We start from the raw sequence: 121896 nt of genomic DNA, 5'->3' as shown, positions 1-121896 counted from the left end.
CCTCTTCAGTTTAGATTTAAAACATGTGCATGCTCTTTCAGGTTGATGAGGATTATGGTGTGGACTGGACAGGACAACATAATCGCTGCCCATCAAATGAGATCACCATTCCTGAGATTCAGCTCCCAGATGCACTGAATGAACAAGACCCTGCTGTGCTACCAATACTTCAGAATCACTTGTAGAAAGACATTATTACATTTAATCAGTTTCTATGTCAGGAGGATTTTTTTTTTTTAAATTTCTACAGCTTTGTAGCTAATACTGACTCAAAACAGCATAACCAATTTCATTTTCAACAAAACAGTGAGTGGCTATAAAACAGGATTTGTTTTATACAGCTGTCACTTTAATGATATTCATTTCTTGGTTGGATATACAGTACATGTCAACTCTGAGCAGATTTAATACAATGAACACAGTAGAGTAGTGTAACATCTTAATTCAAATAATTTTTTCTAGAAATTTTTTTTGTATCAGTAGCAAGTATAAACAAAACATATTGTGTAATTTATAATGTACAGTGAACAACTGATTTTGATATCTGAACTCTTCATCAGTTTATATTAAAAAAGCCATAAATGCACACCTGTACTCTGTATTTTTCACTGTCAAGTGTATTAAAAAGAACTAGAACTCACTAGATTGTCCGTTTCTTTGAACACCGAGTACAGTAATGTGATGCAAGAAAGAAGAAATGGTCTAATTTTACCATGTGGTTATGGAATCAATCGTAAACCAGACCAAAACCTGAGTCAGTAGAGTTGAGACACACCTGAATGTCCATTAGAAATGACTCATAGGTACAGTAGTGTGCAGGAAGACGTAGTACTTCAAAACCGGTGGAAGACTTTGGAAGATTGCTGTTGACCACTTCCACAGTCATTTCTCGGCAAGACTTCCCATCCTGTCCAAAACTTGATGAGGGCTTTTTGTTGTGCACAAGATGCTGCAACAGAAGATTGTTTTAAACTATAATGACATCCTATATTCATTATTTTGAATCTTTTATGGAGAAATACCATAAAGATGACCACTTACATACAGGGCACCAGACATTTTTGCCCCACTCAAATTGCTGTTGTAGCTTTTATAGATATTTTTATGTTAACAAAGCTAAAAGTAGTCTACATACAATTCTAGTGCAACTGATAATGCCACCACTCTTATGTATTGCATGGAGCAAATAACAAAACAAAATTATACTATAGCGTAGAGCTGGGCGATAGAACGATAACGATATGTATTGCGAAATAACTTTTTCTCAATAGAAAAATTAAACTATTGCGATAGACCTCACCGCTCTTGTCCTTTTTATAAAAAAATAAATAAAAATAAATATCGTGATATGAAAAAATCTCATATCTCCCAGCTCTACTATAGTGTACTTTGTTAATGACCCAAGATCACTGGACTGTATGTAATTTACCAAAGTATAATCAGAGAAAACCAATGGCAAAATACCTATCGCAGCAGACTTACCATTTTCAATGAAGGACCGAAGGTAACCTGCCACTCTGCATTTATCCTCGAGAGCATTCCTCTTCTTCCTCATCTTCATCTTCTGTGGCAGGCCACAGTCATTTTATAGCTTTACTTATCTTGTAGTCTTAAGAGCATCGGCAACATTAGGTGTATTTTTATTAAATGTAACCCAGCTGTTCAACTAACCCACGCATACAAAACAGTATATTGGTGTTTTGTGTCAACAATTAATGTTCATCCTTCATAAATTAACCAAATAGCTTTACTATTCAGATGTTAAAAGATGTGACCTGACCTTACCTCACAACAGGGAGCAGTCTCTGATTCCCTTGGTAAGAAAGGAGGAATGATGTCTGATCTTTCTGTCAGAAGCGGCCATACCATGGTTTCCTTAAGCCCTTTCCTCAGCTGCTTGACTTGACGACTTGTTTGTGTTATGACCTACAACGGTGAGACCAAACCAAAACTGAAGTTGGAGTCTGTAAAGTGACACACACTTTAAATGTTAAATATTTAAAGAACATCCACTGTACTAGTAAAAGCATTTTCAAATTATACCCACTTACAAAATCACTACGTTGAACTAAAATTGCTTTCTTTTCTTTCACATAGATTACTTGTCTTCCATATTAGCACAGAAGATAAGCCACTTTAAAACAGTCATGAATAACTATTACCTACAACAATGTAAATAGTAATACAGACATTAACCCAGAAGACAATTATTTTCTCTTACCTAATTTATAGAATTCTTTGCTATGATAAAAAACAGTATTAAAAAAAATCTGTGACTAAACTGTTTAAAAAGCTCATATTTGGCAGACAGACAGACTAACCAAGCAATAATAACATATCGTTACTTACCCTGAACAGCGTTTCGTGGAGTGGAGCTAGCTGTGATAGCGTTAGCATTTGCTAACGTTAACCCTGTGCTGTTGTGATGAGAACTTGGACCAGGGACCACTTCATCTCCAGTACACTGCTGCAATACGCAGACTGAGGTGAAGACGTTCAATCTAAGCGGTTAGCAAGTTCTCTGAGTAACTCAGAAACGGACTTGTTTCCTGCAGCCATGCCCTTCACAAGAATTGATACACCTGTAACGTTATTCGCGCCCAGTGTTTTGCATTTGTCGGTGCCTTAAGTTTATTTTGAGCTGCATACTGCCGCCAGCTGCATAGGAGACGCATTGCACCATTAAACCTAAATCGACAATTCATGTGCTATTACTTATGTCTGAGTAAAGGAGCAACCAATCACACAACTGGCTCCGCCCTGTCTTTCTTGATTGACAGACAAAGTCATTCTGCTGAAAAGTCGCATTATGAAATAAATAGACCATCGGGAAAAACGGGATTTTGAAATAAAGACTGACTTTGAAAAAAGGTCATTTTGGACTAAAAACGGCTGGAAATAAATAAAATGCCTCAGGAATAATCTCTGTTATTGTGAAAAATAATGACCATGAAATAATATTTCACAATAATAAGAAAATTTATATAGCAGAATGTAATATGTTTCACAATAATGAGCATTGTTTTCAAAATGTGTTCCATTATTTCACAATATCATTCTCACATTACATATCTGTGTCTTATTTATTCACATAGTTATTTATTTCATCTTGACCTATTTATTTATTTAATTTTGAACACTTTGGAGTTCCATAATTCATAGCCTTTTCCTTTTTTGTTTTCTTTAGGTCACGAGCAGTTGTCCAAGCATTTCACTACATATCGTACTGTGTATGACTGTGTACGTGACAAATAAAATTTGAATTTGAATTTGAATTTTGATTTATGAAATTCCCAGACCAGCCAGTCTGCTGCCAGCAATCATGTTTCAGAGTCACTGAAATCACCTGTCTTAAAGCCTTCCTCCCATTGGATACACAGCTTCTGGCTATTAAAGAAATCAATGCAAGTGACATGTGCTTCCCAGTTTTCAACCACACGACTCACGCAGCTCTCGTTAGCTCATTTCTCTTACAGGCTGGCTTCAGTCTGTTACACATCATGTTTTTATCATCCGAGTAATCCTGAGACATTGTCAAAATATATCTAAACTAATTAAAGAGTAGTATATATCATTTTAATAGACAGCTGGATCATTTCATAAAATGTTATTCCCACGGAGCTGATACTAACATATCTGAGATGTAAACAGATAGAAACACAGCAGCTTTAAGTAAATCACCATTAAGAGACAACACATTACGTCGCATGGTTTACATGCGGTTTGGTAGGAGCTACAAATGTTATCTCTAAAGCTTCGTAAATCTGTAGCGCGAGTGGATTTTGGCACCGGCGCCTCTTTCCATTGTGAAATTGAACCGTACGTCATGTCGTATAAAAGCCCGACAGCGTGCACGAACAACATATGTTACATTTCAGGCTGAATACCACCACAGCACTACGTGAGCCCACAGCTGTGTCTTGCGCAGCTGGCTGCTTCCTTGAACTTGCCTGCAATCTCTGCTGAGGTCTTGTATCAACAAAACTTGGATTTTTTAAAACACAGTAAAACCTCACAGCTCCCAGAGAAAAGCCTGAAGTGACTCGTTTGGATTTTCCTCTTTTTGTCTGTCTGTCTTCCCCACTCATGTCTTTGATTGTTATCAGTCACATGTACATCGCTGCATTAAACCTACAATAGATGATCCATTGGCCACTTGTGGGCAGCAGAAACAAGCTAAGATCTCAGCATTTTGTTCCTTTTAAAGGGACAGTTCACAAAGAAATAAACACACACACGGTTTTCTTCTGGCCTGTTGTGTTACTTATAAATCAACACCAGTTGCTTTGGTGTTGCTTCTGTGTTGTTGTGCATTTTGTTGTCTGCTAGCTCTTAAAACTACAGTCTTACTATATGGTGCTTTTATGTTTTTGAGGTTTGGCATCACACTGCATGCATTCTTGGACTAAAGTGGGTTTTACTTGTCTAAACTGCACCTTGCTGCGAGCTGTTCTGCTTCCAGCTCCTGTCCCTTTAAGGCCACCCTCTGGATGGATAAACAGCACTACAAGCTAACATGTTGATTTGATTTTGGGGTGAACTGTCCCTTTAAGCACATATGGCAAACCTGTCAGCAAGCAGGAAATTAGCATTCAGATGGTCACATAGTGAATGCCACTTCAGTGTTTGATCTCTCCGAGCTCTGTGGGGTTTGTTTGTTTTCACATCTCTGCTCCTGAATAATATTTCAGACTCTTTAGCTGCGTAATGCTCCACTCTGGCACTGCTGTTTGCATGAACTCTGCCATTTGATATGTTGTTATGATAAAAAAATATGAGCTAAAGTTGCTTAATCTCTCCTTTCCTTTGTATGCACTAATTCTAGCTTCTTATCACCTCCCCACGGTCCTATCTTCATGCCTCCACTCTCCTGGGCTCCTGACCCCCGCTGGCTATGAAACTTGACTGATCCCACTCAGGAATTTGCCCTATATCACAAGAGCTGGGGCCCACTGGAGAAGTGAATCACATGAGCATTTTGTAGGTATAATGAAGATGGACGGGCTGCAGAGAGCGCTGACAGTACGAGTCACATTCCTCAGGCTGCTTCTCACTCACACATCCCCACATCACTGTGGTATGCTTTACTGAACTCTAACATTACTGAGCTTAATCCTCATTTATTCAGTGTATACAAACTTTTCCTCTTCGATATGTAGAAAAAGACACAAACATACTTCAGTTATGCCATCTTATTAGCACGATCCTGCGTGGACCCTGATTGAGAGGAAAGAGGCCGACACTCTTTCCACACTATTTCTTCATCTGTGAAGGGAAAACACGACCCTGCTTTTGACAAGTGTGTGCACTTATGCTTGCTTTCTGTTAATTAGCTCTCGATGTCTGCCTGCATGTGGAGTTTTATTTGGTGACGCAGAGTAAAGTTTGCTAATCAAGTCAAACACTGCGCTGCTGTGGTGGAGGCTTTCAAAAATGTGCAGAACAATCAAACCACCAGCTTTCAAGCCAGATAATGGCGACCACGTTACAGTATAGAAAGGCTTCCATTGGTTTCCTCACTAAGACCACACACAGCTTCGGTGTCATGTCTCTGCTTCTTTTCCTTCTGATTAACATTACAGGAAGCTTTGGGAAAATGTGATGCCAAGGTTTGCTGTTTATTCAGGATATATATTAAAAGTGTTTTTCACAGCTTTGAAAAAGCATGAATTCAAAGAACCACAAAAATGGTGAACTGGCAGCTGAGCAACATCTCTCAAGAGTTCAACAAGTCTATTACTGACATGAGCAGACACACAAAGCACCAAATATTGACTCTTTCTTAGCCCGTCTTTCTTTAGCGCTGGGCTGGCAGAGCAAACAGCTGGACTGCCACAGCACTGTCTTTCATCCTAACAACCCCTTGTGTCCCACCCCCGGGCCTCTGTCTGCTTGTACACCTACAGCACTGCTTTCTCCATGTGGGGGGCCCACATCACTTCAAAGCGCCCTGTGTTGGAGCTCCAGTTGGGTGACAAACAGCTATAGCCCAGCTGAGCAGGATCACACTTGTCAGAGCAAAGGAAACACATGTTGGAGAGTGGCTATGGCTAGAGTGGCTACTTGTGGTTTGGACCAAGGGAGTCACTGAATACGATTGCATGTCCTTACACTCAAACATAAAGATAAAAGCAGAACGTGCATTTATGCTTACAGCCTTTGCCTTAAAAGAGAAACCATGTTTGGCAGATGTGCAAAGGAAGATTCTCAGATCTTTGTAAAAAGAAAGAAAATACAAGCAGCAAGCTCATGGAGCCAATAAATAATTTAATAAATATCATATTTTCCGCACTATAAGATGCACTTAAAATCCTTAAAATTTCTCAGAAATCGACAGTGCACCTTATGTATGAATTCTAGTTGTGCTTACTGACCTCGAACCGATTTTATGTGCTACACGGTGCTCAAACATCTGTCAAAAATGTTTTAGTACGACTTTGCTAAGCTACGAAGCCGCACCGCTGGATGGATTGTTGGAGCATTACAGCTACCGTAGTCAGGAGCCGCGCGGAGTAATCTGGGTCCTAAACTCCGTCATTTCAGGTCACAAAGTCAAGCGAACACTGCAGCATCACTGAGAGTTACAAACTGTCCAAATTCTTTCATCTTTAATAAAATAATCAGCGTTGCAACAATTAAGTTTAACATCCAGACATCCATGAAAACAGAATTTATTAAATTTAACAGTTAGAAGTTAGCAGGAAGTTGGCTCGCTAGCTTCCACCTAAACATGATATAGCATGTTCTGACTGAGAGATTTCTGAAACAAATTCAAACGTACAGCTCTGCTGTCACTTCCAACATAAATGAAGACAGAAAACTAAACAGCAGTGACGTTTGTAGGGTTACTGAAGTTGGGCTAGCTGCTATGTAATGATTTGCTATGTGATCGCTAGCTACACAGCTATATTAGCATAGCATAAACACAGCGAAGCTGGAGGATGAACGCTAACTTTTTTCCCCTCGATAAAAGTTAACGTGAGGGTTCCCGATGGTTAGGGACAAATGCAATCGCATGGCAGGATGCTGTAAACGGACCAAACTTCAGTCAGGAGAACAGCTGAGATCATCCATCCACAATACGAGGTTAGTCATTAATATACTGCAACAACATGGGAATAGAGCAGCTGCAGAGAATTCAACATTCATAAATCAACGGTACAGAAGTGGAGGAAGCAAGAAGAATGAGTTGAGTAAAGTCTGACTTATCTGACTGTTTTAATGTGCCTTATAATCTGGTGCGCCTTATGGTCCGAAAAATGCGGTAAGTATATAGGTCTGTCTTTCCTAGCGTCTTCCCAGCATGGGGTCCGCTGCGTGGCTCTTTCTTCTCCATTTGGATCGATCTTGGGTGTACTCTGGGGCAAGATCCACTCGGTGATTGCATCCATCCTTCGTTTGGTCTTCCTCACGGTCGGCGGCCTCCAGGGTCGAGTCAGAGGGCTGTTCTTGACACTGAATTCTCCTCACTGCGCATACGTGTCCATGACGTGCCCATACCACCATAGGCGCACTTCCCTCATCTTCTTTGTGATTGGGGCAACTCCTAGTCATTTTCAAACAGCTTCATTCGTCACACGATCCAGGAGGGTGAAGCCCACCATCCACCTGACTGTCTTCTTTTCCACAGCATTGAGGATCTGCTCGTGTTTCGTGGTGGCTGGCCAGCGTTCTGCTCCATACAGGGCCACCGGCCATATGACTGTCTTCTGGATCTTAGCTTTGAGGTGTTCAGGCATCCTCTTATCACACAGGATGCTGGTGGATTCGTGCTATTTAGCCATGCTGTGTTGATTCGTGAGCGCACATCTGGAAGCGTCTCACCATCCACCGGGACCAGGGACCCGAGGTATTTGGGTGGTCTTCTTTAACTCCTGCCCGTCGATCTGGATCGATCCCAGAGTCTGAGGAGCACATGCTAAAATAAATAAATAGATAAATTACTTCATTATTAAATTAAAGAAATGCCACCACAGAGTTGCAGTTCATTGAATGGCCACTTGAGGGTGTCTCCAAGAGCAACTCAACCTTTACAGCAGACGTACTGTATGTCATTATGTTTGTGCGTTAGTGTGGCAAAAGGAAATGACCATCATAATAAATATTATTATATATTATATTATATATTATTATATTATTATTAAAAGCTGTTCTGCATAGCTCATTTTTGTTGTAGCTGCTAGGCTTCACCCTTACCTGGTTTAAGACACTAAACTGGACTTTGCACACACATGCAAATATTTATATTTCCAATTTTTTTGTACATAGTTCCTGATTTTCAGAGTTGATCCCAAGTATCGAACTTGCACCTAGTAGCTGTTCACTCTCAACATGAGGTCCAAAGAGATGTTGATGCTGATGTGGAGGTAAAAGACCAAAATAGAGAGACAACAACAACATGACAATCTTCAAAAGAAGAAACAAACTGACCAGCTCAGCCTCGGTGAAAGACCACAAAAAACAACTGGTGGATAAACAGAGCTCTTTCTTTGGTTTATAAAAACTCTGTCACAACATCGAGTCATGAACACTCTTAACGATGTGGGTGTATTATTGTGGATTTTGGTCCAGGCCTACAGCGCTTTAATGTAACGTTTTTCCCCGTTATGTATTCAAAAGTGGGATTTCAAATGTAATGCATACTTGTGAATGTACATTTTAGCGTAACGCACAAAATGTCAAACTGAGAACATTGTGGACCGCATACAGCCCAGTTTGATCCTACGTCGGCCAGACAAGTGAAACTACTGTTAGAAGCCTCTAAAGTGTTTCTCACCTCGTTTAACTCCACATTTAATCCCTGAGATGTCCTTAGAAGATTAAGTGTAATTTCAACAATATGTCTCAGTGTTTCCACATTATAAAGAAATGCTGTGGTGTCTGAAACCTTCAGCTTGGCTCTTTGGGCCTTGACTAAGAAATGAAAAAAAAGAAAGTACAGAAAAGCACTGGCAGCTCGTTATCTGCACTTTCCTTTGTTAATCTGAAGAAGATGTCCCGTTTTTCTTTTTAAAAAAAGTGCAGTGACTTTCTGGAATAACCTTTTTAGTAAAACACTAACAGTAAGAAAGCACCTTGATCTCTCTCATCCAAAATTTCTCCTTCTTTGCAATTTTAACAACCTTCTCGTGAGCTCGACCGTTTCAGTTTCCACTGGTATCTATTCGGCTCAGCTCAGCTTGACTCTGTTTTTAGGGTTTCCCAGTAGGCGGTAGTAGCTGGTACCGCATCAGCAGACAAAAAGCCATACACTGAGCAGCAGGTATGTGACGTAAGACGACAGTATGTGATCTGGACTGACCAAAGAACAAAGAGGAAGAAAATCAATCCCCCATCTCCCTCTGCTGTGAAGCAACACCACTAATCCCCGAATGAAGGTGCAGAAATTAGAAAGTGAGCTAACTAGCTTCTAAAACACTGTGTACATTAGCAAAGCATCGGCAGATGAGAGAGATGGGAAGTACTCTCAGATGTAGTAAACACAGCTGGTCACCTGATGCTTTAAGCCCAAGCTAAGCGACTTTGGGTCGCTCGCATATTCACGACGGGGTCATGACAGTGGGTAGCTCTGCATGTTGGATTTGGCAGATTTTTCAGCGGATGCTCTTCCTGAGGCAACACTGAAGGGATTTGTGCCTCCTCCTGGGATAACCCCTGGATCTTTTCCCTGTTAGGTGAACGTGTAAACCCTACACGGCGGAGCCATTACTAACAATTTGCCCATGTAGTCTTGTGTTCACACAAAGTTCATGCAAACACATTATGTGTCACAACCATTTGTCTAAATTAGAAGTTTTTGAGTGTGAAAATCAACTCATCACCTCTTTAGATCTCACCCCCCCAACCCAACCCCTTTATTTGGTTTGTGCTTGGGTGGTCTATTGATACGCAGCTTTAGAGGGCCTCACATGTCTTACAGTAATGAAAGTTTGACCCTAAACAAATGTTTCGCAGACGGTCACGGGGTACAACAGGATTTGCTTGTGTCAATTTAGGGTCAGGCCTTCAGTTTCCCATAAAGAGGATAAGAGAGGCATTTTCTCGGATTGTTGTATCAGAACGTATACTGTATATGCTTTTCTTTCTCTTATTGTTAGCACAGTCCTCGGTGCCCGTACCCACACCCCATTCTTTATTGTTTTAGTTAGTTTCTTTCAGGCGTACAATAAAGATCTGTCCCACTGCTCCTTTGTCTTCAGCTCTGTGACTCACGTTAAAACATTTTCCAAAAACAAGACACAACCGCGAGATAACAGAAGGTCCGGCTGGATGGAAGGAATGCTGACAGACAGGTAGCTTTTAAGAGGAGTTTCCAAGCGCTCCCTGCCATGTAGGAGGCTGGTTCTTCCTGGACATCCTGTTCTCCCATTTGTCCGGTACACCTGCTCTCTGGAGTAAAGAGTTCACGGGGGTTTCACACTCATAAAAGGATTTTTGTGGCTTTTCCAACCCATAAATTGACCAGAACACACACTTAGCCTTCTAAGGTATGCATGTATATGTGTGTGTGTGTGTGTTTGTGCACATATACTACGAGACAAACACATGGACAAATGTACACATGTGTTATTGTGTGCAGAAAAACGTGAGAGAAAGCAGACTGATACTAAATTACATGTGCTGTGTGTTTGGGGGGGCTGCAGCTCCGTTTGTCTGCTAATCAGAAGGCTCGGTTCTTCTGCAGGAGTGAAGCTAGCATGCTAGGCAGCCACTAAAACAACACAGCCTTCCTCTATGATCCTGAAGTGTTCAGCACAGTAATGCATTGGTAGTCTGTAGGTATCTGCATGTTGTAACTGTCTACTGTCACATGTGGGCTGCTTCTTCTTTGCTTTAGACCTTCTGCTGCCATCAATCCTGCTTTCTCCAAATCTTCCTCCAAAAGCCAATACATCTGTCTGTTTTGTTGATGCGAACAGTTTGGACGTCACAACAATCCACCAACGCTTTAGAGTAACAACATGTTACAGCGGGGCAAGACTCACTGTTTTGTAATTGACACTCTTTGCATAATTTGTTTAATTTTTATTTTTACTGCTATAGATTCTTGTCAGGAGCATTTAATGCAATCATGTTGTGTAAAATCGTTTTTGGGGGTGAAGAAGTACAGAAGGATGTAGAGCAAAGTTCACAGCAAAAAACAAAAAAAGCAGAATTACAACATCAGGGTTGAAGAACCAGCACGTGTAAAACAATGTTGTCATAAAGTCATGTGAATTACAATGAGCACAGCTTTTTCTAAACTTCAACAGGTATTTAAGTCTTTTATAATGTAAGACTTCAGCACATTTTTATCTGCATGTGCAAATTACTGCTCCGCCGAATCCAGATGACAAGTTTATGACATGCTAAAGTGCAAACATTACATACATATCAGGATTACATATCAAATCTATTATACTGAGGTTCTACTCGACACATGCTTTCAGAACCCAGACTCCATTTCCTAGCACGCCGCTGCAGCCCTTCCCCCAATCCAACAGCCGGCGAGAGGGGGAGAAGGGCTAATGTTCATTTTTCACCATTTTCCTTTTTAACTCGGTGGCATAAATCATTTGGGAGGACCACACCTCAATATGAAATGCTCTATACTGACCGCAGAGGCTGGAGGAAAAGTCTTGGAAGCTTTTATTAAAAAACTATTCACTTTGAATAGTTTTACAGTAAAACTGGTTACATCAAGTCCTGAATCTGAGGCAGTAGATGTAGGAAACTTTAAACAGCAAATGCTTAAACACCAAAAAGAAAATCATGAAAATCATGAATCACAGTAGTGTGGACAACATGTGGTTTGTATGAGAACACTGAAATGAGTATTTTCACATCTAAATATGAGAATCTCCATCCAGTGACTGGGATCTATGAATGTCTGTCCTGCAGTAAGGTTGCGTCTGTTTGATGGAGGTTGAAGTTAGATGAGAGGATCAATCAAATTCTCATGTATGAGATCAGCAAATGCAACAACCTCAGTTTCTGGGGTATCACATTTGACTGCAAGGTGACTGGACGGGTTGACTGATGAGAGGCAAACTGTCTCCAAACAACTGGGGTCCATCTTTGACAACAGCTGCAACTGGTCTCTTTGCAAATTTAACAAATGTGGACTTTATTAACATTACAGCAGCACAAGAGTCAGATAGAATTAGAATTAGAGATAAATTAAAATTAAAAATAGAAAAAAGAAGAAAAACTGCCAAAAATGGAGAATTAGGAAAGTACTTTGTATTATGTACAAATAGCGCTGTATACAGTAAAATATACTACAAGAAATCTCCCGATCTGATTATACCCTTATATAAAAACGAGGTTGTCTGTGTCATTTTGCAATTAAATCCTGCAGCAACTATTTGGCAATTTGTGGAGGAATTTATGACTGGACTGTGACTATAAGAAATTTATGTGAAATTCAGTGAATTTCTTTTGTATTTAGACAGCAACATTTCTGTGACTTTTATCACAGTTAACTGCTGCATTATTACAAACAGATTGCATTTTGCACAAACCACAGTCACTTTGAAGACTACAGTGATCATCGGTCTTTGAAGCAAGTGCAACAAGATCGCATGTTCAATGCAATAATTTTATTTGTCTCCAAACGGGTCATCTAACAAGTCTATGGTCGACTTCTTTTGTAGAGTAAAATTTGGCTTTTGTTTCTCTTAAATTTCAAAACTAATTAGCAGATGTATGACACTCCCATTCAGTCTATGGATGCAGCTTGCTAACCAAGCTAGCCAGTGTTAGCTGATAGCATAGCATTCCACTGTCTTATTTCCACATGTGGTCAATGAAAGATCCAAAAAAACAAAACTGCAGTGGTGCAAACGTCCAAAGCTTCAAAACATGAAGTCAGTGACAAGTTTTTCCCATATTTCCTTTTTTTTTAGTTTGTCTTCTAAGCTAAGCTAACATGTTGCTAACTGTAGCCTCATATTTAACAGCCAGCAGTGTCTAGCTTGTAACGTCTTGATGCATTCTCAATCATCCAGGTAAGTAAATGAGAAACGTTTCATCACTCATCCAAGTGACTTCTTCTCCCACAAAACGCTACGTCCAGATGAACAGAATCAACTTTTGGAGACGTAGCTTGTAACTTAACTTGAAAGTAAATGTGCGTATTTTCACAAAGTTTCCCAATTTGATTTTAACCTGAGTTAAGCTGCTTATGCTGCGCGTTCTTAGAAAGCTTGGTCTCTTTCATTTTTAAGGCTAAAATGCATATGCATCTCCATGAAGCCATAATGTGCACGAGGCTGGTCAGGAAAACTCCAGCACTCGGCTGCCTCCCCCTTTTGCAGCCAACTTTACAGTTGGAACAAGAAATGACCTCACCTCATCCAAGTCTCGTTCCCCCAAGGTTTGAACAGGAAATAGGGAGAACACTACCCCCGCCCAGCTCCTCGCACCCATTACAGCGCTCTCAGAGAGAGAGAAACCCAACATTACAGGCGAAACTCAAAAATGAAAGATGGTTTTTGAAAAATACAGGCCTGTCTGAGGCCGTGAGGCATATAATGCTTGAAACGTGAGCGAACATGAGATAAACATTTTGTTGTAACGGCTGTTGTGAGTTTTGTGGATTCCAGCCGTTGTTTGGATTCCTCTGAGAGGGAATGTTTTATGCTCCTTTGAAAATACAAAAGGAGTTGCACACATCTGAAAGCCATTAGCCCCTCAAACTGTTAGCAAGCAGTCTGAGGATTCTTTCCGCTCTCGTGGACTCTTGCTCCAGTTCTCTCTTTGCTTCTCTTCTCTTTACATTTCTTTCTTTCACGTTTGCAACCTCTGCCTTTTGCAGTTACAGGGATTGTGGAATTTCACTGCTCTTATCCAAAATGTTTTACTCTGTGGACCCCTTGAAACCAAATTCTTCCACGCTCCATCTGTCTCATACACAACAGCCTTTCTTCATTTCTAGCCCCGCTGTATTCTTGAAGAGTCATTTTACCATGGCCAAGCAGGCTTTGGAGGCTTGCAGTGTGCTCTGTCACTTGGGAGCAGCATCACGTGTATACCCGCCTCTTTCTGCTCCTGGTTCGCACACAAAGCAGGGTGGGGACATGTGAAGCAGGTCTTCCCTCCTCCTCCTCCTCTGTAGCCTAACCTTGTCTAAACGGACCAATGTGTTTCTGTGCTCTTTTATTAGATCACGTATTCGCATACCCCCACCCGAACACTGACATCTTTTGTCTCTGCCCGTGTAATACTTTGAAGTTTGACATTCCTCTCCCACTGCATCACTGGGGCAACACAGCTGCGCGAGGCAGAGCCGAGAAAAGCAACGCTCCAGGTGAGATGAGGCGAGTGAGGCTTGCCTCGTGAGCAAACGATGGAAGAAAGAACGGCGGAAGAAGAGGTAAGAGGAAAAACATTTGAGATGCAGTAAGACTGTGTGTCTGTCAAATTCTGAACGAGTTTGTGTGTCTTTCTGTGCAATAATCATATTTTTACCCAGCCAGAGAAAAAACCACAAGTGGGACCGCAAGTTCCCCTGCTGGGAAACCACAAACCCCAAGATCATGATGACACCAACCTTTTAACCCAGACATCATCCTTGAAAACCCTCAGCCCCACCCTAACACACAAACATATATCACGTGTGCACACAGATACACACATCTCCATGCTCCCGTCCCCCCAGGGTCACCGCTCTGCTATGACCACTGTGATGTCTCCATATGAACATAATGCAAAGTGTGACAGTCAGCGATGCACTCGAACAAGTTCTGAAATTCTTTCACTGTGTGAGGACTTTGACTTTCCGGTAATCGTGATTAAACTCGGAAAGAGCAATCAGAGCGGTCATGATCCTGCATCCTGTGTCTTTATTGAAGACACAGGATGCATAAACACTTATTCCATCTCATCATGTATGGCACATGTGCAAACACTTTATTAAGGTTAGTATTCATCGTCCTAGTGTTACCCCGTGCTCTGAAAGTGGTCTGCTGGCAGCTTAGTTCTAACTCTCAACACTGAGCTGAACATCGGCCTGAAGCATAATTCAACTGGGTCTCCAGGAGGTCTTCTAACGTCCCTCCTCTCTCATTCCTTCTGTGACCCAGAAATCGCTCTCGGCACACAGTAGGCACCATAATAGGCACAGACAGAGATGAGAACAGGCCTGTTGGTGGACAGGTACTCCCTTTGGAGAGGTCTCCTCACCTGTGGCGTATATGCCTCAATTAATTTGAATATAAATGAACACCTTAAAGTTTAATTGGTAGGAATCATAAAAAACTGCAGCAGCTCTGTCACGAACAACCTTTTAAACTGATGCTTTAAAATTACAGCTCTGTAGCAAGAGCATCTCCTTTACTTAAATACCTGTTGCCTTGAAGTCCCGCACTCATATCCTAGATAAGAGGACTAGGATGAGTCGAGGAAAGGTATCAAGGATGTGCCAACTGAGAGGTTAGAAGAGGAGCAAACAGCTCATAAAAGTCTGTTTTTCTTTTTTTCTTCCTATTCTGACATGTTTCAAATCATCAGATGTTATTATGAGCCATGCGTTTGTATTCTGAAGAGCACTTGGGTTATACAGGAGGACAGCGATGTGAAATACACAGACAAGTTCATCTGTGAACGGCTTAAAAGAAGAAAATGAAGGTTATGGAGTGGACTAGTCACAGTGCAGACTTCAGTAGGACCTCTAACAGGACATTCATGCTGGAAAAGCCTCCAGAGTGGCTGAATTAAAACAGCTCTGCGAAACAGAGTGGAGCCAAAATTCCTCCACAGTGATGTGAAAGACTCGTTGCCAGCAAACGCTTGATTGTAGTTCTTGCTGCCAAGAGTGGCACAACCAGCTATTAGGTTTGGGGGGGTCAATTACTTTTCCACACAGAGCCAGGTAGGTTTGGATAGTTTTGTTTCTCTTTAATAAATAAAGTCATCATTTTAAAAATGCATTTTTGTATTTATTCGGGTTATTTATGTCAAATATTAATATTAGTTTGATGGTTTGAAACCTAGAAGTGTCACAAACATGCAAATACAAGGCAAACATGCTTGTTCACTGTGTGTGCACTGTGCCTGCAGGAACCTCTGAACTAATATGTTTTAGATGATAATGGGAATTTAAACTTTGTGAATGTTAACTGTTAGTTACCCAGTCATACAGAGTAATAATACATAGCTTTGGTAAGATCACTCGTCCTGCGTGTGCACCAGTTTACCTCTATGGGCAGCAGTGCAGTACAGACTAATTCTGAATGAGAGGAAAGTGATTTGGCTCGGTAACGGCTCTCCTGGCTGGGATTAAAGATGATCTAAAAGCCTCCATCACGCACTGGTGGTCTCTAATGGTTCTTTCTTTTAGCACTGGGAGAGAATTCAGCCAGTACACAAGTGCAGGTGAAAGTAATTCCTTTGAGTTTACACAGTCATAGAGACACTGCTGAGTCTGTGAGTGATGATCAAAGCCGACATAGACATGGACTCTGTGAGGTGTGGGAACTGAAGCGTACGCGGGCTTTATGTGTGCGTGTCGTGAGCAGAGGGATGTTCATGTGAGGACTTTCAAACATCATCTGGTTCCTGTACTGGCTTGTCATCTCTCATATCGTGTCAGCTACAAGAGGAACCCCGAGCTCCACTCTACACCAGCGGCCGATCTCCCACATTCCTGCTGGTTCGGAGCCAGACGGATGATGTAGTCTGGTCCGTGTGAAACAAATGGCTTTCTATTGTCACCACAACGCCGACCACGAGTCTCACAGGGACCATTTTTCAAGGAGTAATAATAAACCTGAAAGCTTCTTTTACCTTCTTATCTTGTAATGTGCAAGTGTTGAGCTGAACATCGTCCTCGACTGGAAAAATCAGTGCACACCATTCGTTGGTCATTCCATTCACTGCTCCTCCAGCCGTGCATTGTTACCTTTGGTCGACACATGGTAGGCCTGCGTGAGGGCGTGTTTACACATGTGTACAAATGTATGTGTGGAAAGTGACAGAGAGCGAGTGCAGAGAGGGGGGGGCAGTAAAAGTATGTCCCTGGGCTCCAAAAGTACAATGCACTCCAGACAGTGGTGTGTTTTCACTATAGCCAGATCAATGCTCGGCAAAATGTGGTCCTGTTTAGAGGGTGGAGACACACACACACACAATGAGCTTAATGCTCCTTGAGGGTCTTTGTTTCTAGTCGTCTCAGTCTTTCATTGTGTCAGTGTGAGACTGTGAGACTCCCCAAGAGCTCGTGCAGCACACTGCAAATCATCCTGGGTAACTCTGCTGCATGTCAAAAGCTGGTCCCACAGCATGCTGCATGTTCCCAACTAGAACATCCTGCCATGTCCAACAGCGTGAAGCAACTATGTGGAAGTTTGCGTGTCTATTTCAGCCTCCAAGGAGACAAAACGGCAACGCTGAGATCCGATTTAAGGGAATATGGCTTAATACTTTCATTGTTGTGTCAGGCATTTGGTGCCAAGTGCACACAAAGTCTATCAGTGAACACGATGTGGAAATAAGTAACAATAAAACTTAAATACATCCCGTGATAATCACAAGTGGTTTTACATCATCTCTTCTCCGGAAATCCTCGCCGCCAGCATTCAGTTTGGCAAATTTAGATCATGCCGTGTCCTGCAGAGACAAAAAAGGATCGCGCACATGGTCGTAATTATCCAGCTTTGTTAATGTTCTCCTCGAAAACGGGCCGAAGATGTTACCACAAAGCTCCTTTGTCAGGCTTCGAGTGGAGGATGTTTAGGGAAATAAAAAGCATTTCCAGGTACCAGGTGTTGTGTAAAAATACTATTTATGACGCATACCAAACCGATGTGCGAACAACCAGACAAAGTGTCCCCTGTAAATACCCAGTCGGCTCGTTCTCCTCCAAGGAGTTTGAGGTCATTGGAGGGCTTAGTGGTCACGTGGCAAAGGAGCATTTATACCCTGAGTATTCAGAAACATCAGTGGTTCCATTAAACCACACGGTGCTTCTTTTAACTCTGATAGCTCTCCAAACTAGGGTCAGGGTTAGGATATTCAGATGACTCGGAGGTGCCGTAATGCACCATGAAAGCCGTAACTCTTCACTGCCATCGTTTTTATCTGCACGTCAAAAGTGACAAAAGTTTAAAAGTTGGTAAAAAGTTGGTTCTCAGTCATCTGGGTCACGTCGTCTCAGCTGCTTAAGAAGAAGGCAGCTGGTTCGTGACAACGTTTCATCCAAGACGTTTTTGAGGAACCTAAAGAAGATTTTTTTAAACTCAAGCACACCTCGCTTCCTTTATTATCTTTGCACATGCAGGCAAATTGGTCGGACACTGGCCTGAGCTCACTGACAGTGCAACTGCAATCCCACCTTTCCCCTTAGCAGTGAATTAGCTATGAAAATGCAACTGACTGCTGTGTTTAAGCCAAGATGAATCTTCATTTTCATGAGACTTTGTTTTAAAAGTCTCCTTTGTAGAACTGCCCTGAACCAGTTCAGCTCTGAGACCTCCTCAGCTGTCCTAACCAGTATAACCAAACATGAATGCTAACTTCCTACCAACACTTGTGGCAATAAAGGATGTGTCAGTCACCGGCAGTAAACAGATAAATCTGTTTGAACAGCAAGTGCACACTTGAAACTCTTGCTTTATACTTAGATGTAAATGAAAAATGAATTGTCTGTGATCAGAGCCACGTGTGAGGCTGTTGGATTTTTTAAAACTTTATATCTACAACGACCTAATCCCAGTATTTTAGGCTCTGATCACGAACATCATTAGAAACCATTTGGCAGTTTTGCCTCTGTCTCCACTCCTGATGTTGCGATTCGTTCGGCATCCAAGAATATTTCCTTTGAGGAACTCTTATCTCATCACTTGGTTTAGCCTGAAGGGGAGTTTTGTGCTCCGTGATGATAGTGGAGCTATGTCAGCCACAGTGTGGAGGTTTAGCTACTTGGCCCCTGTTATAACAACTCTAGGAGTCTTGAGGAATGTGGGTTTGTCCTGCAGTCCGTTACTACCCCCCTCTCGCCCAGTGTCTGCCTCACTCTGTGTCCCCTCCCCTCTCCCAAACAGGGCAATTCCCTAACTTTTCTCTTTTTCTCACAAGGCTATAGTTCAATATTCCACTCGGGGGCACATATCCTGTCTCGAATTCCGACGGGGCTCTTCGACGCCAAGGCACTCCAACTGCTGCAAGGTATTAGTACCTCTTGAGAACACTAAAATTTGCTTATCAATGGCTCTGACCATTCTTTCAGCAGCCCGTTGTTTCACGGAGATGATCTCTTTATATGCATGGCTGCCATCTGAAGATGCACAAAGGTAGATGGAAAAATGTAAGAATGCTAACGGATGAAGCGCGGATGCTGCACTTTTCTCTCTAACCGGCTTTTTGGTGTTAAAACGGGCTCGTCGCGTTTTACAGATAGTGCATTGCTCGCCTTGTTTGAGTTTTAGTGTGGTCTTAAGTTTCTAGCAGAGTATAGCGGAATGAAGAGCGCACTCACCTATTTTTCCATCTGTTGTGTTTCAACTAGTAGGAGTTGATGTTGTGTTTTTTCTCCATTCATAAAGTCGTGGTGGCGTGCAGATGTGTTTTCAGCGCGTCACTATCGTGGAAACTCTTATGTGCCTTTTTGGTCAGCTTGCAGCAGATGTCTTGAATGGCTGGTTTGCACTTTTTAAGAGTTGGGGACTGAACCAGACACACTTGTGCACAGCCTGCTCCAAATTATCGGTGCTTCTCTGTAGTGGATTAACAGCAGGCTTAAATGTACTTGTAATGTTGCACCTTAAGTAATTATTAACTGTTTAGGTGGAAAAGAGTGTAAACTGTGCTTGGTGTGATGTTTATCTCTAAGCAAATAGGCTCATTTTGTGTTAAAGGGCATGTTTTGCACCAGCGGTCCGACGATTAAACGATAATCCTGACGGATGCTTTACCTGCTTTATTTTGACAGCACGCTTGGAGAAGTGCTCGGCAGAGCTCGCTCTCCGTAATTGATCATGCATTTCTTTTGTTCGGCTCTGATCCCGCCTCCACACTCAGCTGCAGGGAGCGCAACATTTTGGTTTTCGAGGGATTTCTATTTGAATCGGTGTTTAGAACAAAAAGCGACGATTAAAAAAGGACGTCGCGTAAAAGTTGTGCCAGATTCATGTTTGGACGCGCTCCGGTTTTTTTGCCTTAAAGAAACGGGAAATGTGAATTATAGTATAATAGTGGACAATTATATTCACATTTCTTTTTTCCTCAACATCCATCTCTTCCTGCCGGGTTTTGCCAGCACCTCTCCCCGTGTCTGAGCTCTGCATACTTGACTGAGTTCACGGCTCATCCATCTCTCCTCTTCCTTTAAGGATGTGGGGCCATATTTCTCCTGTATTCCGTGTCCAGCCCAGCTATGTGATGCGGTTGGACACTGGGTTTGCTGAGGTTGTATATCACAGGGAGCCCAGAGTTCCCCGTTAAACCCGTAGTCTGTGAGGAGGTAAAGAAGGAGCCTCACGGCTGTCTAATGCCGCTGGCGTCGAGATATTTTTCATTTGAATTTAGCCTAACGCCCTCAGGACTGAGCTGCACAGTTACATTTAGAAACCAAGGCTTCATAAATCACTTGATGAACACTGTATGAGTGAATAAATGTCTAATTGTTCTTTGTTTTCTTTCTGGTTGTGAAATGTGGCATTTTGACCCGACTGATCATGTGATACTGTACACGACTATCTAACCCTCAACTCCTGCGCTTTTCTCCCAGCACGCCGTTAGTCCTGCTCTCTAGCTCCCTCTGGTCTGAAGGCAGCCATTTGGACCAGTAGATAATATGTGTAAACAACACACTATCCTTTAAGGGACAGCAGTGTAAAAGCTTCTTCATGGTCCAGTGTCCCAAAGGGCAAAAATAACCTCCCCCTTCACTTTGTTTTAATTTTAATGAGTAAAATCTTTATTATCCTTTTTAATGCCAGTAAACAACACTGAACGCTGTATGTTTGACACACAGCATGTTTCTCTAATCAGTTTATGACCTCATTTCCCAGTTTTTGCAGTTTTCTGTGTCTGTTGAGTGATAAACTTGTTACGAGAAGGCTTTGAAGTGCAGTATACTGAAAACAGATTGCTAGAAGTCAGAATTTAAGTCTCTCTTCTCTTTCCTTGCGTGTCCACAAATCACATGTTTTCTATTGTCTTACTGTAACCGCCCAGCATCACAAAGGAAAACAAGAAAAGAAGAAAATGAAATGCAAAGTGTTTTGCATCGGAGTATATCGTGTTCTCTTCACAGTGGTCAGAAATCTATGATGGGCATCATTTATTTCATCTGCTCATTACACAGGGTAGACGTGGAGCTTTAACGATATATAAACTCACTTAATTAACTAGCAAAGTTATCATCATCAATAAGATACCATAAAATCGTTTATTGTAACAACATTACAAATTAAGAGTGTATGAAATTCAGATATGAAGCAGAGAAGTTGAAGTGGTGTTGTTAAACTCTCCTCATCCAAAGCTTTGCGAGGCCTGAGTGTAAATGTGAGGCTGTTAATACACCGCACTAAGATTAACAGCAGCTCTACACCATCGCCACGCCCACCAGAACCTACCGTGTAACCCGACATGCACCTCCCCCCGAAGTGTAACTACACATGACACACAGGTGTCAGTGCCACTGTCCAACCTGTCAGGTTTCATCCTAGAAGCATAAATCTACTGTCTTCTTTGGCGTGAACTTCTTGGGATGTAACTTTGGTGCTCTCAGAAGACCCAGACAGGGAAGCTTGCACGAGCAGCACTGTAAGATCAAGATGTCGTCTGAAAGTTCAAACGAGGAACAGATAAAACAGCTAAAATGTAAAATAATTGAAACTGCTGGCTTCTTGAAACATTGAAGTAGTTTAACTAGCTAACACTGTAAAGAAACAGATATAATAGCCAAAGATACTATAAAGGACTGATAAATGTAACATCTGCCACTTGAAGAATCAATGCTTAACCAAAACACCCCCCCAACCGGCTGCAGAAGAGGGCTTCCTGTTTAAAGGGAGGCTTTCCTTCCCACTGCTGTCAGGTTGTAGCTCATAGGGGCGATTGTTCGTGGGGGTCTTTACCTTACAATTTAAAGCACCTTGAGGCGACTGTTATGGTGATTTGGTGCTTTGAAAATAACATTGAATTGAACTAAAACACTGATGATGTGATGGAGTCACAGAGCTGATGTGAAACATAGTTAAGATGAACTTTTCTGTAATTAGCAGCGTTAAAAACATCTAATTTATTCAAATGAACTCAGGTCATTCTGGTGAAATGGGCCCATCTGAGAGGCCTGCAGAGTAAATCTGATGGAAAGGTGCTTCCTGTTAGACCAACGTCTGTGTTTAACTTGTCTCTTAACTTTAATATCCTTTCTTCCTCTGTCTAGCCCTTACTGTGGAGTGCACACCGTGATTTGGTCTGGATCCAGGTCCAGGTCCTGCTGCTCAGTCTGGGTCCGTAAAGTGAAGAGTCACGGAGTGAGCATCAGCACAGGAGGGACTCAGGTGGAGGTATAGCCGACCGATGGGATCTGGGAAGCTGACCCAGGCTCTGCTGGGATGGGTGGTGATGTGCCTCGGGGCGGTTCAGGTGGCTTGCAGTCAAACTGGGAATGGCCCGTACCAAGCTAGCCGCTTCACCGGCACCGTGGACCAGAGGGAGGCGCAGCGGGTTCGACGCCGCGGCCAAGAGACATTGAGAGGGTGTGTTTTACTGTCAATGGCCAATCACAAACATAATACAGAGTCACATGGCACTGCAGGCTGAAATGAACCCAAAGTTCATGTAGCAACATTTGTCTCTGTGTCTGAACAAGGATCCAAACCATGAATGTTTCTCCGTCTTTGAGCTGCTGTGCTTCCTGGGCTCAGACCGAGCCGAAGCCTTATACCTCAGGCCTTATACCAGAGCATGCTGCTGATACTACAGCGCTTTGTCAAAAACAGGACATTTGACATTAATAGACCGCTCGCCAGAATAAAATCTCCCGTGTTTTGTGGAACTTTCTATACAAGTCATGACCCAAATACCCCGACGTGTACTGGTTACGCTATACAAAGGTATTCAGGAATGTAAGGAGATTATAGGCCTCAGTGTTTAAAGTATTTAACAGAGAAATTCAGTGAGCTGGGAGGTGCAGTGCTGTGCAATAACATCAACCACTCCTCATTTCTTTATATTTTCCTTTTTCGAGCAGTAGTTCTTCTTTGTTGGAGGTCTTTCAAAGTTTTTCTTTGGGCTTTGGCTGCTTTTCGGAGTTTTCTGAGGACTGTCTTTTTCACTGTTAAACTACTTCATGCTGACCTTTAAATCATTCATGCATAAAAAGGCATCTAACATACGCCACGAGCCTGTGTCGTGCACCCAGACAAACACATATTTGTTCCCATTTCTTTAGCTGAGTATTTGAAAAATGCCAAACATGACACAGTTTGAACACCAAAGCATTTTACATCTGAACCTATGAATGTTTTTAAAGTGCTGTTTATTTGTCTGTGTGTGGGGAACATCCAGAAACATCATGTCAGCAGCTGCAGCCGCTCACCTCACCCTCCTGTTTCACTCTCTTTCACTTTGTTACCTAAACATCATGAATCAGGAACACACACGTTAGTGCATCAGAGTTTTCGTTGTGTATTTCACCTCTTCTTGACAAACAAAGAGTGTTTTGTTGGAGCCAGCTTCAGTGTCTGCATCAGTTGTTCCAGTCAGTCTCCCATCTGTCCCAGCTTACGGTTCCCCCGGTGCCAAGTCACAGGAAATGAGGTATTCGTATCACCCACGGGGGGTATGAAAAGGGCATTTGTTTCACCGTTGCAGGTGACGGAGCAGCTGAAGGAGTAACGTGGGGCTGGAATGAAAGACAGCCGAGTACCAGAGAGGAAAACTATGAGCGCATAGCTGCAGGTTTTGAGTTGAGGCTTATTAGAAGTGCGGGGCGGCGTCACCGAGCCGGTGTTTTCTCTCACAACATGTCCAGCGCTGAACCACAAATAGGCCGGCCTGCCCGTCGCTCAGACTGACTCACGTGTTTGTCCTTGACATATTTAAAGGAGATAGGCCAAAGTGCACGACCCCTTTACCAATCCTACGACTTATCCTGCCTGACACAAATATAAGCACGGACATGTGATCAGCAATAATTCACATTCACAGTTCGTGTGACAGGCAGTGGAGAGAGAGGCACGAAATCAGGAGAGCCTTGCACAATAGCGCACTATTACCATCAAATAGAGTGCGGTTTCATGAGAACAAGTAACAAAAGCCTGCAGACTTTTTCCATTACATTGCTGAGCGAACCCCACAGTGTCAGGAATAAAATGCTCATGCAGCGATAGTTGCGCTGAAGTGAACTCACAGCATCTTTGCTTTGAAACTCGGGCGTGTTTAGGCTAAAAAAGGTCCGCTCGCACGCTGGGCTTGGGGCCACAGCGAGTACCACGAACCAGAGTTGTTTAACAAAACGCTGGACTTGGTTTCTGATTATTTTGATCGGATTACTTCGTGTGCCTCGGTGCGCCTGGTAACTGTCACTGAAATGATTCTTTTAAGCTGCCTCCCGTGTATTGCAGCGCTCCGGCCAAAGCTCACGAGCCCAAGTGTCGAATCTAGTTTCAGCTACACTCTGGGGGTCGTTGGCCCGAAGCGACGGCGGGTTCATCCGACATCGGGTAAAATTAGTCATCTTGCACATGAGCAGCTCTGGACGGAAGCCTCGAAAATGAAGAAATCTCATTGGTGACGAGTTTGGGCTGTTAGGCTTTTGTAGCGCGAGCTCAGTGTTTGTTGAGTTTCATGGCAGTTCATCCACACTGGGTCTGTATTCATGAGAGTGGTGCTAATCACAGCAGGCTGTCGGTAACTCGGCGTTCACAGATTCTCCGTGTGGGTGATGCAGGCACGTCAGCCTAACGATGGTCATCACGTTGGCCTTGGGCTGAGGTGCAGTGTTTATTTGCTGGCTACAGCTCCAGATCCCCTGGTCTGTCTCCGGCAGTGCTGGGTTTGATGTTAACTGACTGATTTATGTGCTCCCGCAGCACACCGCACCCTGGCACCGCCTCATGTGAAGGCGGGATCGAATCCGAGCTGGCCGGCTCCGTGTCCCACCTGCTTTACTTAAATCTGTGATTGACTAACTCAAACGAGTGTATCATTTCTTTATCATTTAGTAAGACTGCTCGTACGTTCGGGCTGAAAAGTCTTGCTTCATGATTTCTTTCACCGTTTTAACTTAGCCCTGCTCGGCAGCTCCTCGCCCGGCTGAGATGCTGGCAAACCGGCAGCCAGTCGGCCTCAAACCAGAGGATTACATTTAGTTACTTTCCAGGATGATGTCAATACCACCCTGATGGCCTGGATGGGGTCCTCTATTTACAGACTGCCTTGGCATGTGCCTGATTTGAAACAGAATAAAGAACGATTTTGGATATCGAAACGGTTTCACCTCAGACCTGCAGGAGTGTGAGTGCTTTCAGAGCACAGGAAAGAAAGTCCCTCTTAAAAATATAGCCACAGAGTTTCCCTTTCTCTTTTCTGCACATTCGGGTCCGTTTTGGGATTTTATGCTCGCTGCGAGTGAGCTGACAGGATTATCTGGGACAGCTGATTGGCGTGTGGCTCCTGCTTAATGTCAGACTGCGTGAAAAGACTTAGCCACAAGTTTCCTTCCTTCTTCTGATATGTACGCACAAGAAAACACATTTGTGTAGCTGTATTTGTTTTACAATTACCTTTGTTCAATTAGTCCATGTTTCTTCACAAGAAGCACTTTTCATGGCATGAATAATCTCTGCCCACAGAAACATAATCACTTCTTTTTATATCAAAGCAATAAGAACAAACACTCGCGCTGGGCCTACAAAACCACAAACACAGACAGTTACTGTAAAACTTTATCTCCCTCAGTCCTTCTGACTGACGCAGGATAAAACAGATTTATTGTAGTTCCTGCTCCGCTTTGATCGCTCAGCGTTTAGCATCTTCAGAGTTCCTCCTTTTTTTATTCCAGTCTGTTCTTCAGTTTTTAATTTTCTCGCTTGCCTGAGTTTCTTTCCAGGTTTTAAACTTGATGGTTTTCTTCAGCTGCTTTGAAAGCATCAGACATTGAATCATTTTGCACATATTTAAGGGCTTAAACGTGTCATTCGAGCTGGGCCAGAGTTTTCCTCCTTTGTCTGTTGCACATTATGTTTTCCAGCTTGTTAAAGCCGACTCATAAAAAGTTACCGATCATCGTCAGCTTCGTATCTGTCTGCAGCTCATTTTCTCACATTTCTTTATCGTCAGACTCATTGACTCGTTTGTAGAGAAACGGGCTGTTTGAGGCTTCAGGCGTCTGAACCTGTGACCAGTACAATCACAAGCGTACGTGGGCAAAGACACCGTGAACTGAATGAGTCAGCCCGGCGTCGTGAGTCCGCCTGCTCTGCACTGGCCAACGCAGATCAGGGTGACTAATTTTCTCAGCATACCAGGTTTCTGGGCCACTTCCCTGTAACTTTGCCTTCATTCTTCACTTTCCTTTGGATGAGGTGGCAGCTATTTCCCTTTTGTTATTATTAATGGCAGTTAATGAGCGATCCACAGGACGGGGGTTAGCTTCAAAGGCAGCAACATGGCCACAGAAGAGTTCACCTGTTGTAGTTTTAGCTGTGAGAACAGTAGGACGTTTCAATATTGGGGGAACCCCCCGGGGCTTAAACTCCTTTTTATGGCAGTTTTTCATTTCGCTCTTGGTTCGTCCTGTAAAGCCTCCTCTGTGCAACGGGAGACAAGGCGCTGACCCAGAGGAAAGAGGTGAAAGAAAGAGGAAAGAAAACAAACCAGAGCTTCTGACCTCGGGGTCGCGCCCTCGTAATTCGTTGTATATTGACATCAGGTCAGCGGAAAATCGTCAGTGCCGCGTGAAGGAATGGATCAGGAAACAATTTTGCTCGCGAGCGCTCGTTAGGCGTCGGCATTTAGATTCTTGCTGTGTCCATTTCTGAACTTCGGTTTGTGTGTTTGCAGAAATGCAGCCCCCACTCAGGGTCCGTGCAGCTCACGCTGCTCTTTGCTTCGTTTTCATATCTCTGTTTTCCGCTTCTCCTGCTTCCTCCTCTTCTCAACATAAACTTGTTTGCTTTCTCTCCCACTGATCTCCTGTTCCTTTCCCACCAACCAGTCTTTCCTCTTCCTAATCACCATTCCTTTCGCTCTTTTCACCCTTTCTCTCCAAAGGTCACAATTTGGTTTCTGCAAACACCCTTAAAGAAATTTTCTTTGTTCTTTTACGTGTTTGTCTTCTTTCTTTGTCTGACCGTTCATTCTACCTTCATTAATATCTCTCGTCTGCCTGCCCACCTGTTTTTCTGTCCTGTTGTCCCGCAGTGCCATCTGGGAATGTGGTTGGAGGTGTGTTTCCATATATCAGAAACTCAAACTCCAGCTGTCATCTTCCTGGTAAAAAACTAGGATTATTGCAGATGCTGCCCAGTGAGGCGGGGTAAGCACACAGGAGCAACTTAAGTTCATCAGCGTCAACGCCTTAAATTCCAGTTTTATTTGGGATTAATCAAGGAAAAGCTGCACTGTGGTGTTAGTGGGTTGGAACTACAAATACATCAACCTGACTGTTACTGGTTTGTCTTTTTTTTTTTTATTCACTAAAATCAACTAGTTTCCCCATAAAATGTTTTAAAATCTAAAATCTTTTCAGCTGTTCCGATTAAAAAACAAAAACAGTCGGGCACATCGACTCCCGCAAAGTGGAAAATTGTAATTTTTAAACATTTGGGCAACAATTTCTGCACAGTTAGCAAAAAGAAAATGAAATGTATTTAATTATTGAACTTTAAAGACGCTAATGAGCCGACGATCAAGAAAAACTAGCTGCTTTATTCATTTTGAGTCTTAATGCTAAGCTACGCTAACAGGCCTCTGTTCCCACTGCATACGAGGGTGTTAGCATCGTCTCATGAAGCCGAGCTGGTCTGAAACCCGGACACGCACCCAGTCAAACGTCACTCTGTGTTTTTGGCTAGCTTGGTGTTAGCATGCTGTCTGTGCAGATACTTACAAAGAGCTTAAGCTGTGTTTGCAACATAATGCGGATGTTTCTGTCCCTGTTGCAGTTTCCACTCTACCATTGCGCCGTTGTCAGTTTTTGCAATAAAAATAGAAATAACATCCATATTTTCACCCTCGAGACCTGTATCGATGGACCTTCTCTCACAGAAACCGAAATAAGCCGACTGTAACAAACACACGTAAACGAAAACGCACTTTTGTTTGATTTTTTTTCTTTCTATCCACCTGGTACGCAGGTAACTGCAGCGCCTCCCCAGCACAAGTAACGACATACAGTAACTGTAACTGTAAAGTAAGCAGTGAGTTTAGTACAGTGATGCGTCTCATTATTAAGTTATTGAAACAGGTAATGTGATTACAGTATCTCGTTACTTTGTAATGCATCACAGCCAACACTGTGTGTGTGTGTGTGTGTGTGTGTTATAAATATGAACGTGTGTGTTATGTAAAGTGAGAGCAGAGTAGAGTGCTGGGTGACCGGAGTCCATTCAGCATTTCTTAATTCGACATTTCTGCCTTTGAGCTGATGTTCTTAGAAAGAAACGGGGCAAAGATATTTCTGTTAGCTCTGGAAAAGTTCTAATGCAGGACTGTGTTGAGCTGCATCATGGGAAATGTAGTATCCAGCAGTCACTTAGGGACCAGAACATCTCAGCTCTGCCAACTTATTTTATAAGTCTGGTTTGTACTGCTTCATGTTTGGTGTTATAAGTTATGAGTAATCTACTTTTACCAAAAAAAGTTTCTGTTTTCACAACACGATAAATTAAATCCTGGGGGTAGAAAATTGTCCCTGTGGCAAATTATTTTACTATGAGCATCTGGATCAGGCTTCATCCAAACTCACCACGCTGCGGTCCGTCGCTACTTAGTCATGCCATCGGCAAATGACCAACTTGGATGACCGCAAACACTCGTCATTATACGCTCTGGACGGTGACTGAGGATAACAGTAGTTTAGCCACACAGCTGGAACCCTGACCGACACTGACCTGAGTGTCTCGTGCTTGCACGAGTCTTTGACGACCGATGCCCGTTTGGACAGCTCCTCCTTTAAATATACAAAGAGGTGCTTTTATTCACGGAGCTCCTCTCATTAGCTTGTAAAACAGACCTCAGTCCTGACGGCATGTTTATGTGTGTGCTTGAGTGTGTGAGCAGACCCAGTCGGTTCTAGATGTGGTTTAGCCATTTCCTCTGAGGAAAACTCTGTGGCTAACCTTTAAGGCCAGACAAGCAGCCCATGAGCTGTGATGAGTGTTACATCTGTCAGACAGGGTCAAAGTTTGCTGTCTGCCACTAAGGATCAGAGCCGACTACCAGCAGGGTCTGTGCCAGAAATCAGGGCGGCCGGGCATATCTTTGAGAGAGAGGAGGACTCTGCACATCCTGTCTTTCCAAGCTTAGAAATGAGCATTGAAGGAAAACAAAACACTGAGCTGAAGGCCTCTTGCATTTCCCTCCTACCAAGCCTGAGAATACCTCAATCCATCACTTTACAATGCTTTCATATCAAAGTTTGTTTTTTCTGAAAGCAGAGACCGAGCAGGTTCTGGGCTCCTCAGAAATGAGCTGATGTGTGTGTGTTTGTTCAATGATGTACTGAAGTGTGCTGGCAGTAGTAAGTAGTGTGTTTCTTTGTTCTTTTCTCTATCAGACCCAATGTGTGCGGCTCTCGCTTCCATTCATATTGCTGTCCAGGCTGGAAGACTCTGCCGGGAGGAAACCAGTGCATTGTTCGTAAGTTCCCCACATCGCAAAACTCAGCGGAGAAGATAGCAAATAGGCATAGCACGATTGGTTCGTGCGATTATGTATGGTCATTAGATCGACTCTCCTTTCCGCTCTGTCTTGGTCTTTTCGCTCTCCAGCGATTTGCAGGAATTCTTGTGGTGATGGCTTCTGTTCCAGACCCAACATGTGTACCTGCTCGAACGGCCAGCTTTCCCCGAGCTGTGGAGCAGGAGGTCAGTACCTACACACACACACACACACACACACACACACACACACACACACACACACACAGTTATGATGATTATCATAACTGTAACTATAAAAATCAGTTTGATAATGACTTCGCTGGGATGCCAAGAAATCTCCAAAGTTTTCCACTTTCTAAACCGAGTGTGACCTTTGTGACGAGCCGCCTTATCCTGACGGTTACACTGTGGTCACAAAGGGACGGTAGGCTGTGGTTTTTAATGCTTTTTGATATGTATCAAACAGTATCGCCGTCACTGTTACACCACAACCAAAGCAGGATCCTTTCATGCTGCTTAAACCAAACTCTGACGCTGCCACCTTAATGCCAAAGCAGAGACTGAGACCAGGAAACCTTTGCTTAATCTTCTGTTGTCCAGCTTTGGTGAGCGTGAGCCTCAGTGTCCTGTTGTTAGCTGACAGGAGTGACGTCCTGTCCAGCGTTACCTTCCTATCAGCTCCAAACAGGCTGGTCATTCTTCTCTGTCCTCTGGCATCAACACAGCATTTCCCAGAGTTCTGCGACTCACGTGATGCTCCTTGTTTTTCAGCCCATTCTTGGTAAACCGTGACTGTGTGGAAAATACTCAGTGTGGCACCAACAAACATGACACATTCAAAGTCACTTTAATCACCTTTCCTCCCCACTCTGATGCTCAGTCTGAACTTCAGCAGATCATCACCAGGTCTGCATACTTAAATAAACTGCTGCCATGTGATTGGCTGATTTGGCATTTGTAGCAGTAGATTAAGTAAATCAAACAAAGCCGCTTTCTCTCTTTGCCGAAGATTAAAACCTCTGAAAACTCGATACACAGAAGATCTAAGCAGGACGTAGCCAGCAGCATCTTAGCATAAATATGAGAAGACCCGTCGAGTTATTCAGAAGCAGAAAACCTGTAGCTGTTTCTGCAAATAGTCGGGTACCAAATTCATGTAAAATGACATCATGTAAGAGTCACATGTATCTTGTATCAAGTCCTAAACATGAGGTGGTTTCTTTTTCTTCAAATTCAAGCCTTTTGCTTGAGAGCATGGCGTCCACTTGTATGTTTCCTTACTAGCACAAGCAAAATAATCAGCTGTCACTGTTATAGTGGAAAGTGCAGAGATGGTGTATTTCCTTTAGTCCTCTGCATGGTTTCAGGCCTTACTTCACTCTGCTGTTCGAAGCTGTGAAGTGTTTCTTTTCCTCTGCCACACGTCTCTGTCCCACCTTACTCTTATAGTAACACTCAGGCCCGTGTAATAGCAGTGTGTGGAGCCTGCTCAGGTCAAAGGGTTTGTCAGGATTAACGTGGAGAGTCTGGCTGCCCGGCTCAGTCTGCTGGATTACTTACAGACCACTCAGGATGTGTGTTTGGAGCAAAGTGTTGTACTTCACATACAGAGTGTGTGAAATCATGTTTGTCTTTATGAGATTACTGCACAGTGTGCGGCTTTTCAGTATAAAGTTAATATGTGCAAGACACACTGCAAACATTGTTGTTAAGCACCACTGTGGGAGCAAGAAAGTTGTGTTGGTGTGTGTTAAGTCGCATGCAGTGCGTTCAGCTTCGTTGCTTTAGTGGGCCAAAGTCAGCTCATCAGTCACGCCTGGCCCTGCCAGACCCTTTGCACAGACTCACATTCCTCCAAGCCCACTAACACACACGGCGCACACAGCGAGGCAGAGACACTCGAAGCGAAATCCAAACAGACAGAAAAATGCGTCTCACACACACAGTCATCATCATTTGGCTCAGAGCTGTAAAACAGGATCTCTTCCCGCCATAAGTAACGATTAGGAGAAGGCTGGAGGGCGGGGTGAGGGAAACGTGCCTTTGACCTGTCTGGCAGAACACGCACAGATGTGCAGTGAAATCTGTGAAGTCATGCTCCTCAGGGGCGTGGAAGTGAAGTGAGAGATTAGTGGGAGAGCTTGGACCAAACTTCCTGTCGCACTCCCCGAGCCGGGTGTACCCACGGCAACGGCCACGTGACCAGTTCACTCACAACGTTACAGCTCAGTGATTGGTTGATGGAAAAGGTGCTAAAAGGGTGGAGCGTGTGACCGTGCAAGAACGTCCGCTGGCCTCTGTGGCTGCAGTAATCAGGGTCAAAGGTCAAACAACTTTATGGCCAGAGATGAGTCAGTTTACCAAAGCGATCGAGGATCATGTTGTAACTTCTGCTCTGTAATTTCAAACATGAAGTTATAATCCTGCCAAACCTTTCCTGCCAGTTTCTCCTCCAAAAAGAAATGAACGAGTGATAAAGAAGAGCGTGCACAGAGGTCTGAATCAACCGGTAGGAGTTTGCATGTTCTTGTTGCTCCTCTTTGGAGTCCAGCTCTGCCCCACAGCCCACAGTCAGGAATCATTTGTGAACCGGCTGTAGGTGTAAGTGTGTCTCTCTCTGTCCACAGTGGATCCTCCTTTCACAGTCAGTGGTTGAACTGCTGCTTTCTGAGCAAGCAGACGAGAAAGCAGAGCCTGTGTGATTCCAAAATAAAGGCTGCTGCACAATCAGGCCTGCGTGAAATGAAAGCAGGAATTATTTTCCACAAGTCAGCAGATAAGAAAACGTTCTTAATCTTCAAAAAAGCTCTCAGCTGGAAGAAACTGGCTTTGTTTAGAAAATGTCACCTGAGTTGTAAAAAGGCTGTAACTTTGTTGGCATGCGATTTAAAAGAAACCGTATTCATATGAGCTGTTGGGTCGTTGTTCCTCCAAGGAAAAGCTTCCAGCTGGTGACCCAACCAAAGAGAGGTCCGCTCTGCTGTTGTAGCTCTGTCCATAGTCGGTTGTTAGGCTTGACTTGTTGAGCCAGTTCTGCAGTTTAAAAGGCTTTTTAACCCCAGCAGTCTCACAGGGCTCATCTACACTCTCTGTGTGGCTGCTGTCGTCCCAAATATGCAAACTCCCTAATTCAGCTTTGGCCAGAGTCCATCATTTAACAGGATAATTCAGTGCAGTTGGAAACAAATTGCAGCTCTATGGAATTCCATTTTTAAATGCCAATTCCTCCGCCTTAATTATACGGCCCACTTCTAGCACCCTGCTCTCCAGAGTTATAGATAGTGTTTTCATGTTTCACGTCTTGCCTGTGGAACGCAGAGGTTTACATAAATTAGCAGCACAGTTGTGACTTCCTTCACGTGACCCACGTGTCTGTGATGACTGCTGCGTCCACACAGATGGCCGTGATATTTTTTAACTAGCTCTTCCTGGAATCTCGTGTTTGCCAGGAAACAAGGCCAGGCAGGATTTGGGAAACGTACACATGTCCAGAAGAAGGAATGTTGAATGTGTGTGAAAGCAGGCTGATCGAATAAATGAGTCACATTTATCGATAACCAGAAAGTACGCGTCGCTTCCAGACAAGTCGCCCTTGTTAGCAGCCGAGTTCTGGCAGAGCAGCTGTGCTGGGGTGTCTTTAAAACCTCGTCTCGCAATAACCGTAATTACAGAATCGTTACCAGAGATGCGCTGATGCTGAGAAACAGCTGTCTCTGAGCTCTGGGGCTGGAGAGACGCAGATTTGATCAAGTCTCAGTCAGACATGATTATGTTTACATGGCTCGCTTAAAGAGCCACTATAGTCACTGGTCTTTGTCCGACCTCTAAACTGCTCTCAGGTGACTGCCGGGCTTTAACCAGCATTACAGTTTTTCTCAGCTGCAAAACATGCATACTTAGAAAAACCTGAAGCTCGCCCCAAACCATGAATTCATTTGTTAAAATGAGGTTTTTGCTTCAATGAATAAGTCAGTGCCACTAAAATGACAAATTCCTTTGACACTGTGTAAACGTAGGTAACCCAAATATTTAGATATTTTCTCTGAATGATCGAAGCTTTTACAGGATGTCCTAGCAGCATAAGATGGAAACGTCCCACAGAAAGATCCTCCCAAAGGTGGTTGCAACAAGCGCTAACCACCTCGCGTCCACGCTGCCCCTAAACTATTAACAGGAACAATGAAAAGTTTACACGCTTTTGTTTATGTTTGCTTATGTTTATTTTATTTATATAGCACATGTCATTACAACAGTAGGATTGGCCAAAGTGCTGCACACAGATACAAATTACACAGTAAAAGGACTTAAAATACTGATACAAAGTAACAACAAGAGAGAGAAAAAAGCATTTCTGTGTGAATTTGTACATCTGAGTAACAACACAGGGCCAGCCTGTCTTTCACTTCACCACAGGTGTGTGTGTGTGTGTGTGTGTGTGTGTGTGTGTGTGTGTGTGTGTGTGTGTGTGTGTGTGTGTATCACCTGCACTTTTTTCTGCATCTTCTTATTTCTGACGTCTTCCTGTTTGCTGCGCTGCCACACATCCTTACTGCTCTACTAGGAGTCACGTTGCGCGCTGATTCGAAGGATTTCAAACAGCTCGACTGCATCTCAGGAGTTTTGTGCCAAAGCAACTGAGAAGAACTGTAACAGCTCCAGATTGTGGCACTGGTGTTGCAACCAGTGTGTGCTGTCTTTAATAAGAAGTAAAGCTGGAACCCACACAGGCAGATTTAGAGACTTATTGAGTAAATGATCCTGTAGTTATGCTATCACACATGGAGGATACGTCTGAGTGTGTTTCATGGGAAACTGAGGTTGACAGTTTGACTCAGCAGTCCAAACAGAAAAAGCATCCAAAGGCAGTTACGATACGGCTTATCTGCTAATGCAGTCAGAGTCTCGGGTCAGTCACGTCTGTGCTAAAGAACCAGCACGATCATTCAGGCTTGAAACCAACATCATATTCCATGAAAGGAAAGGAGTGCGGCTTTGAAACCAGCCGCTCCACTGCAGTTTTATCTTGCACAGAAGTGAGTCTCTGTGCTGTTTGGTGTAAAGTTTAAAAATGCAAATAAAACAAAAGAGTTGTTCTCATTAACCCAAAAGCTGATTGATGACTTGAGCGAGGTGCAGAACTAAACAAAAGTTGGGGAGGGTTATTTCCTGGAACTCAAAGACTCCTTTGTGGTGGGAGCTGCTTTGAGAGCATCTTGTGCAACCTTTGTTTTCACTGCATCACGGGGACTTGTCACAGGTCTCTGGGGTGTGTAAATCAGGACACAACATAGCTATAAAGCACCTCAGTTTTCCATCACACTCCCGCTCAGCTCCAACACACACTCACACGCGAGCCTCGACTTCCTGTGTTTCTCAGATTCTCGTAAAAAACACCCAGATGTGAGCAGCTTACCGACGATACAACCAGAACACAGAAGCGCATTGTGCTGCCACAACCCTGCACCCCTGCTTCTTTGGATGACACACACACAGCCTCCCAATCATGCTGCTCTGCACGTCCAGCTTCCCATGCACGGGTCATTGGGGCAGACCATCTCTTTCCACCTGCAGGAGATGGAGCGTCATGAGGAGAAGCTATCCAATGAGATCATATTTTCTGTGTCCAAATGTGGTCATTCCTCTCCTCCTCCTGCTCCTGCTCCTTCAGATGAGCTCCTGTAACAGAGAAAGCTCGTGACATGAAAGCTTACCTCCAGTGTCTCTCTCTTCAGTCAGCAGCCTCTTATCCTCCTGAGGAGCAGAGGATGAGATAAGATAAGATAGAACTTTATTAATCCCTCGGGTGGGTTCCTCTGGGAAATTCGACTTCCAAAAAGCACAGCAACGACCGAAGTTACAGTTACAGAATTGTTATATATATATATATATATATACACACACACACACACACACACACACACACACACACACACACACACACACATATATAAATACAGAGACAATATAAATAAAATATACAAAGGGGATAAATAGAATAAATAGGAATAAAAATAAAAATACAAGTGAATTGCACATTTCAAGTATTGAGTCTATTGCACTGTTGACTATTTACAAAAAGTATTGCACAAGGTATTGTACAGTGAGGTGAAGAGGCACTACAGCTTAGTTGTTCCCCCCTCCTTTGTCCTCCTGTTTCCCCTCCCTCTCCCCTCCAGAGAGGAGTTAAACAGTCTGATGGCGTGTGGGACAAAGGAGTTTTTAAGTCTGTTAGTTCTTGTCTTGGGGAGAAGCAACCTGTCACTGAACAGACTCTTCTGGTTGTTAATGGCCGTGTGCAGAGGATGCCCAGCATTGTTCATAATGTCCAGCAGTTTCTTTAATGATAAGCAGACAGAGAGCCTCACACTACAGCGTCTCTTGCTGTTAGCCAAAGTCTTCCTGCTCTTCCTGGACCTATTTAAAAACATGTTTTTGTGAGGAGCCCTGAGTTTAGGGGGTTTTCTCCACGGTTTGTTTCATGGTGGGGAAAATTGTAATCACTCACTGCAGTCATTATTTATGATTCACATGACTGCTTCTATTGCTGGCCTTACAGACAGTTGCTGTAATCTTCCATCTTGAAGGTTGAAAGCTGGGAGCAAGGCCGTACCCGACTCCCTAAAGGATGAACAAGAAGAACGTTGAAAGACAGAGGCAGCCCACTAGTACACTGACCTGTAAATGCAGGCTCCTCCAGAGTCCCAAACTATTTGCTTTCATTTATCACCATGTGTTGCTATGAGGAGCAGTCCAGACAGAATGAGCTTCTGCCAGATCTGTGCATGGAGCCTGCCAAGAGTTGCACGTCAGAAAGCTAACTGGGACTTCTAGATGCATTCAATCTATGGAACAAATGAGAGCTTTGTAAACCATTCCTGTGAAAAATACCTCGCCTTACATTTTCCAAAACTGCACAGGATCCAGATCCAAGGATTCGTGCCATTGTGCTTTGACTCATGTACACTAAAACTTGGTGCTGCGCGAGTTTCCAGTAAGGCAGGAATCTCAAAATGAAAAGCTACCTCAGAGCGTATTCCTTCATTATGATTCACACAAGGCATAGTTAGTGTGTAAGTGGGTGGATTATAGTGGCTGAAATACCTCCTGTTGGCAAGTGTGCAAACTCAGAAAGTCTCATTAGACAAAGTCAGCTCTGGGGAAGCTCAGTCATTTCCCCTCTGCTGCAGAGCGCTGCATGCCAGAAATGTTAAAGAGAGACAGACGTGCACAGACAGATGGAGGGAAGAGAGAGGAAATTAATGTTGAACTTAAGATTCAGATAAAAACAGAAGAGCATGAAAGGCACAGAGTTTATAGGGGAAGGAGGACTAAAGGACAATAAAATCAACGTCGGCGTCTCTGCTTTGCTACGTTCAGTCAAAAGCTGGCTCAGCAGAAGCTGCCTGTCGGCCAGGAGCGCCAATTAGCTGCTCTAAAGGAAGCTGCTCCTACGTGTTTGAGATCGTCACATTGACCCTCTCGACCAAAGCAGTCTGACAGCCTGGAAGGTTTTTACAGAGACTCCGCTTATGGCTCTTTTTTCGTACTCTTCTTCACACCCTGTTGGCTTTTGTTCTTCTTCTTTGCTTCTTGTGCGCTCTTCTCTTTGCTTCCTTCCCCCAGTTTTCTTTTCAGCAAATTCCTGACTGGCTGTAGCCTTCAGCTGGCCTGACATATTGCCTAACCCCAGTCCGTATGATTAGCTCCGGATTTGTAGCTTGGGGTGTTTTTGAACAGTGTATGTTAATCGGAACCCTCCAAACATGTGTAAACTACCAACATGTGTAAAATCCATATTTAATTAAAATGCAGGTGTTCAGACGGAGCTGCTGATGGGCCTTCTGAGCCAAACCTTTCCTCTCTCTTACAGTTCAGTCCTGTAATGTCAGGTGTATGAACGGAGGCAGCTGCGCCGAGGACTCCTGCTTGTGCACAAAAGGATACACCGGCAACCACTGCGGACAACGTGAGTGCAAAACTGCTGAGCCTGGGTGCGGGGCGGTGCGCTGTGCATGCACATATGTGTAACTTGCATTAGTGTCTTGTGTGCTGCGCAGACCACGTGTGTTTAGAAGAATGTTTGATATTCTTCAAGTCTGCAGAACTTTGGTCACAGTTTTACGCTTAAACCTCATAAGAACAGAAGCGAGGACATTTGAAGCTCACGCCAACAGGCCTGTTGCTGCTGTCTTTACCTGCTGAGCGTACAAGCAGAAGCATTCATTACAAACACAAGACAGAATGCGGTCGCGACATTTCTATAAGAAACAAAGAATTAAAGAGAGTCTGTATTTCTCACTGGATCCATTTTTCCTCTGTCTCGGGCAGCTGTGTGTGAGAATGGCTGCCAGAACGGTGGGCGCTGCATCGGGCCCAACAGATGTGCCTGTGTCTACGGTTTCACTGGCCCGCAGTGCGAGAGAGGTGAGCGCTCATCCTTATTGCTGTGTTTATACTGTGTGACTGATTCTCTTCTTTAGAGGAGGCCTTCAAATATGAATCCCCGCTCGGACTTTGGTGGGAAAACCACGAGGAACAAAGACAGTACACCCTGCTCTCGTTATGCTTGCTGTGGTTGAATGATATGATAATCTGTGTGCCTGCTTTTTGTTTCGCGCCCAAAGACGCTGTTGAGATGATCTGGGTAAATTAAGGTATTGTTTGTACACCTGCACTGATTCTCAGCAGCTACTTTAACACTGTAACAGAGTAAAATGGCTAAAAACTGAAAATAAGAGGTTTGTGTGTATTTGGCGTATTATAATTCGAGCGGACCTCTTGGATTGGAGGAGTGATCTGTCTTTCGTCAATGCCCCTCATACCCACGCACATGCACTAATGTTAGGAAAGCTATCAAACCAGGAAAGCTTTGATGTTGTGACTGAGTGTTGTTCCTATCAGCAGAGCTGGTGAGACCTCAGGCTCTTCTAAGGTGGATGACTTCATAGCTCAGACAGACAGTGGGTGTTTGTCCTGCGCTTTGAACCGTATCCTGTGGTATGTGTGCTGTGGGGAGTGATGGCAGGGAAGTAAGTCCCAAGGTCCACAGAACGATCGCCGTGGTCGATTTCTTAATTTCCAGTCGTTTCTGTTCAGTTTGTTAGAAAAACAAAATCGTCAGATACTTTCTGTCACGTTACCTTTTGTTGACCTTCATCATCCTCTCCCCTTTTTGTCTTTCTTCCTCCCACCTGCTGTTGGCCAGGATAACTTCTCAGCCTGTAATCACTTCATGCTTCTGCAGATGTGTGTGTGTGTGTGTGTGTGTGTGTGTGTGTGTGTGTACATGTGTAGCTTCTTTTGGACGACCTGTCAGCTTAATCAGATTCTTTGAACACTTTTCCCACCGTGTTAAAAGTCTTGGTTCCTGTTTTCTTAGAGACTACAACACCGTCAGTGCTGAGTTTGTCAGCACAACATCTGGTCATAAAGACCCCCCCCCCCCCCCCCCCCCCCAACACCAAAACAACCCCACAGGACTAAGAAAGGAAAGTTTCCTTATGGACTCGTCATGTTTCCTGATGAGAAGTGGGACAAGGTAGGAAATCAGAGCAAGAGAAAGAGGGGCGGTGGAGGAGAAGAGGATGGGTGGGCCGGGGTGAGAAAATGGACTCCCCAGCTGTGTACACACAGGCTGTTGGGGGTGGGGGGTATATGTTTTCCTTGTTAAAGGAGTCGGGGGACCGACGCACTATAAGGAAATCACAAGAGAAATGCTTGCAAGTGTTTTTGGTGCCTTGTAGCTGCTTCAGATTGAAAGTAATAGTAATAGAGTAACAGGGAATCTTATGACTACGAGACATGAAGAGTGTCTCTTGCTGGCATGAAGGTTGAAGATCAGGTATTAAAGTTTAAATTAATTTTTAACTGACTTCCTTTGTAAACCCTTAAAGCAAAATGACTTTATATATATATTTGTTTCTGAGTCCATGCATCCATGAGCTGTCGAGTGGCGATGGCAGCAGGATAAACATCTCAAATGTTGTTGACCCCAGCAACACGTTCCAGCACCTCCTGGGGGGAGCCTGAGGCATTCCCACGCCAGACGAATAAATAATCGCTCCACAGGGTTCTGGATCTACCCCAGGGTCTCCTCCCAGTTGGGCGTGTCCGGTAAACTTCCAAAGGGATGTGCCTAAGATGCATCCTTACTACTAAAACTACCTCCTTTTGATACTGAGGAGCAGCGGTTGTCCTCCATGACGCTAGGTTGATGATGGATGGATGGATGGATGGATGGATGGATGGATGGATGGATGGATGGATGGATGGGGCAGTGTTGTCACGCTGACCATAACAATAATTTAAAGTCCAAAAATGATCCTGCAAGTCTGAGCAGTAATTTTTTAACTTTGGGTTTGGCCTGAAAAGGCCACAGTGTCCCTGGTGTGTGCTCGGGTGCGCTCGCCATAAGGCTGCATGCGGTTTTAGAGTTTGTGTAACTGAGGCCATGAGTCAGTAGATTTACTGTGTGATGCAGTGAGGAGACTGCTGATGAGCTGTGATTATGGAGGGAGTGAAAGTCAACCAGTATGGTGAACGCCGTGTGTGACAGGCTCATGGGAAGCCCCGGCGGGCGTGGGGAGCGTGAGCTCGTGCAGCTATGCGCGAACAGCCTACGCTCGAGGTCTGGGGATCATATATCATCTGTACAGTCGCCATGGTTATTTGATGGATACAAATGTGTGTACCCATATATCTGTCCAAGCAGGGAAACCTGCAGCGTCATGTGAGTTAATGTTTGGCCATAACATCGATGAGCTTGACATTAACACACAACGTTAATCGTGTGGTCATCCTTTGTGTTCATGTATGATGCACAGTAAGAACGAGCTGAGTCTGAAACTTTGTGCCTCCTCTGTTCCAGGTCTGGTCCAATCGGTCGGTCTCTGCAGACCTATAAAGTCTCAAACGCCAGTTTGTCTCCAGTCCAGCCCAAATATAACAAGAATCACAGAGGAGCAATTTTGTACATCAGCGAGTGTTGACGTCAGGGGCATTTGAGGTGCTGGACTTGTAGGAAGTTGTGCTATTTCTGTTCTATTGATTCTGGATAAGAGCGGACAGAACATGGCTGGACAGGATGGCTGCACCGCTGGGCGTGTGGGGGCGCTGGAGCAGGCACGGGTGGAAAATATCCCCCGGTGACAATTTAGCGAGAGTTAGCCACTTTGGAGCCTGGCTAAATTTGACCTGCAGAAAGCCTTTTAATGGTGCATACGCAGAAACTTCTGCAGTAAAAGCTAAAATAAATCGAACCACTAAGGAGCAAATATCAGCCGAGAGGCCAGAAAACTGCTAAAAATGTGCAAACTCTGTGAACTCTGGCGTAACCAATCCTGTCCTTCATCCAGATACTTTTTATGATTACATGTTCTGAGTGAAATCATCCTGTATTTATTAAACATAATTAGGACTGTCACGTTTCACTAGCTGTTTTAGTGTCTGCTTTCATTGGGACGCTAAGTGTAACGATCCATCTCATTCATATCAGCATTTAAGTATCGCTGCTCCGTGGTGGTGGGCGGGGGCCGCCTCTGATTGGCTGGTTGAAAAATGGACCGATTTAGTTTTGCTCCAGTTTTAAAAAAATGCTACAAAGACTCTCCCACTGCTGAGGAAGGAGAACGGCTCATGAATGGCAGCTGTTGATGCAGATTAGAGCCCACTTGACTGACTCTGACTCTGTTTGCATTCATGAGAGTGAGGATTATTGTTCCACTGTTAGACAAGTTTCCTAAAGCAGACTAAAATACTGTAGCTGCAGAACTCCAAATACATTGTACAGTACAATGGGCGCGATATAGAAACAATAACAGGAAGTGCAGCATCCACAGCCTCTCCTGGATACTGGCATGGCTGTGTGAGCTGTGCCTTTACACAGTTTGCTTGAGGCAAAAGGCTATCAGATCTTGAACGCTGAGGGTTTATCTCTCCCTCTGCCATTCTCCCACAGTTGTTGGACTTTCTTGTGTGCGTTAAACATTTAGTCACGTTTGAGCGGCTGCTTTTTCAGTGTGGAAGAAATGAAAGGAACAGGCTCCTTAAAGAATCATTACGGCTAAAGGAAAAGAGCGATTTCAGGCCTGTTGATAATGGCACTGATAAGACTAACAGAGACTGCTATGGTTGGCCGGGAGACACAGACAGACATGCTCACAATCACACGCATGTAAACAAACAAGCCCACACATTTGAATCATTTATTTACATCCACATCAGCAGAAGGACACACAAACACAAACAAAACGCTGCAATCAGAAATTCCACAAGACCCGCCAGACGTGTGCTCGACACACACACACACACACACACACGCACGCACGCATGCACACACACAGCTGGTTTTCATATCTCTGTGGGGACATCTAATTGGCATAGTGCTTTCCCTAGCCGCTTACCCTAACCATCAAAAATGAACGCCTAACCATAACCATAACCTAATTGCAAGCCTGACACTACAACCTCATTTTGAGTCCCAAAAATGTCTTCAGACTCGTGGGGACAGGCACTTTGGTCCCTACGAGTATCCGGTTGTTCAGTCTGACACTAGCCGTGTCTGGACCTAAACTCCGCTGCAGGTCCATATATCAAACGATCACTATGGCATTACTGAGAGTTGAAAAACTGTCTAAAGTCTTTCATCTTTAATAAAATGATCAGCGTTCTGCTCTACCAGGTGTAACAATTGAGTTTAACATCCAGGCATCCATGAAAACGGAATTTATGACATTTAACGGAGTTAGAAGTTAGCAGGGAGTTAGCTCGCTAGCTTCTATCTAAATACAATATAGCATGTCCTGACTGCGGGGTTTTGGAAACAAATTAAAACGTACAGCTCTGTTATCACTTCCAGCATAAATGAACACAGAAACTAAACAGCAGTGACGTTTGTAGGGTTACTGAAGTTGGGCTAGCTGGTATATAATGATGTGCTACGTGACCGCTAGCGACACAGCTATGTTAGCATAATATAAACAAGCTAACTTTTTTTCCACTCGATAAAAGTTACCGTGAGTGTTCTCGGTGGTCAGGAACAAATGTAATCGCATGGCAGGATGCTGTAAAAGGACCAAACTTCAGCCAGGAGAACAACTGAGATAATCCATCCACAATACGAGGTTAGTCATTCATATACTGCAGCATGGGCTGGGCTGTAGTTACATCCTAAGGTTTTAAAAACTGAGCTTAAATAAATGATTAGCGGTAATAAAAGCCGAGGGAGGTCAACAGTGATCACTGACTGTTTTAGGAGCTTTTTGAGATTAAATAGAAGAAAATACAAAACATTAAACATGTTAACAACACAAAAGCCATATTAAACGCAGACTACTTTAGGCCCGGAAGTAGGATTCGTCGCGTCATCACTTAACGACCGGATAGTAAACATCCAATGTTTGGTCCCTACAAAGATATGTAAACACGCGCACATACACATTCAAAGGCTTTTGTATACACGCTTTATTCATTTGACTTGTTGAACTCCTGTCATAGGCAAGTATGTATAAATGATAATAGCCTGATTTCCATGAAAAAAACCCTACTGGGTTTCTTATTTTCCCAGACTTTCCCTCCTGGGAGTTTTATAAATACTTCAGCGATTATTAATGAGTCTGAAATTAGATTTTTTTTTCTTCCCTTGTGCCATTTGTCTTCCCCTCTCTTTTCCTCCCAGTGCTCAGGCCCGTGCCCTCTTCATCTTTGTGATCCTACAGTTGGAGACAGTTGATGGGAAAGTGTTTGCCTAGAGTGCTTTAAGCCCCAGACAGGATTTACTAATAAAACAAGATCATATGTGAAAGCTTGCATTCTGTTAACAGTGTTTGATGGTTGACTGTATAAGCCAACAGAGGTGGAAGTGCAACAGTCACATTAAGCAGACTCTGAGCTAATACACGGACACACTGCTGGTGACAAACAAGCAAGTTCACGAGCCGTCCTAACAGGAGAGTGAAGATTATTTATGTTGCATAGAGTGAGTGAACGTAGCATCCGTAGCATGTGTGGATGAAACAGGAGATTTCAGAGTCCCTTGATACTGGAGTAAGGAGTGAGGAGGATAGCAGGATGCTTTTATCTGTTCATCTCTCTGAGCTTTAATTGGACGAAACTGCTTCCAAATGTTGTCAGCCAGACATATTCAGGATTTTTAATTTCTCTCCTGTCCAAACCAGTGCTCATGCTCTCATGTGTCTACTAAACGTACATGTATAACACACCGATGACATCACGCTCTGACACACGTGTTGAACTCTCGGCTGAATGCTTGAGGCTATTTTTTTGTTTCCAAATTCGAGTTTACGTGCATGACAAACAAAACCCTGAACACACACACACACACACACACACACACACACACACACACACACACACAGGAGAGCTTTATTCTCCGGTACTCTTTCCAGCTAAGCTGTGATTGGCTAAACGCTGCAGCTCGTGCAGATGTTGTGTTTTCCATCATGTACACAGACAAGCAGACGCATCCTTGTGTGTTAATGTGTGTCAGAGACCGTCAACAGTGGGGCATTGCTTGAGAAAGAATGTGCATGCATATATATTTAATTTAGCAGACACGAATACGCTGATGAACTTGGCCGCTGCGTTTGGTTATGCAGTGTTGTTCGATGACTTGAGCGTGAGAGAGTCCATTTATTTTTGATGCAGGGACAAAATGAAACACAGGAGGCTGGAAGACCCAGACTTTTATTTTTTTATTTGGATTTTCTTCCTTTTGTTTCTTTTTTAATGTCAATTTAAACAGTTTGGTTTTAACGGATAAAGCAATCGGAATTTGTTTGCTTCTCTTATCTGTCTTTCAACTCGGTGTGTGTGTGTGTGTGTGTGTGTGTGTGTGTGTGTGTGTGTGTGTGTGTGTGTGTGTGTGTGTGTGTGTGTATGAAGCTATTCTTCTATGTCACAGTTGTTCAGAAACCAGTATTTTTTGATAAAGAGCAGTGTTATCAGTTAGACCTTTATCATTGATTGCACTGGATTTATTGACAAAAAATGTAAATTATAAATTACCAGCAGTTTTATTCTTTTTCTGTTTTATTCACTTTTAATCTGGAATTAAATGTGCGTTTTCTGTTGTGCACAGAGGCGTTTGCATGCATTGTGTTGCTTTAGAGCTAACCATGAGAAAAATGCATCACATACAGTCGGCCATGTGACACCAGGTCACATGAAGATGAAAGCTCAAAGAGCAGATGAGGGAGGCAAGCAGGAAGCAGACGAGAGTGAAAGACAAACAGAGCTAAAGTAGACAAAGAGAACGAAGACAGATGGGTGAGAGTTGCAAACTGCTGCGTGCTCAGTTTGACCTACTTTCTGCTCTTTTTTTTGCCTCTCCTACTTTTTGGTCCATTCTCTGTCATCCCCTTTCATATGGCACAAGGAACGAATAAGGGCAACAAGACTGGAGAATGACAGCCACCACTTCTCGAATCCTCCAATCTTTCATCTCGTTTTGTCCTTCAGAGCTGAGCGGGCAGCTCTCTTTCTCTGTCACAGCCTTGGCGAGCCAACCATGCAGTTAGCTTTTCATTTCATTGTTAGTCAGTCTAACAATCTGCTTCTTTTTCTCTCGTACTTTTCTTTTAACGAAGGCTATATTAAGTTTGGCGCCACTGCAGAGAACTTAATAGGCTTTCTCCCACAAGAGAAGCAATCATTAGGCTGTATGTGACTGAGGGGACGAACGTCGTGTTGCTGAAATGGTTTCAGCTTGAGCTCACCGAGTCTGATTTGTGAAGTGCAGTTAACAAGATTATGCCATTTACACTGGCAGGCAGCAGTGCAGCACGAGTGGTCAGTGCTTTTCTCGTGCAATTATTTTTGCCGTTGTTACCATGTGTGTGTAGTTCTGAATGTCTAGAAAAATACAAGCATGTCCAAAAACAAAGCCCAGGGGTGTGTGCGGCGAACTACTTACACTGGTGTCCTCAGTAAAGTTTGATGATAAACTGATCAAACCGGAGCTCTGCAACCTGTGAGCTCAGTTTGTCACAGCTGCACGAATCAGTCTGACGTCTGCGATGCTCGTGTTCATTTCAAACACAACATTAGTGTCGGTCATTAGCAGCAATGTGTTTTTGCACAGCCAAAATAAAAGGCATTGTCCCCACGGTAGATTACAGAAGTGTTCAAAGGCCCTTTCATTTCTTCTGTGGCAGTTATTTAGCTGGTTGAGTCATAGCTGTGGCGGAAATTATAAGCTCCACTGTTTAGCCTGCTGTCAGCTCCTCGTTAAAGAGCTGAAACGTGCTTCAGTTTGTCCGTTGAATGTGGTTCTAATAGAGGCTCTAAATACGCAGAAGTTGTTCTTATCAGATTGCCAAATTCCTGCTGAGTGAAACCACTTTTACAGCCTAATGTGAGCAAATTTAATAAGCTAATGTTTGAAACCTTGAAATCTGAACTAACCTGTTTTAGTGGAACCAAGCCTCCTGTTGTTTATCGAAAGTCTTGGACTCCTAAACTTGTCTCCTCTTGTTTTTAAACCAGTGCTCGATACGTTTAAAGAAACGAAACTGCAGGCATGTGTTTGAAAGGCGAGTCATCTCTCCAAAATGTTGCACCAACATGTAGTAAACAAAGAGAGGCAGGAAGACTTGCAGGAAATATACCTCCTGCATTTAGAAATGTCTCATTAATGTACTGTGTGGTTTCATTTAATCCTGCACCAGATGTGCTGCAGGAAATGAATCACTGCTTTATCATTAATCAATGAAGTATTAGGTCAGCCACCAATTAACAAAGGATTGATCTCACTGTTAAACTGCAGACTACAGGACGGGGCCATGTTTCACCCAGGTGAACAACCAGATGTGTCAGGGCCAGCTCAGTGGAATCGTCTGCACCAAAACTCTGTGCTGCGCTACCATTGGCCGAGCGTGGGGCCACCCCTGCGAGCAGTGTCCTGCCCAGCCCCACCCCTGCAGACGAGGCTTCATACCCAACATCCGCACTGGAGCCTGCCAAGGTCAGACCTCGCTCTCTCTCTTCTTGTCTACACACCTGGCAGAACGTCTTCACCGCTTCATGTTAACAGAGATGAAAAAGGACGCACATAATAACACACGCACGCACACAGACGCACACACAGCACGATAAACATCCAAACCATCACTTTATCCATCATCGTCTCAGCTGTACAACATCCTCAGACTAGTGATAACAGCACAGAGCGTGTTTACATGTACACAGGAGTCCGGATACGAGCTTGTATTTTCCCGTTAAGGTCTTAATTTAGCTGAAGCTGTCGGTGCGGTGCCGGAGCGGTGACGCCGCACGCGTGACGGGGCCACGAACGGTAAAGGACAGGAGTCGACCGACACGTAGTTTGGTTGTTTTGAACTATTTGCTGCAAATGTGTGACATGCTGAGGAAATAAAGCCTCAGCCTGTTAGTTTATTAGTTTCACAGTCCTAATGGGAAAAACTTTGAGGAAAGTTCAAACACTGTTTTGTTTTTTTCCAGCGATTTGTCCTGATAGTGAACCAGATTTGGTGCATCCACAACCTAATAAGCTACGAAAACAGAAAGTTTCATTTCATTAGAATATTTGAAGGATCTTTAACCACTTAGAGGCAGCTCCATAATGTAAAAGGAGGATCTTTTAAACATTGTGGGATGGCTCAACAACACATGAAGGCTTGTTTTCTAGTGAGGTACTAAATGCATGTAGTGAGAACAAAATGAATGAAATGAAAGGAGGCTTTTATTTTGGCTAATGCACGAGCTGTATACAAGGAGGGATGCACAAAAGGGAACACAACCAAACAACCTGACAAAGAGGGGACGGGTTACACAGCGACACACACGAGGGAGCAGAATACACGTGAAAGCCATCAACACAAGGTGCCGGCAGTTACAAACACAGAGGAACAACAGCAAACTCAGCTTCAAACAGGAAGTAGACCAGAAGTGAATACCAAACACAGAGACGAGATTCATGCTAAACATCATAGAAAGACAGGAAAACACTGGGAAAGCTGGAATAACAAACAGAATCAAAACACAGACAGAAACAAAATCGGAGGCATTCCGAACTAAAAGTCCAATCCACCAATCCCAGGTTAGGATCCGCTCACGGTCACAGCGAGGCAAAGAGCAAAGAATCACATTCAGCCGACTCGAAGTGGGCGGGCACTGAGATACATTTTTCTGAACTCAGGCAACCTCAAGTAATCTCTGCACAGAGGATGGAGGCTTAAGGGAACGGGAATGTCTTCAGCTTTCAGTAACAGCAAACTGCTTCCACCGAGAACTGCACCCTCACAAAGCATCCACACGGATCCCTTTGCCATTACTGCTCTTTAACACATGCAGTGTGGACATAACACAGTGATAAAATCAGGCGAGCAGAGCGACAGTAACATGAACTGAGAGTCCCCCTCTTTGATCGACACCCCCCCAGATAAAACCGGACTCCCTCTGCGTGCATATCTTATAACCTGAGGCCTTCTCCATGTTTGCCTCATGTGGAGGTCATGTCCACTGCAGAATGATCACAGTCAGGCCCTTTGTTGCTTCATCCTGGTGGGACAGTGTAGACTTTAATTTAAATAATATAATTTAGTGCTAAACTCAGCTAAAGCCAGAGCCTTAAACCTAATAACTGACAGGATGCATGCAGATGCTTGTTGTTTAGCTACAGCTTTATTTCTTTACAGCTTCAAGCCGGCTGTGTGCAGATGCATGCAGTTTTTGCTAGTTTCGCCTCTGTCAGGTGACATAGTGCATCGCTTGTGGAGCAGAGCAAGGCCCAGAAAGTCCAGACACACAAGTGTCAGAGTGCTGGTAGATGCTTACGGTAAGTATTCAGCTTATCACCTCAAACACAGCTGGGATGAATGCTGCGTGTAGCAGTAATTATTTACAGTATAGGCCGAGTGTGTCTGATGAGATGGTAATTCCACAGTTCACTCATCTATATGTATAATTGTCTTATTTATGGGGTAACTGGCAAATGTAAAGGATGTGGAACCAGTATGATTTCCATTGAGCTCCTCAGCTTCCTTTCTTTTGTTGCCAGGTTGCTCATGTGTCACTCTGAATCCAAATGTAAGGACTGAGCTCCAGGCTCCGCGTCAGGACGTTGGCCAGTAGTTGCTTTCTTTCCCAGCCCGTGCCACGGAGAGCTCATGATTGAACAAACTGTTTCCCATTAAAGCAGCATTGTATGCAGATTTATTCATGTTGCTCGGTGTTTTTGAGGGATTAGCCACTCACGGTGCTCTGACTCTACTTAGTGGTCGGCCCCAGACAACATCAGAGGTATTCCCATTTGTATTTTTTTATGTTGAAAGGAGTACGCCCACTGACATATTCCCAATACTGGTAAAAGTGACTCACATTGAATGCTGGGAAAAATGTACATTTAAAAAGCCATTTCCTGTTCAGGCAAGAGCTGAAGCGGGTCTTTCTGGATGTGGTCTCAGACTCTGCAGCCGGTGCCAAGTCACTGCCTGTTTTAACTCATTCTCTTAGCAAAAAGAAAAACCAGAGGAGAGTTACAGCGAGAGAGTATTTGCCAGACACAAAAAGATCCTGTCATTAACTGACACCATGAACGCTGCATCTTGTTGAAGTTAGTCTGTGCAGGTTTCATCTTTATAAGACGCTGTGCCTCCCAAACTTTGGGGATCCAGTAATTACTACAACCTTTGTTCTCATGTGCGTTTGCTTGTCATTAATTTCAGTGTCTTTGCTTCCTTTTTGTAGATGTGGACGAGTGCCAGGCAGTGCCAGGGCTGTGCTCTGGGGGCAACTGCATCAATACCGTCGGCTCCTATGAATGTAAATGCCCTGCTGGCCACCGTCAGAGCGAAACCACCCACAAATGTGAAGGTAAGCCTTCTAAGTAAGAGCTAGGAATATTTTAGAACGACTATATGAAAAAATCTGCATAAATAAAGTGAGCAGCGAGTAAGTCAGATAAGTTCCCATCTATCTTTCTTAAGCGTTCTTGAGCAAGGCATTGTTTTCCTCCTGAGTTCATGGTGCTAATCTGCATCTAGTGGCTACAGATAATTAACCAAACGCATTAAATGGACACAATCGTGTCAAAAACAAAAAACCTCTAAAAGTAAATGAGATTTTGTTGATTTAACAGGGAGGCAGTCGAGACTGTGTACTTTACGATAACTCCGGGTTTGCTGGGATTGGCTCGACAAATCTCCACAGGCGCTTTAAAAGCGGAGACGTATCCAAAGTTAAAGTAGTCCTGACATGTGCGCATAAATACACACAAACACACTGAAGCACGTGCACGCACACAAGCGGGATCACGTTACAGCGTGTCGATTGGGTGGAATTTAAACGATGCCCAGGTTAAACAGTCGGACAGTTAGCGAGGCAGGGGTTGTGTCTGTTGGACCGAAGCCGATGTGTTCGTAGTCGTCTGAGAGGATTACAGAAACTGTTTGAGCCAGATGACATTTACTCTGCTGAACAAGACCGCGGGTGCACAGCGTGTGAATCATTGTCCTGCTTCATGAGCAGGAGTAACAGCAGCAGCAGATACCAGACGAACACAACTGTTTATATTTGCTGGGAACTTTGGTTCCCACCTTCAGATTCATGAGAGGCAGTTACCGTCACGCACAAAAAGTAATTCATGTCTCCGTGAATGGAGCAGGAAATGAGGCGGATGAGTTCACTGAATCTACCAGAGTCACAGACGTGATTTTAGCGAAGCCTCGAGGGCCGGTGTCCTGCAGGTATTAGATCTCACCCTGGGTCTACACACCTGATTCAAATGATTAGTTCATTCCCAGGCCTCTGGAGAACTTCAGGACATGTTGAGGAGGTCATTTCAATCAGCTGTTTTGGATCAAGGACACATCAAAAACCTGCAGGACGCCGGCCCTCGAGGCCTGGAGTTGGACACCCCTGTTCTAAGGTTTATGAAGGTGGACACAAACCCCCCATAATCTTAGATTTAGCAGCTCTTTGTAAGCTTTTTGTCACCAAGTGTTGGCAATTATCACATCTCCGCATGGCCTGTTAGACTGGGGTTTGGCCCATGGGGAATATGTGGTGCAGCAGTGCAGCCTGGGTAAAATAATCACAAAACTGAAAATGTGTCTAATGAACTCCAGTAGTTGTGACTTGTGACCTATAAGCAGATGATCATCTTAAATTTGAATTAACATCTAGTACCCATGATTTAGCCTAATACTGACCATGAACACCACAGCTTGCTCTGCACCCGTCCCAACAGGATGCATCACTGCAACCTTTCACCTCCTTTTAGGGTTTATTCGACGGTTGTAGGGTTGGGTAACCCTAACCCCACGTATTTCATCTTTATTTATCTTATTCTTATTTCCTTTTGTTGCTCCCTGTCTGTCCACAAGCTTCTGTACCTCTAGCTTGTGGACGTGTTGTGGGCCCAGCTGCACAGAAACACTGTGTATGTTTTGTGATATTTGTTGAGCTGTTTGAAAACTGTGAAACTACCTGCTGGTTTGAAATACGCGCTCATCCTCTGTACTTCTGGCTGGAGCCTTGAACCAGATGCTAAAGTTTCACAACCACAACTTTATTGACATCTGCAGCATGAACGCAGCGATGAGAAGAGAGAAGAGGAGCCGCGTGTGAACTGTGGGATGACTTTATTTCTTTAGTGCTGGTCAAAGCACCACAAGAGTTCCCACCAAATATTTCCCATTGTAAAATTGCTCTTGGGCAATCAGATCATAGAAAGCATAGATGACCACCAAGACACAATGTAATCTGATTACTCAAACCACTCGTTGATGTGGCCTGGGAGACATTTGAGCACATATTTATTGTGAAAGCAGCCTGCTGCCTGTCTGGCAACAGCCTGCCTGAGACTTTGGGATCCTTTGGGACTGAAGCAGTAACAGAATATGAGTAGGTATGATCATAATAATAGCAGGTGACAGCAATGAAATTGGTTTTATCCTCAGAAAACAGCTGAAATAAGGTGTGTCGTGTGAAACATGTTTGGCAAACGACTTCTTTTGGTCTTATTATTCAATTATTTTGAAATTTGGTTGAAAAACGAGCCCTCGTGCTGTTTTGTTGATTTCATTATTTATATTGCCATTTGTTTGTTTGACTCGTGCAGAGTGAAGGAGTAAGAGTTTAGTGTTTGCAAAGCTTGTAAAAAACAAAAGGACAATTGTGGCGTGTACGTCACAGATTCGCAGGAAACCCGTGTTTAGTGAAATCTCCCGCACAATCTGACCAGATCCTGTGGGAGCGTTTTATTGAACAAGCGGCCACAATGAGAGCTTTCATTGTTAGAGGAGTCGTGTTTTGGAGCGGTTGAGATGTCGTGGGTGTCTGATCACACAGTACCTGAACCCACCGGGACACCTGTTGTTTTCTGAGCTCGGTCTGCTTAACAGCCTCTGCTTTTTACCCTCCTTACCCTGTTTCTGCCTCGCCTTTCATTTTTCTTCCATAAATACAGTGGAAAGGCTTTGGCTCAAAACCAGCTGTTAGTGCTGAACAAAGAAACACTTAACAGCATCTGGGAGACCTAATCGCTGCACACAGACCTCACTGTTGCCCTCAGATTCACATGCATTTACTCCAGTTTTCACATATTTTTTTTTTTTTTTTTTTTTTTTTTAACCTTTATTTAACCAGGAATGTCCCGTTGAGATCAAAGACCTCTTTTTCAAGGGAGTCCTGGCCAAGAGGCAGCACATTAAAAGTCGCAATTAGATTAAAAAATGAATATTGCACTCTAGCTTATCTACATGTATGTGGGAGTTTTTCCCGTGTACACACAGTCGTGCACACGCAGCAGACTCGATGGCTGTTCGCAGACATTTATTCAGGTGACACACGTTTCCTTTCACACACACAGGCAGTCCCTCAAGCGCTGGAGTAACGTCTGGCTTGCTGTTGCTGACGTAAGGTTTATTTGCCTGGGCTTTTACAGCCTCACCTCGGCCTTCAGCAGGGGGAGGACAGCCTGTAGCTGCACACTGAGATGCAGGCACATAGAGACAAAGGACGCGTGGATTTAAGTTACACACTCTTCACTCCTGCAAAGACAAACACTTACACCACGCTTTTCACTTTTCTAGCTGATCGCATTCAGCACACTCGCTTGTGTGTTACTGCACGAGCTGCACCGATGCTGTAATTATACAGTAATTACATATATGGATAAATAAGCGTAACACACCATAAAACTTTGGGTTCCCTCATCATGGAGCAACAAGGACCTCTCTCACAGGATAATACAACTTGAGCTCGACGCTGTCGTACCTCGATGCTCTCAGACCAGCATAAGTCTGAGTCCCGCCGTGCTGCGTTTGGCTTTTATCCTGTTCTGAATTTAGCCTCAAGTCGAGTCGTAATTTCTAGACTGAAAGCAACTGTGGTTACTACATTTACCCCGTACTGTTTATTTCTTTTTTTCATTGCACAACAGGACTCATTTTAACGGAAACATTAACTGTGCATGAATTTATTCTCTTTGCTTATTTCATACACTTACTGGCAGCCACGCTGGAGGCTCGGCTGGCAGTGCAGGCTGTCCACCAACAGGGCTTCATTTTCAGCTTTTTCTGCTTAACCACGGCCAAGACACCAAATGTAAGAGCGAGGGAGACGTGCATGAAAAGGTTCTGTGTTAGTCTGCACATGTCCCGTTCCCAGCCTGTGATTGTTGTTCTTAGTTTCTTCTGTTTGTTTGATATTTTGTAATCTGATTGGTTGTTTTGATGTTACCTTGATGCATTGGTCAGCCGGATGTGCTTTCCTTCTCCGAGCCGTGTGGTTTACTGCGTGATTGTTCCTGCTATTTACACGTTTGGCTGATGAGCTCGAGTTTTAGCCAGAACAGAACAAACCAGAAGTGAAGTAATTCCACTTTGTCAGGCTGCAGATCCATTTGGTTTCCCCCGAGGGAGAAACTCTTGCTCCAGTGTAATAAACTTTTACTGCAGCGTGCTACTGCATCCTAACAAAGAACTGAACATTTGAACATCAGCAGATGTGCTCCACGATCAGATGAACGGAGGTATTTATGATGTAACGGCCTCTTTCAGACATCGACGAATGCAGCACCGTTCCCGGTGTGTGCGACGGAGGAGAATGCACCAACACCGCCGGTAGCTACGTCTGCACCTGCCCACGAGGCTACATCTCCAGCACAGATGGCTCCAGATGTGTGGGTGAGTCACACATAAACAGTTTCGACGTTTCTTTCTCTTACAGTTGTGCACTTCCTCGCCCCCTGGCTCGCTAAGAGCTCCACATCTGGCTGGTAACCTCCCTCCCTCCCTCCTTCGCCGCTTCCTGTGAGTGGAGTTCTGGTGAATCGAGCGGCAGACCTGTGGTCGCCATGTGCGGGAAAACAAACTTACACACATTATTTGTCCTTGACAGCATTAATCTGCTCTAATGTTAGAGCAGATTAATGCTCTAACATTGTGACTCATTCACACACAGTGACTCACACACAGTCCGTAACAAACTGACATGTCGAGTCAGACTCTGGAGTATTAACGGAGACCGTATGGACGAGGATTAGCAAACATGCAAAGGGACAGTTGATATTTTATTCTTATAAGACTTATGAGCCTCGTAATATGATTTACTTGTGAAAGTGGCCTCTGTATGCAACGTCATTTTAGGAATCAGTGTGTGATGATGTGACAAAACTGCAAACAGGGGCACTTTCATGATTAAATAAAAAGTATGAGCGAGTACAAAGTTAATATATACACGTTTTCTGCTGCGTTCCCATATGGACTCCCCTACAATCCTCCCCCCATATGGAGCTTCAGCATTAATATGTCATTTTGCTCCAAAACGGACGACATCAGAGGGAAAAGCAGCCTCTTTGCTTCCATCGTGCTTTCTTAAACTTAACATTCCTATATTTAAGTTATTTCCTAGTTTCACATATGTCATCCATCATCCGTGGAAGGTATTTGGCTCGCTGACTTTGTTTTGGAAAAAGTGGAGCTTTGTGTGAAAATGTCAAGAAGAGCCTCGCGCAGATGTGCAGATGTGTGCATCCGTACGGCGCGTACACAGAGCGCGGGAGATGTCACAGGTAGAGAGCTCGCAGTCATGTAGGGGATTGTTGAGCATCGAGCACGCGGTGAAAGAAACAAAGAGCGAAGAGATTCAGACAAAAGCTGTGACCTCTAAAGTCAGGCCTGAGAAGTGAAATGTACGTCCCTGCACGACTTCAAACCTTGCTAATCGATACGTGTGCTGACGACCTGCATCTCTCAAAGAGAAATGTGGTTTCTTTAGATCGATTGGTCAGCGTCGTACATGAAAAAGGGGTCGTGCACGTGTCTGTGGTATGTTTGTATTACACTGACTCAGTGCTCCGGTCACCGAATTCAGTCCTTCTCCATCTGTTTGTCTTTACACGAGGCCATTTTTCTCCCTTTATCACTTTCAGCCCCGTTATTCTCCTTTCCCCTAAAGACCTTATTCTCTCACTTTATTCCCGTCTCTCTCACACCGTCCTTCTTCTGCCTGAAGCATGGCTCGCACCACAGCTCGTTCCCTCAGCTAGCAGCTCAGTGATTTACTCTGGAGCTCATTTTATCTGTAAGTGGAACAGTTCTCTTATTCTGTCTCCTTTTTAAAAAAACCCAAACTGGAGTACTCTCACACTCCCATCCTCCTCCATTTTCCCCATTACATCCCTCTGACATCCACATCCTGAGCCTTACTTCTGTGGTTGCGGTTTGATGTTGGTCTTGCTCCTGTACATCCTTGGAAAGGCTCGATTGAGAGGAAACCAAGAGGAGATCAGTAAACTTATCCCAACCAATCAAAAAGCCCACAAAACTGGGCTTAAAAACAAAACACAATCTGAGCTTGTTTCCTCAACATGTGACTGCTGGGCTCTCAGCTCCATACATGATCTCTTTGGTTTTTGTGGTTAGAGTAAATTCACAGGAGTGAATCATTTTTACAGAGCATACTGTTTGTTTGCTCTCGTGTTTTAGAAGCAGCATGTTTGTTCTCGTCTCTGTTGGATGCGCTGTGCTGTGATGAAGTGGACCGCTGGGACCTGTTGGGGCCGCTGACAGTAATCAGAGCCTAATGCTCCGTCACACAGTGAAAGTTTGGAAGAGAAAAAGAAAAGAAGACCTGTCCAGTCAGTCAGTCTGTAAAAACACCTCACCAAATGAAAGCATATGCTCGTGCACTGGAGCAACACTAGTGAGCAAACCAACATCTGGATCCAATCGAAGTCATCACCATCCTCATCAGCACCTCCCTCCCCGCTCCCTTTCTCCTCCACCGTGCCTAAAGCTGCGTCGTACCGTCTGGATCTTATAGTTTGTGGAGTTGGTTGCGTGCACTGTGTACTTGCATGTGTGGAAAAGCATATGTTTGTGAATATGTATGGAAGGTATACCTCAGTGCTGCCTGCAAACATGAGCCTGCGTGCTGCACTGTATATGTGTCTCGCAGCACAGCACCGCATGTTCTTTCTAATTGGCAAGAACTGCGCCACATGGAACTGATTAATTCCAGACTGCTGGCTCATTAGTGAGTTAATCGACTTGCACTCCTCCCTCAGCCCCTGACCCCCACCCTGCTCCCTAGTTTTTCCTTTTCTTAAACATCTCCTTCACGTTTGTCTTGCAGTTTATAAAAAGATAAAAATGCCACTTTGCCTTGATTTTTTCTGTCTTTTGGTTTTTGCTTCCCCCTCAGTCACCTCCTTACATACGCTCATTGAAGCCCCGCCCCACATCCTGCCCCATTGACCCCGACCTGGCCGACTGTAACAAATAAGACCTCTCTTTTGGAGGCCCTTCAGATGCCTGCTGTTAGTTGAAAGCCCAGGCAACCTTTCCCACTGCTAACCTATAAAGAAACTTCCTCCCAGGCACCACACAGAGGGCAGCACAGCCTTCTGACCTAAACTTGTGTTGATTTGAATGTTTTAAATCGTAACTCAGCGGCCTGCGACAAAGCTTTGTTTTGCTGTCCTGTTTGCATGAAGTCTTTAAGTTGTTGCTGTATTTTCAGCAACCTGATATTCTTCTCTTTCTTCAGATCAGCGTGCGGGAACCTGTTTCTCTGCTCTGGCAAACGGTCGCTGTGCTGCAGATCTGACTGGTCAGTACACCAAGATGCAGTGCTGCTGTGAGACGGGACGATGCTGGGCTTTAGGGCAGATCCCTGAGATGTGCCCCGTCAGAGGCTCTGGTGAGTATATGTTTAGCTCATTTGTATTCATATAGCACCGACACAACAAGGTCACCTCGAGGTGCTTCGTGTTGTGAGGAAAAGGTTTTACAATAATGGAGCGAAAACTCCACAATCAAATGACCCGCTACAAACAAGCACTTGTCAAGGGTGGGAAGGAAAACCTCCCTTTAAACAGGAAGAGACCCTGGCCCAGGGAGGTCTTCCTTCTCTCAGATGGCCCCGCCCCTTCCTGAGCCTGGTCCTGCCAGAGGTTTCTTCCTCCCCACTGTCGCCAAAGCGCTTGCTCATATGATTGTTGGGTTTTTCTCTGTATGTATTATTGTAGGCTCTACTTTACAATAGAAAGTGCCTTGAGGCGACTGTTGATGTGATTTGGTGCTGTGTAAATAAAGTTGAATTGAAACAGAATCGCTGTGACTGGTTGGGTGTGAGGGGACAGGACAACAGACACGCTGTGGAAGCGATCCAGACAATAATAATAACTACTGATTAAATGCAGAGAGCTGCGTAAACACAAAGGTGACTGATAAAGAAACACCCAGTGCATCATGGGAATCCCCCAGCAGCTGCCTGTTGCAGCATGACTGCTCCAGCTCTGACTGTAAGCTTTAAAAAAGCCTCATCATAAAGGTAGAGAGGGCGTCCTTCTCCCAAACCCAAACTGGGAGCTGTGGTCTGGAAGCTGGAGGCTCTGCCTCCCGTCTGTACTTCAGCTACACCATGTTGGCAACGCTTCTTAGAGAGTTTTTAGGAGAAGCTGATAATAAAAAATACATGTTGGCTCATTCTGTGAGATACATATGAGATTAAAATAAGGAAAAACCCTCCAGCACCTTCAGCACAGTCAAACTAAACGACGCTGTAAGCGTGAGGCTGAGTTTGTGTTGCAGCTCTGACATAAAGGTAAGGGCATCATCCACTGATGAGCATGATGTCATGAACAAAGAGCAAACAAAGAAGCATGGAAAGGACTTATGTGGACATAATTACCCATCATCCCCCTGCTCAAGCTGCGTGAGACCATGTGACCCAGACTCTGTTGCAGAGTGCTCGCTCTCTTCCCCCGTTAAACTTCGGCTCGTGTGCTTTGATTTATCGGGACTTCCCAAACTAAGAGGTTAACATTCGTCCATGTTACCTGCTAAAAAGCACGTGTGCATACATAGCTGCATGTCTATTATGTGCATGTCGTTTTCATCATATTACTCAGTCAGGTTCTACTCGATGGCCTCACTGCAGCTGAAGGAAGCGGATATTTCAGGTGGATCCACGCTGCAGCTTTAAGCGGTCGAGGCCTCTCAGTCCACATCGCTGTAATAATCCACGTAAATGGTTTTTCTTGGCTCTCTGAATCAAACAGTTGTTGGGATCTTCTGATCTGTGCTCTGCTTTCTCTGGCAGATGAGTTCAGGCGTCTGTGTATTGTGGGCGTTCCTCAAGTACACGGTTTCTCTCAACACCACAATGGACACTACCCCTATGGATTCAAGTTCCCCAATGGCAACGGTAACGGAGGGATCGGCAACGGAGGAGGAACGTTTGGGAACAACGGAGGAGGAACGTTTGGGAACAACGGAGGAGGAACGTTTGGGAACAACGGGGGAACCGTCCAGCACATAAGTCTGTCCCTCTGTGCATCTGAATGATTCTTTTAAAGGAGATTTAGATGACAGACTTTGTGTCTGTGCTGTCTGCTTCATGGGCCCGTTTTGTCTCCTCAGGCACCGTTACTGTGAATGAAACGGTGGACGTGTGCAAACACTTTACCAACCTGTGTCTGAACGGACGGTGCATCCCAACGCCGACAAGCTACCGCTGCGAGTGCAACATGGGCTACAAACAGGATGTTCGTGGGGAGTGCATTGGTAAGAAACACGCTGCATGTTGTGGAGGGTACATGCAGCGCCGCAGTTAACTGCATGCACTGCACTGCCATCTTCTGCCAGTCTAAGGAACTTGATTCAAACGTGGGTCTGAAATGTGAAGCGTGGTGTTCGTGTTTATTCTGACCTTTTATGTGCTCTTATTTTCCCGCTCCAGACGTGGATGAATGTGTGAGTAATCCATGTGTCAATGGAGACTGTGTCAACACAGATGGATCATACCACTGCAAGTGCCACGAGGGGTATCAGGGAACCCCCACAAAACAGGCCTGCATTGGTATGTCTGTGAAAACAAAGTCACATCATAAAATCTGTGTTTTCCTTTCAAGTTTTTTACTTTCAGAGAGCATTTAAGGAGCCGTCTTTCTTCTTTTTAAGATATCGATGAGTGTATTGTGAATGGAGTGATGTGTCGCAATGGCCGCTGCGTCAACACTGAAGGAAGCTTTCAGTGCATCTGTAATGCTGGCTTTGAGCTCACCCCTGATGGAAAGAACTGCATTGGTAAGGAGCAAATCCAGAGACGGCTGAAGCTCACATAAGCCGGCAGCTCTATGAACGTTTCCTCTCGGTCCGCTCTAGATCACGACGAATGTGCCACCACCAACATGTGTCTGAACGGCATGTGCATCAACGAGGACGGCAGCTTTAAGTGCATCTGCAAGCCTGGCTTTGCACTTGCACCCAGCGGGCGCTACTGCACCGGTATGTCGATTTATTAAGTACAAACGCAGACTAACAGTCAGCCGAAGACGTTCTGCTTCAAAACGGCGATGACAGATTTGGTGTTGTTTGAAATTCTGCAGATTCTCCGTTGACCTTTTGAAGTTTTGCTTCAGTAGTCAGAGTATTTGAGGCTTCCCCCAAAATGCTTTTCTGCAGAGCCCAGAAAAAGAAAGATTGATGAATTTCCGAATCTCTGTCGAGAGATTTTGCCTTCAACATTCAAGAGGAGCCGCCATTCCCATGACGATCGTACCATAGTACAGAGCGCTCGCACGGCCAAAACACACACGGCTAAACCAGATCATCTAAACTCTGAGTGACCTTGTTCTGTCTTCATGTACCTGCAGACTCTGCAAACATCAAACTAAACCAACACTATTCTTTTTTCATCGCTGCATACAGCAGGCTACTTTGAATAAAACGAAATAGAACAAAATAACTCTGCATGCACGAAAAGAACATTTGAAGCAGCTGTGAGAGAGTAATGCAAACAATAAATCATTCTGGAGGAAACCGGTTGTAATTCTGGTTGTTACAGTCTTGTATGACAAACCGAGCGTGACCCGATGTGATGCATTGGCACCGTCTCTCTGTCAGATATCGATGAGTGTCAGACACCTGGCATTTGCATGAACGGCCGCTGCATCAACTCCGAGGGCTCCTTCCGCTGCGAGTGCCCACCGGGCCTGGCTGTCGATGTGGATGGTCGAGTGTGTGTGGACACACACATGCGGACCACCTGCTACGGCGCTATCAAGATGGGCACGTGCTCGCGCCCGTTCCCAGGTGCAGTGACCAAGTCGGAGTGCTGCTGTGCCAATCCGGAACATGGCTTTGGGGAGCCTTGCCAACCTTGCCCTGCCAGAAACTCAGGTACCCTCTTTGGTTCATCTTACACTTGATTAGCAGTTATGGTCTGAAAATGATAACGAAGCCGAACATTCAGCTCGCACAAATCTAATTTTCATCACATCCTTTCTGCCCAGCTGAGTTCCAGGCCGTGTGCAGCAGTGGCATTGGCATCACAGCTGATGGCAGGGGTGAGCAGGAAGTTTGAAAGTAACCACAGTGTCGTTAAAAAATCTTCAGCATCATCTGAATAAAATATGATGTTTCCCAGATATCAACGAGTGCGCCTTGGACCCGGACATCTGCCAGAACGGCATTTGCGAGAACCTCAGGGGAAGCTACCGTTGCATCTGCAACGCTGGCTACGAGTCTGACACCAGTGGCAAGAACTGTGTCGGTGAGTCGGTCTGAAGTGGTTCGTAACTGTGCTTTTCAAAGTTAGCTGTGCTTTCGGTGCGAGCCACGTGGAGTAGCAGCGTATAGAAACTCATTTTTGACCACAACGTTTCTACTTTTGCAGTTTCAGCTGTTAGATACATGAAAATGTCAAAAAAGAAATAAGTGAACAGCTTAAATCACTGCACAAACATGAATGTGTTGGACTCATATAAGCTGTTGTTCAGTTCTGTACGATACTGACAGGCCTACAGAGCTAGAGCAGCTAACGTTAGCTCAGCTGGTACATGTCAGAGGGTAAACATTACAGGTTCTGATGGTTTGCATGTTTGTTTCTTTGCATTACTCCTGTTTGGACGCAGTGACCAAACAGCACTCTGTTTCCTCTTTCTGGCAGACATCAACGAGTGTCTGGTGAACCGTCTGCTCTGTGACAACGGCCAGTGCAGAAACACTCCTGGCTCCTACACATGCTTCTGTCCTAAAGGGTTTGTTTTCAAGCCGGAGTCAGAGACCTGTGAAGGTGAGCGCACACACACACACACGATAACAATGTGTGTGTGTGTCAAACAATGATGATGAACCAGCTCTGACCTCAGCTGTGTGCTCGCCTGTGTTCCAGACATCAATGAGTGTGAGTCCAGCCCGTGCATCAATGGCGCATGTCGTAACGTGGCTGGGTCTTTCCACTGCGAGTGCACCCACGGCAGCAAGCTGGACTCCACCAACACCATCTGCGTGGGTAAGATCCTGCTCCTCCTCAATGGTCAGTGCAAATTAAGGAAGCGCTGCGGGGTCCAAGACACAGCTTGTGTGAGACAATTACACCAATAATTTCTTTTCCTTCGAGTGATTTTAGTCCACGTCTGCTCTCCACTTTTGTAAACAAACGCTGAGGTTTTCAGGAGCGACCCAGGAGGATTATCATCCTCAGATGGTCTCACAGACACAGCAACACACAAAAAGACTTTTCAGATAAACACTTGCATGCCTGGCCTTGATTCTTTACCTCAGAGAAATCTGCCACAGATTTAAAACGACGATTTTTAAGAGGTTTTATTTTGGAAATCTCTCTGAAGAAGCTACATGCCATCACTACAGCTGGAAGGGTGAATGAGTCATTGAATGAATGCTCATGCACAGCACATGAGCCGGTTGTGCTCGTCTCTGGTTCCTCTGGCTGAGTCCAACTGGCTATGCTGAGAGCCCGTCCTGTGGAGGATGGAGGAGGAAAAGGTTTTATTATTCAGCTGTGAGGCAGGAAGGAAAAGGCCCAAACGGCTCGACAGACTCAGAGTAAAACTCCGAGCAGCTTTGCTGCAGACGCCTCACAACAAAACAACACAACACATGAACGTAACTGGAAATCCAAACGAAAGAACTTTAGAGGCAAACACGACGACAGACTCACAGAGAGGGAGACGCAGACATGAACACACGGAGGAAAATGAGGGAACGCAGCTGTGACCTGTTCCCTCATTTTGAGACAAGGAAAGCGAAACAAAACATAAAGCACACGAAGCAGGAGACTATCAAAATAAAACAGGAAACAACCGAGACACGAGCAGACTTTTTTCATACGGGGCCAATAAAAATACTGGGACACAAAAGCAGAGAGTGCAGGGAGGGGAGGGCGTGGTGACACACAAAGTGATACAGGAATAAAGAACAAGTTCATCTTTCAACTCATCGTAGGGCGTCTCCCACTCATGGTGCTCACATTATTAAAACTATTACCAACATGGGACAGTCAGGACACGACAGACTGGGAGCAGGCTGGACACCAAAGGGAACAGGAACTGGGAGTAACCAAGTCAGATGTGCTACAAAATACTAAAAGCCCAACTGAAACTAGAATATGAATCTGTCTCCTAAATCTCAAAGACCGCGACTCCGTGTGCTTTTAGAGCAAAGCTGTCACTGCGACAGCGATACTTTCCTCACGCTGTTGTTCTTTGGCTCTACAGATAGCATGAAGAGTACCTGCTGGCTTACGATTCAGGACAACCGCTGTGAAGTCAACATCAACGGAGCCACGCTAAAGTCTGAGTGCTGCTCCACGCTGGGAGCTGCGTGGGGCAGCCCGTGTGAACCCTGCGAGATCGGTCCGTAGACTCGTAGATGTGTTAATTACAGCTACATACGTGTGGCAGTTTATTAAATCAAATATAAACCAAACTATTGCTTCGTAGAAATACTTTACATCACATCTTGATTTCTCGTGGTTCTCAGACACCGCTTGTTCCCGGGGACTTGCTCGCATGAAGGGCCTCGTCTGTGAAGGTGAGAACATCTGATGTCTAACTGAGAACTGACCTGGAATCATTACTTCCTGTAACGTGTGCCCGAGGATTGCTTCAAAATATTGTTTTGATTCTCCAAATGCAGACATTAACGAGTGCGAGGTGTTCCCCGGAGTATGCAAAAATGGCCGCTGTGTGAACACCCAGGGCTCGTTCCGCTGCGAGTGCGCCGAAGGTCTCACCTTGGACAGCTCTGGGCGCACCTGCGTGGGTAAGAGGACTGCCGTGAAATCAGACACCATCCTTTCTTCCAGAGTTCTGGGACAGATGACTTTCATTTTCAATTTTTCTAGACATGCGCAGTGAGCAGTGCTACCTGAAGTGGCACGAGGATGAGTGTGGCGAGCCGGTGCCTGGGAGATACCGTCTGGACATGTGCTGCTGCTCAGTGGGTGCTGCCTGGGGTGTCGACTGTGAGGAGTGTCCCACACAGGGCTCACCTGAGTACAGAGCCATCTGTCCCCGAGGACATGGCTTTGCCAACAGAGGAGACATCCTGACGGGCAGACCCTTCTACAAAGGTCACTCTCCGCTTCCTGAATATGCACAGCTTCCATACGTTCTTTTGCTTCACGTTCTCTGTGTTTGTTTTCAGATGTGAACGAGTGTAAGGTTTTCCGTGGTCTGTGCACCTACGGCACCTGCAGAAATACCATCGGCAGCTTCCGGTGTCGGTGCAACAACGGATTCGCTCTCACCTCCGACGAGAGGAACTGCACAGGTGTGAACGACGGGCGCAGGCCGCAGCTAAGCGCAACGTCACCGTCTCCTGTAACGAGCACGCAGCGAGCACTCGTTCTGTGTTTGTGTTTCAGATATCGACGAGTGCCGAATCTCTCCCGACCTGTGCGGTCACGGTACATGCGTCAACACGCCCGGCAGCTTTGAGTGCGAATGCTTTGAGGGCTATGAGAGTGGCTTCATGATGATGAAGAACTGCATGGGTACGGATGAACCACGCTCAGAGAGTTTTGAGACGCTACACTGAAAGTGACGTCAGTCCAGCCGATATTTAGCTTTTCCCTTTGACTTCCTCTGTGTCCTGCTGTCTTTTGCCTCACAGACGTCGATGAGTGTGAGAGAAACCCACTGCTTTGTCAAGGAGGAACCTGCCTGAACACAGAAGGGAGCTACGAGTGTGAATGTCCCCCTGGACACGCACTCAGCACAGATGGATCGGCCTGCGAAGGTGCGGCATGCGTCACGCTGCCAGTGCATTCATTCATCCTCCTAAGACGTCTTTAATAATTAACCAAAAACAGTTTCGTATCATTTTAAAGTCTCTGCACCTTGTTGTTGGTTCAGATGTGAATGAGTGCCAGCTGAGCGACAACTTGTGCAAGAATGGCCAGTGCGTCAACATGATGGGAACTTACCAGTGCTCCTGTGACACCGGTTACCAGGCCACACCGGACCGACAGGGCTGCGTCGGTGAGTAGAGCTAAAGTCATACTAGAGGGCGTGTGAAAGCGAGGCAGCAGCAACAGCAAAGATGATGGGAGCTCAGAAGGCGGAGCAGGTCATCTACTGATCAGGAGGTTGGAGGTCGTTCCCCGGCTGATCCTCCAGTCTGTACACCAGAGAAGAAGAAGTTGTATGAAGTGCTGCGAGTCTTCAGCTAGAGTAGAAAAGTTCACAAAAGAACCAGACTGTTTAAGGCTGTGCAGCCATTTGGGTCCAGTCATCTGCGGCGCGGATGCAGCAGAGAAATAACCGAGACAAGCTTTAATGATTATCACGCAGGACAGAAACATGAGTGGGGGCGCAAAGGGAGACTGACACCGTTTATACAAAGAGTAACGAGGCAACAGGTGGGAACACAGCTGCAGACAACAAACCAAACAAGACAGGAAGCGACACTCAGCTCACGACACACTTACCAAAATAAAACAGGAAGAGAGACACGACTGAACAGGAGGACTTCCACAAAGATGAGACTGCAGGAAGAGAATGGGAATGCTAAAGGGAACGAAGAGAACTAGAACTGGAGGAACCAAAGCCCCACATCAGAAGATAACAGAACTGAAAACATAAAATAAAACTATGACAGAACATGAACTTTAATCACTTAGAAACCCAAACGCCCGAATAACACAGACGATGCGTGTTTTCATTCATAGCTGCGACCTCTCATTGCAGATATCGATGAGTGCACCATCATGAACGGAGGCTGCGAGACCCACTGCACCAACTCAGAGGGCAGCTACGAGTGCAGCTGCAGCGAGGGATATGCACTTATGCCTGACCTCAGGACCTGTGCAGGTAAAGAGACAGCATGAAGGAGAAATGTTACTGCGTCGCTGCGTGTGGAGACTGAACGGTCTGCCTGTGCTGTCAGATATCGATGAGTGTGAGGAGACTCCAGACATCTGCGACGGAGGCCAGTGCAGCAACATCCCTGGAGACTATCGCTGCTTGTGTTTCGATGGGTTCATGGCCTCCATGGATATGAGGACCTGTATCGGTAGGCCTATAATTTGAGTGTGAAGCCAACGCTGGCGTCTTGATCTGTAAATCCGTTTCCCTCTTTTGTGATTTTGTGTCTTTTTCGTCTGCCGCCTTCATTTATTCATTCAGTCTCTGACGTGTTTATAAATATAGATGAGCTTTCTGTGGCTGCCCAGCATCTGTGGGACTTCCACTGTCACTCTCATTTTGTGTCACTCTAATCTCCACGGTGAGAACATTCATGTATAATCTTCATCTCTCCATCTCAGATGTGAACGAGTGCGATCTGAACCCAAACATCTGTCTCCATGGTGACTGTGAGAACACCAAAGGCTCCTTCATCTGCCACTGTCAGATGGGATACTTTGTCAAAAAGGGATCGACGGGCTGCACAGGTACATCAGAGGCCGAGCTGAGCGGCCTGAGCTTCTGTCGGGACTCGTTCATGCATACAAGAGTTCCCGATCCAGAGTTCAGAAATTATTCATTCAAAGTGAAGACCTGGTCAGAGTTGTCCTTTCCTTAAATAAAGGAGAATTTCACCCGAGTAAACCAACATTATTAGTGCTGCCTGCTTCTTCTTCGTACCGGGCTACAAAACAAACTGCCTGTTCTTTGCTTAACTGAACTCTGAATATTTCCAGATGTTGACGAGTGTGAAATCGGATCCCATAACTGTGACATGCACGCCGCCTGCGTCAACCTTCCCGGAAGCTTCAAATGCCGCTGCCGAGACGGCTGGGTGGGAGATGGCATCAAATGCGTGGGTGAGTGGGTATTACTGTGTAGTTTATGTGGAGGCATCAGGTTCGAAAGAGCATAGAAGGAATTAGAGGTGGGAATCACCAAACATCCCACGATACGATATTATCACAATACTTAACGCACGATACGATATTATTGCAATTTTTTAAAATATTTTGCGATATTCAGATTCTGTCCATAAAGGTAAACTTCATCAATATTCATTTTATCTAATATCAAAGTCTCACACTCAGTCTTTCTCTCATCTCAGTTTTATTGTTGACAAACTGAACGGTTTGTATTACAGTCTAGTCCAACTTAACTGAAACCATCTGGTACAATTACAGCTATTCTGAACTATGCAATATGAAAACTATGCAGCCCCTTCAGCAACTGAAGAATTTGAAAGTAAATTAAAACAAAATATAATTTTACATTAAATAAAAAAGTTTTAAACTTAATTAAAATAAAACATGTCTTAAATTAAAATAAGTAAACTGTCGTGTTTATTGCTGCCATAAAAACAGTTAAACACATTTGACAGTGTCAGGATTGTTGCTCAGAAAAAGGATCAACATGCTCTGAAGTCAGAGCACAAAAACTTTTTTGTAACAAAATATCGATTTGTGCCGTCCCTGCATCGATACATTATTAGCAAACAAAATATCACGATGCTACACAGTATCGATTTTTTCCCCACCCCTAGAAGGAATACAATTACCTCGTTAAATCCAGAATATGCTGACGTGAAGCTTTCCACTTCTGTCTCCTGCAGATGAAGACGAATGTGCTGCAGAGGACCACAACTGCAATCCCAACGCAGACTGCGTCAACACGCCGGGATCCTACAGGTGCACCTGCAAAGAGGGCTTCAACGGAGATGGCTTTTCATGCTCCGGTAAGACTGTCGGAGCTGTCCCGATTAAAGCCAGCGACTGCGTGTCCAGCGCACAGTAAGTTTTTAACATATCTCTCGCAGACATGGACGAGTGTGCAGACAATGTGAACCTGTGTGAGAACGGCCAGTGTCTGAACGCCCCGGGAGGCTATCGCTGCGAGTGTGAGATGGGCTTCACTCCTACAGAAGATAGCAAGGCCTGCCAAGGTGCTGCTCACTTTACTCGTTTTCCTTCCAAACAGGTGGTGTCCAAAAGACAAAAACCCAAACTTGTGTCCTCCCCACAGACATCGATGAGTGTAACTTCCAGAACATCTGCGTGTTTGGAACGTGCCAGAACCTTCCAGGGATGTTCCGCTGCGTGTGTGACGATGGCTACGAACTGGACCGCAGTGGAGGAAACTGCACTGGTTTGTGCTTCTGTCTCAGCTCATTAATGGTTTCTTTCATGTGCTTTTTCCATTTATATGAACAAGTTTTCTGATTGCATGTCAACGCAGACATCAACGAGTGTGCGGACCCTGTTAACTGCATCAATGGACTCTGCGTGAACACACCAGGAAGCTACCTGTGCAACTGTCCACCTGACTTTGAGCTAAACCCCACAGGAGTGGGCTGCGTGGGTGAGTCACACTGAGAAATGCAGTTTGTTCTGTGCCGGGATGGGTCACACAGCATAATGAAGTTTAATGTGTTTAACATATCTGTGCGCCGCCCAAAATGTTGCTCGTTTCATTCTTGGACTCGCTGCCGTTCGGTGTCTTTTTCAGACACCCGTGTTGGGAACTGCTTCCTGGATGTCCTCGCCCGCGGCGATGGAGGAATCTCCTGCAGCGCAGAGATCGGAGTGGGTGTGACCCGAGCTTCCTGCTGTTGCTCAGAGGGGGTCGCCTGGGGAAACCCCTGTGAACTGTGCCCCCTGCTCAACTCCAGTATGCACAGACCCACTCGCTTCATTTATTTACAGTGTTTATTTCCAAATGCAAACCTGCATGTGTGTCTCTGTCTCGTCTGCAGCCGACTATAAGACTCTGTGTCCGGGAGGAGAAGGGTTCAGACCCAACCCCATCACGGTCATCCTGGAGGGTAAAACGTTGTTTTCTGTCCTGTGTTTAAAGACAACACGTTGGTGTCACTGATGGATGTAACAAAGCGAATTCTTTTCCAGATATTGACGAGTGCCAGGAGCTTCCAGGCCTCTGCCAGGGTGGAAACTGTGTCAACACATTTGGCAGTTTCCAGTGTGAGTGTCCACCAGGGTACTACCTCAATGAAGAGACTCGCATCTGTGAAGGTGAGAGCTGAAATCACAGTTACACTGAAAATCCTGCCCCTCGTTATAGACACTTCCTGTCAGAGCTACACCAGGGTGTACGTCTGCTGTAACCAAGGAAACATGCACAGATAAACTCAGCTACTCTGAAAACAAACCAATGAGAAACTGCAGTTGAAGAATTGAAATAAGTGAACAGGTGTGAGGAGAAACCTTAGCAGTTATTTTTAAATATTAGTATTAATCACACTTGATATAAACATATGAGGTAAACATGCAGTCGTCCCCTGAGCCCGGGTCATGTGATGATGGAGCGTGTCCCGTCCCTCCTGTCCTTCTTCTTCGTCGCCTGCTGAGGATGTCTGACAACCGTCCTCCTCTTATTAGAGTTCTTTCAGTTGTACGACTGCATCGTTTTTATTTATTGAGTCACTTCCTTTCTTGTTCATCAGATAAACAGTAAAGTCAAGATGTTTTTAATGTGTTTATTTTGTATTCATTTGCTGCCTAAATGCACGCGCGCACACACACACACACACACACACACAACATTCAAGCACAAACACTTACAGTAAGTTGAGTTACACAGTAATTACTCAGTAATCCTGTACACAGCCACTCGTCAGTGTTGTTTCTGTTTCTTTTCACGTCCTTAAAATGAGTCTCACCACTGTGCCTGTACAATATATGTTAATTACAGAGGCCGGTAGTAACTAATTACATTTACTCAGTTACATTTACTGAGTAACTTTTAGGAAAAATTACTTTAGGAGTAGTTTTACTACATTACACTTTTTAATTTTACTCGAGTAATATTATGATGAAGTATCGCGACTCTTACTCGAGTGAATAATAAACACGTTTGAACCAAAAATGCAGGAAACACAAACCTGCAGTTTGTTAGTGTTACTCCGTCTGCTCCGCCTGTTGGAGATGAAGTTACACCATCACTCTGTTCGAACATGTATTTATATAATTACATCTATATTACCTTCTCTAAATATTAGTTTAATAATGATTTGGAAACGTCTTTCTGCTGCTTAGATTTATTCTTTTCAGTCTTTAAAATACCAACATTTGCACTAAACATTAAATCAGATGATCAGTTACTCAGTACTCAAGTAGCCTTTTTTACTAAATACTTTTTTACTCTTACTAGAGTAATGTCTTGGAGGCTACTTTGTACTTTTACTTGAGTAAAACTATGTTGAGGTAGTGCTGCTGTCACTGTTTGGCTACTCTGCCCACCTCTGGTTACATTGTTTTCACTTTTACCCCCATTACATGAAATATGTAATTAATACATAATTTGTTATTAATGTTACAAGTAGTGGTGAGAAAATCAGACACATTTTGTAGATAAGTCCATGAAATAGAACATTTTATTAGCTAATGCTGTTGCCAGTAGCTGATATTAATTGTGGATTAAATTATGGAGAAAAAGTAACAAAGTAAAATTGTAACGATAATCAAATGTCACATCCAGTCTGAAGTAAGCGTGACTCAGATGTCCAGAGCTGATAACGATCGCCCAGCAGCAGGTCTTTGACACGCTGCTCATGCTTTATTTGCAGATATCGATGAGTGCACGACTCACACTGGGATCTGCGGGCCCGGCACCTGCTACAACACTCTGGGCAACTACACTTGTGTGTGTCCGCCTGAGTACATGCAGGTCAATGGAGGAAACAACTGCATGGGTGGGTGGAGCAGATTCGTCCTCGCTGTTGCTTATTTAATGACATGTCCAACAGTGTCAAACCTTTCCTGATGACTACTTTCCTTCTCGTATGGCAGACATGAGAAAGAGCGTGTGCTACCGCAACTTCAACGACACGTGTGAGAACGAGCTGTCCTTCAACATGACCAAGAAGATGTGCTGCTGTGCCTACAACGTGGGGAAAGCTTGGAACAAGCCGTGTGAAGCCTGTCCAACTCCTGCCACCAGTGAGTTCCAACAAAGTCCTCGAAACACGAGCTACAGCCTGTTTCCCATCGCTGATTCTCACTGGATTTCTTTTTCTCCAGCTGAATACCAGCTGCTGTGTGGTAACCAGGCTCCTGGCTTCATTATTGACATCCATACTGGCAAACCAATTGGTAAGTATTACGACATCAAGAGCCCCACCTGCTATCGTGCATGTTCACTGCTGTGCCTCGTAAATAGACCACGGTGGTGATTTTCTGCAGATATTGACGAGTGCAGGGAGATTCCTGGCATCTGCGCCCATGGAGTGTGCATCAACCAGATTGGGAGCTTCCGATGTGAATGTCCGATGGGCTTCAGCTACAACAACATACTACTGATCTGTGAAGGTAGCACTCAGGCTTTCAGTGACATTTGGTCTGAAATGTCCTCACACCATCCTCAGTGCGACAGGGGAAGACTCTGTGCACACTCGAATTAATACTCTGATAGTTGCTCTTACAGTCACTTCTACCAATATAGTCATTGCTGCCTTTACCAACAAGAGGTGTCTCCTTGTAAAAAAGCACAGTGGCTCTAAGCGGAAGTACCTGCCAGAGCCATCAGTCAGCCAGTCAGCAGCTGTCTGTACTGTATCAGAGCCAAAATGGCGCTGTTGTGTTTCCTGCTGTCCGCGAGCTGACGCCGTGCTCTGACCAGACAGTTACAGAGCCTGTGATTGATGCCCACTGTTTCTCTCCTCCTTCCTCTGGCGTAGATATCGATGAGTGTAACAGTGGGGACAACCTGTGCCAGCGCAACGCCAACTGCATCAACATTCCCGGCAGCTACCGCTGCGAGTGCTCGCAAGGCTTCAAGCTGTCTCCCAGCGGGGCCTGTTTGGGTGAGTCCACACTGTGTGACAGGCTCACAGAGCCATCGTGTAAGGAGTCCAGGGAGACACGAAATGGGTTTAGGTTCATTCAGCTTCTCTATATGTAAAGAAATGTATTTAACCTCCTAGGACCTGCGTCCACATATGTGGACATCACATTTTGGGTTATTTAGACCAAAATACTCAATTTTGCTCTACAATGGCCTGAAATCCACTTACGAGGACATTATGCTGCTACTGTTCTATCAAAATTGTAAATGAATATCCTCATGTGTGGCTCAGATTTTTCTTAAAAACAAAAATAAGGTAAAAAAAAAAAAAATCTGGTAATTCTTTGTTTTTACATTCATCGGGCGCCAATCGGCCCAAATATCAAAGAGACATTTAAAATGCTGCTGTGGAAGAGTTCGGGTCTTAGGAGGTTAAAGATGTCAGTTTAGACTTTGGGAATCTGTCCATGATGATCATAACTAAGCTTTTTATCGGTGTGCTACGTTTAGCTGATTTTCTGTTGTCCCGTCTCCACAGACCGTAACGAGTGCCAGGAGATCCCCAACGTGTGCAGCCACGGCGAGTGTATCGACACGCAGGGCAGTTACCGCTGCATCTGCCACAACGGCTTTAAGGCCACTGCTGACCAAACCATGTGCATGGGTGAGCAAACCACAGAGCGCACACTTTATCTGCTCCAACCACACAGAGTGTGGAAATAGAGAAGAACTAAAGAGGAGGAAACAACAACTATTGTGCAAAAACATTTCATTTAGACTTTCAGTTGCTACTTTTAGTGTTTTTCATCAGTGTTGTACAGAGGCCCAGTGTCAGAGGGAAGATTAAATCAGGACAGGAGTTACAATAAACATACAATTGTGTACATTTGGGCTTAACGTGCAGCGTCAACAAGCTACTGGGTCTAAGTTCATCAACAGAGTGGTTCACCGTAATATAAATGCACTTTACGTTGATGTTGTTCTGTCTGTTTCAGACATCGACGAGTGTGAACGGCAGCCGTGCGGTAACGGTACCTGTAAAAACACCGTGGGATCCTACAACTGTCTCTGCTTCCCCGGCTTTGAGCTCACTCACAACAACGACTGCATGGGTACGAATCACTGCTGTTCTCCTCCACAAAGGTCAACGGCAGTTTGGGCTTTGTGTGAAAGGTCAACGGCTTCTTGACAAAGCTGTAGTTGTCATATTATTAAAAGCTGCGCCCTGACAATTCAATAAAAACAAGCTGCCCTTTGCTGCGCCGTGACATTTGGACTGACGTGAAGTAAGATTTAGATGTTCGCCCTGTGTTCTTACTGTTCTTTGGTTTCATGGGGAAATTTGTCAAACTGTATTAAACATCTTTGAACTTTTTCCTGAAGGCAGCTTTGTCACAGAGTCTGCATGTTAGGAGGAGAAAATAGGTTTATTCTTTCCAAAATCGGAAGAAATTCAGACGAATCCTAATCTTTGCACTGTTTACCTCACAGATATAGACGAGTGCAGCGCTCTCCAGGGCCAAGTGTGCAGGAATGGACAGTGCATCAACGGACTGGGCTCCTTCCAGTGTCTGTGCCACGAAGGTTATGAGAACACGCCTGATGGGAAGAACTGTGTTGGTGAGTCATCGGCCAAATCCTCAAGAGTAGGAAACCAGGTCGAGGTACGATCAGGACAAAAGTCCCGAGCTGTCACTGGAGAAAGCATCATGCTATAAGAAATCAGTTTAGACTTGTTGATGCTCACAAAGCAGGATCTAAAAAGTTCTCACAGGGTTTCCAAGTGTCAAGAAAAGTATCGTCAAGACATCCAAAGAGAGTCAGAACGAGGCTGGAAGATAAGGAAGCAAAAGATTTTAAAGACTCTGGAAAGGAAACTAGTGAGAGACGTGTCTAGAGACCCCACAGCAACTACGAGACAATAACTACCACCAAGAAAAGTCGACTTTGCTGAAGCGACACGATGGGCTGAAGTGTGCTGAGGACAACCTGAGGAAAGATTAGGTCCTTTGGTCCGTTGAGACAAACGTTCCTCAACCACAGAGACGATGTTTGAGTTGGGATGGGAGTGCTGTGCTGCAGGGAAGCCTCAGTGGTCAGGTTTTGTCTTACAACCAGACGAGGGTCCAAAGCATCCTGGTGAAGAACTACTTCCAGATGACCAAAGTGAAGAATAACGAGTGGTCTGAACAAAGGTGTGACGTAACTGAAAGTCTGTGGGATGAACTGAAGACCAAGGTCCACGTCTGAGGACCATCAAATGAGGAAGAGCCCGAGAGATTCTCCGAAGAAGAGCGGGCTCTGATCGCTCAGGGGACGAGTGAGCTGTTATCCAGCTAAAAGGCCTGTTAGCATCAGGCTAATCATTTTGACTCTGGTCATTGTTGTAAAATAACATCTGAAATACTAATACTGCTACTGTATGTTTGGAAAAGCTGTGGTGAAAGTCCCTGGCAGCGTGTTTGACACACACCTGTGTCCGGTTTTCACAGATATCAATGAGTGTGTGAGTCTGCCTGGCACCTGCTCTCCGGGAACCTGTCAGAACCTGGACGGATCCTTCAGATGCATCTGTCCTCCTGGCTACGAGGTGCAAAATGACCAGTGCATAGGTAAGACACGCAAAGAGTGCGCGTAAACATCAGGGAGTCAAAGACAGTCAGGCCGTCTGCTCATGCACACGCTCTTTTATGCTCACCTCCAAGATATCGATGAGTGTGTGGATCTCAGCCTCTGCCAGTTCGGGACCTGCACCAACACCCCGGGCAGCTTCCAGTGCTCGTGCCAGCCAGGCTTCGTGCTCTCTGACAACAAACGACGCTGCTACGGTGAGAGAAGCTGTCGAGTACAGTCGAGGCACGTTGATAAACTTGCAGGAGATCTTTGAAAACAAAGCTGACTCTTTATTTCTGCTTTGCCAGATACCAGAGAGAGCTTCTGTTTCACCAAATTCGAGGCAGGCAAGTGCTCGGTCCCCAAAGCCTTCAACACCACCAAGGCCAAGTGCTGTTGCAGCAAGATGCCCGGAGAGGGCTGGGGACTGCCCTGCGAGCTGTGCCCACGAGAAACCGACGGTTTGTGCAACAGAGTCATTATTAAGCTGCTCGAACACACGCAGTAGCATGCTTCAAATATTAAAACCGTCTTTTATGATGTGTCTCCAGCTGCCTTTAACACTCTGTGTCCCTACGGCCACGGAGCCCTGCCTGGACTGGGCGACGCTCGCGAAGGTGAGCGCTGCAACACCGAGCGAAGCGCTTTCATTTGAAGAAGAGTGGCGAGAGGCTTCGATGGGTTAACGCTCTGTCCTTCTCTGTAGATTTGAACGAGTGTCTGGATAACCCGGGCATCTGCCAGAACGGCATCTGCATCAACACAGACGGCTCTTTCCGCTGCGAATGCCCCTTTGGATACAACCTGGATTACACTGGTGTTAACTGCATCGGTGAGACGTGCAGAGTTTGCATTTATTTCACATTAATTCACAAAATCAACGCCGTGTCCGGGTCGTTTTCCAGCCTTGATTTATTCTGGGGTTTAACCTGCCACGGTGCAGCATCAATTTTTGCTCAGTTTGAATTCATCTGTCTGCTCTCTGGCCTCTGCAGACACCGACGAGTGCTCGATAGGAAACCCCTGTGGAAATGGAACCTGCACCAATGTGGTGGGAGGATTCGAGTGTTCGTGCGAGGAGGGCTTTGAACCAGGACCCATGATGACCTGTGAAGGTCAGTCATTCAGCAGCACGAGTCAAACTGACTCATCAGAGGACAGTTAATAAAATAACGGCTCCAACCAACTCTCTCCTTCACTGCAGACATCAACGAGTGCTCCCAGAACCCCCTGCTCTGCGCCTTCCGCTGCGTGAACACGTTTGGCTCCTACGAGTGCATGTGTCCCGCTGGCTACGTGCTGCGAGACGACCAGCGCATGTGCAGAGGTGAGCCCGCCACCGCAGATTCCTTATTAAAAGTGCTGCTTTTACTTTGCAGACAGCTCACCTTCCTGCGTCTCCGTGTTCATGTGTGACGAACACAATCGTGTTTCGTGTGTTTTCTAAACAGTGTAACAGGTTTTTTAGTGCTTCAGCTTTAACCTTGGATGACCCCTCTCTCATTCCTCTGAGCAGACCAGGACGAGTGCTCGGAGGGACTGGACGACTGTGACTCCAAAGGCATGACCTGCAAGAACCTCATCGGCACCTTCATGTGCATCTGCCCGCCTGGCATGCAGCGCCGACCGGACGGAGAGGGATGTATGGGTGAGTGACAGTGACCAACACGGGGGGAGATGGAGTTCTCGCACATGCAGCATTGTGCTCTTCACTCGTCTCTGTACCCCTGCAGACCTGAACGAGTGCCGCACCAAGCCCGGCATCTGCAAGAACGGCCGCTGTGTCAACATAGTGGGAAGCTACCGCTGCGAGTGCAACGACGGCTTTGAGCCGAGCTCCACTGGGACCGAGTGTATCGGTGAGACCGCTGCAGCATAAGAGCCCGCTGAGCACGCAGCGCTGGGGTGAACGGTAACTAAAGTGCTGCTTCTTTCCCTGCAGACAACAGAAAGGGCTTCTGTTTCACAGAGGTGCTGCAGACCATGTGCCAGCAGTCATCAACCAACAGGAACAGCGTGACCAAGTCTGAGTGCTGCTGCAACGCAGGTCGGGGCTGGGGGTCGCAGTGCGAGCTTTGCCCGCTGCCTGGCACCATACAGTACAAGAAGATGTGCCCACTCGGTCCTGGCTACACCACTGATGGCAGAGGTGAGACGCTCAGTGATGAGAAAAGATTTTACTTCTGTTTTTCTGCTTTTAATAATATTTATTTATTATTATCTACAATTCTAACCTGTAAGACTGGAAGAATTAATGTTGGGACACAAAGCGCGCTGACACAGCAGAGCACGAGGCTGATGTTGTGTTTCTCGGCGTGGCTGTCCGTCTTCTGTAACCGCTCATCTCTTCCAGACATCAACGAGTGCCAGGTGATGCCGGATCTGTGCCGTAACGGTCAGTGCATCAACACCATCGGATCCTTCCGCTGTCACTGCAACGTGGGATACAAAGCCGACTTCACAGCAACCTCCTGCGTCGGTACGTCTGCGCTCTGCTTTCCCTGAACATGATAAAGAATGTCTGTGTTCTCACTGTGGTCTTACTTTGTCAGATATGGACGAGTGCGCCCTGTCCCCGAAGCCCTGCAACTTCCTGTGTAAGAACACAGAAGGCAGCTACCTGTGCTCCTGCCCCAGAGGATACAGCCTGCAGCCTGATGGGAAGACCTGCAAAGGTACCCACTGCATCTCTCTGTAGCTGTGTCCGAATCACAAGCTGTTTCTGTTGGTCCTGTTTGTAGCTGCTGTCGTCGCTAAGTTCTGTTTATTGAACTAAAGTCGAAGGTTAGAATTCAACGTAACAAACATATTATAAGTATTAGTTTCATGGCTTTGAGGCGTCTGTACCCCCCTGGTGAGCAATGACAGCACTGCATCATTTACAATAAACACAGATGATTATATGATTACATTTTAATCTGGTTTAGCACAGTTGTAATGTTTCACTGGGCCTCCAAATGTTTCCTGCTTTCAAACAAACAGATTCTTAAACTATGGAAAAAGCTTTTCCAACCACTGTGATTTTTTCCTCTCTGAAGATCTGGACGAGTGCGCGACCAAGCAGCACAACTGCCAGTTCCTCTGTGTTAACACCGTTGGGGGCTTCACCTGTAAGTGCCCCGCTGGCTTCTCTCAGCACCAGACTGCCTGCATTGGTGAGTGCAAAAGAAAAAGGAAACCAGATCAACCTGAAACCGGTTAAATATGAGACACGCGTGTTTTTACACTTCACGGGTGCAGAAACACTTTTTCAATGTTTCCAGACAACAACGAGTGCACCGCTCAGAGCAGCGTGTGTGGTTCCCGGGCCTCGTGTATCAACACGCCTGGTAGCTTCAACTGTGAATGCTCCAAAGGGTTCTCCTTGGACACGACGGGCTTTGAGTGTGAAGGTAAGGTGTCCTTTACAGCCAGAGATCAACGAGTGTTTCTGCCGAGATGATCAGGCTGCAGCGGGATCCAGAATTGTTCTTGCACTGATTCGTGTCACTAAGTGAGAAGTTTTCATGTTTTTCAGATGTGGATGAATGTAGCAGCAACCACCGCTGTCAGCACGGCTGCCAGAACATGCTGGGAGGCTACCGCTGTGGCTGTCCTCAGGGCTACGTCCAGCACTACCAGTGGAACCAGTGTGTGGGTGAGTAGCCTGACCCAGAGTCTGTCAGCGTCTTGTTCAGGGCAGTAAGCAGAGACCAGATAGAGGAGCTAGTGATTTTAGTTTTTAATGAAACTATAGATTCATATTTATAATAATAAGACAAGCTGGAGCAAAAAATGATTTAGATAATACAGAAATATCCGGATGTTTGAGAGCTCTGTGTGCTTTGAAGTATCTTTATTTATTTTGTAATAAGCGTTGTCATAATCAAAATATTCAATTCAGCTTTATTTATACAGCGCCAAATCACAACAGTCGCCTCAAGGTGCTTCATACTGTAAGGTCGACCCTACAATAACACAGACACCCCAACAATCACATGACCCCCTTTGAACCAGCACTTTGGCGACAGCGGGAAGGAAAAACTCCCTTTTAACAGGAAGAAACCTCCGACTGAACCGGGCTCAGGGAGGGGCGGGGCCATCTGACACTGTACCTGCATCATTATTCAAAAATGTCTTCCAGTCTATTGGCCCATGTGTGCTCACTTTAATCAACTCTTCACTGGCGTCTGGTATAGTTCCGGTTTACTTTAAAAGCGCTGCTATTCTCCCACGTTTAAAACAACCTCAGCTTGACCCCTGTGTTTGGAGCAGCTACAGACCTCTCTCTAAGTTACCGTTAATCGCTAAGCTTCTAGAAAAGGTTGTAGCTCAGCAGCTTATGGCAGCTCCTGATAAACATGGCATTTACGATAAGTTTCAGTCCGGTTTTCGTCGGTTTCACTCCACGGAGACAGCTCTTCTTAGGGTCTCAAGTGATATCTTGATGGATAATGATGCAGGAAAATGCTCTGTTCTACTCATGTTGGACCTCACATCAGCTTCCGACATAGCTGACCATCACGTCCTCATTGAAAGGCTGAAATATTGTGTTGGTGTATCTGGAACTGCATTAGAGTGGTTCTCTGATCTCCATCACCGATCCTTTTCTGTGGCGGTCTCCGATTTTAGGTCATCCTCTACGTCCCTTACCTATGGTGTCCCTCAAGGGTCAGTTTTGGGGCCTTTATTGTTTTTAATATATCTTCTCCCCCTCCAGCATATAATGGGCTCTTTTGAGGACATTTCTTATCACCGTTATGTTGATGACATTCAGTTGTACGTTTCTTTTATGCCCGAGGATTTATCTAAGCTTCAGCGTCTGAATGATTGCTTAGATTTGATCAAACGTTGGAAACGCTGCAAATTTCCTCCAACTCAACGAGGGGAAAACCGAAGTCCTCGTATGCGCCCCTGATAGGTTTCTATCGCAGATAGTGAAAGCCCTCGGTCCTCTCTCACTCTGTGTTAAATCCTCTATCAGGAATCTGACTCGAGTCTCACATTGGATGGGCATGTGAAATCTCTGGTTCGGTCTTGTTTTTATCATTTAAGAAATGCGGCTAAGCTGAGCCTGATGTTATCTCGCTCTGAACTGGAGATTGCTATACGTGCATTTATTTCGTCACGCTTGGATTATTGTAACTCGCTGTTTATGCGTCTAAGCAAAGGTTCTCTGGATCGGCTGCAGGTTGTGCAAAACGCTGCAGCTAGGCCTAAATCCTGCAAGTACTCACATGTGACACCGTTGTTATCTCAGCTACACTGGCTTCCTGTTGAATTTAGAGTCAAGATCCTGGTCTTGACCTACAGAGCTGTGCACAGACTGGCACCAGCCTACATCTCTGATCTGCTACAGCCCGATGTCCCAGCAGGTCCCTGAGGTCATCTGATCAGGGCTTACTTGCTATAAAAAATACTAAGAGGAGGACTGAGGGTGACAGAGCTTTTGTCACTGTGGCCCCCAGACTGTGGACTCTCCCCCCCAACATTAACTGTGGACGCAGCAGCTGTTTTTAAAAAACAACTCAAAACTCACCTTTTTAAAACTGCTTTTGGTTCATTTTTTGCCGGTTTTATTTTGTCTTTTTAAATCTTTTTGTGACTTGTAATCTTATGTGCAGCACTTTGTGATTCTGTCCTGAAAGGATAAATAAAAATGTTATTTATTTTATCATCTGCTGCCACAAATAAATACATTTCCTTTTTTCCTATTAGAGCGTCTGTGCAAGTTTAGTGTAACATTTCAGTGTTTTCTGCATCCTCTGCTGTTCATTCATTGATAAACAACAGAAATGTTTTAATACACACCTACCGGCCACTGGACCTGCTTGGAGTCTTCATGACAGCTCTCTGTAAACCCTAGAAGTCCCAGCAGTTTCTGAAACACCAGCCTCGCTGCCTCCAACAGACATACACCCTTACCTACATGTTTACAAGCCTAAATGCTTCAGGTCACTACCATGTAACTAGCTGGTGATATCTGTGTTAACTAGCAGTTCAGCTGGTTAACACAGGTGGTCAGCGAGTGCATAAGAAGTTAAGAACTTCCTCTCTTCTTTCACTGCAGATGAGAACGAGTGTCAGGGAGCGTCGGTTTGCGGCTCGGCCTCCTGCTACAACACGCTGGGCAGCTACAAGTGCGTGTGTCCCTCTGGCTTTGACTTTGATCAGGGTGCCGGTGGCTGCCAAGATGTGAACGAGTGCACCACGTCCACAAACCCCTGCATCTATGGCTGCTCCAACACTGATGGAGGCTACCTGTGTGGCTGTCCTGGAGGTTTCTACAGAGCAGGACAGGGGTGAGGGGCTCACATTTCACCAAAAATTTTTCCCGATGCTGATCGTGAAACGAATTTTCTCTGTGCACACGCTGAACTTTGCTGATGTGCTCGTCTCCACCCAGTCACTGCATAACCGGCTCAGGCTTCCCAGGCCAGTACGTCGAGGGTGAGGATGAAGACCGCCTGTCTCCCGAGGCCTGCTACGAATGTAAGATCAACGGAGGAGGAAAGAATGGACGACACAAGCGCGATGCTGATGAGAATGAGCTCAGTCAGGTATATTTGTTGCTCCTTCTGGTTTCAGGTTGAACTTTCTTAGATTATGAGAACTGACAGCCATCCTCTGCATCCTCGCTCCCCCTGCAGGAAGCAGCAGTCAGCATGGCCAGTGTGGACACGCAGGCCTCCATCCCTGTTAACATCTCTCTGGCCTCCTTGCTCAACAAGGAGCCTCTGCTCGAGCTTCTGCCCGCCCTGCAGCCCCTGGAGCACCACGTCCGTTACGTCATAACCCACGGCAACGCCGACGAACATTTCCACCTGCTGGAACGCCGCGACGGAAAGAGCGTGCTCCGACTCGGCAAGAAGCCGCCTCCACCTGGATCTTACCGGCTGGAGATTGCCAGCCTTCGGCTGTTTGGGCCCCGAAAACTGCACCAACTAGAAAAGCAGCATGACATTGACTACCTACAAGGGGAGATGGGTGACGCCCTGCGCATCAAGCTCCACGTCCACCTGCACTGAGCCCAGAGTGCCATCCTGCTCTGGACTGATCTCTAAAGCCTTTTAACCTTTTATCCAGTAACTCCTACACAGAGTCCCCTACAGGACCCCCTCACTGACGGGGAAATCGAGGGCTACGAAAGACTGAGTCAGCTCTACCACCACCTTGTTAATGTTCAATTTATTCTGTGTTCTTGTTTTGTGTTTTTGTGCTTTTGTTTTCCCCTCCACTCCTACCCGCCCCAGCGCTCGTTCTCCACCCGGAGACCCAGCGGAGGAGACGCAGAGAGGTGTCTTTGTGCTTGGACCACGGCCACCTCCACCCAAACAAAAGCAGGCAGGAGGCTCATGAGTCCATGAAGCACTTTTGTAGATGAGACACAAACAAAGCTTTAATTAGAAGTGAAGTGCTGAGAACTGCGTTTAGACGAGTATTTAAATCACAGGCAGCATCTACAGACGTCATTGTGTTTAGTAGCGTCGAGAAAAATAAGGTTGAAGATAAGCGTGCCACTCTGGTCTAAGAACAAGCTCCCTTCTCTGTGATCTTGGGCCCTTCACGTATCCTAGGAAGTCATTTATTGTATTTGTGCTGTTCAGAAACACAAAGGACTGCAACGTTCGCTCTCCGTTTGATATCCAACGAGTCTTTTTAGAAAACAGCAAGCTCTCCTCTCGTGTGCCTGACGTTGGTCCTGCGTGTTTGCGCGTGTGTGTTGTCACGTTCGGTTACCTCAGTACTTCTCAACAACATGCTGTGATGCTAACTTTCAAACAAAAGAGGGTGCTAATGTCCCTCAGCATCCACCGTGAGCAGGGAATGCAGCAGCGAGTAGCTCGGAGACTTTAAAGAAGATAAATACCTGATCTGACCTGATCTAAGCTTTCAGTGATTTTGACTTCACCGATTCAGGACCTGTGAGCCTTCATGTAACCAACAGTCTTCCTACAGTGTTGGCTGTCAGAGCCTTGCAGCTTCTTTACTGCAGTCACACATTTAATGACATTAAGCTGACTTTATCTGCCTTGTTTGGCTTCACCGTGAGTCTGAGGACTGAGCCGTATTTACGTGCACTGCAGCCCTGAGGACACAGACGTCCATTTCACTTGAACTCGAGAGCATCTGTTGAATTCACCAAACGGGCGTCGCTCTCGCCTTCTTGCACGCTCTACACAGACGGCACCGTCCAAAGCAAACGGAGCATCTCCAGAAGCCAGAACCATCTCCTGCCGTGTGGGACGTCGTACCAACCCCGTCCTCCCGACGCTTCCCAGAATTCATGTGTGAAAACAGCTGAAGGGACGTACACGTGAATGCAGTAGCAGCCTCAAAGGTACACGACATGCTAAGCTGTAACTAACAGCAGTGCTTTACAGAGTAAGGGCTTGCACATTAGAACGCAAAACCTCACAAAAACAAGAATATGCTTCAGGTCATACATCCTTTGTCATGATTTTTTTCCTCCTGAGGGGAAAAAGGTGCTACATGATACCAAACGCTGTAGAAGAAGCGCAGTCTGTTGTTTTTACCAGGTTTTATTGCGGTTGTCTCCGTCTTTTGTCTCAGTGCTGATAAACCAATATTATTATTATTATTATTAAACTTGCTTCTTGAAGATTTAATTGTATATTTTTAAGTGAAATGTAGATTTTTTTTAAATGTCACAGCTGCCAGACCAAATACTCAGATTGACCAAAAGCGAGCATGCGCTTGGTCACCACTGACTGACGCGTTAAGGCTGCTGCAGTCAGATCAGTCTTTGAGACGATCAGGAGCTCTTTTATCACAACAAGTAGGGAAGCTTACACTGTGTGTACAACGATCGAGGCCGACATGCCACCGTGCTCGGACCTGTGGTGCTAAATGCTAACCCTTCTCTTTGAACACTTGAGGCATTTCATCGAAGACGACGTTTCTAACACGTAACCACGTTCTAACCTGGGAACCTTTGTATACTTTGTATCTTTATTCTCATTTTGTATTTTGATGTTTTTTTAAACTTGCCACTATGTTTTTGAAAGGGCACCGTGTTGCCTGTGCTTACTGTATCTCAGCTTCAGCGTCAGACTTGAATATCGTCATCATCGTCGAGGTATCCTGTGCTTAACGAAAGCAGCATTTGTCACACCTGTTGATCCCAGAGTTTAACTGAAAGCTGATATGACAATCATCCAGTCACACAGCATCTACAAGATGAGGATCACGCAATAAAGCAGCCATCGCGGGACATCCTGTGCCATCATCTCTGAAAACCAAAGATTTATGACACCAAAGGGCAGTCTGTAAAACTTAGAGTCCTTCCTATTATATTGTAAACCTTTGTCCACTGACATAAATGGCAATAAAGTATTGTGGGTTATATTTTTAAGTTGTGTATTCTTGGTACTGCGTCTTTGTGGAGAACGCATACGATAGAGTGCTAAAAGAGGAACTGAGGCATGAGGTGTGACAGGTGGCTGAACTAACATCAGTGACCTGCTCTGACCCCCGTGGTGTTTATGATGGCGACGGACAGGCTGACAGATGAAGTCAGGGAGGAGTCTCCGTGGACCAGAGGTGGGACCAAGTCATTGTTTTGCAAGTCTCAAGTAAGTCTCAAGTCTTTATCCTCAAGTCAAGTCTCAAGTAATGTCAGGCAAGTCAGAGTCGAGTCTCAAGTCACTGGTGTAAAAGTCCGAGTAAAGTCACAAGTCTGAAACTTTGAATTTCAAGTCCTTTCGAGTCTTTAAAAAAAAAACAAAAAACGAAAAAATAATGTTGCAGTTATGCTAAATGTAAATGTTAGACCATGTAATTTTTAAATCTGTGTTTTTCTCAACACATGACAAAATAGTGAACTTAGAAAATATACACAAATTGTGAAATTGCACCTCTTTAAAATGCAGCTCAATTAAACCTAGCTCCAAGAATAATTTTCACCGACAGTTCTGAGATACGCTGCATGTTATTCTTGGATGCAGTTTGGCACGACATAGTAACTTCAGGTCACTGCAACAAGCCCAGGTACAGTTTACCGACGGATGGGTACAGGACCTTGAAATGCACCGTGTAGAACGAAAGACCATCGTACGTATCATAAGTTTACCAGTCTCACAAATCGTCGTCATAAATACACATTCCTTAACAGTTTATTAATAGGACCTTTGAGCTCAACGGTAATTAATTAGTAGTAGAAATAATTTCTGGTAGCATCACAGAAATGTAGCAGTGACAATAATACTGTATGCTGTAATCGTACTGGACAATTAGTGATACAAAAAACCTGTTTTATCCTGTGAATAAAAGTATATGTTTTTGTCAATGTACCATAATAACAGAAGCGAAACGCAATATTGTGTCAGGACAATTCACTATTTATGCACAATAAACAAAGGAGCAACAATTTCTGTTCAGCGCCAGACTTGCTTGTAACCTATATCACCAATTATGTTATGAAAATGACGCATTAACTACAACAGCAGACTGACCTTCGTGTAAATGCTTGGAGCAGACTAACCTGTGAGCTGGAGGGTTCTGGGACGTTATATTTGATCTTTGAATGGCTGCAATCCAGGCCATCCGTCGCGTCTTTGTTACTTCGGAAACATGGCTCGAACAATTTCTCTTCAACGACGTAATCCGATAACAACCGATCTCTTTACCCGTCGGCTTCCCGTGGCTGTCATGCGACCGGCTATTGCAGTTAATAATACAACAGCTTCTTGACATTTTTTGTTTCTTTTTATCGCTGTGTGACTGATTTTAATTGAAAGCCTGCGTGCGCTAGTACCGCTTGCCACGAGTTCCCAGAATTCTTTGCGGTTTTACCCCTGAATGACGTCACATTTTCAATCTCTATATAATATGGATGTTAAATTTTATATTTGGGGTAAAATATCAAGTCTTTTCAAGTAAACCGGTTCAAGTCCAATTCAAGTCCCAGGTCATTGGTGTAAAAGTCCAAGTCAAGTCACAAGTCTTAGAACATTATTTCAAGTCAAGTCTAAAGTCATAAAATTAATGACTCGAGTCTGACTAGAGTCCAAGTCATGTGACTCGAGTCCACACCTCTGCCGTGGACTGATCTGTAGCGAGATCAGGCGGAGGAGAGCCTGGAGAGGTGGGGGTGTGCTCTGGGGAGAAGAGGAATGAAAGCATGTGTGTAACAATGAAGATGGAAGCAGGAGTTCAAATACCTGGAGGTCAGCTATCAGACACTGCACGAGAGAGGTGAAGGCGAGAGTGGAGGCAGGGTGGACCGGCTGGAGATGAGCGTGTGGGGTTTGGAGACAAGGTTAGAGAAGCTGAGAGGGTTCGGACATGTCCAGAGGGACAGCACAAATACTGGACAAAGAGGAAGGCCACAGAAGAGGGTCATGATGTAGTGAGAACATGCAGAGATCATTAGCTGGGGCAAGAAAAACACTAGATTTATTATCTGCACTTCAAAATAATACATTTTTAAAAAGGTCCAGCGGGCCTCGGTGCACGAAACAGCTGCTTATCTCGTCTCCTTTTAAGGCCTCGTTTCATTTAAGACAACTTTCCTCTGATTGGCTGCTCCTCGTAAACAGAAGATTTAAAAGGAGCCGAGTCTGTAAATGCCCACAGCAAAAGTGACACGAGGAGACTTTAACTAGCAGTCCTTTTATTTCATTTCAAACATGAACAACATGGACTACACACACAGTCCAGCATCAGTGGAAGTTATATAAGAGTACTTGAAGAAGAAAATCATAGTTTTTCACTGTTTCACTCCAGCGTATCAAAAACAAAGCGTATAGTCAGAAAAATATTGAATTACAAAACTCAAAAAAGCAAAGTGTTTTCCTCCTAAGACTGGGCTGCAGGACTAGCTCAAAGTTCTAGAGTCTAAAGGTTTACACAGTAAGAGGAAGAGAGAAAAGGATAGCAAAAAGGAGACTCCAAAACCTGAGTCGAGAATAGAAAAATAAAGCTTTGTTTCGCCTAAAGGTTGCAGTTTGCCTCATCAACACGCTCAGCAGGCTGACTACAGCAAAGGACACGACCGGCTAACACAAACTCTACTCGCAGTAATACGGGATTATATAGTTTCAGTATGGCTTCTCAGTTACAGACACAGACAAAATATACACGGACAATATTTTTATAGTGCCACAAACGACCTGCTTGGGCCTTAAAAGCATCTGGAACTGTTCGGTGTAAGCAGTCAGAATAAGCACGATAAAGGTGAGTGTTTGTGCTCCTCGCCAAGCACTGAAAGGTCACACGCTTCGTGACGGGCTTCGGTTCATTAAAGGGGCATCTGCTTAAATGTAAATGTAAACTCCTTCAGCTAAGCTCTGGCTGTGTTTATTAGGGGTGCAACGATACTCGTATCGATATTGAACCGTTCGATACAGTGCTTCCGGTTCGGTACTCATATGTATCAAACAATACAAAATGTTTAATTTATTTTATAAACTTTCCTTCTGACGATGCTGTCTGTGTTGAGCGCTCAGTGAATCTGCGTTCGACTACTCTGCCTAGGCTGCACTGTCCAGCGCAGATCCACTGAGCGCAGGGCAAGCTAGCAAGACAGAAGCTAAGCTCTCCTTGCAACATGGCAAATTGAACCTCCCCCACCCTCATTCAGATCTGGCCTTTGGAACTATTTTGGTCTTCATGTGACGTATGACCCTGAAGGTAAGCACGTCATGGACTAAAGTAAAACAGTATGTTGGATGTGCCACGCAATGCTCAATTACATGGGTGGGAGCTAGTGTGTTAGCGCAGTTAGCTCGTTAACATGTTGACGCCGTCCAGCCCCACGTACGGGGCGATCCGCGGTAGCTCGTTAACGGAGATTTGCCGTGTTGTGGCGTTAACGTCATTTCAGATTAACGCTGACAGCACTAGTGGGAACACAACGAATATGACTGCACATTTACTCCGACATCATCCTAGTGCAAAGACAAGTGGAAGCAGACAAAAACAACAAGCAGCATGCTACACACTGTACCGAGTCATTTAGACAGCCGTTAGCACAGGATTCTCCTTATGGGGACCTGATATGTTTAATATGCTGCTGAGAATATAGCCCAGAAGAAGCGTATAGTAGAGCTTTTATTTTGAAAGAGCCATTTCTCTGTAATAAACTCTCTTTTCCAAAGATGAGTGATTCCTCCATCAGATTTATTTTTTATTACTTTGTTGTTTCAGCAACATTAAATTTAAAAACTGTACTTTTGAGTTAAAATATATATATTTATAATTTTAATAAATGACAAATTAAAAAAGCATGAACATTTTTTGTATTGAAAAAATATCGAACCGAACCGTGAATTTTGTGTATCATTGCACCCCTAGTGTTTATGCAAGTGGAGTGGGTTTTAAAAAAAAAAGAAAAAAAAGAAATCTAGCTTTGAGGTTAGTTGTGAGTGAATATTTCCCAAATCCTGTCCAGCTAGCCCTAAAGTGATGCTGTGGCCTGGGTAGCATGGTTCCCCTGTTACAGTAGGTCTGGTTAAGGCAGCTGTGCGTCGAGCCTCATGTCGAACCACAGTCGTTATGGTTACCTGTGGTCCTGCAGCCGCGTATTTAAGATAAGATAAGATAGAACTTTATTAATCCCTCGGGTGGGTTCCTCTGGGAAATTCGACTTCCAAAAAGCACAGCAACGACCGAAGTTACAGTTACAGAATTTACACCAGTACACGATGACAGTGACTCAGTACAAACTTCCTGCAATAGTTGACGTCCTTCTTAAGCAGTGCAGTCACAATGTTATGTCCCTCTAAACCAGTCCGTGCTTTAAAACAGTGTCTGTGTGCAATGGCACGCTCCCCTGCGCCGTGCCCCCTACACCAGTGCATAATCAAACTGACCCCTCTCTAGCCCCTCCTTGTGGTCAGTCCAGGATGATGCAGGCATGCGGCTGTAGGGGTCCAGAAGGATCCTGAAGCATCTGACCAGCAGGAAGACTAAGAAGAGCATGAGGAGGCCTACAAAGGCCAAAGCGGTACGCTGCTCCGTGTCCACCCCGACCAAGGCCAGAGGAGGGCTGCTGCTGCCGCCGCCATGATTGCCGGTGAGGGAGGAGCTGGCTGGGGACAGCAGCAACTCGTAGTCAAGCGTGGGCACATCGTTCATCCTCCACGGGGCCCGAAGACAGGGCTTACACACTGACTGGATGGTTGGTGTGTTGGGTGGAGGTGCGGAGAAGGAAGGGAAGGCGTTCATTTAGGAAATGTTGAAAGTTTTTAATATTGCAGACCCTGTTTATTTATTTTTAGAAGAATAGTTACCGAGCGAGGACCGCAGAGCGTTTGTCTACGATGAGCGCAGTCCCATGGTCGCCACTTTATTGGATCAAATGTAGGCCAGTCAAAGTGACATGACCCAGACAGCTTTGACTCTCATGTGTTCTGACAGTGTGTCAAACACACACACTTTTCAATTAATAAGGACTATTTTTTGTGTAACACATTTGCCTAAAAAGTCTAATGACGCTCAGCCGTTCCTATTTCAGCGCCTGCCCTCCGGCGCTCATGTTTTTAGTGTATTTATCGGAGCCACGCCAGCTCTCATTCTCACTCCGTCTCACAGAGCAGACAGGACGTGACACCGCCTCCCGCTAACGCAAATGTCACTGATGGCGGTCAAGGTCAGCGTGCTCTAAGGGAGTTAAGAGCGCTGATGGACTTCTAACACCAAGTTGGGTTCAGCTGTTTCAGCGCGCGTCTCCGTGTTGTGACGCTAAAGTGAAACGCAGACACGAGCGGCGCACTATTAAAGCGCCTGCAGAGGCCGGCAGCCCGGTGTGCGCGCGCCTGTGTGGGCACATGTGTGGCTGTTGGTATGGAGCTAATCAGATTGGGAGGTCAGCTGCTCAGTGGCCCTGAATATAAAACAATGCATAACCTTTCCTGAAGCTGTCTGCTAAATGCCAAGTTTTCCCTTCGACCGGCTGGAGCGTGATAAGTGGGTCAGAGCTGTCAAATGCTGAAGCCACTCCTTTCCGGCGCCTCCTTCTGGGGTGATCGCTTCAGAAAAACGCCCTTCTTGACAAGCAGAGAAGCAGCGAGAGGTAGAAAATGTTTATCTGATGCGTTAGGCTGTCGGTCACAGATGAAGAGTGTCTTCATCCAGATGCAGATTGGCAGAATCTTTTTATGGGCTCGTTCCACTCCTCGGCCGATACGAAGCGGGCCAAGCGTCGTGAGATTGTCCGGATTAAGCTGAGCAACCACTCCCACACCTGAAAGAAACACCAAAGAAAGCCACCTGATTAGAACATTGCCCCTCGTCTCTATATGCCTAAAATCATGACATTCAAATTTGCACCAATAGGATGCACCGTTTTTAATGTGAAGCGTAACAAGAAGATGAAGTCATTTTCCCCACAATGTGATTATTACAACCCTGTGCTTAATAAGCAGCAGTGACAGTGATATAAACCATCTGTGAGGAGAACACAGCACCAGCATCCCGATAATGACTCTCAATTAGGACTCTGATTACGCTGCCATTACAGCCACATTAGCAGTAATGAATGCACGATTATAAACACCGATACCACGCTGCCTCGCCCGTATTTGTCGGTGCACTGTTACACCAGGACTTTCATTCACTCGCTCACTCAGGGGAAGACAATGTGCTGAGGAGCCTCATTAATAATCTAAAATCTCCTGCGGCCGACCAGGTTTCAAATAGTTGAGGAAAGATGATACGAAAGCATTTTTACCTGCTCACCTGTCTGATGGGTGGCGGCTACGCTATTTGCTTAAATAAACATGATACCAAGAGGAGGGGTCACATGTGGTCATAAGAGAGCAGTGGGTGGGAGAGATGGGTGAAAAAGAAGGACAATTGAAATTGTCATTTAAGGGAAATTAGTGCAGGGATTAAGAATTTTCATGATTCACAGCCGCCCTGCACAGAACATTATGGCTGCGTTAAAGAAGAAAAACAAGCGAGCGACTCGATGTACAGGGAGTCAAACAGGAGTGTAGGAGGAGCGAAAGATGGATGAACAGAGCAGGAGTTCCTGTGGCGAACAGGCAGCAGTACAGAGGAGAGGTTTGCTGGCACAGACTGGACTGACTCTCCTCTGCGTGACGATGGCAGAATGCCTTTGCCGTCCCTCTCTGTGTCCCGGGTTCAGTTTAAAGGTTTTCTATCTGCTGCTTCATCAGCCTGCTGCCCCAGACCGGCAGCAGGCTGTTCCTATTTCAGCACCTGCCCTCATGTTTTTAGTGTAAAAACATGAGCGCCGGGGCTAACCCTAACGTGCACATCCATGCGTGTACGAAACAGAGCTGCTGCGCACGTGCCGGCAGCTCCAGATGTTTGGCCTCTGAGTGACGTGATCAGCGAAAACCTTGAAACCGATTTCAAAGACGAGGACGATGTGAACGGACGGCGTCACACGTCTGAAACGCGGGAGAAGCTTTGAAACTGTTGCTACAGTTTTGTAAATGTTGGAACTGGTTTATAATCCTGACGCATGCTCGATCAACCAGGCGAGGAAATCCCCGAACGTTGATTCATCTGGACGTCTTCAGCGTTTCGTAGGAGAAAAGCTGCGTTCACAGACTCAATGTTTAACCTCTCAGTTTATTTGTGGCTCACTTATACAAACCACTTAACATACTTGGTGTATTTTGATACCACTCAGAGGTGGGGCTGTTGCACAGACTGCTGTCTAAACTGAAAAGACTCATTTCAAAGCTCTTGATGTCGCGGGTCAGTAGTTCTATAATGTATTTATAACGTACAGCATTTCTATCTAACATGCAGCAGCAGCAGATTTCCAGCAGCATGATGAACTTCAACCAGCACGACCAGCTGGAATACTCTCAAAGAAAATGATCATTTGCCTCGTAAACATGAAGCAATCATTTTGAGTAAAAGGTCACTGAAATATAGAAAATCAAAGGTTGATTCAGTCAAATAATTCATCTTTAAGGTAACTATGCTTGATTGATAAACATTCAGTTTACATCTAGTTGGATTGGATAAATTTCCATTTTACTTTGTTTACACGTAAATGTTTTTCAGTTTCTTAAAGTCAACATTTTGGGCTTAAACATGTTTTTGAGTGTAATTTATTGTTTGAAATAATTGGACAGCTGTTAGTAGAGACTGTATAAATATAATAACATGACCTGTTAATGACATAAATAACACGTTTTTGGTAGGAGGTCTTGGTAAAGCATATTGTAGCTTTTGTAGAAACGGGTGAGATCAAAGGTAAATGTAACAAGTTGCAATAAAATAGCAGACAAACATCAGACGTCCAATGAAAGTGAACTCTAATCCAGTAATGTACTTGTTACATTCTTATTTTTAGTAAGTGATAAAATTAAAATGTCATTAATAACATCAATGACTAAAGAATGTAGACAAACAGAAAACTGCTGCAGTTCCACTAATGGCCACTTGAGACTCTGAAAGCAAGTCAACCCCGACAGACTTTAACCAGCTAACATGACCAACATGTTCTGATGAGGTCAAAATATGTTTAGTGTCTCTGTAGCTTTCGTTTGCTGTAATAATAACTGTGCAGGGACATAACTCACTGCGACCTCTTTGAGCATTTTTCTACACAATAATCTGACACTTCCTGTATGGCAAACTGTACTGACAGTCTGGTCTGTGCTCAGTGTTAAACTGCAGCACTGTTTATCAGTCTGTTAGCACAGACCAGCAGGTATCAGCGCTGAAGCTATCCAGCAAGCTAACGTTAGCTGATAGCTTAGCATTCCAGGCTCTCATCCAAAGCTAGAAACTTAATACCAAAGTGAAGACGTCACAGCAGCTGGACTCCTGCATGGAAAAAGTGCAACATACAACCACAAATACACACGTGTATCATTCTGCTGCAGTTTAGGTACATAAAAATATTATCGTGCATATTGTACCGCGTGTATATAGTACAAGTTACCTTTGTATTTCATTCATTTTTGCACTTTTGTTGTACCCCGTCTTTATTTATTTATTTATTTTAATTTTGCAATTTTTATTGGTTTCTAATAAATTTCTGATGGACTTTTTCTTCCTCGGCCTTGTGCTGCTGTAATTATTGAATTTACCCAGTGAAAGATTAATAAAGTCTATTTATCAAAAGGCATGTAAAGTCTTATTTTAAACCTGCAACGTGCATGCATGTAACTTACAAATGTAACCTCTTCATCTGATTCTAATCACTCTAATTACTTGGTGAAAAAGAATTTAATAAAAACAATTTATTGTATTTGAAATAGTGAAATTTATCATACGTGGCTAATGTATATTGATTTATTCAAGCAATGAGTGTAAAACATACAGGATACAGAGAAGTCGATTTTTTTGGCCACATACTGTAGATAAGGTTTCACAGAGAGTGTGTGTGTGTGTGTCATTGGGAGGTAGAGGGAGGTAGAGGGAGGACAGAGAGAGAGAGAGAGAGAGAGAGAGAGAGAGAGAGAGAGAGAGAGAGAGAGAGAGAGAGAGAGAGAGAGAGAGAGAGAGAGAGAGAGAGAGACAGACAGAGAGAGAGAGAGAGTGTGTAAGTCATTGGGAGGTAGAGGGAGGACAGAGAGATTGCTCAGCTTATTTTCCTCCTCGTTAAGTCTCACTCCCACCATCACACACGCGCGCACACACGTCCATCAGCCTCGTCTCGCATTAGCTCTCGCCCACTCCATCTCTCCTCCAGGACACTTCCTCCAGGCAGTGACGAGACCCCTGAGATGAAGAGGAATGAAACGGACATTCGTCAGTCTTCGTCAAAAAGCCGTTAAACGCACACCTCTCACACAGACACACAAAGAGTGCACCAGCAAAAACAGACAGTGCAACAGTGGGCAGACTCTTGTTCTCTTTAGCACCACTCAGACGTACACAGCAGGCGTAGGATGAGGACACAGACAGACAGAGACACTAGGGGGAAATATTTACAGCAAAACTAGGACTCGTATAATACTTGGAGTATTAGGCGGCCACACAAATGGGGGTCTGTGTTAGTGTCTCCAGCCACCACATCATCAGCTCTCTCTGTATAATGTGGTGGTGAAGATAAAAGCAGGGGGCGATCGTGCTCAAGAGGTGGCAGTTCACCAGAAGGTTGCCGGTTCAAAGCCCGGCTCCGACAGTCTCAGTCCTTGTGTCCTTGGGCAAGACACTTCACCCGTTGCCTGCTGGTGGTGGTCAGAGGGCCCGGTGGCGCCAGTGTCCGGCAGCCTCGCCTCTGTCAGTGCGCCCCAGGGTGGCTGTGGCTACAATGTAGCTTCATCACCAGTGTGTGAATGTGTGTGTGGATGACTGGATGTGTGAAGCGCTTTGGGTCCTTAGGGACTAGTAAAGCTATACAAATACAGGCCATTTACTGTAGATTATTCATCTAAATACTAAACAAAGACAAAAATAGTTACATTTTTATAAAAGGCGGCGAAGCAGCTGAATGCTGAACACAAGTACACGCTTAGTATCACGTAAGAATTCATCATAACTTTTCATATACTGATTATATTTTGGTCCATCTTTGGGCAGCAAAGGCAAACCTGCGGCGCCTTTCTGTAAAAATGAATTAGAAATGATATTTTCTTTGCCCTGTGGTCTCCATCATCTTTTGGCTGCCGCTCTCCGCCCACGATACCCACTCTCATGCAAATTTCACACCCAAACCCTGCATCGTCTTTTCAGCCAACACAAGTTGCACAGACCACAACCGTCCTACCGCTTCATGTACACAGATAGCCAGCCGTGCAAGGCTGTAAAGGTTCAGTGCAGAGACAGCCTTGATTTGTCATTATTTATAGCCCGAATAAAGCCACTCTCTAAAAGTAATTAGACTTTAGAAACAAAGAGAAAGGGAGGAGAGGGAGCGAAAGCGAGAGATGGTAAATGTTCCCAGCCACAGCCTGCTGGGAATTGAATTAACCCTTTCCAATTTGCTACTTATGAAGATAAAGTGGACCTGAAGAAAAGGCAAAGGGCAGCTGCATGAGATCCACCAGCTCAGGTGGGCATCCCCACTCCATCATCGGAGGAGTAATGCTGTTTCCAGGGCATCAGAAAAACATATCTGCCCATAAACTGCACACACATGCACGCATATATTCAAAGAGCTGGAGGCTCCTGCTGAAGCTCTTTGGTAGCACTGATGAGACACTGGTTTGGGGGACTTTCATATGTGCACGACTGTCTCGCTTCATTTGTCGCCTAAGGGAGTTGACAATTGGCTAATGAGGACAACAGGGACCGGGTCACCTTGCATTGTGTACAACAAACGTACTTCCAAAAATAAAAATAAAATAAAAATCCACCTTAACGATCTCAGACGCGTCTGGCTTGAACCTGGAGTTCACAGCAGCTCCGGTCTCGTGTACATATGCAAGCATAAAAACATTTAATGACCCGCGCACGACTGTCTAACAGGTATTTTTAGCATTTAAACTGAGACAGCACCGAGCGTCTGTGCAGCCGTTGCACTTTTTACTCTTGGCCAGCAGATAGCCCGTCATAATTGGGCTGGCAGACAGTCAGTGGCTACAGTAATGGTGATAAAGTCGGCCAATTAAATATTCCAGTGTTCCGACAGCCATTCGTTCGGCTCCGTGGACACATTTGGATGAGAAGGTGTGTATGTGTGTGCGAGGACAGATATAACAACACAAAGTGAGAGCGAGCATCCTGTTCTTTTACTGAGTAGACATGCAAATGAGACAGCAGTGCACTCAAGACTGCTGACCTCTGAAAACAAAAAGGTAGATGCAAATAACAGAGAGCGCAACACACTTCATACTGAGGGACCCGTCAGTCCACAGAAACACATCCAGAGACGTGCTCCCACACAGACGTTTGGAGATCAGGCGCTTCTACAGGAAACTTTCTTGGTGACGGTTCACGTGAAACCTTTGATGTAGTGAACCAGGAGAAACAAGGGATGAAGAAACAGGCAAAGACAAATGGAGCTGTGCACAGACGAGGGAGCAAAGGGGCAAAAACAGGGCTTCTGTGATTCTCAACAGCAGCTGAACAAATCCATCTTCAAAGCTGCGATCTATCATTTTATCACAGCCCAGATGAGCACAAGTCTCGTTTCTCTATCAGCATATTTAGGCCTCAAGGTCACCCCTGCATCAACAGTGAAATAAAACAAGATTCTTCATCACTGTTGATTCGTTTTTTAATTTTAAAGACAGGCCTTCTGCTCTACATGAGCACAGCGAGGCTTAAATCCCCGAGAGACTCGTGTGCTGTACACTGACCTGCGTGTTACTCCAAAGAAAAGTGGGATCAAGTCTGCTGTGTACTTAGTGTCCAGCGTGCTGCGTCCTCTCGCCGGGATGTTCGTGTCACTCTTTCTGACAGCCTGAAGCTGCGTCTGACTGTCAACAGGGAATATTTTGAAGGATCCTGTGGCTCAGTGAAGGAACGGGACTGGAAGTCCTGCTGTGACCTGGATCCTTAACATTTAAACATTCATTGTGCAAGGCGTGCAGATGTGAGGCGTTAACCGATACACATTCATACCAAATCAAGCTCTACAGACATAAACTGTGCATATTTACTGATATGCCCATTATAGTCTACGTGTGCCGTCCACCTTTGACATGTTTCTTTGGATTAATATTGACAAAATCGTGCACAACAACCCGCAATATACATGTTTCATGGTCATAATGCAGATCCAACTCTGAGCTGTAACAATGGTATGTTATGGGCTCTACATAACTGTAGTTACTGTGACATCAACCACTGATTACTTCCTGTTTTAAAGCAGTGATTTAGTACTGGGGCTGGGCCATATCATACCGTTCACGGTGATACCGGTGTAATGTTGGGCAACCATAAGAAAATGAAATATGGCGATAGAATATGGGTAAAATGCGCATGCGCAGTGCCTTTGTTTACATAAGCACATGGCGGCGACGGAGAATGAGAAGAGCGAAAGCGGATCGTTGAATGAAACGATGAACCTGGACTGGTTTGTAAAAATGCTGCAGCTTCAGTGGTGTGGAACTGGTTTAGCTTTCGTCCGTCAGATACACAACAAAGCACTATTTTTGGTAGCGCATGCTAGCGGGCCGTCGTTATTACCGTGTTGTTTGGAAAATACGGCGCACTTAAAATCAATCCTTTGATTTTTCTGAAAGTCGACAGAGCCCCTTATAATCCCGTGTGCCTTATGTATGAACTCTGGTTGTGTTTACTGACCTGGAAACGATTTTATGTGCACGGCGCTCGAAAATCTGTCAGATGTTTCAGTACGACTTTGCTGAGCTACGAACCCGCACCGCTTGATGGATTGTTGGAGCGTTACGGCATCGTAGGCGGAGCCTCGCGGAGTGATACGTACTGTGCTTCAACATAATATTACCGTGTTGTGTGTGTATAAGCTCTTTTTAAGTTCTGTGGATATTATACATGGTTATGCTGAGGATATGTCGGCCAGTTTCCACTGGAAACGCCTTTTGGTTAAACTGTCAGCGAGGAGTTTGCATTTGCACTGTTACATTTTTATATAACTTTAGTGCAGATAAAAAACAGCTGCTTGTTTAAGTGAAAATACATTATTAGTGCAAAAACCCATCAAAGTTGTGGAGTTGTAAAGTATTTTGTCTCGTGTCAATTATATCGTCAGTTATATCGTTATCGCAAATTTTCAAATATATATCGTGATAAATATTTTTGGTCATATCGCCCTGCTCTATTTAGTACTGTGGTCAATGCTAGGTGATGTTGTTTCGGAGCTAGAGGAGACCATGCTCATAGAAGAGGTTAGTACCCGGCAGAGTTCTTGGACGGGTTGCCATTACAGTTAACTAATCAAGAAGCTGTATTATTTGTGATACAATCCAATTATAAATGCTGCAACAGAGACAAACGCCAAAAAACACAATCGAGAGCTGAAGTTCAGTGATGTGAATTAGCTGACGTCATGGTGGGCAGCAGCTAGCACCTACAGCCACCTTCACACACACTTATTACTCAAAGGTCCAATTCCTGCTAACTTACAATCCATCCAACCATCCATTGTCTTAACTGCTTATCCTACTCGGGGACATGTTGGGGCTGCAGCCTGTTGCTGTTGTCATCAGGCAAAACACAAGTTTAACAAAACATGCTCCATAGAAAAGTGAGGAAGGGAAAATCATCGATAAAGACCGAGACCGTCTATTCAATTTGATTTATCCAGCGCCACAACAACAGTCGCCTCAAGGTGCTTTATACTGTAAGGTTGACCCTACAATAATACATAGAGAGAAAAACCCAACAATCATATGACCCCCTATGAGCAAGCACTTTGGCGACAGTGGGAAGGAAAAACTCCCTTTTAACAGGAAGAAACCTCCAACAGAACCAGGCTCAGGGAGGGGCGGGGCCATCTGCTGTGATTGGTTGGGGTGAGAGAAGGAAGACAGGATAAAGACATGCTGTGGAAGAGAGACAGAGGTTAATAACAGATATGATTCAATGCAGAGAGGTCTGTAGTGAGTGACGGAGGCGACTGAAGTCTAATGAGCTACACTGTAAATGTTTTTTATTTTTTCTCTATATGGGATTAACTACAAAATAAAGAAATTCTAGGCCGTGCAAGGCCTTATAAGTTATTTTGTAACACGGGACATACTGTACAGATGGTTTATGTACAATATATGTATAAATACCTTTAATGCATGAGGAAAACACCTTAAAAGTGAACACTTAGTAAATGCCACCGTTTTCAACTACAGTTTCTGAAAGCTGGACATATATACACCACTTTCCAGATTAGTGGGGATAAGCAGCTCTCCTTGTATTTTATGGACTGTTTCACTGGAGTTAATTCAATTTAAATATTAAAACGCAGCTCAAGAAATGTAAAATATCAGCGCTACAGGGAAGGAATAAAACAATAGGAAAATCATGAGATTTATTAGCTTAAAAATATATTCCCAACTTTCCGGTGTGTTCTTGTGTGCTAATAGAAAGCGTTACACAGACAGAGTTGAAATATTTGGCCATGATTTCAGAGCATAAAAGACCTTTGTTTGGATATTAAGAGCATTGCATGGTGTGTTCAGTGTTTTATTGCCCTCCTCCACTGCTAAATAAGGTTACTGTAAAATAAATGTCATAGAAAATATTAGCAGCTATAAAAGTATTACTAAAAAACCCCAGAAAGATTAAATGCACACACTCACAGAGTGAATTTTATTGGACCAAGTCGTGACTCTCTAAACTATAAATGTCATTTTTTCCTATTTATGAGACCTTTGGGGGTCGACTCAAAGCAAAGAGACTCCTGAGAACACGTCTACCTCACCGATGCAGGTGTGCTGACAGGACGCTCCTGTTCACCACCGCAGCTCTAATCAGGTCGAACCCATCCGTCCCACCAGTCAGTGTGAATAAATGTCAGCCCAATCATATCTGCCTAGATCCTATGTTTAATTCACAAATCACAGACATGAAATATTCACACAATGATGAGGATGAAAGGAGACCAGTTCACAAGTTTGAGCAGATCAGCAGTGGGTGGACAAAGGCTCGTGAGTGGGCTTCTTGAAACATTTTTTTATTAATTTAGAGAACGGATAAGAGGATGAGAGATAAGTCGAAGAACATACAGCAGCTCACCTTGAAAGACCTCAGAGAGAGAGCTGGTGGTGAAGTGAGGAGTGGTCAGACAAATGATGAGGAAAGAGAAAAGCAGGAAGGTGGCGGCGCTAATATCTGTGACTCAAGTCTGTAAGTTCACACAGAGCAGAGGTGTGTAGCTAACAGGGGGGCATCTGCAGGTAAGAAATCTGAAGGAGGTGAAAGAGAAGCAAACAGATGAGATGGAAGGCGTGCGAGTGCATGTGAGGAGCAGTATGGAGATGTCAGCACTCTTAAAGCCAGAAGGCAGCACTTTCCTCCCATCACAGCCATTCTGTCAAGCCCACTGGGACAGAACAGAACCTGTGCCAGCCAGTCAGCCTGCCCAGGGTGACGGCCATATATTTTACATGCCCTGCCCACACGACACTTGCTCAGATCCAAGGTGGAAAAGGGCTGAGAGTCAGCATAAAGAAGGAAAAAGGCAAAAGCTTTCTCCCGGACAGTAAAAGGAAATGACCCTGAAAGTCAGAGTCCGGACGTAAAACAATGCTTTTCAGTCAACGAGGGAATAAAAACTAGCGGCCCCCACCCAACGCCGTGAGAGTAGAATATCAGGGTGAAATGTTCAGCAAATCTGGTCTGCCTTTAAGCCTCCCAAATACCTGGGGCAGAAGAAAGGACAGCTTCTGTGCACAGCGTGCATCATGAGCCATCGGCAGAGTCACTCCAGTAAGTGAACTGGTCTCCCTTTCTCTTTCCAGAGGAGTTAACAGAATCGTGTGGGGGAGTTTCTGTCAGTGCTTCGAGCTGAAGCAGAGCAAATAAATCCCAGAGTCAGATACAGAAGGCTGATAAGTTATGGGCTTGATGAATATTTGATGGCTGATCTTCAACGAGGAATCCAAGCCGGCCACGTCACTCTTACTGGTTAACGTTGAAGACCTACAGCGACTTTGCTGCATCTCCTCTGACACACAAGTCATTTCTACCTTCCTGCTGCAGAAGGGGTGTTTATGCTCACTGGGCTGTGGTGCTACATGATGTACAGTCCAAATGAATCATGCTTAGTGTAACATACAGGTGATTCAGGTTCACGCGAAGAAGTCGTTTCAGGAGTGAAATTAAAACGATGCAGCAAAGACACGCGAGCGACTTTGTCTCCTTATTCGGCCGATTTTAAACGAGGGCCAAACAACGTAATAAAGCAGCCACCCTGGTGAGCAACAGAGAGTAAATGATGTCAAAGCTAATAACAGTGACACAGTGAGACATAACGTGCTCCATGCTGTCGATCCTGACAGGCGAGGAAGACGGGCTTAAACCCACCTGGGTTCCCTCTTTTCTTTCCATCTCTCGATGTCATTACTCGATGACTGTGGCACTCAGCGTTACTACGCTGTGTTTTTATCTGAACTGGTAAGCTGAGAGTAGCCACAGACCATTACTTCACATTAACTTCTTCCTTTTTCTGTAAATTCCTCTTCATCCAAACTGAACGCTGTGTACAAACTCAACTCTTCCAGGTAAAAATCTTACGGTTTGCCTGCATATTTAGTCTGTATACAGGAGGAGAAAGCAATCCATGGCTCTCGATTGTCATGTTTGCCTTGCATGAAGGTGCCTTGGCTCGTCAATGTGCAAGCAAAACCACAGAAGAAGTCTAAAAGCTGCAGTGCAGCGAGATACCAATGGAGTATTTAAGAAAAACAAAACGTTTTTATGAAATATGTAACTATGCATTACAGCACGATGTCTGTCTGTACTTTAGACAGATGAAGCTGTACTTTGCCTCACTGATATGCAGCCGCCAGCACAGTGTAGACACTGGAGCGAGTCTTTTTATTGGTTCTATTTTAAGCCAAGACAATTAAATAGCTCTCTTTTTGGGGCATCACTTACATTTTAATCTGAAAGCTCCAACTGGTCTCCAAAGCACCGAACCTCTCTGCTCAGCAATCACCATCAGATACCCAAACTTGGATTCCTGATTACAGTTAGCGAGGCACGGTAAATTATTCAGCAGTTGTCACTGTAACAGGAGACAATATGGACGGAAGAAGCCAAGGAGGCTGTGGAGCATCCAATGGCTGACACAGATTTATACTTTGATAAGTTAACGATACGGTGCAGGACAGGCCAAAACCCAAACTGCACGATAGCTGCACAGAGCCGATCACAGTGTGCAGATGGATTTCAAATATACGAGCAAATTCAATTCACGATGAAACCAACGTCTATTTTTATTCTGACCAACGTTGAAATGACCCCAGTTCTGCCATTTGTGTAGGACGTATGCACCTGTGCCATCCTATTGTCCTACCTGATGCCCTGCAGGGCACTCAGAGAGCAGCAACAACAACAGCCCATTTCAGCAGGATAATTCAATCCGTAGTTCCTGAAGGTGGCCTGCACAGGGCTATGAGCAGAGAATGAATTCTGTCTTTCAAGAGGACAGTCAGAGTAATTTCATGGTACAGCGGGCCATAGCATGTTTTTTTTTTCAAGCATATCCAGGTGAGCAGGTCACGTGGTTACTGATCTAAGGTTACCTTCTTAAAACTGCAAAAACTAAACATTTTTACAACATTTCCAACAGATGAAACAATCAGACGATGATGGGAACGATGCAGCAGCGTCTGTGTTTTCAGTGTGGGTCGTCCGACCCTTCGATCTTCACCCCCATTTATTCCCAAACCTACAGGAGCATTTGCTGCTGCTCTCTGGCAGAAACACTGATCAGCTAATAGTGCTTTGGCAGGCTGGGGCTGAGCTCCAGGAGGACAGAGCAGAGAAAGTTTTGCCACAAATGGCAAACGGATCGTCTGCGGACTTTTGAACTTGGAGCGACACGACGACACACGAAGGCGCCCCGCTGAACACTTGAGCTGTGATTACTTAAATGATCGCTGCCTGCCTGCTGTTTTTCAGTCGCAGTCATTACAGAGCTGCGTGCCCGCAGATCTCTGCCCGTCATACGACACCAACCTGATTCAGGTGCGCAGTACGTGCGTCCGCTGCGTCCAGACAGCTGCAGCTACAAACTTTAGGATGTGCTCGGCTCTCCTCCTCCTGCGCCTCCGCTTGTTCCTCCTTCTTCTGCTGCTGCTGCTGCTGAGAGTCGCTTTGCTCCGAGACACGACTGAAGGCAGGCAGCGACTCTCAAAGCTCCCCACCCACTCCGGCCTCCCGCAGGGCGAGCAGCCAATCACAAATGTGGTCTCGGCACAATAATACAAAGACGATTCTTACGCGAGACAACTTTGTCGTAAAGAAACACTTGAATGTGTCACGAGGAGAACATGAGAGCAAAGACCTGATCACTCAAACACAGCTTAGACCGACGCGGGCGGACGTGCAGGTGTGAAGGTCATTCTTTGTATGGACACTGATAAATATCAGTAATAAGTCGGTGTTTGTGTGCGCCTGTCAAATCACAAACCTCTCTGCTGCTTCCGCTAAAGGACCAATAGAAATGCTCAGCTGAGTATGGAAGTTATCAAGTTTTTTTTTTCCACAAGCCATCCGTCTCCTCAGCAAAAAGGGACTGACTGATAAACACGCACACACACACATACACTAACATTATCACTCAGCTTAACTCAAATACCTCAAAACATTGAGACTGGACTGACTAACCAACACAAGCGCAAACACACTGACCTACACCACCAAACCATCGCACACACCAACCTGTAAATGCTCTTTTGCACAATATTATTACTAGATATATTATATATATATATATTTTTTTTTTTTTGCACTAACTTGTCTTGTAGCACCTTGGTTCCTGGAGGAACGTTGTTTCGCCTCACTGTGTATTTTTAAACTGTATATGGTTGAAGTGACAAAGTTGAACTTGAACTTGAACTTGAAGTGCCAAACTTTGTTTAAACTACTTGACTGAGATCGAAAGCAAAAATCAATTTATAGCCACATGAGTCCTTTATTTTTTAATTTCATGCTCCAGTACAAAAGTGATTCAGGCTCTTTCTGGTACCTTAAAGTCATCGGCAGCGTCCGGGGAGGATGAACACACAGCACAGTCAGTGCAGTTCACTAAAGACTCAGGATTCCTCCCACAGGAAGACAAATCACGCCTCACTTTTGTTTTCTGAAGCATTTTAACAGCACGATTAAGCCACGATGGTTTCATTTCATTCTGTCACACTAATCCTTCCTCAGGTTCTTATCCTAACCAAAGCCAGTCTGATCCTCGTGCTCTTCCAGTTTCAGGTTTCCAGGTGGGGGAGCCACCTGCTGCCAGGAGCTGCCGATGCCAGGCACCATGCCCACGTCCACAGGAGAGCAGGTCATGGCAGGTGGGAAGTTGGGGCGAAGAGGCAGCATATGTTACTTTACCATCTAGAGATGGATTTCTTTTCTGGTCCTGAGAGTTTATTTCTTTGCATCTTGGCAAACATGTAACCAACAAAAGGGCTAAATGTGAAAATGTGCCAGTTTGTAAAGGAGTGATAAACCAACCAAAGCTGAGGCTTAATGACTTTTTAAAAAATCCTCTGATTAATATCAGCGATTTCTGTGCAGATGCCACCAGAACACAGGAAGGCCGCGTTACGGAAACACGGTTCATCCGTGATGCTGGGAACATGTGGGCTGACACAGAGCAGTGTTCAAGCCTTTCAACAGCTCACCTATTACTGCTGTGCTAATTTTAATTAAAGCAATTTTCTCTTGGAACAAAATGACAGCTTCACATTAGGGGCTGTAAAACGTCCGTGTATGTTCGAGCGCGTGTTTGTCCCCCGTGGAGTGGCTGTGTGGGTGAGAGCGAGCACATTATGAATGTGGAGTGTGTCATTTTCCTAGGTGTGTTTGCTGAAATGTGTGTGTGGGAGTGGGGACCTTTGATTGGCGCTAGAGAGCCCATATGTGTCATCCTAACTAGACTCTGACAGGGAAGCTGAATAAATGTTTCTGTCCTATCTTTTTAAATTTCGTGCCCAAAACTTGTTCACTTTTAACACATGCAAAAAAAAAAAATCTGCAGGCTAAGAAGTTATATAGAAGTTTTATATATATATATATATATATATATACATATATATATATATATATATATATATAGCAGGAAATTCTTGATGCTCTCGGTTAAATAAAACATAGCCTTGCAGGATTTAAGGGACCCTTGCAGTGCCTCTGTGTGCGAGGGAAGTGCAATCATTTCTACTTCTCTGTCTGTGAATGTCATTTAGGGTCTGTGTGTGTGTGGGTGGAGGGGCAGGCGGCCATGACTAATCAATACGCCTGATAATGAGATCTGAGTGGTGTCGTTGCGGCGGCCCCTTGGGCGAGTAACGCCTCCTGTACCGTAAAGAGCATCGTTGTCTCCTTTTCCTCCGACAGAGCACACAGCTCATTAACCTTTGGAGCCGCACACACCGACCAGACGCCGTTTACAACTCCCCGGATGCTGTTCGCATTTATGGTTTGGCAAATAAAGCTTTTTCTTGCGTTGGAGGATATGTTGCTGTTTCTTAAATGGTCTGAAAAAGATGACGTGTCTGCTTTTTTGGGCTGCAGCTCGCAGGTTTTATCAGCTTTGTGCTGTATGGAAAGTTAGTGTTGAGCTGGAGCGTTCGGCTGCATGTGATGCGCAGCATATTCATCAGTTTAGAGTCGAAAAGCCTTTTTTGTAGACGCAGCGTGACGGGTTACAGTGACGTGTTGGGCTGTAGGAGACTGAGGTGTGATCACGACTGGCAGAAATGAAAATTAACGTGATATTTAGGATTGCATCACACTTTGTAGAGACACGTGTGGCTGCAAACAAACTGAGCAGCTGTGATGACACAGTGTTCTCGTGTGTGTGTGTGTTTGGGAAATTTCACCCAAACCGTGAAAGATTTCTCCTCATCCCTGCAGACAGGTGTCACTCAGGGCTCATGAGTGTAACATGCATGAAAAGCGGCTGCTTTGAAAGTGAAAGTGGGAGAGAGAGCAGGCTGTCTGAAAGTCACAAAAACCTCTGGGAATCAGACTGTTTTGTAGCCACTGACCTTCAGAGCCGTGTCACTTCCCCTGTGGGGTGCTGGTGTGTGTGTGTGTGTGTGTGTGTCTGTGTGTGTGTGTGTGTGTGTGTCTGTGTGTGTGTGCACTTTACTGTGTGTGTTTGGCTGATTGATCACCGCAGAGGAACCTTGATGACATCACAGATACAGCGGTGCATTTGCAGCCGTGTGCCAGTTCCTCCAAAAAAGATATTTAGAAGCAGCGTTACGAGGTGTTGAATGTGGGATTCAACTAAACGCACAAACATTAATTGAAATTCGGTGAAGACTCTTCAGTGGATGAAGAACATTTCTGTATCAGCACATTTTCCCCTTTCTTCACCATCTCTGGACACATATTAGAAAAAAGCTGAGGTTATGCATCGATTTACATTTAGGCATCAGTGTGGACCTTCAAACAGAATCCAGACACTCTGAACTAAATCATATCAAGTTTACTGGGTTTGCTGATATGTGCAAATATTCAACTCTGAGTCAACAAGGCTCAGGAGTTTTTAAATGTGTGTGTGCATACAGTAGGCGTTTGTCTTTGTGTGTCCTCTTTCCCCGGTGGTTTCCTTCAAGCTCCAGGGGAGGTGATTGGTGGACGGGGTTTAATCGTCCCCTTTCAGTCCTGGTTAGGGGGCAACATTCATCATACGGCCTCACAACTTCACCCTGGATTGTCCCAGTGCCATGCACTGTGTACGCGCACACACACACACACACACACACACACACACACACACACACACACACACACACACACATCAATCCCCAACCAGCTGAACTACACTTCACGGTCCATTTGATTCTCTATTTTCCTTTAATTACTCAAAGTGTTTACGGCTGTGCCAGGATTTCAGTGTCTGTGTTGTGACTCAATAACGAAGCAGCTCACATGTAAACATGGCAGCTTCACTGTACAGTTATTTGTATCATTTTATTCACTTCTTCTGTTTTTGATTCAATCAATAATCTGAATTTTGAGCCACAAAATGCTTTAAATTTGTTTTTGGGTTTTTTTCCGTGGCTCAGGGGGTTGGGAAGCGTATCCGTAACCGGAAGGTCGCCGGTTCGATCCCCGGGCTCTCTGTCCTGGTCGTTGTGTCCTTGGGCAAGACACTTCACCTACCGCCTACTGGTGTTGGCCAGAGGGGTCGATGGCGCGATATGGCAGCCTGGCTTCTGTCAGTCTGCCCCAGGGCAGCTGTGGCTACAACTGTAGCTGCCTCCACCAGTGTGTGAATGTGAGAGTGAATGAATAGTGGTATTGTAAAGCGCTTTGGGTGCCTTGAAAAGCGCTATATAAATCCAATCCATTATTATTATTATTATTATTTTCTTCACCTGCTGTCGGTCGTGGCTGTTCCACAGACCTGTGAATATCCAGTGCATCACATACAGTACATACAGCTTTCATGCCAACATATCAGATCTGGATCAATACCTAAGGAAGCCCATCACTCTCCTGTTACCTTGATGGCAAAATGGGATCTTAATGAGACGTTAGCGCAGCCCCTGACCTCGGTAAGAGTATTGTAAGGGCTTATTTTGAGAGAGCTGCGTGGTTAAATGCACGGCCTTAGCTATTCATAAGAGCTTTAATTATGCATGGATGTTCAATAACAGTAAACAATCCCCGTGCAGAGTGAGAAAGCAAGTCCCCAGTAAAAGACTTTTTAACTGCTTGATGCGATTCGGAGCCCGAGGACATTCATTTCTGCCAGACTTAAATGATTGATGACCATTTGATATCAGCTCTGGAAATTAAGTGTAAAGCTGTAAAGGTCTGATCACGCAGCAGCAGCGCACAGTGACTGGAGGAGTTTGTCAGAGCAGGCTGCCAAAATCATTTTGTACCGCTACTCACGGCGTAATTTTACTTCTCTGAGAACAAGAGAGGGGGAGCAGGAGCGGTGGGAGGGGGACTGAATGAAATTAAAATGAGAGGACACTTGGTTCAGATAACATAGTGTGATGGAGCCAGTTGACTGATGATGCACCGTTTCAAATTCTCTCCACACGATTAACATCACCGGAGGATTCATTCTGGCCACATTTAAAGTGATTGATCATTGCTATAAATTAATGAAACAAATAATAAATATATTAGTAACGAGTGAGGGATAAGCCTTGCCAGAAAGGCAACCAGCCATGTTGCTGCAATGCATCAATTTCAAATTCGCTATTTGCATTTTTTTTTTTTTACATGCCATGTAAGGATATTGCGCACACACACACACACACACACACACACACACACACACACACACACACACACACACACACACATCCATGAATCTTGTCAGCACCTAGTTTATTTTCCTGTGGAGACTCATGGAGTTGATGCGTCCTGCTTAACCCTTCACTACTCAACTTAAAAGCCAATGAGTCCAAACCATCAGACAGCAAAGGCCAGGAATCAGCCTCCTCTCATCCATGAGGTAAGATGAAATATTAACGATGGTGCAGAATTTCTCTGATATCAGTAAAGAGATCAGGTTTTGATCAGTGCTGAGCAGGATTCCCTCAGCAGAAGAAAGAGAGCTTGTAGCCTTTAAAAGACGTGCTCAGATTTTTGCTGCAGTCTCTATGCAGAGCTCTACCAACTGCAAGAAACCTCAACTTCACTCACTGCAATGACATCATCTCAGCAAAAAAAAAGCTATTACTTGAAGTCAGCTAGCTAATGAAAGGGGAAATGTTCATGTAATTACCATTCTTAAAGTTGATGCCATAGCCGAGGACGTTAATGATCATTTATTAATACATTTTGTTCATTTCGTGGAAAAGGAATTGTCAAATTTCTTTGTGAGTCATACAAACCATTCATACTTTTTTAAACTTACTTACAAATCAAGTTCAGTCCATTTTTGCGACTCTTTGTCAAAAACATTTCCAAGCACTTCTCAGCTGCCCACCTCTGTGACTCATCCGTGACACCAGTGACTCAGGAGGGCGCTCTGCTGTTCACACAGGAAGAGAAAAGCCCACGCGCCGTTTAGAAAGTTCTCTTTCAATGTGACACCTTCAGGTGATTTATAGAGAGCCAGAGAGGAAAGAATGCTGGCATCAACCTCACACACCTCTGCTACAGGAATGTCGTCAGGATCTTAAAACAGGGAAAAGCCCAGAGGAGGAACCGTTACTGCCTCAGTGAGGTGCATAGGGTGGCTTTTTGGCAGTGTACACATATACTGTTGTTATAGAAACAGTTTTCAGCAGCATAAGTAAAAAAAGAAAATGTTTTTTGACACTGATGAAGCAGTCGTATCCCAGGCAGGACGGATGTCGCTCTGCCAGGTTTGAAAATCGATCAACCTTGGTTTAGCTCCTGCTCTTTGAACTGTGACAAATGTGAACTGTGACAAAGTCGCTTAGCTCTGCGTCTTATCTATCTAATAATCTCCTCTTCTTCACCCCTCTTGTGTCATCTGTCTGTCGCACTCCTTATCTCTCCTCCTCTCTCCTCCCCGTCCTCCTCACGCCTTCAGCAGCGGCAGCCGAAACCTCGTCAAATCTCTCTTCTTTTTAATCTGATGGTGAGATCATAAATGTATAGATTATCAATTATTTGAACACGTGAAATCAGATTACAATGATTACAAAAAAGCTGGGATAGAATGGAAATAAAAGCAGAATAAATTTATCTGGAAATCTCATAGGTCCACATTTTAATCACAACAGAACACAAAAACATATCAAATGTTTAAGCTTTGGGAACTTTAGGTAAAAGAGGCACTTTTTAAAATAATTGGATGGCATCTCAAAAAAGTTGTGACACAGCCACGTTTAGCACTGTGTGTGTAGCACTGTGTGTTTAGCACTGTGTGTGTAGCACTGTATGTTTAGCACTGTATGTTTAGCACTGTGTGTTTAGCACTGTGTGTTTAGCACTGTATGTTTAGCACTGTGTGTGTGTAGCACTGTGTTTAGCACTGTGTGTGTAGCACTGTGTGTGTAGCACTGTGTGTTTAGCACTGTGTGTTTAGCACTGTATGTTTAGCACTGTGTGTGTAGCACTGTGTGTGTAGCACTGTGTTTAGCACTGTGTGTGTAGCACTGTGTGTTTAGCACTGTGTGTGTAACACTGTATGTTTAGCACTGTGTGTGTAGCACTGTGTGTGTAGCACTGTATGTTTAGCACTGTGTGTTTAGCACTGTGTGTTTAGCACTGTATGTTTAGCACTGTGTGTGTGTAGCACTGTGTTTAGCACTGTGTGTGTAACACTGTGTGTAGCACTGTGTTTAGCACTGTGTGTGTAGCACTGTGTGTGTAGCACTGTGTGTTTAGCACTGTGTGTGTAGCACTGTGTGTTTAGCACCGCGTTTCTTAACAACAGCCCATAAATGTCTGTGAACTGTGGAGACCAGCTGCTGCTGTCCTGGGTCTTTATCGTCGTATTTCTTTAAACTGAACTGCAGGCCGAGACTCTTCTCCTGCGAGGCCATGCTGTTGTAGCACATGCACTATGTGGTTTAACATTGTCTTGCTGAAATATGCAAGGCCTTCTATGAAACAGACGTTATCTGAAAGGAGCATCCAGACCTGAAACTGATGGTTTCCAGATGTGCGAGCCACCAGTTCCACAGGCAATGCTGCGCTCCCATCAGAGATGCAGGCTTCTGAGCTGAGTGCTCACATTAGGCCCAAAGGTTGTCTTTAGTTTGAAGGATACCGATTTCCACTTTGCCTCAGTCCGTTTTAAAAAAGCTGCGATGTTCCTGCATCATGTTCATATCTGACAGAGCCTTACAGCCTGACAGAGTTCTCTTTCAATGTGACACCTTCAGGTGATTTATAGAGAGCCAGAGAGGAAAGAATGCTGGCATCAATCTCACACACCTCTGCTACAGGAATGTCGTCAGGATCTTAAAACAGGGAAAAGCCCAGAGGAGGAACCGTTACTGCCTCAGTGAGGTGCATAGGGTGGCTTTTTGGCAGTGTACACATATACTGTTGTTATAGAAACAGTTTTCAGCAGCATAAGTAAAAAAAGAAAATGTTTTTTGACACTGATGAAGCAGTCGTATCCCAGGCAGGACGGATGTCGCTCTGCCAGGTTTGAAAATCGATCAACCTTGGTTTAGCTCCTGCTCTTTGAACTGTGACAAATGTGAACTGTGACAAAGTCGCTTAGCTCTGCGTCTTATCTATCTAATAATCTCCTCTTCTTCACCCCTCTTGTGTCATCTGTCTGTCGCACTCCTTATCTCTCCTCCTCTCTCCTCCCCGTCCTCCTCACGCCTTCAGCAGCGGCAGCCGAAACCTCGTCAAATCTCTCTTCTTTTTAATCTGATGGTGAGATCATAAATGTATAGATTATCAATTATTTGAACACGTGAAATCAGATTACAATGATTACAAAAAAGCTGGGATAGAATGGAAATAAAAGCAGAATAAATTTATCTGGAAATCTCATAGGTCCACATTTTAATCACAACAGAACACAAAAACATATCAAATGTTTAAGCTTTGGGAACTTTAGGTAAAAGAGGCACTTTTTAAAATAATTGGATGGCATCTCAAAAAAGTTGTGACACAGCCACGTTTAGCACTGTGTGTGTAGCACTGTGTGTGTAACACTGTGTGTTTAGCACTGTGTGTGTAGCACTGTGTGTGTAGCACTGTGTGTGTAACACTGTATGTTTAGCACTGTGTGTGTAGCACTGTATGTTTAGCACTGTGTGTGTAGCACTGTGTGTGTAGCACTGTGTGTTTAGCACTGTGTGTGTAACACTGTATGTTTAGCACTGTGTGTGTAGCACTGTGTGTTTAGCACTGTGTGTGTAACACTGTATGTTTAGCACTGTGTGTGTAGCACTGTGTGTGTAGCACTGTGTGTTTAGCACTGTGTGTGTAGCACTGTGTGTGTAGCACTGTGTGTTTAGCACTGTGTGTGTAACACTGTATGTTTAGCACTGTGTGTGTAGCACTGTGTGTGTAGCACTGTGTGTTTAGCACTGTGTGTGTAACACTGTATGTTTAGCACTGTGTGTGTAGCACTGTGTGTTTAGCACTGTGTGTGTAGCACTGTGTGTGTAGCACTGTGTGTGTAACACTGTATGTTTAGCACTGTGTGTGTAGCACTGTGTGTGTAGCACTGTGTGTGTAGCACTGTGTGTTTAGCACTGTGTGTGTAGCACTGTGTGTGTAACACTGTATGTTTAGCACTGTGTGTGTAGCACTGTGTGTGTAACACTGTATGTTTAGCACTGTGTGTGTAGCACTGTGTGTGTAGCACTGTGTGTGTAACACTGTATGTTTAGCACTGTGTGTGTAACACTGTGTGTTTAGCACTGTATGTTTAGCACTGTGTGTGTAGCACTGTGTGTTTAGCACTGTGTGTGTAGCACTGTATGTTTAGCACTGTGTGTGTAGCACTGTGTGTTTAGCACTGTGTGTGTAGCACTGTATGTTTAGCACTGTATGTTTAGCACTGTGTGTGTAGCACTGTGTGTGTAACACTGTATGTTTAGCACTGTGTGTGTAGCACTGTGTGTTTAGCACTGTGTGTTTAGCACTGTGTGTGTAGCACTGTGTGTGTAGCACCGCGTTTCTTAACAACAGCCCATAAATGTCTGTGAACTGTGGAGACCAGCTGCTGCTGTCCTGGGTCTTTATCGTCGTATTTCTTTAAACTGAACTGCAGGCCGAGACTCTTCTCCTGCGAGGCCATGCTGTTGTAGCACATGCACTATGTGGTTTAACATTGTCTTGCTGAAATATGCAAGGCCTTCCATGAAACAGACGTTATCTGAAAGGAGCATCCAGACCTGAAACTGATGGTTTCCAGATGTGCGAGCCACCAGTTCCACAGGCAATGCTGCGCTCCCATCAGAGATGCAGGCTTCTGAGCTGAGTGCTCACATTAGGCCCAAAGGTCGTCTTTAGTTTGAAGGATACCGATTTCCACTTTGCCTCAGTCCGTTTTAAAAAAGCTGCGATGTTCCTGCATCATGTTCATATCTGACAGAGCCATACACTTTTCACAGTCTTCATAATTTTACATTGGTCACAATTTTTAGAGCCATTTGCTTCCAGCTCACAGTTTTTATACAATGGTCAGTTTACTCACTTTGATCATTTGATGTTTTCTATATCCCGCTGTGAATAAGATGTAGACTGTATAAAGTGTTATGTAAACCCAACTTTCACTGGGTTTGTATGAGCTGACAGGAGCACGCGAGTGGATGCTACGTCACCGCTACGCCGTAATAATTCAGCACTGGATTTGTTTAACATTATTCTGATGCTTTTACGTTAAAGTGTCATATTTAAATATGTGAATGAACCTCTTTAAACAAACTGTAGTTAACTGCTGGATCTGATGTAGCCTACAACCTGAGAAAAGACAGTAAAATATACTTGGATTAAAGACCTTCTATGTGCTCCTGAGCGACTTCACGGGAGAATTAGCCTTTATCTTCAGGCACACAGCACCTGCTCGAGGAGGAGAGTTTGCTCCACTTGTTTTATGAGAAAATTCAGAGATGTGGAGCCACAGAGGAAAGTTACATGCTTGGTTAACCTTAAATATTCCTTACAGCTTTTCAGCTGAAGCCTCTTTTTAAATGTCCCTGCAGGTATATTTTTAAAGGTCACCAGAGCAGTTGGTAAAAGTATTTAGTAACATAAGTTATTTTGTAAGAGACAGAGATGCACACAGAGCGACACGTGTTCAATGCTTTACCAGATGTATGTGTTCCTACACTTCGTATGATCTTTTCATTTAAAGCTGTTTGCTTGTTGAGAAGCTCTATTCCTGCAGTGCTTTGCAGACCCATGTAAGCCGATACTGAACAAAGTGATAAAAACTCAGTTTTAGAGTTGTTTCTATGCCAAGAATGCTAGAAAAACAGCTCGCTCCAACAGCTACACACTGTCAGCCATAACTACCTCTGAACCTAAGCTCGTTAAAGCACAGCCGCTGAAATAGGGAGAAAAGTAGAACTAATTAGGGCCCCAAAGGCAGACGGGGCTCTTGTATGAATGAACACTTTGTTTCCATTTTTAAAAATTCTGTTTATTGTTATAATTGATTGAATAAGTCAATTGGGTTAAAGAACCTTGATGCCACAAATACTAGAGCTTCTGTGACGCCACTTTCACCCCTTACAAATGAATCAAATGGTTTGGTCCACCCTGGACAGACAGACCCTGTATTTTGTAAAGCACAGGTCATTTATTCTAGAGAGAGAGCAGACTGAGAGAAGTCGCCTGTTAATAAATGTCTTTCAAAAGAAAGGTAATTATAGCTCAGCTAACAGGCTAGCAATAGGTTAGCTATCAGCAGTTAGCCAATATCAGCTGTAGCGGTGTAGCTATCAAAATGAGCTAGCTCAGCTGAACAATGTGAAACCTGGTCTTTCATTTCAGAAAGCAGCAGCAGGTCTCACCCAAGCAATCGTATCCAGAACAGTTTCAGCTGAAAGCTTAGCATACGCTTTACTGCATGTTAGCTCAGAGGCTATTGTGAGGAAGCTAGCATGTTTCAGGCCAATGAAATTTGAAAACACCACAGAGACACTGTTCTGTGTCAGGTAAAATGAAATAATCGCAATGTTGCTCCAAAGCTCTGAATGTGCAGCTGCACAGTGTAGGTCGACGGATTACCTCTTCTTCACTTTGAAGCATACAGTCATGGGACCAATTTATGAAATGTTATTATAATAATACTGTTGTTGTCAACCTGTCACAGAGACATACAACCATTTACTCTGTAGAATCAGCAGTTAACCTGACAAACATCGACTGTGTGGCTCAGCTATTTCTTATATTGGCTGAGTAACTAATCCAACTTGATCCTTCAACGAGGCTCCACGCCGTGAGCCGCCACGAATGAGAATTTTGGGGGTTCGTGGATGAGATTTGGATAACCGGTGGGAAGTGGAAGGGCTCCATCCGCTATGACTGAAACATAGTCTGACTTCTAAGATTAGCTTCTACACTTCTGAACGATTTGACACAACGATCTTTCATAAAGATACGTTTAGTTTACTTTCCCTGAAATAAATTGTTTTCTTGCCTTTGCTGACAACCACGCTGAACATGGCAATCATCTTTCACATGAGGTCAAATGGGGTCAAAAAATTAAAAAGTAGCCATAAAAAGGTAAATGCACACATGAGAGCAGACGGTGAAAGGTGGCCTTCACAAAGTAATGTTTGAAAATTCATGCTGAATGACCATCAAGGAGCACAAGAGATATCATGAACAGCGGTGAGACTGGGTTGCAGACATACTTACATGTGGACTCTAGATCTACAACAGGGGTGTCCAACATACAGCCCGGGGGCCCGAGCCGGGCCAAAGGTTTCAGTCTGACGGACAGGATCGTTTTGAAAAATGTGAAGTTGGGCATAAATAAAAGGGCATAGCACTTTTAACTGTATTTTCACATGTTTTAATGCTTTGGCTACTAATAAAGACCTCCCCCACAGCTCTGCATACTACACTGGAGGAAATAAGTGATAGATAAACGATGACATTACAGAAATAAATGTGTAGTTAAACTCTTTTACACTGATAGAAAGCAGAGTTTTACTGGTCCAGCCAACTTCAGGGGGGATTGCTGGGTTGATTTAACTTGAACATGAGAGACTGGAGTGTGTTTTCTGATTCAAACACAAGTATTTTGTGTAATTATGAATTGAACCATAACTTCAAAGTTCTGTAATTCAACCCAAACTCCAATCAGTCCCTTTACCACGTTCATAAACCTACACGAGGTTAGAAAAAAGAACAGCTGGTGCTAATTTCATCCTATGGATGCAACATGCGCACAGTCTTTATTTAGGCTAAGGTCGCGAGCTGCCACATAGAAAAGGTCTCTTTTAGAATAGAATAGAATAGAATAGAATAGAATAGAATAGCCTTTATTGTCATTGTACAGAGTACAACGAAATTGGAGTGCCACTCCCTTGGTGCAAGTTTCAATAATAAATATAAATGTAAAATATAAAAGTACAAAAAAAACAATCGTAAGTACTCAAACAATAGTATGTACAATATATACAGGATAGCAGCATGATCTTTGATCTCACGGTAAGGAAGATTCAAAAAGTCCATTTCTCAAATAGCAAACATATTTTAAGAATGCATTACTGATTTAAAACAGAGTGTACAAGCTATAAACACAAGTTCCTGTGTGAAGGTGAGCTGAGGTACAGGTTAAGAAAGCAAGAAACAATAATGTGATAAACAGTTCTTCTATCTGACAGAATGATCTCTGTCTTTCTGCTTTCACTTGTAGTTTGAAGAGAACGGAAACATTTTGGTGGCATGTGAGGTTCAGGTATATTCTGCCAGTGGGCAGGTATTGTATGGTTACCTTGGGAAAACTGTGAACAAGGCAATTATTCAGAGATGTATGGGTCACGGGCAGAAATGCTTCCTTTGGGAGCTCACTTGAACTGTGCGAAGTAAAGCGAGTGCACAAGAACCTTCCTGCTGAGGCTAACGGGCATGCACGGACCAGACAGTATGGCAGGGCCTAAAGGGGACTCATGAAATATTCAAAATCACCTCCACTCTTTTCATCAGTCACTAGAAATGGAAGTTGGGGAGCAAGGGGGCACCAGTTTTGATATTTTTGTCTGGGATTTAATTTCCTCTCTTTGCATATTTTATCCCCCCCCCCCCATCTCTTCCTCCCCTGCTGTCTTCTCTCTGCTATCCATCATGTGATCTGACTTTAATATGCTTTACAGAGGAATATAAGCCATTCATCACATTGTGGCGAGGCCCAGGACATTGCCATGCTGCACATTTCATAGACCAGTAAGCCCAAGGAGTGGCCTGGGCCAGCTGCAGAGCTGCTAATGCCTCTATTTATTCCGCCAGGCAGGCCTGGCACAATCCGTCACTCCAGCCGTGACTACGCTGACTCTGTGGCACGCCTTTTATGGAGCCACAAGCTGCTCCTTAGTAAACATCTCTCCAGTCACCTGATTGGCCTTTGGGAAGGAAAGATGGATGGGTCGTTAGATCCACAGAGAGGAGGAAAAGTTATGCTTGGGAGGTGGAAGAATGGGAAAGTGGGAAAATGTTTAAGCGAGCAAGCTAGAGAATGAAAACAAGGAAGAGAAGATGGGAGCAAAAACGGATGCCACAAATAGAAATGGCCTGGGTTTAAATGTTCTGCAGTCAGATCCTGTTTCCCTTTCTAACATCGTGACTCTCAGAGACGATGTGCTGGTCTCATGACAAAGAAATATCTATTTGTTAAAGATATGAATTCAACTATGAAGTCGAGATTTTAGTGTTATGTTTATGAGCGATTTGGATTAATATGAATTTGGCAGCTCAGCATGATACCTGTTCTCTGTGATGCCAAAAGCAGGTCACAGTGTTAAATTGCGCCACATTACATGACTAACTTTGCGTGTGTCTCGTGTCTTTGGTCCGGACTTTTGCTTTAACGTGACCATAATGTTGACGTGTGTGATGCTGAGTGAATCGCCTCCTTTCAGGACAAATCATAATAATGTTCTTCCCATTAACAGGGCCAAACTTTAATTAGCTCAGTACCAAACACCTGCAACTCCTCAGCTTGTCTTTATTGTCAGTTTGTAAACACCAGCACTTAAAGCAAAGGGCTAGCCCAGCTGTGATAAGGTGGAAGGCAGGTACACCTGTGAACAGGTTGCCCATCTGTGGCAGGGCTGAAATATAGAGACAGATAACCAGTCACACTCACATTCACATCAGTCAAGAATCTGCAGTTAACCTAACATTCATATCTTTGGACTGTGGGAGGAAGCCCGAGGACCCGAGTGCACGCACACACACCCAGGAGCTTCCTGCTGTGAGCCCATACCTCGCTGCGCTGTCGTTCTCCCGGCTTTCTGAAGGTTTTCACTCACTTTGAGTCCAGTTTGTGCTCCTGGCCTTTTTCAGACATTGTTTTCTTCTTGTTTTTTTAATTAGTGTAAAGCCATTTAACACTGACCCGTGAAACATTCAAGCACTGACTCAAGGGACGACCCGGGGTCGTATCTACACATAACAGACACCTCAGTGAAGAACGAGTTTTAAATTCTCTGTAACCAGCAGCCTGCTGCCAAAGGCCATGATTCCTTTGATCTCGTTAGTCAAATCTAACACAGTTTCATGTAATACAATCTCTGGGTTTCCCAAAGAGCCAAAAACTAACCAAAGGTTTGGCCGGTGTGTCCTCAAAACCTGGACCTAAAAACACCATCTACAGCAGATGAAAAGTAATCATGTCATTAAGAAACAGGGAAACTGGAGCAAAGACCTGACGCAGGACCTAAAGATGCATCTGGTTCTTCAATCGATCGAGCCGCTGTTCACCGAAGCCTCATCAGAAATGTCTCAGTGGACGATTGGCTGTCAAGAACCGTTCTTAATGCTGAGTTATGCCAAATTACACAAGAACTGGACTGAAAATCAATGACGACGGGTCTCACGGAGTGATGATTCCAAATGTTACATTTTTGCAAATTAAATTAACAAATTATGAAATTATTGATCCACTTGAAGAAATGACCAGAAAGCTTGCCTGAAGGATAAAAGTGATTATACTGAATATTGGCTTTCAAGCTTATTAGAATTGTCCAAACTCATTCAGTTTTTCCGTGTTTCAATAAATCGCTGCACCTATTTCACATTTTCCCAGCAAAATATTTTTAAAAGGGCTGGCTCAAGACTTATGCACAGTGCTGTACATTTTATTTTCCACATGACATTGCGTTTGTTTGGAAACCCAGCAGGGATATAACACGGGGACAAAGTCATGCTCTTTATGTTTGCATGAGATCAGAAACCACAGCTTTCTTGCCACAGTCACAGTGGGGGGTGTGGGATCACTGGGAAACAGAAGACTGAGGGGACGATGAAATCATATTATCAAACACCATTCACGCATCACTTTTAAATGACTCCAATTATTCTTTGAAGCACGATTAGCCTGTGGAGGAGTCTCATGAGAACAGTGCGGTGGATTAAATATGTCAGCCTGACACTGAGGCCGCGAGGACAGATTGCAAACTGGGGGACATACAAATGATGGTACACTGTTATTATGATTTATACTGGCAGGTCTCAGACCATAATTATGACTCTTTAATCAATGAGCTGATTGATTAAAGTTCATTTCTGTAGAGAAGGCCACGTGAAAAAGAACAGACTTGGACTAATTAGCCGTGTGAAACCTCGCCGTATCGCAGGTCATCCGATTCCTAAATCCTCACGTAAGCTGACATCACTAATCCTTAATGACTGTTGATAATTTGTGTAAAGGGGACATTCAAATATGTGACCTCTCTGTAAATGACTTGTGTGGCATTGCTTGGAAGAACAACCCACTCTGTGTCCTACATTTCGCAGCAGCTGGTGAAATACTGAAAGAAGTCCTGAGCGTGCATCACTGCGCATCACTACGCCGTGCGATGCACAGGTGACTTTTCATCCTTGGGTCAGTTTGCACTATTTGATCTCTGATGTTCCTCCGTTTTCTTCTTGAGTGCGCTCAGCTTTCAGCACTTCCTGTCTTTCTGCCTCCAGTAATAAATAACCTTTTGCGTCTCTCCGACCCTGACCTTGGTAACTATTGATGAGGGGATGGAACGCTATTCACAGCCTCATCTACCTGTCATGCTGATGGAGAGAGAACAGCAAGTCAAGCGTAGTACACAGACACTCGTGCATGCTCACACCGAGAAGCAGAAGGTAAGAAGAGAAAAACGATTTCATTTTTAGAAAAACAAACAGATTTTATGGGTAAAAGAAAAGCTTTTCATCCTGAAGGCAGTCTGGTGTACACGTGCAGCCAGTTTGTATTAGATTGCTATGAATCAGACACATTTAGCAGCATACAGAATAATGTGAACTTTTTTCATTTGTTGCAGCGCTCTACACCAGAAACCCTCAAAATTTGGCGTCCAGCCTGTGAGATGAATCATATAAACTAGTTCATGGGTTTCTAATGGGTTCGCCTATTATTCCCTACACACTGTGGATTAGGGTGTGTCCTGGATTGACCTTTGATCTCTCTGAGGACATCCACAGAGGTCGCATTTAATGATAAGTAGTCTGTAATTTCCCTTACGCACTGACATTCGTTTCAGCAGCCGCTGGGCTCCATGACTGATAAGACACGGTACCAGCGTGGAAAAGTTAATCTAACCTGGCCTCCATCATCATTAGAGTTATGGGAGAGGGCGGGCAGGCTCGCAGGGCAGTACCTGTAGCCCACAACAGCTGTCCTTTGGCCTCAGCCCTGATCTAATTTACTCGTAATGATTAGCCGTCACTGAAGGTGAGGCGATCTGTCACCGTGTCTGCCCACAGGCAAGCACTGAGCGTGTAAAGAGCATATTAGAGGAAAAACACCAGAGTCCTGCTGTATTAAATATTTTAAATGAGTCATTTTATTATGTTGAACCTCTTTTTATTCTCTGCTCATTGATCTGCTCTGAGCTGCCACACAGTCGTGCCCACATACATCTAAGCCTGATGCACAGGACCATTCCCCTTTTTAAAAAATGTTACATGTCTTTAAGCTGTGCTGCCGCTTGAGATTTATGCCGCTTCTTACGTTTGTTTTTTCATTTAAACTCCTCCCCCTTCACATCTACTACTATTTCTACTATGTCAGTATCCACGCCACTAAATCGTATATATCGGACGTCTGAACAGGAAAACTCGGCCCGTTGCAGGGAGGACAGAGACACTGGCTGATCAATAGAAACAGCATTTGCTTCCATTGTTTTCCCTCCTCTCAGCAGAATTGCTGTTCTCATAAGGAGACTGCTGCCTGCAATTAGAGCGGGCTAGCTGACGGTGTCCTGGGTGGACGGGGATTCGATTTAGGAAAAGAGATTGGGAGGTGGAGGTGGTGCTGTGTGTGCATGTGTGTGTGCATGTGTGTGTGCATGTGTGTGTGCATGTGTTTGTGCGTGTGTGAGCGTGTGTGTGCGTGTGTGAGCGTGTATGTGTGTGCATGTGTGTGTGTGCATGTGTGTGTGCATGTGTGTGTGCATGTGTGTGCGTGTGTGTGCATGTGTGTGTGCATGTGTGTGCGTGTGTGTGTGTGCATGTGTGTGCGAGTGTGTGTGTGTGCGTGTGTGTGTGCGTGTGTGCGCATGTGTGTGTGCATGTGTGTGCGTGTGTGTGCGTGTGGAGGATAAACTTCATGTTATGGTCAGATGTGCTGGTTACTGTTTACTTGGAGTTTTAATAGATGGAAGTACAGCAGCAGGTTTAAGTCAAAGACAAATGTGATTCAGAGCACAAACAGGAACCTGTGTGCAAACATAATACATTTAAATGTTTGCAGAATATAGAGAATTATACTTGTCTTAATGTGGTGTCAGTCCCAGAAAGAAAAAATGACAGAGGACGGACTGAACGTCCACAGAAAGTGCTTCATGACCCGGGGTGGCCTCACTCCCACGCAGAGAGCGATCCAGCCTGAGTGAGAATTTATCAGCAGCAGCGCATGCAGTCACACAAAGCTCCGCCTGACAGCGTCCGTCCTGTAAGAGCCATCGTCCCACGCTGATGCTGTAATGTGGGCTCTGCGAGCTCCAGCACGTCCCGCTGGTCTCTGGACGAGCATGTTTGGGTGAGGGGGGGCTGGTTAGAGCTCTCTCATTGCCTGTTACTGCTGAACAGGCACATCTGACCCTCCATAAATTGGCCTGCTTTAGCACTCATTTACAATGCTAAACGAATGCTGTCTGTCTAACTGTCAGCACGCTGCTAAACGACGGTTTCAGGGGGAGAAGCCTTGTTTCTTTTTCTTTGTCCTGAAAAGAAAAAGATTCTTGTTGTGTATGTTTTGTATTAATAAAGATATTCTACCCAATACTGAGCTTTTGTTAATGCACTGGTTTGCACGATTGTCCAGCAAAGTTTTTAGGAGTAAAACTAACGGATCCACACAGAAACGTGCAGTCATGCAAACCGCACCTGGAAATCCTTCTTCATCTGGCTTTAAGAACAGCATGCTGCTTAAGATAATTACGACTTGCAGTGTAGTGTGTAAATGCTGAAGTGAACTACAAATGACTCCTGTGTCTTTGAATACAGTCACAATACTTTTCTTACAAGAACTGAAAAAAGAAAGTGAAGGACAAAGTCATCCTCACAGTGATATTTTTTAAACATATACAGTTTGGTCAGTAATTTGTTAGAAAAAGATGGCGACCAGGGTCTTTCTGGAACAAAGAGGCGTTTCCCCGGCAACTCCTTCAAAGAAATGTAAACTTATCCAGTCTTTTTCTGATTGTACTTTCATGAACTCTAATGTGACCCTGAGCCTGGTTCTGCTGGAGGTTTCTTCCTGTTCAAAGGGAGTTTTTCCTTCCCACTGTCACCAAAGTGCTGCTCATAGGGGGTCATATGCAGTGTTGGTCAAGTTAATTGAAAAAAGTAATCAGTAACTAATTACTGATTACTTCCCCCAAAAAGTAATCCTGTTACTTTACTGATTACTTATTTTCAAAAGTAATTAATTACTTAGTTACTTTTTAAAAACACGATTTACAACCTGAGTAGGTGATAAAGTGATAGATCTTTCAGCCCAATTCTACTTTTTCTGCATAATCCATCATACAAAATGTAATCAAATGGAAAAGTCTCTTTTTAAAACTTGTTTTATTAGTTTTAATCTTTTAACTTTATGCATCAAGCAAAATTTTAATTATCTGCAACATTCTCTGACTGGAAGAAATTAGTTTAACATTTAAACCTATTTTCTGCACATTCCAGCACATAAAATAAAGTATTTTTTGTGTTTACACTCAGTCTTTCAAATAGATGCAAGTAAAACACAGCAGAAAATAAATAAAATCAAAGACTCAGCGGTCCTGTTGCTCTATTTTCACCTGTAAAGCAGGAGTGGGGCAGGCGGAGGTTTACCCTGGTGCAGGTGTGCCGCGGTCAGTGGAAGAATCCGCGAGTTTCTCTGTGAGTTTCCCATTACATCGTAGCTACTCGGTGCTTGTTGGAAGTTTAGGGGTTTTTTTCGCTGTAAAAAGAAGTTTTCTTCCCACGCACAGCGGACACTAATGTTTTTGTCACTTTTTATGGAATCAAACTCAAAGTAAGGTCAGTGCTTCCACGCTTTAAACGCTGCACGCTCATACTCTCTCTGCACTCGATATATGATCCATTGTTGATCTGCACACAGCTGTTGTCACGAACGGCGCACTCGCTTACGTCACTGTCATGAGACACTCTCGCAAAAAATCACGGTTTTAGTAACGCAGTAACGCAGCGTTCCTACGGGAAAGTAACGGTAATCTAATTACCGTTTTTGCAAGGTTCAAGGTTCTTTATTTGTCACATGCATAGTTATACAAGTATAACACACAGTGAAATGTAGCCTGACACGCTCCTCGACATGTGCAAAAATTGGGGGGGGGGGGGTGTAGAGGAAGAACATTATATATATATATATATATATATATATATATATAT

At 44.6% G+C, this 121896-nt stretch overlaps 2 protein-coding genes across 2 annotated transcripts; one reads left to right on the top strand and one right to left on the bottom strand.

Moving 5' to 3' along the window:
* Positions 1–22502: 22502 nt before the first annotated feature.
* fbn3 (fibrillin 3) lies at positions 22503–81323 on the top strand. Its single transcript, XM_085347201.1, has 64 exons — positions 22503–22688; positions 29714–29796; positions 29928–30023; positions 37690–37785; positions 38148–38243; positions 46603–46800; positions 49545–49670; positions 53861–53986; positions 56853–57005; positions 58410–58628; positions 58730–58873; positions 59049–59168; positions 59270–59395; positions 59474–59596; positions 60215–60490; positions 60604–60657; positions 60738–60863; positions 61260–61385; positions 61485–61604; positions 62830–62967; positions 63095–63145; positions 63251–63376; positions 63459–63686; positions 63761–63886; positions 63981–64109; positions 64229–64354; positions 64471–64596; positions 65305–65427; positions 65504–65629; positions 65883–66008; positions 66258–66380; positions 67133–67255; positions 67337–67462; positions 67543–67665; positions 67756–67878; positions 68026–68187; positions 68273–68341; positions 68424–68549; positions 70103–70228; positions 70326–70475; positions 70557–70628; positions 70719–70844; positions 71213–71338; positions 71858–71983; positions 72315–72431; positions 72811–72939; positions 73812–73931; positions 74025–74147; positions 74241–74393; positions 74484–74549; positions 74639–74764; positions 74928–75047; positions 75137–75259; positions 75449–75580; positions 75666–75791; positions 75875–76081; positions 76286–76411; positions 76485–76607; positions 76971–77087; positions 77196–77324; positions 77450–77569; positions 79982–80213; positions 80318–80471; positions 80562–81323. Exons 1-64 carry the CDS (start codon positions 22510–22512, stop codon positions 80937–80939), a joined length of 8634 nt encoding a protein of 2877 aa, XP_085203327.1. The 5' UTR covers positions 22503–22509; the 3' UTR covers positions 80940–81323.
* Positions 81324–87720: 6397 nt separating this feature from the next.
* ctxn1 (cortexin 1) lies at positions 87721–88131 on the bottom strand. Its single transcript, XM_085348298.1, has one exon. It carries the CDS (start codon positions 88099–88101, stop codon positions 87721–87723), a length of 381 nt encoding a protein of 126 aa, XP_085204424.1. The 5' UTR covers positions 88102–88131.
* Positions 88132–121896: the final 33765 nt, after the last annotated feature.

This window comes from Diplotaxodon limnothrissa, linkage group LG23 (assembly GCF_057381915.1).
Source record: "Diplotaxodon limnothrissa isolate DT_005_m linkage group LG23, D_limnothrissa_male_GT1.1, whole genome shotgun sequence".
NCBI classification, from domain to species: Eukaryota; Metazoa; Chordata; class Actinopteri; order Cichliformes; family Cichlidae; genus Diplotaxodon; species Diplotaxodon limnothrissa.
This window is presented reverse-complemented; position numbering and strand designations above follow the sequence as displayed.

Coding starts and splice junctions, on each gene's coding strand:
- ctxn1 (XM_085348298.1), bottom strand. CDS start 88,101: ATGAACGCCTTCCCTTCCTTCTCCGCACCTCCACCCAACACACCAACC.
- fbn3 (XM_085347201.1), top strand. CDS start 22,510: ATGGGATCTGGGAAGCTGACCCAGGCTCTGCTGGGATGGGTGGTGATG. Junction 49,671..53,860: donor AACCACCCACAAATGTGAAG/GTAAGCCTTCTA, acceptor GGCCTCTTTCAG/ACATCGACGAATGCAGCACC. Junction 66,381..67,132: donor AGATGGCATCAAATGCGTGG/GTGAGTGGGTAT, acceptor TGTCTCCTGCAG/ATGAAGACGAATGTGCTGCA.